This window comes from Callospermophilus lateralis, chromosome 17, assembly GCF_048772815.1.
Source record: "Callospermophilus lateralis isolate mCalLat2 chromosome 17, mCalLat2.hap1, whole genome shotgun sequence".
NCBI classification, from domain to species: Eukaryota; Metazoa; Chordata; class Mammalia; order Rodentia; family Sciuridae; genus Callospermophilus; species Callospermophilus lateralis.
This window is the reverse complement of record NC_135321.1, coordinates 13,155,613-13,299,791: the sequence shown is the minus strand read 5'-3', so window position 1 is coordinate 13,299,791 and position 144,179 is coordinate 13,155,613. Positions and strand designations below refer to the sequence as shown.

The following is a 144,179-nucleotide window of genomic DNA, read 5'->3' as shown; positions in this document are numbered from 1 at the left end:
ATGTGTGGTACTGAGGTGTGAACCCAGGATCTTATATATGCTAGGCAAGGGTTCTACCACTGAGTATACCCCTAGCCCTTACTGAACATTCTTTTAAGGATTCTTTGCAGGGTTTGTGTGTGTGTGTGTGTGTGTGTGTGTGTGTGTGTGTGTTTTGTTTTTTTTTATATTTTTCCACTAGGAGTGTACAAATTGGTGTTTTAAAGTCATTTAAATGTGATTAAATTAGTAAGTCAGCATATAGTTAGGTTTTTTACTTTGTTTTTTTATGGGTTTTTCTATTTTGATTTAAATTGTTAAATATATACACAGTTAAAAGCCATAGTTTCAAAATGAGGTCACTTCAGAAAGTCTACCTGCAATCTCTGTTCCCCTCCCAATTGACTCTTTCTCCCAATAGTAATATTATTTTATGTCTTTTTATTTGCTCTTCAATTGTTTTTATATGAGCAAATAAATGTGTCTATACACAAAGATTCATTATTTCTCCTCTTAGAGAAAAGATAAACTATTATACACATTTTTAGCACTTGGATTGCACTTATAAATAACTCTCACTCCATGTCAGTACATAGATAACTTCTTCATTTTGTTTTATAGCTGCAAAGTATGCCAATATGTGGATATACTTTAGTTTGTTCAACCATTTGCCCACTCATGTACCTCTGGGTTAATTCCAGTCTTTAATACTTAACAGTGTTATTAATGAAAAGCCTTGTGTATATGCATTTCTTGTTTTTGAGAGCACATCTTTGGAAAAGATTCCTAGAAGTGAGACTGCTAGGTCTAAAGGTAACGTTTGTAATTTTACTAGTTATTTCCAGTTCTCCTCTACAAGGATTAGACCATTTAGCATTTCCACCAGCAACAAGTATGTCATTCCACTTTTGGATTTTGCCTCTCTGAGAAGTAAGAATTAGCATCTCAGTGAAGTTTCAGTTTTCATTCTTTTCCTACAATCCATATGCTAAGAATTTAATTCCAAAGAAACAAGACTCCTTTGGACAGTAACACCTTTAGGATTGTAAAAGAAGAAAACTCACTCCTCGGCTACACTCTATATTGAATAAAGAAGTTTATCTTACAGATGGACATGAATTGTTAAGTCCTCATTCAGTAGCTTGGTCATGGGGAGGTTATGGAAACAGAAGAGCCACGATTCACAGAACAAGGAGCCTCAGAGAGCTCTTTCAAGCAGCATATGCCATTGCACATCTGCAAAGGCATTCACCTCCAACAAACAGGCAATGGGCACTGTGTTAGTTGGCTTTGCATCACTGTGTCCAAAATGCCTGACAAGAACAACTTAAAGGAGGCAAAGTTTATTTGGGGCTCACCATTTCAGAGGTCTCAGTCCAACTCCATTGCTCTGGGCCCAGGATGAGGCAGAACATCATGGGGGAAGTGCCCAGTGCAAGAAAGCTGCTCAGCTCACCAGTGGGGTCAGGAAGTATGCAGAGAAGGGCTGCAGCAAAGATGCAAAGATGCGTCCCTCCAGGACACGTCCCCAGTGACCCAATTGCTCCAGCCATGCTCCATTTGCATACAGTTACCTCCCAGTCATTCCATTCAAACTAGGATGGACTGATTAGTGTTGCAGCTCATTTCTGAATATTCCTGCATTAACCCAAAGCGCTTTTGGCGGGATACCTCCTATCCAAACCATGACAGAAGTTTTTTGAGAAGATTGAAGATTACTTTGGAATTGGACGGTTTTGGTGCAATAATGAAAAATCAAACTTGATAGTGAAAGATTAACTAGATGAAGGATGCCACACTTTCAGTCAAAACATTGTAGAACTCTTTTTCTTAGTAAAGAAGTTCATCTCCTGCTGCCTATGTGGAAGGGGTGTTTGCATGTCATTTGAATTACCTGTCTGAATTTTAACACTGACTAAATGCTTGCAAAAGCACAGGCTTTTCATTTCTTTTTTATTTTTTTTAATCAATTTTGGCATTTTAATGCTAGAAAGTGGATATGTGAAATGAGGAATTACGGAAATATTCAGTACATACGTTTACAGAGGAGGCATTCATTGAGGATAGGTTGCTCTAGTTTTTTAATCGATTGCTGGCTAGCATACTACCAACTTATCAAGCATTCAACCACATCTAGTGATGGTCCTCTGTGGGCTAAGAACCTGCTAAAGATGAGGTAGAGAGGGAAGATGGGAGGAGAGGGGAGGGGGGATAGTAGGGGATAGGAAAGGTAGCAGAATACAACAGTCGCTAATATGCCATTATGTAAAAATGTGAGTGTGTAACTGATGTGATTCTGCAATTTGTATTTGGGGTAAAAATGGGAGTTCATAACTCACTTGAGTCAAATGTATGAAAGATGATATATCATGAGCTTTGTAATGTTTTGAACAACCAATAAAAAAAAAAAAGAACCTGCTAAAAGCTGGGAATACAAAGATGATTAATTCAGGGTTCCTTCCTTAGAGGAATGTACCATGCAGTAGAGCAGACTGGCAAGTAAATGTGTAAATAGAACCTCTGATACGGAACCAACCAGAATGCTCTATAATTACTTGCATGTATCTTCGTTAGTAGTTCAACTTTTTAAAAAATAACAGATTTACTGAGAAAAAAATTCACATGCCATATAATTCACCCATTGAAAGCACACAATTCAATGATTTTTGTACATTCATATAGCTGTACAGCTATCACCACTTTCAATTTTAGAACTTTTCATCATCCCCAAAAGAAGGTCTATGTCTATTAACAGTCCCTCTGTTTGCCTTGAACCCACCTAGGCAACACGAATCTTTTTTTTTTTCCTCCACATTTTTTATTGCTGCATTATAGTTGTACATAATGGTGGGACTTGTTGTTACATATTTGCACGTGCACACAACAGAACACTGTAATTTAGTCCATACCCTCCTCATCACTTACCCCCTCTCTCTCTCCTCCCACACCTGGTCACTTTCCTCTGTTTGACTCTCCCTTTGCTTTTCATGTGATCACCCCCAACTTTACTTTTGCTCTTTTCTCTCTAGCCTCGGTATATACGAGAGAACACATATGACCCTTGACCTTCTGGGTTTGGCTTATTTCCCTTAACATAAAGGTTTCAATTTCCATCCATTATTCCTTCAAATGACACTATTTCTTCTTTCTTTATAGCTGAATAAAACTCCATTGTATGTATTTACCACATTTTCTTTATGCATTCATCTACAATCACTCATCTTTCTGGGCTCTGAAACTTTATCTGTTTGAAGCTTTCATACAAAGAAATGAAAACAAAATCACACAATGTGCATTTGTGACTGTCTCCTCCCAGTTATCATAATGTTATAAAGGTTCATCAGTGTTGTAGGGTGTATCAGCATTTAATTCCCTTTTATTGCCAAATCATATTCCATTGTGTGGATATGCCACATTCTCTGTTTTTGTTCTTTCATTAGGTGATATTTATATTTGGAGAAATGCACAGATCTTAAAGGTAGCCGTACACATTTTATTTATCTATTCAGTTATAGATATTTGAGTTATTTCATTTTTTTGGCTGTTAATAATAATGCTGTTGAGAATATTCATGTACAAGTTTTTGAGTGTCCTTTTAGTGGAATTGCGGGGGTTTACCTCTGAGGAACAGGTTCACTTGGGGAAACAACACATCTTTGCATGCCCAGAGCCAGTCAATTAACAGCTTCTTGCTCAAAACTGCCATCAACTCAGTGTTCCTGTTATGGAATAGGAGGGGCCTTTGTTGTCAGCTGGCCTGCACCCCAGGTCAGGGGTCATCCAGCCCATGGCTGTAATGTGGTCTTCTCAAATTCATGTTTTCCATCTTATTTACATGGAACCGTGAGCATCTTGGCCAACATCCATGTGCATGATCTCTGTGAACTCCCCGTGATCTGTGAATCTAGTGACAGTCCCACAAAAGGAGAAAGTGTGGTTACTTTGGCATGGCCGATTCTCACAGCTCATGCCTATGGCTGAGAAGTTGACTGCCTCATGACAGATTCTAATCTTCAGCCAGGAATAAACACTAACTTGTCTATGCTTCCCGGATGCCACCTTTCCCTCGTTTTCTTAAAAAATTACATCAGAGCCTTTTGGGATCTTTTGTTTCTCTCTTTGCCCACGTTCCCATCCCTGGGGTCTGGCTCATCTGAGCTTGCAGGTCTGTCTGCTTTACTATCTCAGCATTTATCAGGATGTTAAAGCTGCAGGGCTCCTGGCCCTCTGGGTTTCACTTCTCTAAGCTTCTTTTTCTTACACACTTCCCAGTAGGAAGATCATTCCCCAGATAGAGAAACAAAGGAGTTACTGAGCAGTTCTGGGCAGGTCTGTGTTCTTTCCCACAGGTGTTTACACTATCCTCTCCCTCAAGCCCAGGAGTCTTCTTCCTTGTTTCCTGGCTCTGGTGGATCAATAAAGCCCTCTGGGTTGGCCCCAGCATTTTTCACCAGCCCTGATCATTGTTGTCTCTAGAGCTTCCTCTGGTGGTTCTTAAAGGCCCTCTTGTGTGGCTGTGTGCAGAGATGTGTGGCTGGCTATGGGATCATTTAATTTACCTATGGCTACTATCTGGGTATCATTTCTTCTTGGTGAAGGACTCCCCCTTGGTTCTCTTTTTCTGGTGGCCTCAGAGGTTTTCTACTGCCCTCCTTCTTGGCTGCCACCACCTACTTTTCTTCTTTCTTCTCCCACTCGGGCTCTGCAGGAAGGAACCCAGCTGCACATCTTTCTTGCTCTGCTAAATAAGGTAAGATATTCTGTTGAAGTCATCTGAGGCAATTTGTCCCCAGTAAAGGCAGGAAAATTGGGGGTTAAAAAATAATGGGGACAATGATAAGAAATCGTTAACACTCATCATAGTCATCCCTGAAACCTGGGACACATTAGTTCTGGATCTTGTCTTTCTCCGTCACCCCACCAGTGGGGTCCACAAGTCGTTCTTCCTGATCTCCCTTCTCTGTATGCATTTATGGGGACACTCAGGTGTTTTCCCATCCTCCCTCTTCCTATTCTTATCGGTGCCTTCCTGCATTGTATGCAGATGGCAATATGTGGACATCTGGACCACAAATCAGAAATCCTCTCCAAATCCATAACTTCTTTATTCCCACTGTGCCCCTCCTCCCATCCCGTGTGCATGTATCTCATTTGAGAGCTGGGCCAGCAGCCACACTGATATCTCAATGCCAGCCCTCTTCAGGGCCATTCAGAGTTCCATTCATGCTCCCAAAAGCACACAGCCAACTATTGCTATTCACAGTAGTTATAGTCTATAAAGTCTCCATGGACACTGAGTTGATGAATACTGAGCCATTTCTCCTCGGGGAAACACAGGGCTATGCTCCTATGAACTTTTGGTTACATTTTCTTTTATCCACTGGTTGTTTCATTTGTTCTTTCATTTCTGTTCAGAGACTCCTTAATATATAGTGCTGATTCCTGAGTGTTGAACTCATGGCCCATGGCAGTAAAACTCATGTCTCGACCAAGTTTTACCTGGCATATGCATCTTCTTCAAAGACCCAACACAGCCTTCTTGCACTTAGAAATAGAGGCAGCACTTCAGGTCAAGTATGGAGGTGATCTTAAGTAGCAAAATCACCCACAAAAAGCACCAAAATGTAACACTAAATGAGAAGACAGAGCATCATCTCATTTGACCTAGCTGGGAACATGTATAATATTGGGTAATTCAAATTTTTGACACTCTGTGCACATTTCAAGTGACACCAAAGAGCCACACATATTGATTTTGAGATTGCAAATATATTTTCTCAAATAGGAGAATTTGCAAATATGGAATTTGCAAGTAATGAGGAGCTGCCAGACACACACACAACACAACACACACACACACACACACACACACACAAAAAAAAAAACAACCCAGGGCACAGGCCACAATGTGAGCCAGGGTCTGTGGTATTTGGTTCACCAGTGTATACACCATACTTAGCAAAGGGCCTAACATTGGAGACCCTCAATAAATATTTGTTAGGTAAGTAAATGAATCACTGAAAGTCCAATAAGGTCAATTATACATTCACAGAGCAAGTATCTCCATCTACTCTAGTTACATAGTCCATACAGATTAAATATAATCTTATAAAAGCTACAAAGGCCATTTTAAAGATACCCATCTCATCTTCATCTTCATGAAATAATTTTTATTATGATTATTAGATTTGTGTGGTTCTTCATGGGTCAAAATAAAACCACATTCATGTAGTTCCAAACCTATAGCATTTATTGTAGGTAAGCAGATTGTTGATTCAATCATCTAAAATCATGGTAAATTTTTTAAAAACTTTTAATAAAGCCTAGGGAACACTATGATAAATAGGTTAGTTCATATCTCAGTTCTATGTGTTTTTCTCACTGGTAATATGATTCTGGTTCTATAGTCATATGGACCTTGGGGGTCCCAAAGAGGGGAGATAGCTCATTGTCTTTTGGAGAGAAAACAGGCATATCTCCACCTAGTGGTCAAAGGTAAAATGAGGGAATGTTGGAATGGGTTTGGACTATTAGGTTCAGTCTATGCAAAGGTGTGTGAGGGGAAAAAAGAACTAGATTGGTCAAGGAAAATTCACTAGGTTTTCATGGAAAACAATAAGTGTAGGCAGTCTAACATGAGCTCTGGTATCATAAACTTAATTTTTGAATTTCAGCTCCACCACTAATGAGCTATGTGATTTGGGGTAAGATGCCAAGTATCAGCTTACTCATCAGTAAAATATGAATAATAATACAGCATATGTTCATTTTAAGAATTATAAAAGAATGCATATAAATCAATTAGCATAGTAACTGGCACTTAGAAGGCAGTTGGTAAATGAGAAGGGAGGATCTAACTTACCACTGAGCTGTGCCTCCAGTTCTTTTCAATTGGTTTTGAGCCAGGGTCTCACTAAGTTGTTGAGGCTGACCTTGAACTTGTGATCCTTCTGCCTCAGCTGGCTGAATCACTGGATCACAGACCTAGCTGAAGTGCATTCTCTGTGTGTGCCTGTTTGAAAGGGGGTAAAGTATTTCCTCAAGGACAGCAGTTAAGTTTTGCATACATGCCCATGGTTTCAGTAACAAAACAACACGATTTGCAAAAAGCACAAGGAATCACAATGTTATATGCTTTAGTACAACAGGACCTATTAAATCATCTATTGAATAGAAAGTGTATTAAATAAAGAGAAGCCCTGAATAAAATGACTCAGAGGAAAGGTTACGCATCTCACCTTGACTCACCATTTCAGTGGAAATGCACACTGGTAAGCAGGTTGGGGTCGTTTCTTCCATGCCCACCAAAAATAAAAAGCAATGAGCTAGTGCACAAACTGGAAGGTGTTCCAGATAATGGCCTCTCCTTGCCTCCCTAAGGAAAAGCCTTATCCCTTTTCTTAAAAAGATATTTCTCATCCTGTCAAAATAATATTCAGTATAAGGCATCCTGGTCTCATTTGAGGTCTGTATGAATGGAAATGTGAAAATTCCACATCATAACTGGTGTTGAACTTTCTACCCACTGTTGTCCCTTCCTACTTCTTAGGGTTGAGTGTGTCCCCCAAAAGATATGTAAGTCTTGACCTCTGGTTCCTGGGAATGTGCCCTTCTTTGGAAAGAGAATCTTTCCTGATGTATCAAGATGTGGGTTAAGATGGGGTCTTGCTGGAGTAGGGTGACCCCTAATCCAATGTGACTGGTGTCCTATGAGAAGAGTAGAAGACACACACACACACACACACACACACACACACACACACACACACACGGAAGTCGATGTCATGTGAAGACATACATGTGCCATGCAGAGAGCGTCACGTGACCACAGAGATTGGAGGGAGGTGATAAAGCGCGGAGCACTAGGGATCAGGAGTAACACGGAACGGAAGAGCGAGGCGTGGTACGGGTTCTCTCCAGGAAGAACACAGCCCTGCTGACCCCCTGATTTCAGACTCTGGCCTCCAGAGCGGCGAGACCGTGAATTTCTGCTGCGTCAAGCTCCCAGCTTGCGGCACTTCGCTGCGCTGCGCCACCACAGGAAATGAACAGCCTTTTCCACGTGCCTGGCTGGGGGTGGATGTTGATCTGAGCCGGGTTTAATTCCCTGAAATTCTAACCTTATAAAACTATAGCAAGCTACCTCTAAACACGAGGGGATTATAATCATTCGTGTTCAGACTACACTGAGCAACAGTTGCTGCTGAAGACATGCACACGGTCAGGATCTCTGCAGCGCTGGCCCCACCTGGGCTGCGCAGAGTGGGGATTTTCCTCTGGTGGCTGACAGCCGGCTCCTGAAGCCTGGAACTGCCAGGTCATCTGCCGGCTTCTGTTTCCGTGTGGAGAACGTTCATTTAATCTGCAGATGCCTGATCTTACACAGAAACTTCCAGACACCTGACACCTCTCTTCCCTCCTCCTCTGCCTTTTGCCAGCTGCCAGAAACTCTGCCTCTCTATCCCCTCCCCTCTCTCCAGTGAAGAGTACGCGAAAGGCAGAGTATTGGGCTTTGAAATATTCTCGCTCCATTCGTATAAGCCCTGTTTAAACCCATAGCATGTCAACTCCGAATACTTGGGCTTAGGAAATGCTCAATCATCCTCTTGACTGAGTGCCTATAATCCGTGGCAGATGCCAGCCCTTCCGCAAAGGGCTTCCCTGGGCAGCAAAATGCTTGTATTTAAAGACAAAGCCACTAGGTGGAGCTCCGTTTAAGGTTGGAGCCAAGGTCCTTATACTTCCCTTTGAGTATCAGGTAATCACAATCCCAGAAAGAGGTGAGAAGCTCCAGGACAGACTGAGAAAACGGGTCCTTATCCTTAATGCATGTCTTAATCTTCAGATTAGACAGTACCTCCAGCCGCTTCTGTCATTAATAGTCTCATCTGTGATCAAGTACCCTCTACTCGCTCTTCAAGCTCACCCTGTCAGACGCATCATAACGATGGTGGAATGTGATGGACATTATTATCCAAAGTACATGTATGAAGACATCAATTGGTGTGACTCTGCTTTGTGTACAACCAGAGATATGAAAAATGGTACTGTATATGCATAATATGAATTGTAATGCATTCCGCTGTCATATATAAATGAAAAAATTAATAAAAAGTGTTTAAAAAAAATGGGCAACCAGCAAAAGAAATGGTTCTCTGGAGGCTCTCAGGCTTAATGTAAGAGGTGATTTCAATCAGGGTGGGCCAGGCGCCCGACGTGGCCCATGGTAGGGAGGGCAGAGAAGGCACCCTAGACACCTCACTGTGGCTGCCACCTGGCACTGGCTACACTGAGAGAATACTCTGTGCCCTTGAACAGCCTTCTGGAACACTCAGAGGACAGCCAGCCGAGAAGGATAGGCAGTGTTGACACCATGACAGGACAAAGTGCATTTCCAGTTGAACCTGAAATGCTCAAGTCAGAGGAAAGGACCTGAGCCAGCTTCTCCTGTCAGAATCACTGTCAGTGACGAGCCAGGGAGCGCCAGGCCCAAACCAAAGGAGGCTGAACAGTAAGGAATCTAAGGAGCGCTCTCAGGCTGCCCTGTTCCTTAAAAGAGACTTCCCCTTCATATTGTCTATGGAAAAGTTGGCTTTTTCTTAGTGATAGCACTGCTATTGAAGACCAGCATCATGAGCCTCCTCAGCTCCACCCTAGGTGCTATGATGAAGCTTGAAAACAACCCATGACTCTTCCTGACAAAGGGCATGGCACATGGCAGGTCCTCAATTAATAGCCCTCTTTCCTCTTGCCGCTACTCTAAGATTGGAGGACTTCCGCTAAGACGTTGCAAAATGTTCACTCATGTCACTAAAGCAAAGCTGCTAGATACCTTGGTATGGATTTGTGTCATATGTACAGTGGAACAAATCCTCTCATCTCCACCTCCACCATCTTCAAAGCAGAGTGTCGATGTATGAATGATGGAGAAGGGAGCATGGGGTTCCCTGCTGCTCCAAATTTCCTGCTGAATGGCTCTAGGAAAAGAGCCCCCAAAGACAAAGTCAGATGTGCTGCATTTCCAGACCAACCTTGGCCATCAGCCCTTCAAAGGTGGGCTGCATTTTCTGAGCCATCCAAAGACCCCTGGAAACAAATGAATCTGATGTCAAGCACTTTCGGTTTCCTTTTTTGTATCCCTTTCTTTCCTCTCTCATCAACATTGCAGCCTATTTTTCCCCCTGTTTTTCTGTCCAAACTCCATCTCAGTCTAGGTGTGAGGACGCCCACTGGTAGTCCAGGTGACTCGAGAGGCTGTGGCAGGAGGATCACAGGTACCAGGCCAGCCTGGAAAATTTAGTGAGACCCTGTCTTAAAATAAAAACTAAAAAGGGCTGAGGATGTGACTCAGTGGTAGAGTGTTCCTGGGTTCAATCCTCGATACCAAAAAGGAAAAGAAAAGAAAATCTTGATCTCAGGGGAAAAAATTTATCAGCAAATTGAAGGCCATGAACACAGCCTCATTTTCGGTCTGCACAGTTTATTCCTCATTTATTCATCACCAAGAAGACTGTGGAGGTGTTTTGGAATCTTTGGGTGCCCTTGAAACTTAGACCACATAACAGGGAATTCTCTTTTAAGGTTTGCAGTATTGGCAGCCTGAGAATTCTTCTCAGAGTTTCCACACTGTTCAGTCCTGTTTGTCTGCTGCACAGAGATCCTCAGGTACCCCCCCTAAGTTGCCCTGAAACATGACTCTACTCTTCACTCCATCTACCCTAAAAGCTAATAGTATTGATATTCAGAATCATGGCTCACCCAGGAAATGCTACCCCCTTGGACATCCACCTTAAAAGTGATCCATTTAATTCTCAAAGACATCTGTGATGAAGAGAAAATAATCAGGTGAGGCTTGTAAGACTGTGTGGCCAGGAGAGAGAGGTACATTGGTAGAAAGGTTGGGACCACTGTTAACTGCTTTGTACCTTCTGGAAGTCCAGAGTTTCAAGACAAAGACATTCTGTTTGGTCTTTCAACATCATGAAAGATGTTGAGTTTTGTTCTAGAGAGTAACTGACCAGAAACATAGTGTGATAGAAGTTCAGACACAAGGTTATATACACAGCATCCCCAAAAGTAAAGACAATTTGAAAAATCCTAAAATAATACCCTCATATTCTCTTGGTTGCTCCTGTATCAGAGGCCCTGGTGATGAGTTTTGCTAGTTGCAGAGACGGTCACCTTGTACATGGTAACAACTGTATTTTACCTTATTTCATGAACCATGCTTTTTCTTTTAAGCTCTGGGGCTTCCTTGTTACCATTGAGATATCATGAAATAGGCTTGGCATTTATACATCTGCAAAACAGGGTACCAACCCCTTCTACAACTGCCCTAGTCAAGCCCATGAGGCTTTGAGTTTCCTACAGGCATTCAGGAATCCCAATCTAGAGAAATGACTTCTTAAACCAAAACCCTCCAATATGAGCCCATCTACTCTCTCTAGCCCAGAGGGCAAAGCGATCTCGCTATGCTGGCTGAAGGAGGCCTGATGTAGGTGTTTCTCCAGATCACCGAGAGCTGGATTTATTTTTCCCTGAGAAAGAGAGAGGAGAGAACTGAGAACCGACTCACCTCTGAGTCCCTGGTGCTTTTGCTCACTCCTAGAAGAAGCCCCAGGCCATGGCGTGGATGACTCCTTAGCTTGGGAACCTTCAGCTGTTCCTCACGCTTCTAGAATATCATTGATAGAGTGGGGACAGCAGGGCATTGAAATGATCAGAGATGGAGGGATTTTGTAGGAGAGTTTTTAGAGATGCAGACTTGAAAATATCACACTGAAACTTTACAAATCCATGAAAATTATGGTTACCTTTGAACACTGAGGCTTGTTTGTTTTGCCAAATTCCAGACTATCAGACGCAGAAAGTGATCCCTGAGAGTACAATGAAGGTAGTTTAAGAGCAACTAAAAGTGAACTCCCTTTTACACTAGAATGAGTCCATTTATTTTCATTTATTTATTTTAACCCTAGAATGTGGCAGGAATTCAAATAGATAAATAGGGTTGTAGGCTGTAATTTTTAAAAATGGCCTGAGTTAATCATTAAAGGATTTAAGAGATGCTGGCTTCAGGGGTAGGAGCAGCCCAGGAGAGGGCCTACCCATAGGGCATCAGGCCTGGAGAGATGCTGAGCCTGCCTAGAGTCAGCTGCAGAAGGTTATCTGGTCATGGGCTCTGCTCAGTCTTTATTTATGAGGTTTCCTGGGCCACTTTGGTCCTGGTTTGCCCATCTTCTCCAAGAGACTGTTGGAAGAGCAGATGTTTCAGAAGCCTCTCTCAGCAACTAGGTGGAGATTTAGAACAGTTGGATTTCCTGAAAAATGGCAGCAGATATCCATAAATAAATATCAGAAACTAAATACAGAATGCTTGGCATTTAACATATTTTTGAAACACTGTTTACCAATTTCTTTGCCAATTGCCGGGGTTGCCAAACAGCTTTTAAAGATTTGGCCTGTCCCCACCACTCAATTTATGATCTGGCTCAAGGAAAACGTTAACCAGATTCAGAACAGCCAATTGTGTATTTGTGTTTGCTTAAGTAACTAGATTTTATCCCCCACCTGTTGCAAGCATGTATGGAAAGGGTATCATTAGGATTCAGGACACAGGCTGGATTTTGACAGCTAAGAGACAAAAACAGAGAAGGCAAATATGAGACTGCATTGCCTGCCATTGTTGGGTCCCTCTTCCAGGGCAGGCATTGCTAAAGGATCTGAGCCCTACAGAATGGAGAGAAAATCTTTACCACTTGTACCTCAGATGGAGCATAAATCTGTGGGATACATAAAGAACTCAAAAAAACACCAAAGAAACAAATTACCCCAGCAAAATGGGCAAAGGAACTGAACAGACACTTCACAGAAGAAGAAATATGATTGGTTAACAAATATATGAAAAAAACGTTCAACATCACTAGCAATGAGAGAAATGCCAATCAAAACTACACTGAGATTCCATTTCACTCCAATCAGAATGACTATTATCAAGAATACAAATAACAATAAATGTGGGTGAGAATGTGGGGGGAAAGGTACACTCGTACATTGCTGGTGGGACTGCAAATTGGTCCAATCACTCTGGAAAGCAATATGGGGAATCCTCAGAAAACTAGGAATGGAACTATTGTTTGACCCAGTTATTCCACTCCTCAGTACATATCCAAAGGACTTAAAATCAGCATACTATAGTGATGCAGCCACATCAATGTTTATAGCAGCTCAATTCACAATAGCTGAGCTATGGAACCAATCTAAATGTTCTTAAACAGATGAACGGATGCATTTTAAAAAGTGGTGTATACACATGATGGAATATCTCTCAGCCATAAAGAAGAATGAAATTATGGCATTTGCAGGTAAATGTGTAGAATTAAAGACTATCATGATAAGAGAAATAAGCCAATCCCCAAAAACCCAAAGGCTGAATGTTCTCTCAGATGTGTGAATGCTAACGTACAAGAAAGGAGTACGTTTAGAAGTTCATTGAATGAGACAAAGGGTAATAAAAGGAAGGGAGAGGGGATGGGAATAGGAAAGACAGTAGAATGAATCAGACATAACATTCCTATGCTCATATGTGAATACATGACCAGTGAAACTCTACATCATGTACAACCCCAAGGATGAGAAGTTATACTCCATGTATATATGTCAAACCACATTCCACTGTCATGTATATATAAAAAGAACAAAAAAATTAAATATAGGAAAAGGTGACCCATACAACGAGGCAAAAAAAAATTTTTTTTAAAGATTCCTATTCTGTTTTACAAATGAAAAAATTGAGGTACAGAGAGTAAAGTGCCTAAGATTATACAATTAGTAAGCAACAGAACTAGGATTAACAAAATTAGACCCATTTTACGCCCAGACCCATGCTTACTCCAGTATATCACGCAGCATTCAGGATAAGGAGCCAAGGCAAGAGAGCATGGAAGGCAAAGGGAAAGAAACTTAAATTCCTGGGAGAAAAGCTGGAAGAGACCCGGAAGAAGGTTGCAAAGATGAATCACCTGTCTTAGCCGGAGCTAGTCTTGGGTTGGAATAAACGTAGAAGTGGAAGTTCACCTTTCTACCTGAAGGTAACTATAGTTATCAAGGTAACTCTACCCAATGGGATTCAGCAAACTCCTTTTGTTAGCCAAGAAGAGAAGCAGATAGTAGATATCTGCCCTTTGATAAAGGTAACCATGGAAATATGAGTATCAATGTTGGTGTGAAATTATATATCGTCATTATTCTTTTGATAGAAGCAAATGTCCCCTAGAGTTGGCAGAACTCCCCGGATTGCTATGTTTGCTCTAGCACTGAACCTCCTGTAATTAACACCTAGCCTAAAATGTTTTTAACGACTGCCTGCCCTGGGCAAAATTACTTTTGGTAAATAATCACAAAATTAAACAAATGATAATAATGGCAGGGAAAGAAATTTGCAGACCGTGAAATTTTTCTTGTGTTAAACTTCGTGTGTGTAATCCTGGCAGATAAAGAAGGAAATGGTACGTTACCCAAATCAACAGGAAAAAGTAAATATTTTAAAACCACAGTCATATGTTTTCTGAGAAAAGGAGGAAATTTTCTACCTACATGTTGGTGATAAATAGAACGTTTTAGCTTTTGGCTCTGAGACTTCTGCAGATTTTCTTAATGACTTTATAGATGTTGCTTTTATATGCGTATTCATATTCTGGCAGTATAGCCATATATACCAAACTATTTTCACTTATCACTGATGGAAGAATATTTTTCATTAATTTTAACTTCTGAAGTTTTCTTTCCCCTGTAGCAAGACACATACAAAGAGTTAAGAAAAATCTTAAGCATGAAGACAAATGTGGCAGAGAGCCATTACAGCTCATGTCACAACAAATTCCGGAAACAGCAATACAATTCATGCCTTTGTTTCTCCAGGATCTATCCTAGCAGCTTTCAAATATCTTCACATTGGAAGGTTTTTTCCCCCCCCCCTAAAAACTCCATCACCAGGAAATTTATGGTAGATTTTTCTTTTGTAAAAAATCAGAGAAAGCAGCTGAATGACAGCAAAACAGAACTTGAATCATTGCATTCTTGTTCTGTTCCTGGTAAAATCGACTGAGGTTTCAAATGCTGTTCCTCAGATTTCTTCTATGAAAGACTGGCCCCTTGGTCATTTCTCCTAACATTTCCTCTTCGTTTGTTGGTTCTCTTTTTAATGCAACTTGCCATTTCCCCACTTTTTCCCATCTTCAGCAGAAGTCACAGCTCCCTCTACAATTTCTTTGAGCTAATCTTCAACAAACAATTCTATTTCATTTTATCTTTTTATTGGTGTGTACGTGTGTGTGTGTGTGTGTGTGTGTGTGTGTGTGTGTATGTGTTTGTGTGAATGAATATGTTGCTGGGAATTGAACCCAGGGCCTCACACATGCTCTACCACTGAGCTACACCCCCGACCCAAAGGAACAATTTTAAACTTTGGTGTACCTGTTTGGATTAGACAGCTTTCCTTTACTATAACAAAATACCCAAGGAAAGCAACTTACAAGGAGGAAAGGTTTATTTTGGCTCGTGTTTTCAGAGGTTTCAGTCTTTAGTCAGTTGGCTCCATTGCCTTTAGACCAATGAAGGCACACCAAATCACAGAAGGAGTACTAATTAGAACACAGCTGCTCCCCTCATGGCAGCCAGGAAGTGAAAGAGAGATGAAAGCTCTGGTCAAGAGCACACCCCCAGTGTCCTCCTGCTAGGCCCCACCTCTGAAAGGAGGAGGCTTCCTCCCAATAGCACCACAGGCTGGTGACCACGCCTTTTTACATGGGCTTTGGGGAAACATTTGTCCAAACCATAATACTGTTCAGGACACCTTCTGGCAGTCTGAGGTATTTTTGTATGACTACATAGAACGTCGAAATTGAAGTCACCCAAGTTCCATTCCTCCGTCTCTACAATTGCTTCTGTTGTTTACTTCCCATCCACTGTTTGGAACAAGTGCACATAGCTGAGTCCTTGTGAGCTGACAGCCCAGTTAACTTCCAGGTGGAACACAATGTTTATTAAAGAATAAACAAAATGTGCTAATTTAGGCATCTATATATACTATGAAAGTCAACAGTAGCCACAGTTGTTTAGAACTTAGAACAACAAAGATCTCTTCAGGGAGAAGCATTGTGTCACTACCATTATCCAGAATTGCCAGGGCAGCCAGGTGTGGTGACCCACGCCTGTAATCCCAGCGCCTCAGGAAGCTGAGGCAGGAGGATCGCAAATTCAAAACCAGCCTCTGCAGCTTAGTGAGGCTCTGAGCAACTTAGTGAGACCCTGTCTCAAAATAAAAAAAAGGGCTGGGGATGTGGCTTGGTGATTAAGTAGCCCTGGGTTCAATCCTTGGTACCCCATCCTCTCCCCCGCAAAAATAGAATTGCCAGTGCTTGGTAAGAATGAGAAGCAGACCAATTTCTAGATGGTCTTACTAATGTGAAATCCGCCGCAGACGTTGTCCCCTCATTCCCCGCATTGGCTGCTCCAGGGCGGGTGGCTCCCACGGCCAGGCCCACCCTTGCTGTACCATTGACCCACTCACTTTTAACCCATTACAGACTTGGACTCCCTGGCCCCATGCTATGACTGAGATCTCAGAAACACCCCTCTGCTCCCACAACCCTAAGTTCTTATTGTCTTGCTGATTTCATTATGTGGATTCAGTAGGTTTAGAGACCGAAATCCCACAGGTTTGTTTCCTCCTGCTCAAGGTGTAGCCTCTTGGCTGAGGAGGGACCAGCGGTGTCATGCTCCCTCAGCCTTCCGGCCTCTCTCCTGCTTCCTTCTGGGGCTTCCCTGGGCCCCGCGTAGACTGTCTTCTCTGGGATCTGAAAAGTCAGAGTTCTTGTCTCTGTTCCGTCACGGTTTTGTGTTAGGATCCTGGCAAAAAAAAAATGACCTTCCTTCTAAAGAAATGAGCAAATGTTGAGCTGAGTCATTTCTGAGGCCGCTTTTACTGTCCTCAGGGGCAGCCTGGGTGCTGGGATGACCGGGGCAGTGCCGCCTAGGTTCCAGCAGATGGTGCCAGGGAAGTGAAAGGTCGGCTCCCTCTCTGGGACTCCCCGGGGACACTGCTGACTTTTCAGATGGTCATGTTTCCTTCTTTGGCCTCTTTGGAACAGGCAGGCCCTGGAGACTTCCAGATGTCTCTCTCACTTGCAGAGCCGGAGTTTCCTGCAGTGTCCTCCTCAGGCCGACCTTTCCTATCTGCCCTGGCTCCGCCCTCAGAATGGGCAGGGATCACTTCCCAAAGGTAACCCAAGCTCTTCCCCGTCCACACTTGCTCCAACAGAGCCTCACTCTGGTCTGTGACGGAAGAGAGGGACAGAATCCATAATCCCATTTTGGAGGTGGAGAAACTGAGGTGGTTAAGGGTTGGAAGAAGCTACCCATGGTGGTTCAGCTGCTCTCTGGGGCAGAGTCAAGACTAGAACCCCATCTCTCCCAACTCCCTGTTGATTCATGCACCCCAACTCCAACTTGCTTAGCTCAGGCCTGGCCCGGACCCAGGAATCCTGGTTACACAACTGATATCCAGTACGTACTCAGCTAGAGAGTATAAATAGGTTCAGTGCCTCGCCTCTAAGAATTTATGATTCAAAAATCACAAGATTTGTACATTGAGCAACCAGATGTCTTTAGAAATATGGAGAAGGAGTAATAGCCTAGAAATAGTTCATTTCTCTGACTTTTTTGTTTGTATATTTTTATACCAGGACATGAAATTCTGTTACCTATGTCTGGCAACAGCATATTTAGGAAATGGTCCTTAAAAAGCTATATACCAGGGATGACAAATTTGAGGCACGTGTCCCCTGTAGATGTTTGTGGCACCTTGTGACTCTGTGCTGGCTCTCTGCCCACTTAGCCCAGATGCAGCCTCAGAGTCTTTCCTAACACAGCACTCTGCTCAGTCACATTGAACCAAACTCCGTTCGCCATCTGACTATACGTTTTAGAGGTATTATTCCAGGAAATGTGGAATAAGAAACGTTGGGTTGTTTGCCCGTTCGGCCGGCTGCCACTCTCTGGTGAACTTTCTCTTTTTACCACCTGTGCCCCACCCCATTCCCAAACAAGGGTGAGGAGGAACAAACTATAAGAAAGAGGCGAAATGTGCTTTGAAACATAAGTCACACACCTGAGACCTGTAAGACATGTGCAGAAGCTGCAGCAGTTTACTAGGGAAATAATTGAATTTTTTAAGGTACACCTTCCTGCAGCCCCTTGCAGAGTTCCTGGGACGGACTTTGTAAAACCTCGCCCCCAGCTAGCTGAGTCTCCATGCCCCATCCCCAGGCTGATTGCAGCTGGAGAAATCACCTCATCACTTCCCTGGAGACATCTGCCCTTTCTCAGAGGACTGAGTCTGGAAGATCAAGTCAAATCACTTAAAAAAATGATTCCTGGGGAACTTTCAGCCAAGCACTGTGTAGGGAGAGAGAGATCTGGAGTCCCAGTCCCACTCTTTATCCTTTTCTGGGACATCCACCCTTCAAACTCTTTCAGGTTAGTCCCACTGTTGACCTCACATCATCCTAAAATGAGGGACTCAAAAGGACCTTTGAGCGCTGTACTTGCTTGAATAATGTCTCCCCAAAACCTCATGTTCCTCTGGAACCTCAGAATCTGAGCTGAGTTGGAAATCATGTCCTTGCCTGAGTTTCAAGTTAAGGATGGACATGAGATCAATTTGCTTAGGGTGGGCCTTCAATCCTATGAGGATGCCCCTACGAGCTACAGAAGGACATAGGGTCAGAGCAGAAGCTAACCAGAAAGATGGACGACAGCCGGAGGGTCTGGCACCAGCATCCTCAGGTGGGCTGTTTCCTCCCCCATCTTCCCAGGACCAAGCCCACGTGCGCTTCATGCATTTGCTTCTGGGTTCTTAGTACCTCTCTAGGAGTGACTCAGAGCCTCGGCTGAGCCAGGGGATGTGAGCAGGCTCTCAAGGTAGCCCGTGATCCTTGTAGAATAACATGCAGATGGGGGAAGGCAGGGCCCGAGTCAGAAAGGAAGGCAGCAGGGCCTCTGGCTACAGGCTGCCAAGAACAGCAATACTGCAGCTCAGGGTGCCACACGAGGGGCCCACTGACCCACACAGACTGAGGCCTTGCTTCTGCTCCCATCTCCCTCCTGGAAGGTTCCACTACCCATCCCATCAGCAGGAGTAGCTAAACGGAAGCCCAGCAGGTGGCTGAATTGCTGCTTCCTGCTAACACGGGTTTTAAGAAGGGCCATATTGTATTCTCATGATACGCATCAACTTGTGCCCTATTTCCATTTCTCTGGGACCATATTTTGATCAACCGAAGTGATTTATGAATACATTCCAAATAGAGGTTAGCTTGCCCCCAGGCCATTACATTTCCCAGGATACTCTGTGGAAATCCAGTCACTCCAGAAAGCTGATCTATCCCTAAGTTAGAAGAGACCCAGGGGGCTGTTTGGGAAAGAGCCACAATGAGAAATGGGGACAGCGTGCAGGAGCTCCAGAGGGAGGCTCCGGTCAGGGACCCAGACAGGGTCTAGATCCAGCTCCTCTCCTAACAACTCTCAGCCGGGGACACATCCGTGCCCCATGATCACCCAGGTTTTGTCTATTCCCAACATTTCCTAGTTGGGTTGTCCTCAGACCACCTGACAGATGCCTGTGAGAGGGAAGTGACAGATGGAAGCCTCCTCTCCCCAAATAGAAAGCTTAAAACACAGCCCCTTTTCCTGTGTTATGGAGAAAACGAACCAATTAGGAATAAGGGATGACAGTACAGGTCAGGAGAGGACCTAGAAGGAGCACCTTCAGGCTTGCTTTAAGGAAGATGTGACCTTGTGGATTTCCTCCCCATAAGTTGTCATGGAACTTATAGAAACAAACTGATATTCACATTGTCTGCTCTATGACTGTGTCAACTGCAGCTGGGAAGGGGCGGGCGAGAGAAATACTACCCTCGGCTTCCAATTATGCTGTGATAACAGCTTAAATTTTATTGAGTAAATAATTATCTCTGTGGGTTTAATAAAAAAACAAAACACAGCATAACACCCATTAGTCATCTGTCTGAGGTAAGACTCGAATATATATTTAACACATGCGTTTTTTTGTTCGGAGGCCCTGATTCAGAGCAAGGCATGAGTTATTCATACCTCCAGGGGGTAAATGACTAGTTCTTTTGGTAAATTGGGTTTTTGTTTTATTTCCTCTTAGAATCTTTGGCTTGGGTTTTTAATTTACTTTGAACCAAAGGCAAGAATGGAATAAGGTGTGCAGGTTTCTCATTGTGACCTAAGTGAGAATCGGGGTGTTGAAGATGGGATTGCACATTCAGCTGCCTGGCACAAGAAGACAGACAGACAGCAGAGCTCTGCACACAATGAGGAATCTTTAGAAGATCAGTTGGGAAGCTCTCCTGTGACATCTGGGCTGGTTCAAAGCTCTGTAGACAGTGTTAGATGCAACCTTGGGATGGAATTGAGAGGTGTGTGATATTTTCCCTTTTGATTATAAGAAATCCAATCAAAGTCTTGTGTGAGGGCCATTTGTCAATTCAGCTGTCTCCTGCCTAGTGATACCAATTCTAATTACAAAAGGAAAGGCGGGGATACTTCCATGATTGGGGTACAAGATGTCCTTTTGGATCAAGTCCCTGTGGATCAAGATGGGACAACTTCAAGGTGCAGCCCCTGTTCCAGAGCCCCCATGAGATACCTGAATTCAGTCGCCAATGCAGACATATTTGTCAACTTTCTCCCCTTGCCCTGTCCTCTTCCCTCACTCTCCTTCTCAGAGGACAAGGCCTCCACAAATGATGCTAACACAAACTGCCCCCCAACCCGTTCCCGAGCTCTGCTTCCAGAAAGATGACCTCAGGGTGCTTGTCAGAAGACAGGATTCCTCGGGTCCACCCACAAGAGGAATTCAGTAGGCCTGAGGGAGGCTTTGGAAGCTTGCATTGTCATCAAACACCAAAAGTGATTCTGATCAAGAGGAGCCAAGCCGTGCCCTTGGGGAAGAACCCGATCCATGAGTCAGGGGTCAGTCTACTAAGGAGCAGAGTCTGCACCAGCCTTCACAGGGGGCTGCAGGTGTGTGGGGTGGACGCTGACTTTAACTCTTGGTTTCCTTGTCATGCCCTTGAATCTTGAAGAAAGTGGAATTTTCTTGAGTGACCTTCAGTCCTAATAGTGCCTGGAAGAGCTTTGTGTGCAAGAGGTCGTGATGGTCTGGGCAAAGTGTTGCAGCCTCTGGCTAGAATCCTGCACTTTGGGATGGAGGCCAGATTCTCTCATTGGTTATAGAGGTGCTCTGCCAGGAGGGTGGCATCCAACTAACCCCAACCTGCAGCTTCATGTGAGCACTGGTGGAGGCAGAGGAATCCACGAGAACAGGGTGGTAGCCAAGAGAAGCCTGGTTATCAAAGCCAAAGCTGTGATTCATAACAGGGACTATCTGTACATAATTACTACAATATTGACTGCACATTCAGCAGTGTGCTAAATTAAAGACAAACCAAATCTGGTGACAACTCCAAAAGATTGCAAATATTCGCCATTCAGCCCTTTTCTGAAATAATTTGGTGAAACGTTATAGAATGCGGTCCAACTTATTGAGCACTGCATGCAACGACTGTGGCTCAGCTGTTGTCCTTCTGGAGCTCCTAATGGAAGGAATGAGACAGTGACCGTAGTAATACAATGTCAGGTGTGATGTCCAGATAGCAGCAGGGATGGAGGTAAAGCTAAACCTGACGGAAGGACTCAAGGAAATCCTCACAGATGAGGAACTGGAGGGAGGAGAGGTCCAGATGCAAAGGAGCCCCAGGAAAGCCTGGATAAGAGAAGCATTAGGATTCACACACACGCTGCATTTTACAGTTAAATTCAAAGTTAAGTTCATAAGCACGCCTTTGTGTGACTGCAGCCCAGTGTCATCAAACAAATATTTCCTTTTAGGGATGGAGGCCTGATTCTCCCGTCGATAAGAGAATAAATAAAGGGATAAATCAAATGATCTTTTCAGTTGCTTTCAATTTGCTGTTTTACCCACCCACTGAGTTGGGATCTTAAAAAGTTTTCAACAATTCTATTTTTTATTTTCAAATTTATATCTTTTCCTTTTTTTCTTGGTACTGAGGACTGAACTCAGGGGCACTCAGTCATTGAGCCACATCCCCAACCCTATTTTCTATTTTATCTAGAGACAGGGTCTCACTGAGCTGCTAAACAACTTGCCATTGCTGAGGTTGGCTTTGAACTCTCGATTCTCCTGTGTCAGCCTCCCAAACTGCTGGGATTCAGACAGCATCACTGTGCCTGGCTTATTTTTTCCTTTTTTGAAATCATCCTGGTTGTTTTTAATAGTCTTAATTATTTTTATGATTCCTTTTTCAAGCTCTTTTTTCCCCTTTTTTATTTTTTTTTAATACTGGGGATTGAACCCAGGGATGCTTAATCACTGAGCCACATCCCCAACCCTTTTTATTTTTTATTTTGAGACCAGAGTCTTGCTAAGTTGCTTAGGGTCTTATTAAGTTTCTAAGGCTGGCTTTGAACTTGCAATCCTCCTGCCTCAGCCTCCCAAGTCGCTGGGATTACAGGTGTGTGCTACTCGCTGGTCCTTTACCAAGCTTGAAACATTCTATCCATTGCTGCTTTATATTTCCAGCCTGACAGTTTCCCTGCCGGGAGGAAGGGGTTTAACTCTGTTGTTCATTGTTTCTGCTGATTCTCACTCATGGTGTCCTCTTTGCCTGTGTTGCTCATGGTCTTTGGGGAGGAACCTTTTTGGTGCACTTTTCACTTATCTTACTTTATGGGAATCCTGAAGGCCTAAGTGAGGCTGCTTTTATGTGGAGAGGATTTGGATTTGTTCTGCTGAGGACAGCAGGCACCATCCCAGCCTAAAGCAGGGGTCTGCATTTTTTCCCCTCCCCTTTTGCGGCCTTCCCTGGCTTAGGCTAATCAACCAATGGCCGAGCTGGCATCCGGCTCAAGGCAGCTCCGTCTTTCTATTTGCTTATTTCTCAATGTTCCCATTGGGGTTTCATCTCACTTTGTTTTCTTTGTGCTTAATGTGAACCCCACAACTCAGGGGGAGAAAGCATTTTCTGTAAGAGTCCATAGACTGCTAGACTTCCTTCTTCTTCCACTGACTTCCACCTAACTGTTTGCTCTCTGTTGGGGTTAGGCAGGGTGCTGAACCCTCTTTGTTATCTCTCAAACACAGTGCTTTGTAAATAGGAAGTATCCATTATATAACTACCCATTTGCTGGTTAATATTTAAACATTCCAGCAGGCAGTCCAGCCCCCTCACAGCAATGCCCTCGCACATCAATGCTCTAGTCCCGAGTGGTGTGGCCTTTCCTAATTATTTGAGCTTGTATTATTCTGAGAGCTTCCTCCCTTCACTCACAAGTGATTAATGCAATGTTGTTGGTACAGCTTCGCCCACCACCACCTCCAAGCCTGTTGCCAACTGTGGTTTGCAGAGGCTGGGCCCGCATCCCGGAGGCCTGTTTGTTTGTCCTGGTATTCATTACTATTTGGCTCCCCTCCCATCTGCTGCCAGTGCAGAGTTATTTATATCAACTCAGAGGAGGCTTGGGGAGCTTCGCTGTGATAACTCACATCCTGGGATGCCTTTCAGCCCAGAGGACTTCGCACGTGGCATCCTTTCAGGAAACCCTTCCCGTGGACCCGGGGGAACTCCTGGCTTCCCCGGGAAGTGGCAGCTGCAGGTCCATCTGCTCGGCTGATAAGGTCTTTGCATTCACACTAAGAGTCCTGGCCCACAAAACATGCCGTGGAGGTTGCTCAAAGAGGCCGCGCGACAGCTGAGTCACAGTGAAGAGCATCGAATCTGTGATTCTGGGGAATGGCAAGTACCTAGCAGGAGCTGAGCCAGGCACTGAGTCACGCCACTCAGCCCCAGGGGGTTACTTGCTGTCTGTTAACCTTCTAGAAAAAGGGACACACTGAACATTATACAATCTATCCACATATCAAGACATCACAAGGGACCCATAAATAGATAACAATTTTATGTGCTAATTTTTGAAAACAAAATAAACTAATAAAAAGACCAGCATTTCCTACCCAGACTTATTTAATCTGGGCATTTTCTTTTAGGCAAAAAGAAGTGGGGGATGGGGAGGATATTGCTTAGAAGTCAGCCATCTTCCCTCCGCCAGGCCCAGTCCATGAGTTCTGCAGTCCTAAGGGCAGTGTGGCATCCCACTCCAGATAATTTGCTGTCATCAATGTCACATTGGGGCTATGATAATTCTCAGTTCTCATTTTTTCAACCAATAAAATTCCTTACAGCCAGCGTTTTGTTCTTAGACATAGGGGAGAGCTCAAATGAAGACTTTCTGAAGTTCTAGCAGCAATCTAACTCAATTAACAAATTAACACGAGGCACAGCTCCCTAAAGAAATTAATCCAGTCCCAGAAGTCAGGCTGGGGGGAGGGGAGTGTCAATAACCATTTTCAGTGAAATTGAACAAATTACCAAGAATCTCATTCTCTTGTTGGTGCTTGTACAGTAAGTGACATCCAACATATGACTTTGGGAAAAGAGCCAAAGAGAAAATTTGTGACTTGGCAAAATTTTGTGCTGAACATAAAATTTCAAGTCTGATTTATTTGCACGTCAGTCACTCTAAGGAAGCCACTACAAGGAGTGCTCCCCCCACCCCCCCTTCTCTGGCCTCTGGACGGGTGTTTCTGCCAGGGGAATATCAACATTGCACCACTAAAGCCATGTTGAAATTCAGCTGGTGGAGGGAGGTGGCAAGTGTGGGCGGTAAGTTTCAAAACTCTAGTTTTGAAACACCCGTAGTGCCTGGGCCTATGTTCTCTGGCTGGTGAAATAATGGGTGCTGTTTGCACACCCATGAAGGTTGTTGACTCCTCCTGCCGCAAGAGCATTTCAAGTCCCAGAAGAGCAAAACTGGGGCTGCTTTTGGTATTGCCTCTTTTTCTTCTAAATGTGGCACTTGCCATAGTGCATAGTCATGGGTTCCTTTCCCTTCACTCTGAAAGATCCCTCTCTCTCTCTCTCTCTCTCTCTCTGAAGGTCAGTCTGAATCAATACGACAATTTGGACTTTCAGCTTAGGACAAGCAGATGTTAGCTGTCTCATCCCTTTCTTTCTGGAGAAAAGTAAATAGAGGGTGGGGTGCAGGCATTCCCAGGGGTTTGATGCAGCTCTGTTTTTGTTTTCAGTTGTAGGTGGACACAATCGCTTTATTTTACTCATTTCTATGTGATGCTGAGGATCTAACCCAGTGCCTCCCATGGGCTGGGCAAGTGCTCTACCACTGAGCCCCAGCCCTTGATGTAGTTCTTTGACAGAGAAACTGTTCTTATGGACTAGCTTCCCCTGGGATAGAATGTATAATTTTTATCCTGCTTTTATTCATTTAATGGAAATTTTTATTTGAATTTTATCATATGATATTAAAATAACAGGAATAAAAATTATATAAACCTTTGAAATTAGATCATTATTCCTGTTACTCTCTTGTTCTCAGGCCTCTGTGCCCATTCTTCTTCTTCTCCTTCTCCTTCTCCTTCTCCTTCTCCTTCTCCTTCTCCTTCTTCTTCTTCCTTTTCCTTGGTAGCAGGGATTGAACCCAGGACACTTAACCACTGAGCCACATCCCTAGCCCCGCCCTTTTTATTTTTTATTTTGAGACAGGGTCTCACTAAGGGTTTTTGTTTTTTTGGTTGTCAATGGACCTTTATTTTATTTATTTTTATGTGGTTCTAGGTCTCGAACTCAGTGCCCCTTATGTGCTAGGCAAGTGCTCAACCACTGAGCTACAACCCCAAGCCCTCACTAAGGTTTTTAGGGCTTCAGTTGCTGAGGCTGGCTTTGAACGTAAGATCGTCTCCTCAGCCTCCTGATGCACTGCTTCTTCTTAACGATCAACATTGGAAGACAGAAGGAATCAGAACTATGTTCCACTGCCCCACACTACTGGCCTCCTGTGTCTATGTCCATGTACGGCAGCTTCCCTTTGTCACTGGGAAGAGTTGTGCTTCCTTGTGCAAACATCCCGCCCCACTCAAACACTGCGATCCCAAGGCTGCCTGCTCTTCTGAACCATTATTCCCACGAGCAGGCATCATGCTGGCATAGTCCCCATCTCAACAGACCCTCCCGACTGCACCTTGCCTTTGACCTGCCGGCTCGTTCTGTTTCTATGTCTCTGTACCGGGCTGTTTGCACCTCCTTGCCTCCCATTCTGTCCTGGAACCCGCTCACCCCTTTTGTCCTCACTGCAACAGTGAAAGTACTCTTGTCACGGTCACCAGTAAGGTCCCCAATCCCAAAATCATGGTGGTGTCCTGTGCATGGGTGGACAGTGGCCACAGCATCTGTGGCCAGTGGTGTCTCCACCAGACCCATCCTAGGAACGGGCATCTTCCCGTTCAGGGGCTTTTGTTGACACCTGGTTCTTCAACCCCCACAAGGTTGTTGGCACCCTCTCAATAATCCCATTTTGCCTTAAAGTAGATAGAGTTGGTTCCTGATGCTTGTAGTAACAACTGTTGAACTGATGATTGATTTGCTGGAGAAGCTAGACTGACTTGATTGTGTGTGATGACTCATTTCTAAAACACAGATGGGGAGGTTTCCCTGGGCCCCTCACCACCAGGAGATATGTGTGTGGGGAGCGGGGGGGGGGGGGGCTGGTGTTGTGCTTCTCTCAGCAGATGCATAAATAATTGCATATTATCATCATCTGGACCAAGCAGCCTCTCCTCCCAGTGCTGCTGCGCCTTTGAGATGGCTTTCTCCCTTTAGGGTTGACCAGGATTCTCATTCTGTCCAGATTTTTCCATTTTAAAATGGAGTTAAAAAAGCCAAAACAGGCAAATGATATGAACCTGAAGGAGTTTACAGGAGAGGAAATGCTAACGGCCAAAAAGCACATGCAAGCTGCGAAAACTCACCGTCTTCAGGGGCAGGCTCATGAAAACCCAGATTTGCAAATCCTTAAATCTGAGTTGATGTGGCAGCGAGGAAAGCAGCATTGTTGGAAAGTATGGGCAGAATCTCGAGAGGATAATGAAGTGTGGACCTTTGGGCACAACTAAGCAGATATCCGGAAAAACTTGCACAAGATGACATACAAGAATGTGGGCAGCATGGGCACTTTTTTCATAAGGAAAATCTAGAAATTCTCCATCATCAGGAGAATGGATAAATGAATGGCATGAACCTACAAAGGAGTATCAGGGGACAGAAAAGATGGACAAATGTCAGCTATGTGTTCCACAAGAGTAAGTTTCACAGCCACCATGGGAGACAAAAAAGGCAGGTTGCTGAGGATGCACACAGTACCTTACAGGGGTTAAAAATCTCAGGACACAATGCTGTATCATGGAATGGTAATGGAAATATAATATATATATATGTGGATGGAAATATATACACACACAAAGTTAAGTATACAGGAATGAATGGAAATAATGAACACTAAATTATGAGTAATTGTCTCTCCTGGGCACAGCACGTGAAGGTGAAAGAGGAGAGTACCATGATGAGTGAACAGAGGCTCACTATTCACATGTCTCATTGTTTCATTGAATAAGCTGGGTCACAAATACACCTTCTCTCATACCCAAACTATTCTGTAGCTAAAAAAAAAAAAAAAAAAAAAGAATGAAGCAATGGATTAGGAAAGATAAATCAGCCAGAGAGGTTTATCCAGGTCACCAAGGAGTGGCGTGGGTTCTGTGAGTACTGGTTTTCCTAGAAGTGGCCTTGAGCTCCATCTAAGAGTTGGCCAACACTTCTACCAATATTGCCCAGTTTCCTGGTTCAGAAATAATGAGTCTGTTGATACTGCATGTCTTATACTCCATGGTTTGTTGGAAGGCAGTGTGAGCAGCTAACAATCAGCTTGGCTTATTTCATTTCTTCCCTTCCCGTCATCTTCCTGTTATGGATGGGGTTTATTTAGGGAAAAAGCAGGTAACTGCTTTCTGGCAGTGATTCCTTGTCTCTGAGTCCTTGGTCTTGCTTTTGCCAGCAGTGGTAGAAAAAGTCCCAGACATTGGAATAAAATGGGGATGTGGCTATTGTGGGCTTAGTGACATGAATTATGGGGAAATTAGTTCCATATTTACCCCTTACCAAGACAATTAAATAACTGACCTCCCTTTCCATGGAGAATTTTCTTCCATATACTGGGAGGCTCTAATACCAGCCTAGGACACCAGGAGGATAAGGAAGGGACCTGGGTAATAAACTAGCAGTCTTATCAAGAGCCTTCCGAACGCTCATGCCCTTCTACCCAGCAATTCTACTTTCAGGACACTAATTCAAAAGTGATCACTAAATATTATCAAATATTTGTGTCCCCCCAAATTGCAAAACAAAGTTCTCAAAAAGGGGTCAAAAGTATTTAAAAAAAACCCAACTAATGTATTATAATATCATTGAATATGTTGCATATAGTGGTTCTAAATGGCATGGAAAAATATGCATAGTAGCACTTAAATTATAAGAAATAAGATATGGCACTGTAATCTAAAATTAGCAAACCTATTCTAGAAATGTCTCTATCACCTATCAATCTACATAGAAGAAAAACAGGAATGAAATATACAGAAACATTAACAGTATCCATCTCTGGATAAAGAAATTATGGCGGGCTGGGGATGTGGCTCAAACAGTAGCACGCTCGCATGGCATGCGTGCGGCCCGGGTTCAATCCTCAGCACCACATACAAAAAAAAAAAAGATGTTGTGTCCGCGGATAACTGGAAAATTAATATTTAAAAAATTCTCTCTCTCTCCCCCTCTCTCTTTAAAAAAGAAAGAAATTATGGCAATGAAAATACAAATGTTTTACATTTTTTCCAAAGTTTTTATACAATGAGTATGTATTAGTTTTAAAAACGGGGTGGGGGGGGAGAATCATTAAAAGAAAAGCTCTCTGAGCTCCCCAGGGCAGGGCCTCAAGGGTGACCCACTCTAACACACCTGAGGGACAGAACACACTTAGTGTGGCCATGACATCCTCAAGAGAAAAGTGTTTCTGAATCTGTGGGTGTCAGCACTCAGTGGAGGGGGCGCCCCATATGCCCACTCTCCCACTCTTCAGAACCTCAGTCTCCACGGTAGGTGAAAAGGCAGGTGCACCACCCAGGGCAGGAGACCTGGCCTCGTGGATGTGACTTCAGAACTCTCAGGATTGACCCTTGCTTCCCATTCCCACCCCCTCAGATTTACTCACTTGAACACCAGGGCCCAGATTTCTACCACAGACGTCCGTTCATTGCACGTGAGGTTTTGGTATCTGTGAAGTGTCTAGGACATTGGAGGGAGAAATGTAGAGCAGGTGAGATCTGAGACCTGAGGCCAAGACTCCACGGTGGTTCCATGCTGTTTTGTTCCTTTAGTTGAATACGTTCTGGGTCACTTCCTGAAAGGAGAGAGGACAGGGGGTAAATTGGAGCCTCAGCAATCTGGGGAAGGGGGAATGAAAGCAGGTAAAATGTAAGGAGGACACCTGCTCTTCCCTACCGGCTGGTCCTTCTCCTCTCCGAGGGGTGAAGGCAGGGGAGAGACTCGGTCTCATGCTCAGAGCTGAAGAGCCTGATAGACCTGGCAACTCACCTGCAGCCTCTCAAGGAGAGCCTGAAGGTTTCAGACTCACCTGGGTGAGTGGCTTGGGTTCCACCATCCCCATTCCCAGTTTCAATGGTGAAGTCCTAATCCCCCAGCCTCTCAAGTATTTGGAGATACCTTGCAGGTGTAATTAGTTCAGATGATGTCACTCTGGAGTAGGATGGCCCCTCATCTAATGCTTGGAGTCCTTATACAAAGAGGAAATTTGGACACAGACATGCCCACAGAGAGAGTGCTGTGTGGAGACTGGGAAGGGCCAGGGGACAGGCCTGGGACAGACCCTTCCCTGCAGCCTTTGAAGGAAGCAGGGTCCTGCCCACACAATAATGCAGACTTCGGACCTCCAGAACCTCCAGAGAGCACATTTCTGAGGTTCTATGCTACCCAGGTTGGAGTCGCTCATGATGTCAGTCCTGGGTCACAATGAGCCTGAACTGGCGAGAGGGGGCTTCTGAAGTCCCCACCCCAAAAAGTGCAGAACTGGCTCCCAGTGGCCAGCAGCCTCACAGAACTGGCCTCTGCTCCTTCCGGAGCACTGGAGGCCCATTTCAAAAGGGAGCCACCCACCCCAACCCCCAATGAAGAGGAAGGGTTAATTCAGAGTGTTCCATCATGCCAGGAGCCTTCTGCTTGGACACAGTTTATTTAAATTGTCTGATCCATTTTTATTACTCATGACACACCATTATACAAGTGACTCCTAAAATTGGATATAAAAAGAAGGTAGCATCACTTTTAATCCCTTTAATATAATATAATGGAGAAATTAATCATTTGTTACAGCAGATGATTGAAAATCACTCAAAGAGGGGCTGGGGTTGTAGGTCAGTGGTAGAGTGCTTGCCTTGCATGTGTGAGGCATTGGGTTCCATCCTTAGCACCACATAAAAATAAATAAAGGCATGCTGATCATCTACAACTACAAAAAAAAAAATTAAAAAAAAAAAAAAAGAAAACCACTCAAAGAGTTCTCTTCATCCCGAAACTTGGTAGTGGAAGGTGTTTCCTACAGGTTTGTGAAATTTTTGCATCTTATAAAGCTTTAGCAAAGGAAGCATCAGAAAATTTAAATGATAATGTTTTTGTGTTTGGGTGGGTCTCTCTCTCTCTCTCCTCCTCCTCCTTAAAAATAAAAACTTCTTCACTGAAGAAGATCTCAGAAGCTACTGAACACAGGGAATGCAGGCAAGGTTGCCTCCTGCGGATGTCAGCATTCTTGCAGTGTAAAAAGAGAAGGGACTAATTACCCAGAAGAGATGGTTCAAGTTCTAATTCAGTACTTACATCTAACAACTATACCCTTGTTTCCACTGAGGGCCTCAAAGTATTTTGCAAAAGGCATTGAAACTTCATGATGACCCAAGAGACAGATATATTTTTGCTAAATTTGTGATAAATAAATAAAGAGGGGGGCAAAGAAGACAGAGAAACAGGCCACCTAGATCAGTCAGTCTCCTGATCCACCAGCCCAGCCTAAGCATTGCAGTTGCTCAGTGCAAGTGCCTGTGTCTGAGGCAAGTAGTGTCACTCTGAGACTGTGCTAATCATTTTAAGACTTGTTCTTGTCTTTGTTGCAACCAAAACTTCCTGGTGCTGGTAAATCCACTCTGGCCTCTTCACTGCTCAGGCACAGCTCAGAGAAGCAGTTGAAACGGATGCCACTGTCACCAGCCACCACACTGTCAGCAGGACCACAGGCAAGCTGACACTGTGGCATGTGGCCACTGGTTGCTGAAATTGATGCCATCCACATTCTTTAGGAGGCTCCTGCTGCCATGCTGTATCACCAGGCTTCCTAAGAGCAAACTGGCATCTGCTCCCAGCAAACCCAGAACCCAAGAAAGCCAACAACAGGAAGGGGTTGGTTAAATCTACCAAAATAAAAAAAGAGTCTGTGGCCTTGGTGGCATATTATGGATTCAAATGGCAAAGCCCAGGAATGTTTCCAAAGAGTTTTTAATTCAAGGACAAATATTGATTCTCAGAGCCTGTCCCTTCAGTGTTGGAGCCTGAGAGAGGTTCCAATAAAGAATGTCCTATCCTGACGTCAGATGCCATTCAGCAGGCAACTCCTTGGTGGTTTTCAGCTGTAGTTGACACGGGCGTGAAAACTGGATTGAAGACCCCAGAACAGTCCACCAAGGCTGGGGTTGCTTTTGCCTGTGATCCCTTAAAGGTCTCTGTGTAGATGGGACAGTGGCGAGATTAGCCTCCAGAGGCTCCTGACCTCATCCATTGTCCTCCTTGCCTCCCACGCTGGGATTTCTATGACCTGGAGGACACTGACCTCCTCCCCTCCTTTTCATTCTGTCTACAAATTATTGGGTGTCTGCTGTGGGTCTCATCCCAAGCACAGTGAGGGACAGGGTTGTAGTCAGTTCTGAAAAATGTCTTCTGTCCCCAAATCCACAGATTTTGTATGGGAGCATGCCTCAGTCTTCAAACCTATTCACTTCCTGAGTTTTACAGAATGATAGCAAGAGATACCAACAGATACACTTTTACACCAAACAGCTCTATTCTTTAAAAAAAAAAAAATTATCAAAATGATTCAGTTTGTGAGTAATGAAGAATAGGACACCTCAGACAAAGGAGGAATGGATGTTTCCAGAAGCACTAACAAGCTAACAGCCTGATCCAGTATTATGTATCTACCTAAGTCCTGACTTTCAACTTTTTAAAACATTTATTGGACACACAGCCCTATCTGGGAATGGGTATTCTTGTATTTTTTTAGTGTTTTATTGTTTTGAATATTTACAACAACAGAAATAATAAATCTTTAAAAATAATAAAAACTCCCATCCCCCTAACAAACCAACCATTTCCTTTGTCACGTTTCCTACCAGCCTTGTCTTAAATATATGCACATTTTATACATAATTGCACAACAGAGATGCAATTTGATTTTGTTTTACCTGAAGTCATAAAGCACTTGTGTTTCTGCACAAATTTCCACACTTATCAGTGTTTACTGACTCAGTATATTCAACCTAGTAAATATATTACAATTCGCCTACCATCATTTGCTATTACAAATATTTACACTAAGGATTTTCATGTGTGTGTGTTGGTTTTTCCTTTTTTGGAATATTTCCTTAGGAACATTCCTGGGATCGGGGCTCCTGGCCTAAAGGGTATTCGCGTTTTATTTGTTTTTTAGTGAATTGAAGTAAGTTTTGTTTAAAAAAAATTTCACAATGGTGTTGGAGGTCATGGTTTTGTGTGTGTTGCAAAACCAAGGCTGGCAACCCACTGCCTGGCCTTGAGTGCTCAAGCCACCCGGCTGTTCTTTATGCACAGAGAAGCAGCCGGAAAGAGAGAGTTCCATTTGAAACAATACAGACATGGCATACAAATGACTAGACTTGAAAAATGATCTTTTGCCTTTCATTGATTTTTTTTTCTGCTGCTATAGAACATGTTATGAAAATGGAGTTTGCAGTTTTCATTTATCTGTGACTCATCAGAAAATCTTTTCAGCTACCTTCAGGGCTAGTGGTGAGCCTTATAATCACAGGAACTCAATAAATGTTTGTTGAATTGAATTGAAGGGAGATGAATTTTTATGGCTCCATTCCATTTTTCCATTTTTCTGATGGATATATAGCATGAGCAAGAGATAAACCATGGTTGTCATAAACACAGAGGTTTGGGGATTGTTTATTACGACAGCTGACCTAGACTTCCTAGACTGATGTACCTACCACCTGTCAAGGACTTTCTTTGAAAAATGGCTAAATGCACATAGGTATTTATAGTAGCATTATTTACAATTGCAAAGAAAAAGCAAATGCCTTTGGAATTAAGAGAATAATGCTATTCTCAATTCATTATAAAATCATTAAAATTAATGTTGACTAAGATCTTGGAATTACATGGAATATTCTTATAATTTTAAAAGGAGGACAAAATCACATATATATAAATCGTTCACTTTGCATTTAAAAAGCTATGCTTACAAGGAAAAAAAGCCATGCAACAAAACAACAAGGCTGATAGCTTAAACTCGAGAGAATAGAGGTGAATGTTCTCCTTTTTAAAATTTCCTTTATGTGTGTTTTGTGGTACTGGGGATTTAACCCAGGGATGCTTTACTACTGAGCCACATCCCCTGTCCTTTTCATTTTTTATTTTGAGACCTGGATCTCACTAAATTGTCCAGGGTGGACCTTGAACTTGTGCTCCTCTGCCTCATCCTCCCAAGTCAATGGGATTAGAGGCATAAGCTACCGCACCTGGCTAAATTTCCTGTGTTTTTAAGAGTGCACATTGTTCTTATAATTAACAAAAATGTATTGTAAAAGACTATTTTCCTTGGTAACCTGTTTTTCCTATCTATTTATTTTCCCAGGAGCCAGTAGTGACTCATTCAATAAATATTTATGGAGCTCCTACTATGTGCTTCTTATGGTTGTTTGTACATGTGGGGGTCATAGCCATGAATAATGCAGATGAATGAATTTCTATTCTCATAGAGCTTATATTCTAATGGAAAATTTTAAGTAGAAAAATCTCCATAATATTCATTTGCTTAAATTATTTGAGAATTCGAGGGAGGAAAGAAAAGAGAAAAGGCATCTAAATTTCTTTTTTTTTTTTTTTATTAGTTACACATGACAGTACAATGATCTTGACAAAATGTCTAAATTTCTTTTACCAGATGTTTAAAAATTTGGGTTATTCATTTTCTGTTTTAATTAGTCATTTTCTAATTTTTAAAAAATCTATTATCACTGTTAGAGTTGTGTCTATCTTATAGCTCGACTTCATATTAATAAGTGTTATTAAAATCTCGAAAATCAATGCCAATCAGAACACTGCTGGATATTAACCATTGTTCTCACAAAGCGGTGAACATAGACAAGTACAGTATGAGGCAGGTACACATTTACCGGAATCTATATTTCATAGAAACATTCTGCCTGGTTCTTTGAACCCAGAATTAAAAGCCAGATGCCAAATAGCAGAAAGGTATGGTCCCACTAGGGCAGGAAATGCGGGTAGCAGAGCTTTCCTTTGTTGACTTAGAGTTGTCTAACTCCTTTCTCCAAAGTCAGCCAGGTACATAGATCTGAAGAATCTTGTTTGTTTGTTTTCCCTTAAAAAAAGCATGAGACACTTAGAAATTAAAAAAGGAAAAAGAATGAGTGGGACACTCAATCTGGTTTTTAATAACCTTTATTGTCTTACTGATTATAAAAAATAATGTATGTCCTTTGTAGAAAATATGAATAATGTAGACAATTAAGAAGAATATAAAGCTCATCTGTAATCCTGCACACAAAGCTAATGCCTGCTAGTGTGGTGGTGAGAGTCTCTGCAGTCTTTCCTCTGGAGTGGGGGTTGGCACACTCTGAGTACAGGGCAGATGGTACAGACATTAGGCTTTGCAGGCCCTCTCCCTCTCTCTCCATTGCAGCGACTCCACATGGGCAAGCAGTGTGAGAATAGCCATAAACAATACCCAGGTTGAATGTGACTCTGTTGCAATAAAACTGCATTTACAGAAACAGCCTGATTTGGGCCCACCCATAGTTTGCTGGCCACTGTTCTAGAATGTTCAGTTTAGAGAAAGACAGCATAGACTTGCACATTTGTATTCCCCATCCCCTCCTAGTCATTTCCTTTGCCATGAGCGTAGCCACAGGATTCTATTACTGTCCACCATGTCCATCAGTCAATGAGTGTTCATTGACAGTCAAGTACTTAGAAGCCAGAGAGGGGCAATATGAGCCCACAGAGTCCCTGCCCTCATAGGGTTATAGGCAGTCAGAAAAGGATTACAAATGTGTGAGTAGTGGTAAGTGTGCCCAGGAGAACTTTAGGATGCCCTGGAATGTGGAACAGGAAGACCTCATTCAATTAGTGGGAAAGGTTTCCTAGGAAGGGTCAAATGAGGGGAAATCTGAATGATGAGTAGGGTTCAACAGGGCCCAGCAGAGGAAGGAGAACATGCCAAGGACAGGGGACAGAAAACATGAAGGCCAAGCTGTGGCACAGTTCAGACAGTCTGAGTTGCTGAAGGAGGCGCACATGACCAGATCAGAGATGCCAGGCAGGAGGAGCAGGAAGGAGCCAGACGTGCCCTTTACACTACCCAAAGCATTTTGGACTTGATCCTCTGTGCAGTGAGCAGCCACTGAAGAGTTTTAGGCAGGAAAGTAACTAAACCAGCATTATTTTAATGTCTCTGGACTCAGTGCCCCACCCTTCCCAGGTTCTAAGAAACCTTCTTTCACTCTGTTCTATGCATTCCTTACTGAAGAAGTTTTGACAATCCTCATCTTCTCATGGCTCTGCTAAGACACCTTCAATAGCACCAGATGGAGGCAAAGTGGAGTCCAGACTCCCAGTCCTGGTATTTAGAGCCACCTGCGTCTCCAGACCCTCCTCCTTACCTTCTTCCCCGTCACACTTGGTCATTAGCTACTCCCTCTTTACCCATCTTCAGCCTGAGAGCTGTTTTCTCCTCTTAGAATGTCTTTACTGCCTCAGTCAATTTGGGGTGCTCTAAGGGCTGGTGGCTTATGAATTACAGAAATGTATTTCTCAGGCCTAGAGTATGAGAAGTCTAGGATCAAGTCACCTGCAGATTCAATGCCTGCAGGCCGACTTATTGGTTCATAAATGGCCATGTTTTACTGTGACCCTACATTGCAGAAAGGGCACAAGAATCCTCTTTTATAAGGGCTAGCTCAAAGTCCTCCCCTAATCACCAAAGGCCTCACCTCTAAATTCCATCACACGGGAGTTTACATTTTCACATATGAATATATGAATGAGAGGGACATAGTCTACCATATTATTCTAAATTCCATGATCTAGGCCCACAGCGTACATTGTACATGGGTCAGGTTCAGCTACTAAGTGTGGAGTGAAAAACCTTATCACAAGAAGCAACTTAAACTTCTGTAATGTGCCACTTTCTCTCCTTCCACCCACATCATTGTATGTCTTGTACTATTGTCATTTGTGCTTTTATTTCATATGCTTGATGGCATGAAGGAAAGGGACCACATCCCTTTACTAACAATAACAAGCAAGCACAGCTGCAATGTTAGGATTTTACAGATACGACCTTATTTGGTGCTCTCGGCAACACAGACAGCTTGTGATAACAGTGTTGCTGTCTTACAGGTGAAGGTTGAGTTACTTGCCAATGCCATACAGCTCATAAAGGATCATGCTAGGATTTGAACCCAGAGGTGCTTGGCACTGAAACCTGTGCTCTTCTCCTTCTTTGCTTAGAATTGACAGTAAGTCCTGGTTGGTAAACAGAACAAGAAGAGAAGTACTCATTAGATGTGCCCACAGAAGGATTTGGCCCAAAGCTTGACCTTCTCTCATATTTCCTGCTTAGCAGTTTCCTACCTGGCAGGGACTAATGAGTTTCTTTGTGAGGAAAACAGAGACTCATAGAACAAGATCTATCAACGTTAAGGTCGCCATTGGGTTTAGCAAATGATTTCAGATAACAATATTTTTTAGGGTATGTTCCAACTTCATTACTTATCAGAATTAATTGGCAACTTTAACAACTAAGGAGAAGGTAAACAGAACCTCATCATTACATTCCCTGACACCGGAGAAGAAAAATAGAACTGGTTAAAATTTGTATTTTTTTTCTAAAACTTTAATTTAAAAAAAAAAAAGCCTAAAAGTATAAGCTCAGCTTTCATAACAAAATACCATAGACTTGGTGGTTTAAAAACCAGACATTCATTTCTCACAGTTCCAGAATCTGGGAAGACCAAGATCAAGGTGCCTGAGAATTGGGTTCCTGGTGAGGGTCCCTCTTCCTGGCTGCAGACAGCCATCTTTTTATTATGCCCTCACATGGAGAGAAACATCTGATCTTTCTCCTCTTTCAAGGATATTGATCCTTTGGGGCTGGGGTTGTAACTCAGTGGTAGAGCGCTTGCCTAGCATGTGTGAGGCACTGGGTTTGATTCCCATCACCACACATAAATAAATAAAGGTCCATCAACAACTAAACAAATATTTGAAAGAAATAAAAAAGAATATTAATCCCTTGATGAGGCCGCCACTCTCATGACCCCATGTAACCCAAATTATCTTTCTAAGTCCCCACTTCCAAACACCATCATCTTGGGGGTTAGAATTCCAACATGAATTTGGAGGGGCGGATACTAACATTCAGCCCATAATGTGTGGCAATTGGTTACAAATACTTTTATAAATAATATTTGCAAAGGATGTTGAATTTATTTTTTAAGAAAAAGGAAAAAGACATTTTATTGCTTTGCTGGCAAAGGAGAAACCCAGGGGAATCCCGTCCCAGAGGCTGATTCTCAGATGTTGAGATTTTTAAATATAGAAAGATAAAAGATACAAGTTGCCTGTATCTTGGCACCCCCCACCACCACACAGAGGGTCAGGGTGTTAATGTATGCAGTGTTTTCCTAAGATATTTATTTTGGCAGCATTCAACTTGGAAAGTGAGAATGGGAACAAACCTGAAGTCAATAATGCTTCTTAGGAGAAATGCTTTTAAACAGAAAATGAAGGAATGTAAAAATGTTACGCAGTGAAAGCAGCACACTCCCTCCCCTGCCCCTGCACACACTCATTTCATGAAGAGAGAATGAGGAAAAATGAAGAAAGAGAAGCAAGACCAGGGGACAAGGAGGGATGCAGAGGGAGGGCAAAGGGAGTGGAAAGTAGGTATAAACAAAAGAGCCAGAAGTAGAGGGGGGAGAGAAGGAGAAATGGAAATAAATCAAGAGGTTGGGGAGGAGGACGGAGAGAGGGAGACACACAGGGAAAGAGAGCTTCCACACATTCTGAAGGGAGGGCCACATGATTTGCCCATAGACTGCGTTGGCCGAAGGGAAACTCAAGTGGAACGGATTCAGAGGGCTTTGGGTGAGATGACGACTAATTTGCCAAATTCAGGTCCTGGACACCAGTGTACAGACTTAGGTGATGTTTGTTCTTTAATATATATATATTTAGAGATGTGTAACATATGGAAAAGTACCCAAATCATAAATACACAACTAAATGGATACAAGATGGAACCACTACCCAGAACAGGGAATAGAACATTCTAATGCCCCAAGTCTTGCAATTCATTCTCTCCTTTTTCTCCTCCCTGTTAGGACCTCTCTGAAGTGAACCACTATCCTCGCTTCTGCCCTACAGAGTAGTGTTACTTGTTTTTGAATACTTTATATCTAGCTTATACATAAATTTAATGCAATGGTACGGTAGGTACTCTTTGGCATCTGGGTTCTTACGCTCAATATTACGCTTGTGAGATAGTCAATGTTGCTGTGAGTGGCAATAGTTTGTCTTTAGTGATGTCACAAATTTCTTTTGAATGAATAAACACATTTATTCCTTTCACTGTTGATGGATACTTGGGGTTGTTTCTAATTTATGGCGATTATGAATAATGCTGCCTTGGCCTTTCTGGAACTTGTATTTTTAGTATACACATGTATGCAATTATGTTGAATATGGGCCTGGAAATGAAAAGGCTGTCATGGAATCTGTTTATTTTTAACTGTAGCAGAAACTGTTCATTTTCCAAAGTAGTTGTACTGACGTAGTATGTACTTCTTATGGTATGTGAGCATTTCAGTTGTTGGATACCGTCACCAACTTGTGGTACTGTCAGCGGTTTGGTTTGTTTTCTATTTAGCCATTCTTATAGGTATGATATGGTATCACTGATGGTTTTAGTTAGCATTTCCATGACAGACTTAGGAGGTTAGTCTTCCATTCATATGCTTATTAGTCATTTGCCCATTTTAAAATTGAGTTTTCTGTATTGTCTATTGATTTGTAGTTCTTTATATAGTCTGGAAATGAGACTATGCTTTGTAAAAAAAAGGCAAGCTTGCTATGTAGCTTGCCTTTTCTTCTTCTGGGATGAACTGAAGTACTTGGCTTTAGAATATAGTCTTACCTTGATCGTTAATGTTTTGTTTTCTATTTGTGAAATCTCTGCCTACTCTACAGTCATAGGGGTTCCTACTATATTCTCTGGAAGTCTTACTGTTTTATCCTTTATATTCATATTTTAAATCTACCTGGAATTGATTATTGTATGTCGTGTAAATTAGGAATTGAGATTCATTTTTCCCCTATGAATATCCAATTTATCTACCATCCTTTATTAAAAATGATAGCATTTTCCCACTATCTTACTGAGTCACCTTTGTCATGAATCATAAATATACCATGAGTCCATTTCCAGACTCTACATTCCACGTCTCTGATCCGTCTTTGCACCAATAGTGTTAATTGGTCTAGATTTAAAATAGGCCTGGATATTTTATAGTTAAAGTCCCCAAACTATTGTTTTATTCAAGATGGTCTTGGCAACTCTTGACCCTTTGATTTTCTTTTTTCTTTAAATATTTTTAGTTGTAGATGGACACAATATCTTTATCTTATTTATTTTTTAAAAATTTTTTTAGTTGTCAGTGGACTTTATTTATTTATATGTAGTGCTGAGAATGGAACCCAGTGCCTCACATATGCTAGGCAAGTGCGCTACCATTGAGCTATATAGCCCTAGCCCCAACCCTTTGATTTTTTTTTTTATGAATTCCAAAAGCAGCATGTCAATCTAATAGGATTTTCCATGAGATTGCATTGACATCTTTATAATATTATTTCCTACTTCATAAACATGATTTATACTTCTGTGTAGTTAAGTCTTTTTTAAAAATTCTCCCATATATGTTTTTTATTCTCTTATGTATTTTTATACCTTGCATATAACTCCTTAGATTTATTCTTAGTTTTTTTTAATATTTATTTTTGTAGTTGAACACAATACTTTTTTTTTTTTTTTTTTTTTTTTTTTTTAATGTGGTGCTGAGGACCGAACCCAGAGCCTTGCATGCGCCAGGCGAGTGCTCTACCACTGAGCCACAACCCCAGCCCCTATCCTTAGCTTTTTGGTGAAAGTAAGTGGTACAATTATCTGTAAATGATAAAGAATATTTTTAAAATATTCTAATTGTTGTCAGTCTATTCATATATAATTGATTTTTGTATATTTTACCTAGATATTTTGCTAAATTTACTTGCCATTTCTTATTTTTACTGGTAGATGGACACAATATCTTTATTTATTTATTTTTTATGTGGTGCTTAGGATCGAACCCATTGCTTCCCTCATGCAAGTTAAGTACTCTACCACTGAGCTACAGCCCCAGCCCTTTGCTTACCATTTCTAATAATTTATCTATAGATTCTTTTGGATTTTTTTCTTTTTTCTTTTCTTCTTCTTTTTTTTTAGAGAGAGAGAGAAGGAAAGAAGAGAGAGAATTTTTTAATATTTATTTTTCAGTTTTTTTGGGATACAACATCTTTATTTTATTTTTATGTGGTGCTGAGGATCGAACCCAGTGCCCTACGCATGCCAGGCGAGTGCGTTACCGCTTGAGCCACATCCCCAGCCCCTCTTTTGGATTTCTTGATGTACATAATCATATTATCTGAAAACAACAACAGTTTTATTTTTTTCTTTGCATCAATTAACTTTTATTTGTTTTCTTGTCATAACGCACTGGCTGGAACCTTCCCTTTGGTGTTGAAGAGAACTGATGATAGTTGTCATCCCTGTTTCCTTCCCAATTTCAGGAAGAAGGAATTCTATATTTCTCTACTGAGTATGATTTTTGCAATAGGTTATTTGTAGTTATTCTTTGTATTAATTTCTTAAGCCTAGTACAACAAATTACCACAGTTTAGTGGTTTTATACAATGGAAATTTGTTCTTTCACAGTTTTGGAGGACAGAAGTTCAAAATCAAAGTAGCAACAAATCTATTCCTCCTGGGGACTCTCAGGGAGAATCTGGTTCATTCATATACCTTGGGGGTTGACTGTGAGCAAGCCTTGGCTTTTAGAGGCATAACTCCAATCTCTGCCTCCATCTTCCCCTTTGAGTATTTATGACTTTCCCTCTCCACTGGATTTAGGGTGCTTCATAAATCTAAGATGATCTCATCTTATGGACCTTAACTTAATTACATTTGCAAAGACCCCTTTTCCAAATAATATTACATTTGTAAGTTCTGGAAAATATGACTTGGATATATTCTTTTGGTATTCACGATTCAACCCACAAAATTCTCTTAAGAAAATTTGGGGAGCCTTCCAAGTCAGGCATGGTGGTACATTCCTATAATCCCAGTGATGCAAGAGGCTGAGGTAGGAGGATCACAAGTTTGAGGTCAGCCTCAGCAACTTGGAGACCCCAAGAAACTCCATAAGGCTCTGCCTCAAATTAAAAAAAAAAAAAAAAGACAAAGAAAACTGCCTTCCATTCTTAATTTGCTAAAAGTTTTAAAATAAATTAGTGTTGCATCTGATGATGAGTTTTTTTCTCCACCTATTGGTCAAAGTGATTTTTCTTCTTTATTTTGTTGATGTGGTGAGTTATAGTACTTGGTTTGCAAATGTCAAACCAATCTTGCAGTCCTGGGATAAGATCAATTTGGTTTATGATGTATTATCCTTTTTATGTATTGTTGCATTTATTTCCTTAATTTGAGGGGTTGTATTATATTTTGGGGAAAGATTGCACTATAGTATTCCTTTCTTACAAAATTGTTCTTGTTTGATTTTTAATGTCAATATTATGCCAGTTTTGTTAAGATTAGATGGGAATCGCTTCCTCTTTGCTCCATTCTTGGGAATATTGATATTATTTATTACTTAATTATATGGAAGATCTCACCAATGGGACCATCACCATTGGTGAAATCCTGGAGTTTTCTTTGAACAAATGTTTTAAAATTAGTTTCCTTAATAGACATTGAATTCAGAGTTGCTATTTCATCTTGTATCAATTTTGGTAAATTATGTTTATCTATAAATTTATCTATCTGATCTAAACTTTCAAATGTATTAGTATGAAGGGTTTTTTTAATATTTATTCTTAAGTTTTAGGTGGACACAATATCTTTATTTTACATTTATGTGGTGCTGAGGATCGAACCCAGTGCCTCGTGCATGTTAGGTGAGCGCTCTACCTCTGAGCCACACCCCCAGCCCCAGTATGAAGGTTTTAATGGTATCCTTATGTTATCTTTTTCAAGGCCATACGGTCTTAAGCAGTTTCCCCTCTTCAACACCGATATTAATAATTTGTGCCCATTTCTTTTTTCTTTCTTAGTCTTGCTCCATTTATTAATCATAGCAAGAAAAAAAACAACAACTTTTGGCCTTATTGGTTTTCTCTATTGTATATTCATTCATTAATTTTATTAATTAATGCTATTTTAATTTTTCTTCTATCTCAGGGTTTAATTTGCTCTTCTTTTTTAACTCCTTCAGGTGGTTAGTTAGTTATCAATTTTCCAGCATTTCTTCATCTCTAATATGTGCATTTAGGGCTGTAAGTTTCTAAGCATATCTTTTGCTACACCTCATAAAATTTGACTTGGTCACCTTTTTTGTTTTCTTTCAATTCAAACATTTTCTACTTATTGTAAATAATGAATTCAGCCTTAATTTTAAAAGCAATTTATTCTCAAGAAAAATTTGCTTTTTTTGGAAGATATTATTAAGTTTGATGCTTGAAGAAATACTAATCAATATAGCAGATCAAAGATCTACTAGGTGCTTAAAAAAGTATTTCAGAGCTACTAAAGGATTTTTATTATAAATATCAAGCATATGTAAAAATGGAGGGCCTGGAGTTGTGGCTCAGCAGTAGAGCATTTGCCTCACATGTGGAAGGCACTGGCTTCAATCCTCCGTACCACATAAAAAACAAAATAAAGATATTGTGTCCATCTATAACTTAAAATAAATTTTAAATATGCAAAGACTAACATAAGGTCCCTTGTATTAGTCAGCTTTGCATTACTATAACAAAATACCTATGATAACCAATAAAGAGAAAGTATTTATTTTGACTCACAGTTTTGGAAGTTCCAATCTGTGATCAGATAGCCCTATTGCTTTGGGCCTCTGGCAAAAGAGTATACCATGGCAGGAGTGCATGATCATGCTTACTACATATGTCAGGAAACAAGGAGGAAGAGGAAAAGGCTGGGGTCCCATGATGTGCCTCAAGGACATGTCCCCAGTGACTAAAGTACCTCCCATAAAGCCCCACCTCCTAAAGGCCTACAGTACTTTCCAAAGGACCACATTGGGGCTAAGGCTTTAACTGACAGACCTTGAAGGACTTTCTACATGCAAACAATAGTGTTCCTCTCCTCATTCCCAAAGGTTCAAATCTATCTCACAAAGCAACATACATTCACCCCACCTTCAAGAGTCCCCAAATTCCTAACTGTTCCAGCATTGCTCAAAAGTCCAAGTCCAAAGTCTTCTGTGAGACTTGAAAAGCAAACTCAACCATAAGCTCCTGAGACAAAGAAAAAAAAGAAAAGCTATGTGTTTCCAAGATGCAATGGTGGGACAAATTCCTATTCCAAAAGAGAGGAAAAGGAAAATAGTAAGGAGAGCTCAGCTCAGTGCAAGACTAACAAGCAGCAGAGTCCTAAAGCTCCATGTCTGACATCCTGGGCATGCTGTCGTTGGGATTCAGGCTCCCACAGACTTGGGCAGCCCTGCCCCTGTTGTGGCTTTACTGGTTGCAGCCACATGTCCTCTCTATCTGGCTGGCTTTGCAGTCTGCCTCTAGCTTTCCCTGAACTGTGTCACACATTGCTTTCTATCTTCCTGGGGTCAATATTGTACATCTTCTTGATGGGATTGCTTATTGCGATTTCAGCCCACAGTACCCTGCCTGGCCTCTCAGGCCTTCCTCAGAAATCTCAGTGGAAGCTGCCATCACTCCATAACTCTTGCAATCTGCATGCCTGCAAAACCAGCAACACATGGATGACGCTGAAGCCTGTCACCAGCATGAGCTGTACCTGGAACTGCTTGAACTACAGCTGCTTTCCAACCTGTTCAACTTCAGTTAGAAAAAAAATCTTGCAGTTAACAATCCTGACCGTTAGGGCTGGGCTTGTGGCTCAGCGGTAGAGCGTACCCCTAGCACGGGCGGGACCCGGGTTTGATTCTCAGCACCACATAAAAATAAAGACATTGTGTTGTGTCCGTCTACACCTAAAAAATAAATATAAAAACAACAACAATCCTGACTGTGAAATATTTATAAGCCCTAATATAGTATGTACACTGCTGTCGAGATATGTTGATAGCGTTGAAACCAGCTCAGAGCAATGCTGCATCATAAGAACTGTGAGATGTAAAATGTGTAAGGCTTTTCTCGTCTTATCCTCAACTGTTGCTTTCAATGTTTTAATCAGATATTCCTCCTGTGGCATCCTTTATACTCTTCTTCCTTTTATTCCATGGCTTTTATACTTGGTGTATCTTCCCTTCCATCGGCTCAAGATCATCCCAATGTATCCAATGAGATCTCAGACTTTTAGAAAAGCAATTCTTGGGATGCCATCTGGCTAACCATTAGATGTGTCCAGACAGACACTTTGCAGATTATCTCCAGGAAGGAAGAAAAATAGAAGAGAATCGCAGAACTATTTATACAATTATCCTGCAGGCTTTGGCCTGGAAAATAAGAAACTAGGACTTTCAGGTTTCTGATTGCATTTCTTCTTTCCTGTATTTCATGAAGTTTAAATCACAACCATCTGTTTCAGAAGATATAAAAATCCTGAATTCCATCTTCTTCCACGTTAACAGAATACTAACCCTTTGGGGATCCCTACTTTGATGGAGGTGCTCGAAGACAACTATGATAGAATCACAGTGTAAAACAAGCACCCAGGTCCAGCTTATTATGTGTCTGCCTCATCAGACTCCTGAATCTAGTGGTGAAAGGGGCATCTGTCTCTGAAATGCAGCTCACAGCGTGCATGTGTCCCTGTGTAGCTGTAGTGACACGGGTATGCTTTCTGCCTGTTTGCTGGTGGTATTGCAGAGGAGGCAGATGGTAATGATGGGGAAAGCTCTCTTTCTGCCAATTCTTATTAGTGACTTTATTAAATTACCTCTTCAGATTTAAAACCATTAAATCATCCATTTGAGTTTATTCTTTTGTACATCCTTAATTCACAAAATATCCCCTAATCATTCCTGGTAAATGCAAAGGCTTTTCACACTTGATGATTCATTGAGCTTGCTTGCGGTTTTGCAACCTATGGGCTGGTGCAAGTGTGAAAAACACTGTTCTAAAATTGACCGTCCACAATGAGTCTTGCCCATTCCTCCCCTCCTAACTCAGTGTATCATCCTCAGTATCTTTCCCACAGGCAGACCTGATGGCTGCAGAAAACACTCTGATAGCCCAGGAAGTCACTGTGGTTGATCCATCAGATTCCAATTTGCTCTCTCAATAATCTCTCTCTTCTCCATGTACCTTTATCGAGCACCAACTATTTTCTAATCATTGTGCTGGGTACTAGAGATGCAGAGATAAACAAAGCTTGATTTTTATACCAGAGTAACTGAAATTTAATGGAGGACAAGCATGTGAAGAAATATCTACAACACAATGAGACAAGAATAGAGCTGAGTGGTGTGGAGGAGGAATGACTCATAAAGTAGAAGGTTGTATTTTTTTTTTTTCTTCTACCATGTACTTTCTAGTACTGGGTGGTGAATTCCTTCTTATTTTATTTCATATTCTTTTAAAATCTCTATGCTTTCAAGGCATATCCTTTTCCTCATCTTCTAATACTCTACCATTGTGAGGGGTGTAACTCTTCATTGTGCCATTTGGACTTACTGAGGATATAGAAATCAGGGAAAGAAGGCTCTGGAGTGAGTGGTACTGTGGTATCTGGCTGGTCTTAAGATTCCTGCAGGCATAGCTGAGGGATGAGACAAAATATGCAGATGTGTCACAGGTTTGTGGCAAATGGCCCTCAGGCCCTTAGGAGAAAGGAACAACAAAATGCGTCAGAATGAATGAGAACAGGAAAACCTCCTGCTCCAGCCACAGAGAGAAGAGAAAGGGCCGGCAGAGCCAGAGAGTCTCATTAATGCATCTCTCAGGAGATGCCCGCCTCGCTCTGGAATCCTCCACCCTCTGCTCCCCTGTCAAGATGAAGCTACAACAAGTGAGATCCCCTCCCTACTAGGACCCAAGCCCACGAGAAGGTTGTACAAATGTCTTAGAACTAAAAGTAGAGTGGCTTTAAAGTGGTTTCCTGGGGAGTAAGGAATGCAGAGAAGCAAGGGAAGTGTTATCACCCAGGAAAAATCAGAGAACATACCCCTCCCTCCCACCCACACACACTTACAGGACTGAACCCAGGGGTGTTCTACCACTGAGCCATATCCCCAGCCATTTTTACTTTTAATTTTGAGTCAGTGTCTTCCTAGGTTGCCCAGGCTGGCCTTGAACTTGCATCCTCCTACCTTGGCCTTCCGAGTCACTGGGATTATAGGTAGGTACCACCATACCTGACTCATAAAATCTCTTTATCTTGAAAGGATAATCATGTTTTTGCATAGAAATAATTAACAGCTTATTAAGAACTAAATGAAAAGAATTTGAGGCTTTGGCTAAACTGACAAAGATGGTTCACCGTTGGTTTAGAACGCAGAGTCCTAGCCACCCCCCTAAACCTGAGGGGAGTTCATCTTGGGAAGGAACCCTTGCACTGAGTGGGTGCCCATGTCAAACTATTTGGGAGTAGCTATAGTGGAAACCCCAAAGAGGTGTGTTTCACTATAGACTGGGGCGTAAGCGGCCCGGGGGATGCTCACTGCAGACAGGAAGGGGCACGGCTTGGGCAGCGGGAGGGCTCTGGGCCTCAGCTGTGGTGGGGGCAGAAGTTCATGCACTCACTTAATATCTACTCACTGAGTGCCACAGTGAGGAGGTGGAGAAGAAAATGAATTGTTCTACAAATCTAAAGGCCTCATAAGGAAGCCAAGCAGCAGATTTGTGGGTAGACAAAATGCCCGGTCTCAAGCTACTGAAAATGTGGACTGAGGGCGATTCCAACCTCAAGGAGGGTTGTCTGAAGGAGGGGGGACACAAGCATTGGAGCTGATCTGCCAGAGACACAGGATGACTTTCAAGGTCCTCGGGGGGCAGAAGCCATCTGACGCAGAGGATCGGCATGAGAAAGTTATTCATTTACCAGGGCTGCCAAGACAACCCGGTATGACTGGGTGGCTTATTAATAGGCACTCACTTTCTCCCAAGGGTGGAGGCCAGTGGTCCAAGATCCAGGTGCTGGCAGGGTTGCTTCCTCTGAGGCCCCTGTCCACTTGCTCCAGGTGGCTGCAGTCATTTTTTTTTTTCCGTATATTTTAGTTGTCGATAGACCTTTATTTATTTTTACTTATTTATATGCGGTGCTGAGGATCAAACCCAGTGCCTCACACATGCCAGGCAAGTGCCCTACCACTGAACCCCAGCCCCAGCCCCTGTGGCTGCTGTCTTGCTGTGTCTTCACAAGGTCCTTCTTCTGTGTACCTGTGCCCCTCGTGTCCGTGTGTCCTGATCTCCTCTTCTAAGGACACCAGTCAGATTGGATCAGGGACAGACCTAAGGGCCTCATTTCAACTTAATTACCTCTTTAAAGACCCTGTCTCCAAAATGGTCACATTCAGAGGCAAAGATGTTTCAGATGGGATCAGTGGTGATATGGATGAATGTGGTTTTTGATAATGAAATGGGTCAACACTTAGATCACCACAATTCAGTAAACCAGTATTGTCCAAATGTTCAATGCATGCTGTTATAAAACCATGCCTAAATGTGGACAAAAGAGCCATTCAAATTGCAAGACGGACCCATGGATTAATGTCACTGATTGGGGAAATTTTAGGCTTTACAGTTCCAGATTCCACATTGCAACTAATCTTAAGAAATTGCTACTTGTCTATTTTTGGTAAGGTTTCAAAGAATAGCTACATTTATATGAAAACTCAGATCTGTACAAGGCCAGATTTTTTCTTTCGCTTATTTTAAACTAAAACAACATATTACAACAGATTGAATGTGGAAAATCCAGCTCCTAAAGAGATATTAAGCCCAATACTAAAGATATATGCAAAACTGTAAAAAATATATTGTTATATTGTTAGGACAATTTTCTCAATAAATTTTTTTGTTTGGAAAAATATAGCTATTTTCATGAAAATATACCATTGATGTTGAATTTATTATTGTTCTTAAATGATTTAATAGATATTTTTAAATGTATAACAAAGAACTACAGAGCTATAATCAAATGAATCAACAATAAACTTTAAGAGTATAAAGAGGTTCGGAGGCCAAAAAGTTTCAGAATCACTTCTGTAAATGTACAACTTCCACCAAGAAGGTATTCCGTGGAATGTGGAATGTAGCAGAGGATTAACTGAAATTACAAGAAATTTTAACTGAGCAAAAAGCATCAGCTAGACTGCCAGCAAGACACAATTGACCACTAAGATGGCCCTCATGACTGTGTGCCTTAGCTCATGGGCCTGTTCATGCATTTGCAGTGTTAAAACACCAGCAGCACCACAGATAGACTCTACAGGCTGTATTCAATAACCCGGGAACAATCTGCAGTTATTCCTTGCTCTCCAGAGGGGATCGGTTGAGGACCCCCAAGGACAATGAAATCTGCAAATGCTCAAATCCCTGCATAAAATGGTATACACAGTTTACACACATCCTCCCACATTTTGTAAGTCATCTCCAAATTACTTCTAATGCCTGATACAATGTAAGTGCTATTAAATGGTTGTTCTGATATATTGTTAGGGAATAATGACTAGAGAAAAAAAGACCATACCTGTTAAATACAGATGCATTTTTTTTTTCTGAATATTTTCAGTGCTGGGTTAGTTGTATCTGTGGATGTGGAGCCTACAGATCTGAAGGGAAAACTGTACATTACTGGTATCCAAAAGATGGGCATTCAGTGACTCTGGACATGGGCTACAGGAGGGCAGGAGACCAGATGTGTCTTGTTCACTGATGTTCCCTCATGTCTAGGACTCATATTTGGTTCTCAATAGACATTCATTACATTAAAAAAGAATGAATACCATGGTAACTTTTATACACTGTGATTAACAATTAGCAATCAAGTATTTATTGTGTGGCTCTTAGTTATCTGAACCAGCCTAGAAACTATAAAACATGTTCAAATCATGAAATATGATTTGCATTATCAAGATGTTTATGATGGGGGTGGGAGGGGAAGGGAGGGGGCATGGGGTTAGAAATGATGGTGGAATGTGATGGACATTATTATCCAAAGTTCATGTATAAAGACATGAATTGGTGTGAATATACTTTGTATACAACCAGAAATATGAAAAATTGTGCTCTATATGTGAAATAAGAGTTGTAATGTATTCTGCTGTCACATATAAATAATAAAAAATAATTTTAAAAAGATGGTTTTGATGATATACAAAGTCTCTGAATGTTAATGTTATATGTGATGGGTTTGATTACAGAGCTGGGATTTGAGCTAGGATGAAAACAAAATAAAGGGCTGGGATTGTGGCTCAGTGGTAGATTGCTCACCTAGCACATGCAAGGCCCTGGGTTCGATCCTTAGCATCACACTAAAAATAAATAAAGATATTGTGTCCAACTACAGCTAAAATTAATTTTTTTTAAAAAAGAAAATAAAGAAAATTCCAAAATCTACATATTCAGGAGAAATGGGAAATACTTTTTGATTAGAGAGAATAAGATGAAACTATGAAAGACTTAAAAGTTAGATGGTTGAATAAAAAATAAGTTAAAAATGTTTTTGAGCTGGAGGAAAACTTAAATATCATCCAATCTCATCTCACAATTTTAGAGATGAGAAAACGCAAGGCTAGAGATCAGGTAGCTTGGCTAAGGACACATGTCAATCTATGGTAGACAAGACTATTAGATTCCCAGGAAAGGCAATCTGTCATTCATTCTTATATCATGCTGTCAAGATCAAATTGTGACCTGTTGCAATTAGCAATGGAAACAATGATGGTCCCTGAGTCAAAAGAGTGGCATTTACTCAACCTTTATTTATTGTCAATAAATGAGCAAAGCATTGTTTCAGGAACATTCTCCCATAGGAGGAATTCAGGAAGATCTTGAAGTCAGGTAGAAAATCTATAAATAAAGATAATCCAAGGTTGAAGTCCTCAACTCTGGTGGGATTGGAGAAGCCTAATGAAGTCTGAAATATAGGAATCAGTGACAGTTTGGAAACTAAAATGAAGGATTCAGAGCACTCAGAGATGACCTCCCAGGCTTCCAGACTCCCAGAAGGAAGACCTAACAACATAAGTTTGGAGGGAGTGATAAGAAACAGCTAAGTCATTTTCTGATTGTATCCTTTTAGCAACTGGTTATCATTTTTAATAAATCTAAAAATATTTTTTTCTATTTAACTTTACAAAAATACATTTAACTGCAATCTGCTTTCTGTTCTTTGATCTGCAGAGATAGCTAAATCACCAAGAACGACCATAGTAATTAAGAGAAAAAATTTCAAGCACATAATAAGGAATAATTTCAAGAGCAGTACCTTGAAGGTTGTTGAGGAAGACCTTTGGGTGGCTCTTTTTTTTTTTTTTTTTTGGCACCAAGATTGAAGAGGGGGGGGGGCACGTAACCACTGAGCCAAATCCATAGCCATTTTTGTAAGTTGTTTAGGGCCTCACTAAGTTGCTGAGGCTGGTGTTGAACTTGCAATCCTCCTGCTGGGATTATAGGCATGCACCACCATGCCTCAGCAAGGGGTAGCTCTTCTTGAAGCAATGCCTTAGATCTACATTAATTAATTTGCTTATCTGCTTTAGAGAGAACTTCAAGGGATCTTTAAGCAAAAACAAAGGAGCAAAAGCCCTTTATTGTTAACGAGCATCACCAAAATAGTATTACACAATAGTTGACAAATAGAAAGGTTGCTCTAGAACAATAGTAATTCATTCCACGCAAATTCAATGCACTGCACAGATCATTGCTTTGAGTTTTATAACTTTTTACAAAACTTTGGACACAAATAAGTCAGTGGAATGTCCAGAGTGTAACAAGATTATTGGATATTAGTAAAGCTGTATGGTAGAGAAAATTTTTTAAATCTATGAAAATCAACTGAGCATGGTAGCATATACCTGTAGTCCTAGCACTTGGGGAGCCAAAGGTAGGAGGATCCCTTGAGTCCAGGAGTTTGAGAACAACCTGGGCAACATAGCGAAATTCTGTCTCAAAACCCAAACAAAACACCTTTGAAAGTCTCTCAGAATGCTGTTAAGCATATTGAAACATATATTTCATAGGTTTATTTCTATCTCCTTCTCTCAATACAAGATCTGATCTAGGGCCTGGAAATGTGTCTCAGGGGTAGAGTGTTTGCCTAGCATGCATGAGGCCCTGGGTTTGATCCCCAGCACTACAAAATAATAATAATAATAATAATAATAATAATAAAAGAAAGAAAAATAAAAAGCTCTGATCTAGATTACAGTAATAATTTCATGATTATGTACACTATCTTGGTAAATGCACAGTATTTTCCTTGTCACATACACTAAGGTAAGAAGTTTGAGTTGGGAGTGGTGCTACATGCCTATAATCCCCATAACTTGGGAGGCTGAGGCAGGAGGATCACAAGTTCAAGGCCAGCATGGGCAGCTTAGCAAGACCCTGTTTCCAATTTTTTTTTTTTTTTAAAGGATTGGGGATGTAGTTCTGTCCTTAGTGGTAGAGTGCCCCTGAGTTCAATCCCCTGTACTTAACAATCAAACAAACAAATAAATAAATGTATGTTTGATCTAAGACTACACAGTCTAATACAGCAGCCCCAGCCATATATGGCTATTCAAACATAAGTGGGTTTTTTGTTGTTGTTGTTGTTGTTTTTTTTGTGTGTGTGTGTGATGCTGGGGATTGAACCCATGGCCTTGTGCATGTGAGGCAAGCACTCTACCAACTGAGCTATATCCGTAACCCACTCAAACATAATTTTTAATTAAAATTGAATTTAATTTAAAACTCAGCCTCATTCTCATTAGCCACAATTCAAGGACTCAAAAGTTCCATGTGGCTAGCAGCCAGCCACCATGTTGGACAGTGCAGATCCAGAATTGTTGCACAAAGTTCAATTGAACAATAGTGATCTAGAATATAATTGGTAGTTCTCATTTTTAAAATATTTGGTGGTATTAAGATCATACCTGATTTCTAAGCAATGTTAATACCTTAAAAACTTAATTCATGAAAAAATGAGTTCTTTGTTTTGAAATTCTGTTCACAAAGGCATGTTTTAAAGTAATTAACATGAACACAACAAAAGAATTTATTTGCGTAGTAGCTTTCTTCCAAGTTGCTCTTCATTTATTCATATTCTAAAATATATATTGAGTTCCTGCTCTGTGGCAGGAAATTTTCTGGGCTCTGTAACAAAATGAATAAAACTTTCCTGGCCTCATGGGGTGTATACTATATCCAATGGGGTGAGTAGCAAACGTTATTTATTTTCAGTACCGATACAAAGGTATCGTGTGCCTAATCAGGGCACACAGATGTAAGAATATTCCAATTCTCATTCCAACAAAATGAGACGATTCTAATTCTTAAATATTGCTCAATAAGAGGTCATAAAAAGGTGCAAATATTAAGAATGTTAATTTCTGATTTTAAAAGCATTTTCATCATTATCAACAACAAAGCATTGCCAAGAATTCAAAAATATAATTTCTGGATAATTAAATCAATGTCTGAAATCCTATTTACCTAAAGAGTAAGAAAGGACTGTCTGTTTTCCAATGTCACCATGTCCCTTTGTGAAATCATGCTGTCACACACTAGTGATGGTCACCTCTTCTGTTCCAGGTTTCCTCCACAAACTCCAGCCAAGTAATTTTGTTCCTGGCTGAGTACTTTGGGTGGCAGAAAGTGTACCACTTTAATGAATAGTAGGGCACATTTCCACCAGTCCTAACTTTATTAGTATTAATAATTCACCTGTCCACAGCTGGAAATTTAGAAAAAAACTAAACATTTGAAGGCAGTTGTATTCCCTCTACCCAGAGAGATAACCACCAATAGCATTTTGACATATTTCCTTTGAGAATTTATTTTTTCATATTTTATATATATATATATATATATATATATATATATATATATATATATATATATATATTTATATATATATATATATATTATGTATACACACACACTTGCAAACGTGTATATACATGTGTAATATGTTCATCTATGTAACATGCATGTGTAATCAAAGTTTTACCATTAATATCCTGCTGTTTTCTACTTTGTCATATAGTAAAAACATATTTCCATTCAAATAGAATAGCTCTAAATCATCATTTCAATATCTGTGTGATGTTCCATTCAGCAAATATATTGTGATTTGCTTAAACCTTTATCCTGTCAAAAGGTTATGTTCTAAACTCTTCACTATAACAATTTGAGGCTGGGTTAAATATCCTTGTACATATTTCTTTGTGAACCTGATTAAATGTCTGACCAAAATCTAGAAGTGGAATTCTTGGGTTAAAGTTTCTGTACTTCTTGAAAAATTTCTGTACACGTTGCCAAATTCCATTTCAGAAAAATCGTACATTTACCCTTATTCCAGCAGTAATGAGCGGGCCCTTCCTCCCAAGCCCTTACTCATGCTACTATTCTTGGGAGAACTTTGCCTTTTCTCTGTTTTTCACTCATTGGTTCTTAGCTTGCTCCTGGCATGAGCTTTCTAGTGTTTGAAAAAACTGTCATGTCTCTTCAAAGTCTTCTTTTTTAGACTTAACATCCCTCCAGTAAGAATTAGTAAACTATTGTCAACCTGGCACCTGGAGGATCAATAGTTCCGTCCTTGATCTTTTATTGCTCCACATTCTAATAGATGACTTGGAGGAAGCTATAAAAAGCATGCTTGCAAATTCTGCTCAACATTTATTCAGTGCCTACCAGATGCGGGCCTTAATGCATTGCTCAAAGGACATAGTATAAATACCGAGCTCTCTCCCCTCATCTCTGGAAGCTCCAGAGTGATGGGAGTGAGAAGTGTAGGTGGGACTAGATCTGGTGATTTCCAGTACAGCACATAGAGCAGCTGGGGATAATTGCAAATAAAACAAAAAAATAAAAACTTAGCACCCTGCCAGGGGACACCAGCCACCTCTACTTTTTACAGGGTTGGGGCACACTGTTGGGAAGCTGCTCTACTCAACAAATATGCATCGAGTACCTTTATTGTGTGCTGGGCCTTGTTCTCCAGAAAAATCCCCTGGGAATTATTTTTGAGGTGCTCAGTGAGCCGGAGCTCCCAGCTCAGCCGCCAGCAGAAGCACCTGAGGCCAGTGCCCCTCAACTATCTCCTGCCTCACTGCAGTTTTTTTTTTTTTTTTCTGAGTTCCCAAGAGAAATTTTGGCTGGTTAAAATAACACTTAATGCACTTTGAAGAGTTTCAGGGCCCAAATACAGTAACTTTAAAGGGAGACGCCATTGCAAATCCCTCTGGGAGGGAACCAGGCAGCGCCTACCAAATGCCTAAGATGGCAACTCCAGAAGTTCTCTGCGAGACACAAATTAGACTGGACTTGGAAAAGAGATGCTCAAAACTCTAAAACATTCCGCACTTGGAAATTGTGAAATGATCCTGTTACTAATATTAAACATCTAGAAAAGTCTTCTAAGTGGTGCTCTGAGACCAGCCAACCCCTCTGTCCTATGCCCCCTGTACCTTCAGAGCCCAGGTCTTGGGGTCACTTTTCCCCAGAAAGTAGAGCTTTTGTATGCCCCAGGAAGTCCCCTGACAGGGCTTGACATAGGAATCACCTCCTCTCCACTGTAGCCTGGTCACATGTCCTGACTGGGCTAGATGGACTCAGAAAATATTACTGGACTTTGAACCACTGGGTGTTGGATGCCAAAATCAATGGCCCTTCTTTCCAAAGAAAGACAAATAGCCTGTGGTTGAAAAGTGAAGTAATGAAGCAGGCCGTGCTGTATGTCAGATTCATATGTTTTAATCTTTGGATTGGTGCCTGACATTTTGATGTCACAGTGGCATGTGGTTGATTGGACCAGAGTAGTTGATCTTTGCTTCCTGCGTATTTTATTGTCCCTGTCCCATTCACTAGAGTTCAGGGAGTGTATTTGGGCTAGCTCCACTTTCCTCTGACTCCCATTTCTGTAATTTTATGACTAAAAGGAAAAGATATGATGTGCCTGCCCTCCATGGCCTTTGGGTCACTGCCCTGCAGGGCCACTAACATCCCAGGTCCTCACGTTCCAAATCAAGCTCTGTGCACACTCCCCACAGACAGAGTCTATGCCTCCAGGCCAAGTGTGGCTATCAGTGCAGCAAGACCCTGTTGGAAGGATGGACACAAAGGCAAGGCCTGACAGGCCCTGGAAGTGCCGGAAGCCATCTCAGCAAGGATTCCAGATTCTGGAAAGAGCAAGTACCAAGCAAGACCCCTGGCCTATAGCTCCCTGTCCTGAGCTGTGTTTGTACATGACTTGTCCCCACAAAAACCCACGTTGAGGCTCGGTGTCCAATGGCACAGTGTTGAGAGGCTTGGGCCTCTAAGAGGGATTAATGCTCTTCTCAAGGGGGTGAGTCCCTGTTCTCACAGGACTGGACTAATCACCACGAGAGCAGGCTGTTATGAAGCAAAGCCCACTCCACAGGTTTGGCCTCTTTCTCACTTGCTGCTCACACTCCCAGATGTTCTCCTGGCATATAATTCACCCACCATTTTAGGACACAGCATGAGGCTGCTCAGACCAGATAAAGCCATTGGAGCTTGGACTTTTTGAAACCTTCAAAACATGAGCTAAAATAAACCTTTTTTCTTATAATTATCTAGTCTCAGGTATTGTGGTATAGCTACACAAAATGAACTAAGATACCCTGTGAGGAGGGACCAGGCAGGGATGAAGTAGAGCAGGTCTACAAGGCAGAGATTCCAGCATTAGAGTATTAGAGTACCTTTGCTTTGAGTCTTTAGGTCACATTGCAGAGGTATACACACACACACACACACACACACACACACACACACACACTGTACACAATGTCTTTCTCCTCTTTCTTTTCTTTGTTCTGTTTTTAATTTAAATTTTCATTGAGATAATAGTTGATTAACATGCAGTTGTAGGAAAAAATACAGACCTCAGCCTTGCTGACTGTGTATCCACACACGTGTGAAAGGTCCCTCACTAGGGGAAGACAAGAGCGTGTGGATAGGCCCCTGGCAGGAGTGGGGAATTCAAGGTTGGTACCTGCTCTCCATGTCACTATGAAGTGACGTCTATCAAGGAAGGATGCTATAACGTGTTATTTAATGGTTTGTGAGATTGATTGATTTACAGATTTTAAATATTGAGACATGTGGTTTGTGCATCTCTCTTTGTAATTCTGTCCCACACCCCTGCAAAGGTTAGGGGTGGGCTTGGGACTGGAGGTGGGCTTCTTCATAAGTGAATTCATAAGGTTCTGAAACCGGACAAAGGAGTGTGCTGGAAATACTGGGAAGATGTATGGGAAACTGAGTGTAGGAGAAAGATCTTGGAAAGATGAAAGTGAAGAACTCTTATTCCTCTGGGATATGTGATTCATGTTTAGTAAACCTGTCTATTCCTCTGCTTTGCTGTTTTCTTCTTTGTTCTTGTTCTCTGGGATTTCACTTAGCATCCTGGTAAAATTCCATAAGAAAAGCCCCTATATGTCTTGGATAAGTTGAGAAGCTAAGGAAGATGTGGGCCTGACTAGCTGTGGAGCTGAGTACTGGGCCTCAGGACAGAGTCAGTGGGACCACGCAGTGGAGCAATGGAAATACCTTGTGACCTCTGCCACCTTGCCCTACATAGGACTGACCCAGGACCCAGCAGCTTCAGGAAGGCAGAGACTAAGTATGCCCCACCATAGTGCCCAGGTGTGTGTTTAACACACAGAAGTGCTCATACAGTGTTTTTTAAATGAATGAACCATGTCAACATCTAGCAAGGTATGCAAATAAACACTCAATAATAATTGTTGGATAATTATTTTTAAGTGTTTAATTAATTAGTTAAAGTAAATGTAAACAATATGTCATAATTATTTAAATACAAGCACATATATTAGTAAAATATAAATGTGAATGATTAAAATAAACTGATTCAATTAAAATATTAAACTATTGAACAATTTTATTGAATGTACTTAAATTTACTCCTAGAAAGTTTGCCTTGATCTAAAGTAAAAGAAAACTAACTGTTACATAACAAAAACTGAAAACAGAGGGGTAATTTAAAATAGTTTCAAGCAAATACATCCTGATTTCTTCCTGGCTTTGGCAGATGGAGGGCCATGTTCTGAGTTGTTTGCCATGGACTTGACAGATCTACCCTTTCCCAAGGTGTTTACCTTGGGCTGTGGAAGTTTTTCCACCAACCTAATAAAAATCGTCACTTCTAGGACAGGTTTGCCAGGTAAGGTGGCATAAGTGGACTCTGTTTATATAGTTATTTCAAGTTCTGGGGGGAAAATCCCTAGACCATTGTCTCAGCACATGCATTTGCAGTTATTGTGATTAAATAAACCTATACATCTATGGCTAAGTGACAGGGATGCCAAGTGATAAGGCAGAGAAAGAGCAGTCCTTCAGCAAATCGAGCAAACTGAATACCCACATGGAAAGGAATGAAGTTTGGCCCCAATTTTATAACATATACAAAAATTAACTTAAAATGGATCAAAGATGGATTATTTATTTATTTATTGGTCCTGGGGATTTAACCCAGGGGCACTTTACCACTGAGCTACATTCCCAGTCCTTTTTATTTTTTATTTTGAGACAGTCTCACGAAGTTGCTGAGGCTGGTCTCAAACTTGTGATCCTCCTGCCTCAGCATCCTGAATTGCTGGGATTACAGGTAAGTACCAATGGATTTCCAGGTGAGCACCAATGTGCCCTCAAAGATCTAATTCAGAAGCTAAAACCATAAAACTCTTAGAAGGAAACATATGGGTAAGTCTTCATGGTACTGGATCTGGCAATTAATTTTTAAAAATGACACAAAAGTACAAGCAACAAAAGAAAAATAAATTGAACTACCTTATAGTTAAAAACTTTTTTGTGCATAAAATAACATTAACAAGAGAGTGAAAAGATAACCTTACACAAAGGGAGAAAATACTTGCAAACCTTCTATTTATAATGGAGTTATGACTGGTATTTAGAAACACTCTTATAATCAATCCAACAATAGAAAGACATACAACCAAATTTAAAAATGAGCAAAGAGCTTGAAAGGACATTTCTTCATATAAATGATCAACGAGGACGTGAAAAGCACTTGACATCCTTTGTCATGAGGGAAATGAACATCAAGGCCACAATAAGAGACACCTCACACCTAGGTGGATGGACTGAATTAGAAAAAATGGAAAATAACAAGAATGGAGGAAGTGGACAAATTGTAACCTCATATGTTGCTAAAGAGAATGTGAAATGATATAGCCACCGTGGGAAACAGGCCGGTGGTTCGTCTAGGTGGCCCAGCATCCTGGGCACACACACCAAAGAATTGAGACAGATGCTCAAATACTTATACCCAACTCTTCAAGCCAAAGGGTGAAAACAACCCACGTGTCCAGCAACAGATAACTGGATATAAACGTGGTATATATTCACAGTCCCTGACTTAGGATGGTTTGACTTAGGATTTTTTTTTTTTTTTTACTTTATACAGGTGCAAAACCTTACGTATCCAGTTGAAACCATACTGTGAATTTTGAATTTTGATTTTTTCACAGGCTGGATTATACATTAAGATCTTCTCTCGAGATCTGGGTAGTAGCTGTGACTGACAGCTCCCAGGGAGCCCCACTGTCAAGTGGAAACAGCCCAGACTTACTGTGGTGGTAAGCTATGATACTTGATACAACTAAGTATATAAATGCACTTCTTACAGAAATTTTCAACTTATGATGATTTGTTGGGATGTGACCCAGTCATGCATCTGTACATACAATGGCATGTAATTGAGCCATAAATTACAATGCTACATGCTTCATTCTATCATGTGGGTGAACCTCAAAAACATTAGGCTAAGTAAGAGAAGCCAGACATAAAATGCCACATATTGTATGATTCTATTTATACAATATCCAGAATAGATAAATCCATAGAAACAGAAAACTAATTTGTGGTTGCCAGGAACTGAGGTGAGGGCTAGTGGGGAACAGCTGTGAGTGGGTGCAGGGTTTCCTTTCCAGGTGATGAGAATGTTTTGGAACTAGACAGAGCTGATGGTCACATGACATGGTGTAGGAAATACTTCTGGATTCCATACTTTCACATGGCTAACCTTATAAGAGTTTCACCTCAATAAAACAAAACAAAACAAGGCAGCAGCAACCACCCCCAGCCCCTTCTCCCTCTCCCAAATGTCACCCTTGGGCTGGGTCACCTGTGGAATTGCCTCTGTAGCAATGAGCTGCAGTCCCCACCAACTCCCAACTCCCAGATGAGTCCCTCAGGGCCACACCTGTCCCAAGTAGGCAGCAAGTCTGGCCCTGTCCTCCACTCGTGGGGCTTGGGGAAAAGACCTAGGTCTTAGGGCAGTTCCCAGTCTCCCTCTATATCCCTCCTTATCTTTCCCCAGCCCTCTGTTAAGCAGGTCTTAGATGGCATGTTCAGGACTAATAACATTTTTTGGAATCCAGTGCAAAATGAGATCACAGGACCCTCTGTTAAAAAATCATTAAGAAGCCCTTTAACAGATGAATGGATGAAGAAAGTGTGGTGTGTATATATATATATATATATATATATATATATATATATATATATATATATACATACATACATACACACAATGGAATATTACTCAGCCTTAAAGAAGAATGAAATTATGGCATTTGTAGGTAAATAAATGGCTGGAACTAGAGAATATCATGATAAATGAAATAAGCCAATCCCAAAAAACTAAATGCCGAATGTTTTCTCTAATAAGCGGATGCTGATCCATAGTGTGTGTGTGTGTGTGTGTGTGTGTGTGTGTGCGTGTGTGCAGGGGGCATGTAGGGAAGAATGAAGGAACTTTAGATTGTGCAGAGGGGATTAAGGGGAGGGATGGGGCCGTGGGGATGGGAAGGATGGTGGAATGAAACAGACATTACCACTCCATAGTACGATTATATATATGTGTGTGTGTAATTACACTAGTGGAGTGACTCAGCACCATGTAGAGCCAGAGGAATGAGAAGCTATGCTCCATTTGTGTACAATGTGTCAAAATGTGTTCTACTGCTATGTATAACTAATTAGGACACTTAAAAAAAAAAAAGAAAAAAAGAAGTCATCCTTTTCTTGTGAAAAGGAAATTTTAAAAATCATTAAGAATTTCAAGAAGGCAATGAGAGTCTTTAGGATAAATGGATAAACTAAACGTGGTGTACACACAGTTTGAGCACCGGGTCTTGTCACCTGCATTGGTGGTATCCCAGCCCTGTCTTGGCTCTACCACTGCTTCATACATTAAGACTTGCCTCACAGGGCCATCTTCTGCAGCCCCATCAGCTGAATGTCCTCCCAGCCTTTCCCTCTTGCAGCCTCCCTTTGGTGCTTGGGACTCAGTTTGCCTGAGCTTGTAGTGGGCCCTGGAGAAAATCTGACTGCCACAGAGCTCTCCAGCACCAACAGGAGTAGGTGAGACAGGACCAAGACCCTGCACAGTGGAGGGGGCGGGTCCTGACCATCTCCAAGGCTCACTGGAGGCCTGAGGTCCTAAATTTCAGCCAGGCTGACCCAGCACTGTTAGGTTCTATTTTCACAGATGAGTAACCTGAGACTCAGAGAGGTTGACCGACTTCAGCAAGGTCACAAAGTTGTTTGAGTTTTCCAGCACAAATGTCACTTAGAGAAACATGACTTTTGTTTTACTTTTGCTAATACATATGTAGTTACCTAGTTACCTGCTGGGACTTTAAAGGTCAGAGCTTTTTTTGTTTTGTTTTGTTTTGTTTAAATTGTGTTGGTAAGTTTCAGTTTCGTTTCATTTTCCTCCTATTACTTAAGTTTCAGTTCTGTTTCTCAGGATATTCTCTTTCTCCCTTTTGGCGGGATTATCTGATCCTGTTCATCATCATTGTTCTTTTCTACCTTTTAACTTGGTTAAAATAAACTGGTTATTCTAAGGCAGATGTTCCCAAACAGGAATTTTAAACAGACTTAAAAGTTTGGAACCATGCCAATTTATCCTGGCATTGAACAAAATGCATCTACTTTATTAGGTCAGAAATGTGCCCAGGAGGGGCCTCAGAACCTGCCTCAGGACCTGCGTGCATGCAACCCGACTTAACTACCCTCTCTGTAATTCCCTGGTGTGAAAAGGCCACTGAGAATCTCTAACATCCAGATCAGCCTAACCTGCAGAGCCCACGGCCAGGCTTTCTACCTGACCCAGTGAGTGTTCTGTTCGTGAGATGGAGGAAAGCAACCTACAATCCTGCTTCCTTCTCTCCTTCACGGCTCATCCTCGGCTCTGTAGAAATACAGTCTACCCCAGGCTGCATGGGATGACAGGCACCAGAACGCATTAGGAACGGACTCTAATCAGTGACCAAGTAGTCAAACCATTCTTCACCTGTGCAGGAAAAGACTATTTTGACAAACACACAGGCTTCAGCCACTAACTCACTAAGATACTTGAAAAGAATTTTGCTTGACACTTAAATCTTTGATGTCCCCCTATTTGAAATGATTTTGTTTTCCATTCCAAAATTAATATATGCTTAATTGTGGTAAATTAGAAAACAGAAAACAGGAAAATAGAAAAAAAATCCAAAGGACAATCCTGCCATTAAAAGTTAACTCAAGGGCTGGGGCTATAACTCAGTGGTAGAGTGCTTGCCTGGCGTTGAGGCACTGGGTTCGATCATTAGCACTGCATAAAAACAAATAAATAAAATAAAGGCATTGTGTCCATCTACAAAAAAAAAAAAAGTTAACTCATGTTTTTGTTGTATTACTTTCCATTTCTTTTTTTTCTACTCTTATATTTGCATATTGTTTTTTGACCATGTCATATATACAGTCCCGTGTCCTTATTTTTTTCCCTATGTTTTATCACAGCATTTCCCTATGTTGATCCAAATTTTGCCAGCTACATTAACAGTTATACAAAATTCTCTCATACATATGATGTAGTTGTTCATTTGTTATTTTTAAACATTAATATTAAAAATGATCTATTATGGAGGGGAGGGGGGATAGTAGAGGATAGGAAAGGCAGCAGAATACAGCAGACACTAGTATGGCAATATGTAAATCAGTGGATGTGTAACCGATGTGATTCTGCAATCTGTATACGGGGTAAAAATGGGAGTTCATAACCCACTTGAATCAAAGTGTGAAATATGATATGTCAAAAACTATGTAAGGTTTTGAACAACCAACAATAAAAAATTTTAAAAAATGATCTATTATAAATATGTTTGCATATAAAGTATTTTTCTTTTTATCTCCTTAGGATACATTCCTAGAAGTAGGTGTCCTAAAAGGTACAAAAAGTTTTAAGATTCTTGAGAATGTTGTTACTTTACAAAATGGTTGCAGGAGTCTACAGTCTAAAAGTAGCCCGTATTCTTGGTAAAATAAGCTACTTTAAGCTATCTAAAGTAAATATCCTGTTAAAAGCAGTTTGTGGGCTGGGGATATAGCTCAGTGATAGAGCACTTGCCTAGTATGCGAGAGGCTCTGGGTTTGATCCCCAGAACCACCACTCCTCCAAAACAGTTTTCACATATATAATTTGTGCAAAAATCCTTTATTTGACCAATGCTACTGAAAGATTTTTAGCAGTCTACTAACGTGACCATCTTTGAATTTTAAAATCAAGCTTGAATCAGTATATGTATTTGATAGAGAAGCATACAGAGAAGTATCAAGTGTGGCCCCTGTTCCAAAGGATACACAAGAATCATACACAGAAACAAGGGGGAAACCTGGTTGCATGGTTGCTGAACTGGGTGACCAGTGTTGCAACAGCTCAGAGAGAGGAGCTCCCAGTGGACTGGATGGTTGGGAAAGGCGGGTTGTTCTTTTCTGGGAGTGGTGGGACCTGACACTGAAAAATGACAGGACTTAGATCAATCGAGAAGAGGTGGGAAGGGCCTTCTAGACTGGGAGAATGACATTCATAAAGATTGCTCATCATCACATTGCAAAATGAAACAGAGGCTAAAATGTGCAAGTGGTATAGACAATATGTGTACAACAAAGTCTGATGTTCTATTTTCTGGCAGTCTACATAAACTCATGAAACTTTAAAACCATGAGACCTTAGCAGTCACTCAACTACCTCCTGTATGCTTCATTCTGTGAAGGAGGATGGATATTGGTGAAGGATTTAAAGTTTTATGTCCAGTGATCTCTAATGGTTCCTTAGTACTAACCCTGTGCATTCAAGTACACCACATGGGAATCTATGGAGACCGAGACTGTTCAATGCTTTATATGGTGTTATGTTTATTTGGTGAGAGAGAGACAGAGAGAGAATATTCTTACACAGCCAGGGAAAATAACAGGGTGGGGTGGAAGGATGCCAGGTAGGAGTGATTATGGAGATGTGAGGAGGCGCCTGGTTTTGAATAGCTTTAAAGTTTATTTCCATGCCTCTGTTGGGTTATTTTGGGTGGAATGATTAAAGAGTACAACTATTGGAACTATTTGTGTCTGCATATACTTATTTAAGGAAAGTTTACAAAGTATCTTATAAATTAAACTTTTTCTTGAACCTTTACTACATATAATTACCCTGTAAATTGTACAAGAAACTCAATGAATAATGAGGAGGAGGATACACCCCCAAGTAACTCATGATTTAAGGGAGGAAATAAGATAAAGAAATACATATCTACAAGTGCAAAATTATTTGGTACAGAGAACTTTTACATAACTTCTATTACTTACGTGGCGTCTTATAAGAAGTGGGCATTCAATACAAATTTGCTGAATGAAGCTGGGAAGGAAAGAGGAAAAGACCATTTCCAGGTGGAATAGCTAGGGGAGAGACCCTGGAAGAGTGGCAATTTGAGTTGTGTCCTCGAGGATGGCTAAGATAGAATTGGGAGGAGATGAGAAACGTTTCAGAGGATGAATAAAACAGGAACCTAAGTGCCTATTCTTGGCAAGTTAGATAAACATGTTCCCTAGTTGCTAAAAATTAACTTTCCAGAATAGATAAATGTGGTAGAACCAGGCACATAGCATAAAATAGCATACACATAGCATAATATTAACACACCCATATATGTAGTATAAAATTAACAGTAATCTCACCAAGAGATAATTTTAGGGCAGAGAAAACAATGTAATCTAAAAGCATGGAAAAGTAGATAAATTATTTATCCTCCAAGAAATAAAAACAACTAAACAAGAACCACAACCTAACAACTTTTCACCAAGTATAATGCTATGGGCTAGAATAGTCAGAAATGGCAAAATTTCCACTTCTGAGGCTTCTAAGAGATATTAGTGACTAGCACTAATGTAGTTGTAAAATACTGGTGGACACCAGTTCTCTCCCCATGTGAAAGGTATACAAATTCAGTTTTGTGTGCTTGCCCAGGGCAAAGGTATTGCAAGCACACATGGATCACTCAATTGACACATAATACCTCTGTCCTGAATAACCCTCTGCACATTTTAGACAGTCAGATAAGTAGAGCCATTATTCTAAGTACTAGTCTCTCAAACATAAAGGCTTTCTTGTTTCAAGAATTTTAAACTACAAGAAAAGATATGTGCTATTCACGGATGCAAAACACATGTAAAGAACTTTTGTTGTAATTTTCTTTCTCCCTTAAAAGAGTTTCTGTTTTTTTGAATGAAAACAGGCTTAATCATTATTTAATACAAATCCTGAATTTTTTTTTTTTTGTAGAATGTATGTGGATATATGGTAACTAAGGCATAAAATCTAGAGGTGGAGATGTTTACTATGAGCATTTCCCACAAAGTTTTCCATTTTGTATGAAGTGGAAACAGAATTAACTAAACTATGAAAAGTATATTGTAGCCCTATAAAAACTAATTTAAAAAGAAAAGGCAAACTGGCGAGTTAGTGCATGCCTGTAATCCTAGCTGTTCAGGAGGCAGAGGCAGGAGGATCACAAGTTCAAGTCTAGCTTCAGCAAATTAGCAAGACCCTGTCTCAAAATTTAAAAAAAGAAAAAAATATCTAGGGATGTAGCTCAGTAGTAGAGCAGTGGGTCTCTCTCTCTCTCTCTCTCTCTCTCTCTCTCTCTTCTCTCTCTCTCTCTCTCTCACACACACACGAAAAAAAAAAAAGAAAGAAAAAGAAAAAGAAGAAATAAAAAGGGTAAGTATAGCAAATCCTTTCCCCCCAAAGCAATAAAAAACTGGATAAAATTATCAGGAACAACCATTTCAGGACTCTGTAAATTGACCAATCATATAAAAAGTTGAGAAGAATTTCTTCAATACACATTATTGAACTTCAGTAAGATCAGAGAGCATCTGTGGTTCTTTATCCTGGAGCTGCTCCCACCTACCCCTTTCCTCTGGCTCTACAGTTTCATCAGTGTGAGTAGGTGAGGGAGGTTGCTTCCACAGGGGGAGGATTTCACCTGTAGCAGACCTTGAAAAAAAAGAACTGTAGTCCCGGGGCCTTGTCAAAAACAATAGCGATCACAGTAGCTAACAACTAGGGAAGTCCAGCATTGAAGCTAGCTAGCCTCAAGTTAGCTGCAACATTGGTTGGGATAAGTAACACACCAGCTTTAACAGTGTCATCTGGGGACTGAGTCAGCCATGGTAGTCCCTGATAAGCTCCCAAATGTCAGTAGGAATCTGGAAGACCCCTGCATGTGCATGGTTGTGCACATGCTCAGGAAAGATGATGAGCCTTTAAGATTCTGTGGCACAGACAGTAAGGGCAGAGGTGCAAACTGCCTGCACAGGGCATATGATCTTCAACTTAAACACAAATCCATTCATAAAGGGTAGGAGCTTTATTAGAGGTAGTGCTTAAACGCAACTTTCTATTCAGTAATTGGCTGACCACTAAGATGCCCTGACCCAGAGCTAACCCCTAGGAAGTCAGGCTTACAGCAACAACAATAAAAACAAGAATAACAATCATAACTGAGCAGAAAGGGCAGCTGATGCATGTTGTAAGGAAGCCAGACTCCACAGTTAATCCAGGCAAGTCATAAAACAAATGAACAAAATAATAAAAATCACCACCCACAATTAAATGGTATTAGAATCTAAAGTTGCTACAACATATTATATAAAATATTCAGGTTTCAATAAAAAGTTATGAGACACAGAAACAGTATGACCCATACACAGGGAGGACAAAGTAGTCAATAGAGACCATCTCTGAGGGGGCCCAGGAGTTGGAGGTAGTGAACAAAGACTATATTCAAAGAATGAAAGGACAAAATGCCTGAAGAGTTAAAGGAAAAGATTACAACAGCATGTCATCAAATAGAGAACATGCTGATAGGAATTATTAAGAAGAACCAAACAGAAATTCTATTGGAAAGTACAATAACTGAAATGAAAAATTCCTTAGTGGGGATAGCAGATCTCATGTGGCAGAAGAAGAGTCAATGCATTTGAGGATAACTCAAAAGAGATTATTCAGCCTAAAGAATATTTCAAGGGAAATACTTTCTATGTAATAGAGAATAGCATCAAAAGGCATGGGATGCAGCCAAAATGATATGTAGAAGAAAAATTACAGCTTTAAACACACCTTTAATTGAAAAGAATAATAATCTCAGTTCATAATCTAAACTTCCATCATTAATAAACTAGAAAAAAATAAAACTGAACCCAAACCAATCAGTAAGAAGGAAATAATAAAGACGAGACAGGAAATCAATGAAATGAGAAACAGAAAAGCAATAGAGAAAACTCAATTAAATTAAAAGTTGATTTTTTGAAAAACTATTGGCAAAACTTTAGGTAGACTGATGATGAAAAAATCTGAGAAGACTCAAATTACCAAAAACAAGAATGAAAAAAGCAATGTTACTATTGGCCTTATAGAAAATAAAACTGAATTTTAGGGGAATACTATGAAGAACTTTACAGTAACAAACTAGAAAATGAAGATGAAATGGACAGATTCTAGAAAGATAAAAATCACCAAGCTGAGCCAGGCACAGTGGCACATGCCTGTAATCCTAGCAACTTGGGAGCCTGAGGCAGAAGGACCACAAGTTCAAAGCCAGCCTTGGCAACTCAGCAAGGCCCTAAACAATTTAGCAAGACCCTGTCTCAAAATAAAACATTTAAAAAAGGGGTGTAGATGTGGTTTGGGAGTTAAGCACCCTTGATTTCCATCCTTGGTATTAAAAAAAAAATTACCAAGCTGATTCAACAAAAGAGAGTAAATCTGAATAGACCTACACCAAGTAAAAATCTTGAATTTGTAATTTAAAATATTCTCACAATGAAAATCCCAGGCCCAGTTCTTTTCCCAGGAAAGAATCTATAAATCATGTAAATAACAACACCTTAAACTCTCCCAGAAAATAGAAGTGGGAGGAACATTTCCTAAGTCATTCCAGTAGACCAGTATTAACCTGATACCAAAACCAAAGACATCAAAATAAAAATGCAAAGCAATGTTCCTCATGAGGATAGATGGAAAGAAGAATCTTCAGAAAAATAATAGCAAGGGAAACCCTGCAACAAATAAAAAGTATTCTACATCATTACCAAATAGAATTTGTCCCAGGAATGCAAAGTTGGTTTAATATCTGAATACTGTATAATGTAATACACCATATAATAAAGTACAAAAAACACATGATCATCTCAACAGACCCAGAAAAAGCATTGGAAAAAATCCAACATCTGTTCATGATATAAAACAAAACAAAACAAAAAAACCTCTCGGAAACTTGAAATACAGCCTGATGTAAGACTGAGCATAAAAGGGCTGGGGTTGTGGTGCAGTGGTAGGGCACTTGCCTAGCATGTGTGAGGCACTGGGTTCAAGCCTCAGCACCACATAAAAATAAAATAAAGGTATTGTGTTTAACTACAGCTAAAAAAAATTAAATAAAAAGATTGTGCATAAAGCAAGGCTGTCATGTCTTACCACTTCTATCTGCTTTGAAATAGAAATTCTAGCCAATGCAATCAGGGAAGAGAAATAAAAGACATACTAATGGAAATGAAAAAGAAAACTGTGTTCATTTACAGATTTATGATCCTGCATGTTGAAAACCTTAAAGAATGTATGTATATATGTATTTACATACATGAACACATGTTGCTTGCTAAAGAGGTAGATGTGGGGCAGCCATCAACAGAGCTGTCCCCAGCAGGGAGCAGAGGCTGGGAGGATGCCACTGGCTGATTTCCCTCACTTTAAATGCCCCTGAGAACTTGCAGCCAGAGGACTAGGTCGGGGAGGATGAAAGGGTGCTGGGGAGGGCTTTTTGAGAACTGAATTTCGCACCAGGTAGTCCTCTCAACCATGTGACTGCCTGCCTGAGTCATTAACAGAAGTCCCAGATTCCTCAGAAGTTAGAGACCAAAGAATGATGATTTAGTCAAATTTCTTTTTAAAAAAATCTTTTATTTCTTTTTAATTTTTTAATGTTTATTTTTTAATTGTAGTTGGACACAATACCTTTATTTATTTATCTTTGTGTGAATTGAACCCAGGGCCTCACACGTGCTAGGCAAGCACTCTACCAAAAGCCACAAACCCAGCCCTTTATATCTTTTATTGATTTTTTTTAATATTTAGTCAAATTTCTTTGATCATTTCTAATCCTTCTGGCACCATCACCCAAATCCTCTAAAATAGTTCTGCAGGTCACCAAAGTCCAATGGCAGCAATGGTATACATCACAAACTCACTGATTTCACACAAGCACAGTAAAAATCTGAAAATAGGTATTCCTATGATACTGGGAATTGAACCCAAGGCCTTACAAATGCTAGGCAATCACTTTACCACTGAGTTACATCTCCAGCCCTTTTTACTTTTTTGAGTAACCTGTGCATGACTATATTTTATTTTTATTCAATCTCTGGATGTATACTTATGATTTTCATTTTTTTTTCATTTTACTTTGGAAAACAATTGTACCTAGAGAAAGGTAAAACAGAATAATAATGTGTGCCCATGTACCCTTCACCTGGATTTACCTATTGTTTTTATCACATTTGCTTTACTTCTCTGTTAATTTTTTTGAGCTATGTGAAATAAGTTGCAGATACCATGACATTCCAATCTTCAAGGCTTCAGCATGTACTTTCTGAAAACAAGGCTTTTTTTCCTATATAATTATAATGCCATTATGTTGCCTAAGAAAATAAGCTTTGATTTATTGACTAATAAGGAATACATATTCAAATTTACCTAATTATACCCAAAATGTCTTTTAGAGTTTTTTTTTCAATCCAGGATCCAATCAGATCATGAATTGCATTTAGTTGTCATGTCTCTTTAGTTTTATTTAATCCACAACAGTACCTTTCCTATATTTGTTCTGATAACACTAATATTTTTGAAGATTCAGGTTAGTCATCTCATATAATATTCCATAGTCTAAATTTGTCTTATTTCCTCATGATTAGATTCACTTTAAACATTTTAGCAAAAAAAATATTTCCAAATAATGTGTATTTCCAATAATATCCATGATCCAAGGAAGAATACTAGACTGTCCTATTATTGGTGATGTTCACATGGTTAAATTTTGTCATCCATTAGATGTAGGCATGTAAAAAAATACCTTTTTTAATTAATTGAGGTGATGCTCTGAGAACATGTAAATGGCTCCTTTCCCAACAATTCTGCCCAGGATAGTGGAAATACCTGAACCAATTACTGTATTTGGTCATTGCACAAAGATCTGTTCCTTCTATATTTTTTGGAATTCTTCTATAAAGAGTTTTCTGAGCACCATCCCTCATTCCTTTAATCCCTCCTGACTTTTTAAAATATCAATGCCATCTTACTCTTTTTGATACTCAAATTTTGCCAGATTTGGCCAGTAAGAGCCTCTTCATATGGGCCTGTGGGTCCTTTTGAGAAGTGGCCATCATGACCAACCAATAAGTAGTACAGGATTTTGTATTGGTTTCCTGGTCAAGGTATAGGAGAGGACTTGAATTACTAGGAAAGGACTTCCCCAAGCCAGACAGGTTTTTTGGGAAAAGGCTAGATACTTGGAACAAATTCAGGACTCTTTCATGAAGGCAAAATTGTAAGAGATGGTGGGTTGAAGCTGACTTGACCATCAACAACTCAACAATAATTTGCTGTAGCCATGTATTTTGAGAAGTACATGGATTCAGTAAAGTTCATAATGTATAATTTACCTGTGTTGGTTTTTAAGACCTTTAGATCAACTTTTTGGGTGTACTCTTTAAAAAGAATTTAATATTTAACTGCTTTAAATGATGTATGTGATCTAACCAAACAAAAACTAATGTGTATAAGATATCTTATAATCAGAACAATTTAAATGATCAAAACAATAAAGTGTGATGATATTGGACACATGTTGGTTGCTTCTCCAGCTTCCACATTTTCCTTCTTCCTTTCCAATAGCCTTGAATTTCTTTTGTGGGAATTCTAATAGTTCTGGAAAAGCTGACTCCACTTCTCTGGACTCAGAGATTGATCAGGCATTGGCGTATAACTTCAGCCAAATCAGCTGGAGTGACTCAGCACAAGTCTGACAATGCTGGGACACATGTCTATTTCTTCACTGTCAGACATGAATGCCCCAGGAGCTTCTGGCCTTTATTTCTGGCTTCATTGTTCACTAGTCTGCTCATTCAACAAACATTTATGGACATCTGATATGTGCCAAACGGGAGAATACAAAGTTGAAAAAGACATGGTCATTGCCATTGACACATTTATATTATGGAGGAAACAGGAAGTGTGATGATAAAGGAATTAAACAGGCAAACACAAATACTAATAGAAAAAATTTTAGGGATGGATCAGATTGGCTGTTTCAGGATATTATATGAGGTAGAAGCGGATGATTTGAGCACCCTTTTATAGAGTTGATATTATTAAATTTATCAGTCTTGCCTTAAGCCACCAAATTATCTGGGGTTTTGGTGAAATTCTTGCAGTAACCTAATTGTAAAAGGGAGGGTTGTAAAGTCTCCCCAATTACTGGCTAGTGTCTTAATCCAAAGTACAATCTTAGCTTGATAAGTTTTCTAGGTACATAGAAATACATGGACAGTAATAATAATATTTCATTATTAAAGAGGCACATAAAATAGTACACTGTGCATTAAATACCATCTAGGGACAAAAGACAATAGCAGTTTGTTTGCTTGAAGATGCTTTTTATGGGATATATCCCTTTATGCAAGATTAAGATAAAAAACACACTCCCACCATGACTATCTAGCCCATCTAATCAGATTATACAGGGAACATATAAAATATCAGAGAATCTAGAGCAGGTATTCTCAACAGGGTAGGCCAAGTGGGAGGAATACCTTCCTAGGGAGTCATGAGAACCAGGGCAGTTTTTCCCAACTAAACACACTCCCATCTCACTCTAGGATTCCCATATAGGCTTCTCCCTTAAAAGCACTGCAGTGGTACTTCAATCTTAGTGAATGTGTTCTACTTGTCATTTATGTGGGCAGAGACAGCACTGAGGGCTGGTCTGGTTTCAGTGTGGAGAAATAAAGGGTCCTAAAACAACTCACTGAGAGGATAAAAAGCAAACTGTGGAGCTTATGGATGATGACTCAAGTCATTAAGTGACAGTCTATGCCATTTATGCTTAGGAGCTTTTATCACTGCTTTTTTCACATATTTATTTTTTAGAAGTAGTTGGACACAATACCTTTGTTTTGTTTATTTATTTTTATGTGGTGCTGAGGATTGAACCCAGGGCCCCGGCACATGCTAGACTAGTGCTTTACCGCTGAGCCACAATCCCAGCCCCTATCATTGCATTTTCTAATGTTGGCCAAACCTAGAAAGACAAAAGAATTCACAAATAGGAATTCTGATGTAAAATTCATACATCAAATGTTGTGGAGCATTCATACCAAATGGATTCTTGTTGTCAAGAAAATGTAAAGACCCTTTTCTTAGGTCCCATGTAAAAATCAACCTGGAAGTGAAGCATTTGTTCACTATATAAGCATGCAGATCTAGAAAGGACATGTGCATATCTAGCAAGGTTAGTACTATTATTGATTGCTTAAAGTAGTCAATCCTAAGCTTTAGAAACGTAGGAGTAGGAGAAAAGGCAGCAGTAGTTCAGGTTGACAGCAAAATGGGACAAGGATGGTTTAATAACAGTCCTTATAAGTTTGTCTGATTTTAAATTACACTCAAAGAATTTAAGAAAATAGCAGGTTACATTAAAGAATGATTTTCATGTATTTGCCAACCTGAAATATGTTGAAATAATTTTCCATCTCTCACGAAGATGATTTAAGGTTCAATTCAAATTTATACTGAGTTATAAAGCATAAAGTTGTGAGATAAAGAGGGTTCAACATATGTTCTCCCAACAGATGTCCCAACATCTTGGAGTTACAATGTGATGTCTTATTTTTGTCCATTATATAGTTGTAGTAGAAATTCTTAACTTAAAGCATTGTTGTTGTTTTTAAACCACCTTTTAAAAAAAATTAACCCTCAAATGATCCCTCTGGGTTTTAAAAATTTGGACTATATCACTAAAAAAAGCAACAGTGTGAAAGACATTTTGGAGGCCTTTAAACCTTAAAAAAAAATTTAAATCCTGTGGTACCTTATTACATTCCTTGAGTCATAGGAAATTCATACAGGCACAAGGATTCAAAGTGTTAGAGTTGGGCACCAAAACGTTATTTAGCAAATTAATGATTTCCAAAAGAAACTTGCGGGAGGGCTTCACCCCAAACTACCGTGGAAATAATCTTTTAAGAGCTTTACAGACCAGAAGTAACCGTTGGGCCAGCGGCGGGTCAGGTCTCCAGTCCCCACCTCCGCACAGAGCAGCCAGTCTGGGCCTGGCGGCTAGCTCGCGGTCCAAATGTCCGGGACCCCAAGTCACCGCCACAGCCTTGCACCCCAGCTTTGCATCCCAGCCCAATTCTCTGATCTGCGACACGGAGAATCAACACAAATGATCCCTGTAAAGTTTTACAAAGTGGGAATAATCTCATTGCTGACTTTCATAAAGCACACCAGGCGGTGGAGGACTTGAACGGGTTCGTCTTGGGGTCTGCGTGGTCCCTAGGGTGAAATGCCGGTTCCCGGGACTTGCTCAGGGCGCCGGGACGGTGCTGGCAGAGGTGAGCAGGCGGCTGACGCGAGGAGCACAGCAGTGGGGTGTCAGTCGTCAAAACGGGGTCTGGGTCCTCGGGAAAAATGAAGTCGCCCACTTTCCTCCTCTAACTTGAGCCTCTCACGCTTCTCCCCGTGCCCTGGTGAGACCACCTAGCCCCAAGGTCTCACCCGGTCTCCTCCAGCCACAGGAAACGACAGACATTAGGACCTCGCGGAAGTCGCAAGAGAAGCCAGCCAGGCAGCAGTTGGGCGTGGCTTCTCCGAGAAAGGCGGTCTCTGGGGCGGAGAGATCTACGTAACCGTCAACTCAGATCTCTGATTGGCTGAATTGCAGTGCGCGGAGCCCGCAAGCGTCTCCGCCCGACCCAGCCGCTCCTCCTCCTCTCCCAGCCGCTGGGTCCTTGCCGGCTCGCGAGGGAACCGCTCAGGCGCCGCCGCCCCAACCCAGTGCGGACGACAGAGAGGGGAGGCGGAAGGAGGACACGCTTGCTCGCTCCCACCCGCACCAGGGCTCCCATTGCCGGCGCGGAGCCCAGGGGGAGGAGCCGCTGCGGGCACGCCCCGCCTCCGGCCCGGGAAGAAAACGCCAGCGACCCCGCCGGCCGGCCGCCGCCCCCCTCGCCGGTCCAGACCCACCCCCGGCCCTCCCCCGGCGGCATGGAGGGGCCCCGCTCCTGACGGCCGCGCCGCCGCCTCGGCCCCCGCCCCGCGGCCCCTCCCGCCCGCCCCCGCTCGCATGTCCGCGCCGCCCTAGCCGAGGATGCTGAGGATGAAGCTGCCGCTGAAGCCGACGCACCCTGCTGAGCCGCCGCCCGAGGTGGAGGAGCCCGAGGCGGACGCGCGGCCGGGCGCTAAGGCGCCGCCGCGCCGTCGCCGCGACTGCCGCCCCCCGCCGCCACCGCCGCCGCCCGCGGGCCCGCCGCGGGGCCCCCAGCCTCCGCAGCCGCCGCTGCCCCGGGGGCTCGGGCCGCCTGTTGCTGGCGGGGCGGCGGCGGGGGCGGGCATGCCGGGCGGCGGCGGGGGACCCGCGGCGGCGCTGCGCGAGCAGGAACGTGTGTACGAGTGGTTCGGGTTGGTGCTGGGTTCGGCGCAGCGCCTGGAGTTCATGTGCGGGCTGCTGGACCTGTGCAACCCGCTGGAGCTGCGCTTCCTCGGCTCGTGCCTGGAAGACCTGGCGCGCAAGGACTACCACTACCTGCGCGATTCCGAGGCCAAGGCCAACGGCCTCTTGGACCCAGGGCCTCTGGCTGACTTCCGAGAGCCAGCCGTGCGCTCGCGCCTCATCGTCTACCTGGCGTTGCTGGGCTCGGAAAACCGGGAGGCTGCCGGCCGCCTTCACCGCCTCCTGCCCCAGGTGGACTCGGTGCTCAAGAGCCTGCGCGCGGCCCGAGGCGAGGGTTCGCGGGGTGCCGCGGAGGACGAGACGGGTGGCGAGGACGGCCACGGCGAGCAGGATGCCGAGAAGGACGGCTCCGGCCCGGAAGGCGGCGGCGCCGAGCCCGGGGCAGGAGGCGGGCTCGGCTTCAGGGCCCAGGAGGAACTGCTGCTGCTCTTCACCATGGCTTCACTGCACCCGGCTTTCTCCTTCCATCAGCGGGTCACCCTGAGGGAGCATCTGGAAAGGCTCCGCACCGCGCTCCGCGGGGGCCCCGAAGAAACGGAGGTGGAGTCGTGCAACTTTGCGGGCTCCAGGGCCCAGGTAAGGCGCGCGGAGCCTCCCAAGATTCGCGGTTCAGTCAGTGCCGCGACGGCCTCTCGGGCCTCGCCCTGGAACGCCCCTTGACCTAGCCCCACTCTGGTGCAGGTGGCTCGGGATTCCCACCCCGAGGCTCACAGCCTGGGAGTCCTGGTCTTCATTTTGATGGGCTGTTCAGTTCCACTCCCTCCTCCCTCCCCCCACCCCATGCACACAGAGCCACCCGCCATAACAGAATGCTCTAGAAGTCTGCTCCGTGCCGGAGTTGCCACGGAAGACGTGTAGCTCCCATCCCAGGGCCCTTTTCGGACGGAAGGTCTCGGGACGTTTTTGGCCTTGAGCATCTCTGCGCACTAGGTGCAGGGGAAAAGTGGAGCGCTAGAAGAGCCTGGTAACGGCAATCTAGCCCCGGGCAGTGCCTACCTCCCCTTTCTGGCTTACTGGTCTTAAAGCTCTACCTTACTCCCAGGGGGAGGTGACCGAAAGGTGTTGCCCTTATCTTTGGCATAAAGGGACTGTTTTTTTTTTGTTTGTTTGTTTATTTGTTATGTTTAATGCCAGTGTATGTATTCAGTGGAGTCGTGTAGGTCATTTGGAATAGGAATTCAGAGAACTTGGTACTCCCAGAAGAAACCTGATGTGGAGATCTGTGAATTGACAGAACTAAGTGGTAAGGCAGGTGGTCTGGATAAAGAAACCTTTCGGAGGGTCGTCCGGTTATGCCCTTTATAACCAACTTTCTAACACTGGAATATCTGTTGGCTTTTATTATAGGCATTAATATTGTCCAAAGGAGTTATTTAAACGCCAAAGTAAAGTAGATGAGAATCTAGATGAGCCACTTGTCACAAACATTAAAAAAATGAATTTTTATAGAGCTATGAAAATTTATTTAGGCCTAATAAAGGCCTTGAAAGTGACAATTTAAGGGAGAAAGAGGGGTAGGTTTCAGAGTAAAAACCATGTACATTAAGAGCTTATTTTTGTGGATCAGACTTTTCAAAATATTGATTTGGATGTCATGCATTTTAACTTAAGTGATCTCTAGGATGCTTTAGTGGAAAAGGGGATTTCCCACCTCACTTCAAAGTTAATTCAACTTATGTATTTGCTGTCATTCACTATCCTAGTGCTAAAATTGGGGATTATGTTTCATTAACGGCTGTGTGAACTCAGTACCCATGGACTCAAGTCATTTGGGGGCTGAAAAGGACTTAACAGAATTTAGGCTGAGCGCCTCCTTTAAACTACCAGGATTCTGTGAAGTGACTAATTTACGGTGTAGAATTACCAAACTCAGGTATAGTAATGCTAGTACCTAGCATTTTCTTGTTGAGTGTGAATTTTTACTATTCTCCAGTGTCTGTGTTCTACTAGCATACAAGTGTGTGTTATGATGTAAAGCTCATTCCACCCTTAATCCTACTCACCAATATATCTGAAAAGATGCAGCATAGCCATTAAAAAAAGAAAGCATGAATGCAATCAGACACAATGCTTAGTTAGATATCCTAACATTCTTTCTTGTAATAGTGTATATTGTAAAGATAACCTGGAATTCTAGATCTGATGAACTGTCTCACAACCGGAACCGCTTGTATCATTCCATTCATACCATCCAATAAGGATAACGGAGTACATCGCTGATTTTGGATTTTCAAATTCTAGATTTTTTTTTCCTTAAATTTTTGCTCTTAATATGAGTATTGTAAAGCAAGTAGACCAAGGGAAGCCATGTGTGCTAGCCAGAGTAATGAGATTTTTATCTTGACCGCAGTGCATGGCCTTTTCTGGCAACCAGTGAGTGTTGGGAGGAGTGGACAAAGCAGGTTGGGCATCCTGCCATTAATTTCAGCACATTAGTTCTCAGGAAGTGCGGTGCTGTGGCCATCAATTGGAGTGGGGGAATAAATCATAGGGGGTACATTGTACTACAGGTGACACTGAAGGCTATTTCTAGACTCTTAGTATGATGAACTTTTTTCTCTGGGAGTTTGGGGTGGTACCATCATTTCTGTCTTATTAGTTACGACCTCGCATTTTCTGCTTATTAGAGTGGCCTCCGAGTCCTCCAGGTGTGGCTCCTTTGGGCCTTGAAGTCGTTTTGGCGGATCTTGTTGCCCCTGGGCTGTCACTCCGAGGCTGCTGGTGCTGATTTAAATCCTCCTTCGCTGCAGTCCACCCCAGCTGTTGCTCTACCTTGCTCCACCAGGCGTCCCCAGGGAGGGCGGGCCTACCTCGGAGTTTATTGGGAGGAGCCCGAGGCTCGCGCACTCTGCGCGTGGAGGCGCGGTAGCCCGCGGGAGGACTTGGCAGTCACGCGCCGGCGTGGGCCCGCAGACGGCGGTGTGGGCCTGTCCCGCAGGCTCCTCCCTCCCCCACCCCCGCAAGATGGCGGCCGCGCGCCCCCACGTGACCGTGCCGGGTCCCCGGGAGGGCAGGCCGCGCCCGCGGCGCCCACTGCGTCCCTGACCCGCATGCTCTTGGACCGTTTGGCCGTGACGGTACCGTAGGAAACCGGCAATTCGTAGGGTATCCCTTTCCTGCCCCGGAAGTAACCTTGTGGTCACAAGCAACTTCTGATTGCTTAGGAATCCTGTTTTTTCTTACTGCTGCTCAGGCGAAGCTCTTTGGTCTTCCAAACGGCGTGTTTTCACCCCCACTAAATGGATAAAATAAGAGTTTTCTCCTAATTTTCTATTTAATAAAAATTATAATAGACCAAAATAGTGTTCCTGGCTCCCTCAAGATTTGTTTCTGTAATATGAAGCAGTTTCTCTTTAAAAAAAAAAATACGACGTTTACAAGTAGAACATGCTTTTTCCCTTATTTTTTAAAAAAAATTATGGTATATTATAGTTATAATAGTGGTGTTCGTTATGCCATATTCTGACATACAGCTAATTTGACCAATCTCATTCCCTGTATCTCCTCTTTCCCTTTGCTTCCTATTTACTTGCTTTACTGATCTCTCCTATTGTTTTAAATAGTGCTTTATAATATTTATATTATTGGGATTCATTGTGGTATAATCACACATGGACCAAGAGCATAATTTGGTAGATTTCATAGAAAGTGCATTTCGATATTAGTTACAAGCCTTAGAATTGCCCCCTTTCAGCACATAAGTGTCATGGTTACAATGTTAATAGTTGAGAGGGCAAGTCCACAGATTACCACTAGAATATACTTACTGGGTCATATTAGAAAACAAAAAGATTGAACAAGTATGTTTTTACATTTTGTCATTTCCAGAGGATTTTCATTTTCAATGTGATTTGGATGATGTCTTGGTAAATGTTACATCCAATAACTTAAAGATTTCAGTAAGTTTATTAATAGTAGTGAAAATACTCATTGATAATGTCCTACAAAATATGTGTGATTGGTGTATTAGACCACCTGTGTAGTATAGTATAGTATAGTATAGTTGAAAACACCTGACTGGTTTCAAAAATAGGTCTCTTTATATTACTAGGAAGCTACATTATTAAGTATGTGTTAGGAACAGGAAACTGCCTAAGTATTTTAAAGGTTACTAGTATTGTTGCTGCTTCATTGAGGAGACACCAAACAAGACAAGCTTCCTATGTTTGCATGCTTAAGACACTGAGGTATTCATGAGCATGGATATTCTAATATTGGAGCTTTATCCCCCCAAATAGCAATAAAAATATGTAAGAAACATAAAATAAATAGACATAGTAGTGGTGTCAGGATTATGAGTTTAGCCATTCTCTGATGGTTGAGTTTTCAGGATCCTTAAATTTTAGTTGCCTGACTTAGCAAATAGTACTAAAGTTTGAAGGAAGGATAAAAACTTTTAACACTAAGACATGCAATGCTATATTTTAATGTCGTTTAAGCCTATAAATCATGTTTGAACTCAGTATCATTTGAACTTTCAAGAATTCATTGACTGCGGCTTGTTAAAATTAGTAAAGTTAGTAAAAGAAAAAAGTTCAAAATCGTTACTTTTTCTTAGTATAAATTATCTTTATCATACTTGGTAGACCAAATACTTTCACAAATTTTGCAATACAGATAATGCTGGGGCCTGAAAATGAAAATTGAAAGATTTGAACACAAATGCTGTTACTTCTAGAAAGCTTGATTGCCAACTAGAATAGAGGGAACATCTACGTAAAATGAGAAGGACAGTTTGTCAAGATTTCTGTTGTATTAGACTAAAAAGATGCTTTAAAAAAAATGATTTCAAAAGAATAGTTTTAATGCTTACTGGCATTAGATACCTTTATTTCATTCATTGACCACTGCAAGAATATTCAATATTTTAAAGTGTATCATTGGAGCAGTGGGCCTGTGTAAGGATTCCTCACTTAAACCATTGGGTATGATAACAGTACTAGTATTTGAATTGTAGAATTCAGTGACCAAGTACTCTAGTGTCTGCTACATGGTCTTCAGTAAACATGAGCAATTTTAGGTAGAAGATTAGCTTTGCATGGAAGTCAGTAGCAGGTAGTTGTGGATATAGAATCTCGAAGAGTGTGGAGCAAGAATAACCTGCAACTGCAGCAAAGAATAATGGAATAAAAGCAGCAGTTTAGTTATAAGAGCCTTTGGAAGAGGTTTTTTAAAATATCCTAATTAAGTAGTGATTATTTTAATAGCAAGTAATCACTAAAATTTTGTGTATCTTTCCCCAGGTATATATATTATGTTTTAATTTTTTTCCCAGGTATATTTTTTTTGTACAATGGTTTTCTCAGATAAAAACCCTGAGGGCAAGTGTCATACTAAGAGTGCTGGGGGCAAGAGGGTGGAAAGGAAGCAAATTCTTTTCAAGTTAACTAAGATATGTTTATATCTATGTATCTACATAGAAATTTTTCTTTACTACTTTTTCTTTTCTTTTTTTTTTTTTTTTTTTTGCGGGGGTAGGGGGGGGATTGAAAGTATGTTGTAGAGGCAATCAAAAAGCCTTGAACTATAGCCATGTTTAATAGAGCCCTTGTTAGAGGTTTAAATTCAAGGTCTCCTACTAGTTCTGTAATATTAACCAGGCCACTAAAACCCCCAGGCCTCATTCTTGTCTGTAAAGTGGGCATGGTAACTACCTTTTGAGGTTGTAGTGATTGAATTAATAAGTTGCATAATAATTCACACTGTATCATGAACACCATTCACGGTTGAAAATAATGTTTAGTGCAGTTTTCTTTTCCACTAAGGTACAGCCTCCCATTTTCAGGAATGTGAGTTTTTTTTCCCTTTGCTTTTCCACTTAATGAAAGTCTCTGTGGTGGAGTATTTTGTATATATTTCTTTATTGCTATTGGACAGATTGATGTTCGGAAGGATGGACTATTAAAAAGACAGTATTTGAGACACATTTATTTGGGACTATTATTTTTCACCAGGAATCTGTTAAAACCTGAAAGGAAGCAATTCTCTGAATTACAGATCATTAAAATATGTTCTTCCTATATTGTATTGGGAATGGGGAAAATACATATTTTGAATTTGGAATATCATGAATTAACATGCAATTATAATCTACTTAAATCTTTAACCAGTTTTCATATTTAACTAGGAAACTATTCTGTAAGTTAAAGCTGTTTTGAAGTTTTGTTAAATTACATAAAGAATTTTTATATTTTCTCTTTATAGATGTTATCAAACTGGCTAATTTTTGTAGCTTATTTAATTTTTTTTTTTTTTGAGAAATGTTAAGTTTGTTGTTTTGAAAACAAGCAAAAAGGCCTGTAATTACTCTCAGCATACAGGGTTTTAATGTTAGTGGCTATATTGTTCATTAAGGAAGATTGTATGTAGTAGTAGTACTTAACCAGAATTCTTTGTGACAGAAGCCTCCTTCATTCGGGAACTATTTTTGGTTCCTATTTTTGTAAATTATCATTGTAGAAGGGAAGTGCCTAGTCAGGTGTTTATGTTACAGGTGATAGAGCCTTGAGCCCTTGGTAGTCCATTTCCTTCTGTTTCTATGCTCCAGGGAATAAGTGACCTTTTATTCTTTTCCACTTGTCTTGGTTCATTAGAACTGTCTGATGCTCATTCAGGTGGTTTATTTGAGGTGAGATTTAGGTTTTGAAAGGTCATTTTCCAAGCTTGAGTGCCTAGTATAAGATAGGGATAGCATACTCATCTAATTTATATAACTACTGTGAAGAAAATATGGCAATAATGTACATGAAAATGCTGGGTAAACAGTGAGGTACATACATTGTTCAAAGAATGATTAGCACAATTTGGCTGAAATGGATAAATAAAACTATAGATGTTTAAATAGACAATAGTGGCTGGGCTACAGAGAGCCTTGAAGGGCCCATTAAAGGACTAGGTTGTCAATGGGTCTCATGTGAGCCAATGAAAATATTTGTGTGTGCACATGCCTATGTAATCTCCCAGAAGGTCAGCTGTCACTTTAAACTTAATCTGTTTTAAAAGAACACATCATTGATAAAAAAGGATCTTCCAAATCATTCAGTGCTCTCATTATATTTCAGTCACCCAGGTTTGTTTGATCACCTTAATCCTCTTCTCCCCTCATGTCCTGGCTGCCCTTTCCTTATTCTTGCTGACACTGTTCTATTTTGGGACTTTGGGCCTAGACACTTACAGTAGTCCCCTGATTCCCTGTATTCAGCCCTTCCACCTGTTTTGGATACTATTACTAGATACATCTTCCTAAATCAGTATTTCATCATTCTACGTTTTCTTTCAGTGATTATGGACCCTGGCCTCTAATAGGTCTTTGACTTTCTTCACGTCTTGCCTTTCATCTGGGCTGGGTTTCTGCCATCACCTCTTGCATGATGTTCTTTCTAATTATCCTTTTGGCAGTCTTATAAGATTCTTTGCCAATTTCAAATTCTAGTAGCACGTGTATTCTGTTAGAGTTTTGGTACTTCTATAATTCTTTTGTGTTATTATTATTTTTTTAAAGAGAAAGAATTTTTTAAATATTTTTTAGTTTTTGGTGGATACAACCATTTTTATTTTATTTTTATGTGGTGCTGAGGATCGAACCCAGCACCCCGTGCATGCCAGGTGAGCGTGCTACCACTTGAGCCACATCCAGCCCCTATTTTTTTTGGTTCTTTTTAAGCTATGTAAACATGACAGTAGAATTCATTTTGATACAATTGTACAAGCATGGAATATATATTCTAGTTAGAACCCCATTCATATGGATGTACATGATAGAGGATTCGCTCTGGTATATTTGTATAAGTACATAGGAAAATTATTTTGGATTCATTTCACTGGCTTTCCTTTTCCTATCCCCCTCCTTCACCTTAATTCCCTTTCATTTAACTTGAATATCTGTTTTCCTCTCTCCCCCTTATTGTGTTAGCTTCCACATATCAGCAAAAACAGTTGACCTTTGTTTATTTGGGGTCTGGCTTATTTCACTTACCACATAGTCCATCCATTTACTTGCAAATGTTATTTTGGCTGAGCTCCATTGTGTATATATACCACAATTTCTTTATACATTCATCTGTTAAAGGCATTTAGGTTGGTTCCATAGCTTAGCAATTGTGTATTGAGCTGCTATAAACATAAATGTGGCTACGTCACTATAGTACGCTGATTTTAAATCTTTTGGCTGTAAACCGAGGAGTGGGATAGTTGGGTCAGCGGAAATGGTGGTTCCATTCCTAATTTTTTGAGGAATCTCCATACTGCTTTCCAGAGTGGTTGCACCAATTTGTAGTCCCACCAGCAATGTGTGAGTGCTCCTTTTTTATATTTTTTAATATTTTTATTTTATTTATTTATTATTTTTGTAGTACTGACGATGGAACCCAGTACCTTCACTCGTGCTAAGGCAAGTGCTTTACCACTGAGCTAAAACTGCAGTGCAGCCCCATGAGTGTACCTCCCTTCAATATCCTCACTAAGATTTATTGTTACTTGTATTCTTGATAATTGCCATTTTGATTAGAGTGAGATGAAATCTCAGTGTAATTTTAATTTTCATTTCTCTCATTGCTAGGGATGTTGAACATTTTTTCGTATATTGACCATTTGTGTTTCTTCTTCTGAGAAGTATCTATTCAGTTCCTTTGCCCATTTATTGATTGGGTTATTTGGGTTATTTGATGCTAAGTTTTGTGAGTTCTTTGTATATACTGGAAATTAACACTCTTGAGGGGCAGGTGGTAAAGATTCTCTCTCTTTCTGTATGCTTTTTTTTCACGTTCTTGATTGTTTCCTTTGTGAAGAAGCCTTTTAGTTTGATGCCATCCCATTTATTGATTATTGAGTACCTCCTGTGCTTTAGGAGTCTTATTAAGGAAGTCAGTTCCTGAGCCAATATGTTAAGAGTGTTGGGGCGTCATTTGAGTTGAGTTTTGTGCAGGGTGAGTGAGGGGTTAAATTTCATTCAACTACAAGCTGGGCACGGTGGCACCCACCTGTAATCTCACCAGGTCTAGAGGCTGAGGCAGGAGGATTTAAGTTCAAAGCCAGCCTCAGCAAAAGCAAGGCACTAAGCAACTCAGTGAGACCCTATCTCTAAATAAACTACAAAAAACAGGGCTGGAGATGTGGCTTAGTGGTCAAGTGCCTCTGAATTTAATCCCTTTACCCACCCCCCCAAAAATATTTCATTCTTCTGCATATGGATTTCCAGTTTTCCCAGCAACATTTGTTTTATTTTGTACCATGTATATAATATTTGTATTATTTTAACATATTTAAAAATATCTTTCCTACTAGATATTTTAAGTTTTCCTGAAGATTATGCATTATATCTCATTTTTTATCAGCATTGCATATATCATAAGTGCTCAGTCATAATCTCATATACTTAAACTTTTCAAATATTTTTCCAAAAATACCAGTATGATAAACTGCTTTAAGACTAAGTGCATTGTGTGTGTGTGTGTGTGTGTGTGTTGGGTGTGGGGTGTGGGGGACTTATTTTGAATTGTACTTACCCAGGTACTTTATAAAATATTTGCTGCCATATAGTATAGTCATTCTTGCTTTGGAAATAATAAAAGGAATTCTTTCTTTAGATAAAGAGTGTGTTATGGTACAGATTTGAAACAAACCTTCAGTGTTGAATAGTAGTGTTTATTAAATATTATTTCAAATTTTGACCATTTGTACTCCCTCAATAAACTTTTGTGTGTGGGATGCATAAATTGGTACAAACCTGATAGTAGTGTTTGGACAGAATGGAAAAGTCCTAAGTTACAATTTCCTTATTCTTTGGGTAGTTGAGTGTGTGGCCTCCAATGTTTGATTTTCAATTTGTGATTTGCTTGAGAGGTGATGTGAGTCACTTGTGGAGTTGGGATAGTACCTTGCTTGCGGTTAGAAAGTTAAATGCTTTGGTCACTGGAGTGAGCACTGTATAAAAATATGTGTTGTGGAATTTTTATGTTTCTTGTTAAGGCTGTCTAAATTGGGATAGTTTCCCACAGTATAACTGATTTTTGTTTTAGTGGTTCTCGAGGGGACAGTATAATCAGAAATAGACCAAATACTATAAGGTTTGGGAGCACTTTCTTGAGAAAGAGCCCATCCCATATTCAGAAGGGCTGCCCAGTGATATGAGTAATTTTGTTGGATTGGGGAAGTGGTTTGGTTATCTTAGGGTAATTCTCACAGGTGCAGGTAATGCCAAATCCTAATATAGCATTTCCCAGCACTGGAATACTGATAGCCACTCTCTGTTGGGGCTAGTAAATACCAAAATTCTGATCTCTCACTCCTGTGTGAGTTTTATAAATAGCTTTTAAATTTAGTCTGAGTGGTTTGGTACATGCTGAGGCTTGGGGACAAAAAGAAACAATTAGCAGATGTTTCATGGGTTGATGCATTTAGGTCCTTGGATAGAAGCTCAGACTCTATTTTATCCCTAGTTTATTGAACAGGAGGCTTTTGTTTGATTGTTATTTATTTATTTTTATTTTTTATTCATTTTTGGTGATTTGGGGGATCAAACCCAGGGCCTCACATGTGCTGGTCAGGTGTTCTACCACTAAGGTATATCCCCAGCCCTGTAAATTGTGTTCCTTTTTATTTTTATATAATTTTTTTATATTTATTTTTTAGTTATAGTTGGACACATATCTTTATTTTATTTTTATGTGGTGCTGATGATTTAGTACCTCACACATGCTAGGCAAACAGTCTACCACTGAGCCACAGCCCCAGCCCTTAAATCATGTTCTTAAAGTTAACTTCAGTTTTTAAAATTGTGATTTTTTGATTATGAAGCAAACTACTTTCTCATGATTGCTTCAGTTGTTTTTGGAGGCAGTATGCTCGTTTTATTACGTGAAAATATACATATGATTTGCCACATTACCCCTTTTTGAGTGTATAGTTCAGTGGCATTAAATCTGTTTACATTGTTGTGCAGCTATCAGCATCTCCATCTCCAGAACTTTTCTCTTATCCTAAGCTGTGACTCTGTACATGTTAAACAGTTCCTTATACCCTCTCCCCCTAGCCCATGGTAACCATTATTATTGTCTTGTCTTTTCTTTTTGGTATGGGGTGCTTTACCATTAGCCACCTCTCTAGCCCTTTTTAATTTTTGAGACAGAGTCACTAAGTTGCTTAGGGCCTTGCTAAGTTGCTGAGACTGGCCTTGAATTTGTGATCCTCCTGCTTCAGCCTCCTAAGTTGCTGGGATTACAGTCATGTACTGTCATACCTGGCCCATTATTATAATTTCTTTATAAGTTTAATAACATAACTTTTAAGTGGAATAATATTTGTTCTTTTGTGTCCTACTTATTTCACTTGAGTACCGTCCTCAAGACTTACCCATATCATAGTATCAGAATTCCATTCCTTTTAACGCTGAGTAATATACAGTCATGTATATACCACATTTTATCTGTTCATTCATCAGTGGACATTTGAATTGTTTCCACCTGTGGCTGTTGTGAATAATGCAGCTGTGAATAGTTGTGTGCAAATTATATTTGAGGGAAAAGCAGGTCTTTTGAGCATATATCCAGAAATAGAATTGCTGGATCATATGGTGATTCTTTGTTTAATTGTTTTTAGGAACTGCCATGTTGTCTTTCATAGTGACTGTACCATTTCATATTCCCACCATCAGTGCATCAGGGTTTGTTCATCAGGGTATCCACATCCACACTAGCACTTGTTTTCTGTGTTTAGATAATAACCATCCTAATGGGTATAAAGTGATATCTCATTGTGGTTTTGATTTGCCTGTCCCTTATGAAGAGTGTTGTTTTGCATATTTTTGCATTTATTTGTATTTGAAAGAGTGTTTTTTGGAGGGAGTACTGGGGATTGAACTCAGTGGCACTCAACAACCAAGCCACAGCCTATTGTATATTTTATTTAGAGACAGGGTCTCACTGAGTTGCTTAGCACCTTGCTTTTGCTGAGGCTGGCTTTGAACTAGCTATCCTTTTGCCTCAGCCTCCAGAGCTACTGGAATTACACCACGGCCGGCAAGACTGTTCTTTTTAAGTTTTGTACCACCTGTGAGCAATGTAAGAAATGGTTGACCCTAGGCAAGAAGCTTCTTTCAGTTAACACAACAGTTTGAGAGAGGATTATGACACTTTATTTCTGTTTCCTCCCCTCCCCTCCCCTCCCCCCCAGGACTTTGTGCAGACATTCTGCCACTGATCTATACCCCTAGCTCCACATTTCTGTCGATTTTTGATATACTTCAAGCAGTGTTGGGTTTTTCAGAAACAAAGTCCCTCTTAGGCAAATGTGATCCTACAACTTTGTAATGAAAGAAAATATGTCCTGGGTTAGGCTATAATAGTTTGGTTATTATTAAAGGAATTCATATGTACATTTAAAAAAATATTGAAAATTGATAAATGCCAATAAGCTAAACATTTCCAAGGTTGAATGTTGAAATAAGAGGTCTGTGTTCTTCTCATTGGATGGTTCTTTATTGTGGGTTCCAGAAGACACTGTTAGGCTGAAGCTTAGTTCCCAAGAGTATAATGTGGTGCTTTATTCCCACAAATAGAGCTGTCAACTGGCAGCTTGTACTCCTCATCAGACCAGAGAGTGTGATTATATAGGAGAACAAAATACCTTAAATGGAGATTCTTGGGAATTTTAAAGTTTTTGGATCACTTCATTTCTTTACACAACTAAAAAATCAATGCAGATATATAGAAATGTGATTGGTTCTTGAAACTGTGAGTCAATTTTGATGAGTGGTGTTTTTGGTCTATTTTATTTTTTGGTTTAATATGTCATAGTAACAATGTGTACATAATAGTGCTTTAATTATGGAAAGCTGTAAGATTAGCATGCTCTTTATTACTACAAGCAGCAGATCTCCTAGGCATAAACTAGTTCATTATTGATTGGTGGAGCCAACTCAATTAGGTTTGCTGTTAGAAGATGTGTTAGTCAGCTTTTTGTTGCTGTGATCAAATACCTGACCAGAACAGCTTAGAAGAAGAAAAGTTTATTTTGTGCTCACAGTTTCAAAGGTCTTAGTCCAAGTTGGTTGATTCCATTGCTCTGAGCATGAGGTGAGGATGAACATCATGGTGGAAAAGTATGGTGGAGGAAAGCTGCTCAGCTCCTGGCAGCTGGGAAGCAGAGAGGAAGGGCCAGGGACAGATATAGGCCAAGGCCATGCCAACAGTGACCTGTTTCCTCCAGCCATGCCTTCCCTTCCTACAGTTACCACCCAGTAGTCCATTCAAATTATTAACCCATCAAATGGATTAATTCATTGATGAGGTTACATCTCTCATAATCTAATCATTTCATCTCTAAAGATTGCTACATTGAGCATCATGTTGCCAACACATGAGCTTTTGGGAGGCCCTTCGTATCCAAACTGTAACAGATGACTTGATCTTACTAGTAAATTCACTATCCATATACATTCTTCACATTCTTGTTTTAAAAAAATTTCACATGTATTAATAACTTTTGTAAAACTTTTTCCTAACAGAGCATCATTAGTCTGTTACTAAAACCAAGCAATGAGTGAAAATTCTGTAATGATTACTGTTAAAGTAAAAATGCCCTTACCTTTGGATGATTAACATGAAGGGTACCTTTTCCTATGTATCTTCCTTTGATTCTGGTTCAGTGTGGTATAGAATTGACATCACTAGCAACTCTGAATAGCAATATGCAGTTTTTATGTTACATAACAGCTGGGAAAGTAAGTAATTGATAGGGTATTTCTGTTAAATGAAGATAAACATTGATAATTCTTTTACTGGTGGCTTTGACACTTTGTGCCCTTTTGTCCTTAGTGTGTGATCACTTACTTGATCTCTAAAATTTGCTACTAAAGTGATTATTGAAACTTTAAGAATTTACTCTTTTATTTTTATGGGATGAATTATTCTGTGGTGTAGATTAATATGTCCCTCCTTTTCTTCTCTAGAATGACACTGCTCATGGTGATTACTTGCAAAGTAATGAGACTAGTTTGATAGAACAAGCCCCAATACCTCAGGATGGACTTACCGTGGCACCTCATAGAGCTCAGCGAGAAGGTATGCTTCCTCTGTTGAAAACTTAAAATATGGAGTACTGTTTACAATGATGATTAATTCTTCACTTCCTTTTTTAGAGTAGTGAAATCCTGCTTGTCCTAGATTTCATTTAAAAGCCAGTCCTCCCAGTTCTGCCCTCTACATTCTGGGCTCCTCCCTGTTCTTCAGCCATGGCTTGTTGGAGCATGCTCTTATTTGTTCTGTCTCATAGTTGTCTTTTTGGCTGTATTGCAAACCTAGTCATGTGCTTCCAGAGGGCAAAGACTATTCTAGTCCCAAAATATTTAGTAGAGCACTTTACAAAAATCTATAGAATGTACTTAATGTCTACTGAGAAAACAAGTTTTACAGAGTTCAGTGTAAGAGTGAATAAATTGTTTACAAATCCATTTTCACTGCAATATGACATTTTTAAGTAGATGGGATAGGAGATGAAAAGACATTGCCATATAAAAAGAAATGAGCTTGGATATTCTTTTTGCATTTTTAGAGTCTGTTAGCCTATATTGGGAGAAAAGTTCAAGTGTAGGCTGCCATCTAGGCTCTAGAAGAAATAAGAATACAGTAAGCACTATACTTGGTTATAACAACTTTGAGTTTATGTCAGTATGTCTTCTTTTAATCCCAGTAATAATCCTTTCTGTGTAATTCATTTTTCCTTATAGAGGAGAAAGGATTGGATGTTTAATGATTTAAAAAGTTTCCGTAATTATCACTTCTGTTTGTACTATCACAGTACTCCTGTCTCTCCAACTAAACTACTTTAATCATAAGACTTCTTCAGTTGAGCTTATTGAACATATATATATGAATGACCAGTGAAATTCCCTTTGTTTTCATAAAGTATTTTAGAAAAATAAAGACTATATCCAAATGACAGCAATTAACTATAAGGTGGTATAGATGATTTTTCTTATATTCCCAAGTTTTTAAAAAGTGAATGTAATACATGCTGTTTAATTTTAATTTATGAGGGTTAAGGCATTCTCAGCCATCCCTTGCCACATACTCTCCTGTCTTATCTTGATTCTGGTAGATAACAGCAAGTATAACTTGAAATTCAAGCTGAAACTATATCATGTTCCCGTGTCTTATAGTGCCATCATGTCTTTTTCTGCTAAACTAAACTGAAATCTGCCTCTCCCCCCAAAAAAAGTTTCTTTGACCCTTAAATCCAAAGATTTTCAGAGGTAGAGCTGTTTTATTTCTGAACATGAATTAGTTCCCAAGGGTTTTATTTAATAGCATCATTCTTTAAGTAATTTAATAGTTTTGGGAGACAGCAGACTCTCCCATCCCCACCTTGGTCTTTATAATACTGTACAGGTCCTGGGAGTTACAGGCTTCTCATCTGGATTTTAAGATTTCTTTGATCTCCATCCTTAAAATACCTGGCCCAGAAGCAGGCTCCTAAACACTGTGTTTGGAAGCTGACACCAAGCCCTGATCATGCTCCCTGTGTTTACCACGAGCGCCTTTCCGTGCATATTTCTGTATTTTATGCTTTGTGCCACCTTTCTCAATGCCCACCTTCCATAGTCTGTGGCAGTCTTATCTCCTCCTCTCTTCTATTGTCACTGTGTATGTTCTATCTATTTCATCTATTTTAACTTTTTCTAGAGCAAATAAATCTTCCTCTTCCCTTCCCTAATGCCTGCTCCCCTAAATCCAACAGTAACCCACCATATTCTATTGTTTTCTTTCCTAACATCTTCCTTGAAACCTGTATATATTCGTTATTGTCAGCCTCTGGTGTTACCTCCCAACTGATTAAGGGCTTCTTCTGTTTATACACTGAACAATAACTGATTTTCTTAATTTATACTCAGTAGATTGGCCCTTTGCCAGTAGGCTTTTTTTAATTTGATTTATTTCCTAAGGTGATGATTTTACCAAAGCAGGTTTAAAATGAGTAGTTGGAGGTTTGTACATTTGCTTTCTTCATGAGTAAACTGATTATTAGTTGAATTCAGAGTAATTATTTTTAAGTTTAATGTCACTGATGTCTCCTAGTTTATTATAAATTGTGGAAAGTTTTGCTGTAACAAACCTTCGTAGTTCACATTAAGTTCAATTTGTATAATAATTTATAGTGTATAATATTAAGGGTCACATTTAAGTATTTTTTTTACTAAAAATTAAAATGTTTTCTAAAGTTTTTACCTAGTGTGTATAAATAATTGAAACCAAATTTAGTTGATCCTAGAAGGCTCTGTTTTTGGTAGTCTTAATAACAGTTTTAAAAATTATCATTTAGAAAGATATTTTCAGTACAAGCATCTTTTATTATTACTATTATTATTTTTTGAATCTTTGATGTTAGCAGAGTGCTTGACACTGGGTGGGCACTTAGCATGTTGAAGGCATGTAGAAAAAAATTACTTCATAGATGAGCGTCATATTGCTGTGGCTCTGTCTTACTTCATGACTTACGGCCAGGAGTAAAGATAAAGTAAATAGTTTGATTACTAAAGAGTTGTTAAATTATAGGGTTACTTTGGTTAACTGAAGTGCATGTCTCATCCCTATAGCACAAGTCAGTGTGTGTGTTTTTTCTTTCAGCTGTACACATCGAGAAGATAATGTTGAAAGGAGTCCAGAGAAAAAGGGCTGACAAATTTTGGGAGTACACTTTCAAAGTAAGCTATTCTCACCCACAAAAGATATTTCATATACCTTGCTAAGTGAGTTTTGGAAGAACTTATGGCAGTTTTGCTAATTTAAGGGAAATATCTTTTTTTTACACACACATATATGTATATATCTGCTTTTTAAGTAAGGAAATGTGCTGTTTTCAGTATACACTGCATGGTTTGCCAATTTTTTGTTAAGATGTATCACGTTGAAATTACAGTGGCAATTTTATTAAATAGAATTAAAGCCTTAGATTTAAGGAGACAGTTAATATGTAAGAGATACTGTTAAAAAGCAAACATTTTCACCAATATTTTTGAAATCAAGACCACAGGCTTTGTCTCTCCTGGCATTGTTTTTCCATTCTGCTGGCGATGTTTCTTCATCTCCCTTCTCTGATGTCGGTAGTCCTTGTGTGTTGTGGCTGCTCTCAGTCGTCTGTCCTTGAGTCAGCTCTCTGAATAACCATGGAACCCAGCTCTGCTACTGCCAGGATACAACTTCTAGGTCTCCTTTTTGCCTGTTGACTGTGACATAGATTCCTTTTTCCACATCTTCCCAGCTTCTCCTGCTGGGGCTTCACTGTCCTTCCTTTTCTCTAAGCCTGGACCCACACAGGTGCTGAAGCCAGGTGGAATGTGGTCATGTTTCTGTGCTGCTTTGCTTCAGTCCTCCTCCCTGGCATGGCATTGTTTGCCAAATTTCAGCTGTACCTCTCTCAGAGTCCCTTCTGACCCTCTGGCAGAAAGTTTCCTCTTTTATCCAAGGTTTTCCGCAATCAGACCTCTTCCAGTAAATTATCATCTTGTGAAGAGAAGGTGTCTTTATCTGTCTTGCTCAGTACAGTTGTTGAATGAATTTCAGGACTCTGGCTTCTACTCTGAAGGAGAAATAGCCTTGATTTTCAGGTTTCCAGTCTCCAGATGTTTCACTGTGGCAGTGTTCCACTCTTTGCCCTGGATGCTCGGCATCCTGGCTCTCCTTTGGTTGCCAGAGCTTCACTGTAACCTTGCTCTGAACCAAGGCCTGAGTTACATACAGCTCAACGCTCCTTCTCAGAGGGCCTCCTTGACATCATAGCTACCCTTGTTCAGTGCCCTGTTCCTCTTCTCAGTAGCACTGACTACTGAGGGAAATTCTTATGCATTCATTTGATTTTATCTGCCTCTGGCATAAGACTATGAATTCCAGCTTATGGAAGCATCTGCTTTCTTGTCCATTTCTATGTCCCCTGACACAAGAGTCAGACAGTGCTAAGAAGCTTCTTAATAAACAAACACTTGAATATTAATATAGATTGTTTTGAAGGTTGCTGGATAAAATTTCACTTGTAAGTACCAGATTAATTATGACATGATTAATTGGTAAGGCTTAGATATAAGCATAGCTCAGGGTAGAAATTATTAATGGGCCACAATGGAGTCTACTAATGTAAAAGTAATTCAAAGGTCAAACAGTGTATAGGTTCCAGTTTTAGCTCTTGTGCTTCCTTAGATTGTACCTCAATAAATTTACCTTTTTGAGCTTTAATTTCTCCATCTGAAAATGGAGGTGTTCATAGCTGCATCTTACTGGGATTTTAAAGATATGAGATAATGATGAAGTCACCTCATAAACCATATTTCTCCTAAAAGTATGAAATCGTACTATCAAAAAGGGGCAGTATACTCCAGTTATTTTTCTTAATGATGTATATGTAATAAGTTTCAGTTGACAGAACTTTTGTCTTTAAAAGCATAGACATATACTGTAAGAATGTCATTTTAGAGTCCTATAATGTTACCAAAAAAATGAAGACAATTCCTTTGTGAAAAAATTACTAAAGCAGTCACATTTTAAGGCTGCTTTAAAAACACACACACACACACACACACACACACACACACACACATCATGCAAATTGAAAAAGTTATTGGAAAACTTTTGAAGAAAATTTCAATGTACAATTAATTTAAAAACTTGGAAGAAATATGACAACAGTAGATGAACTTTATATTTCTAATTGTTAATAAAATTTAAGTAAGGCCCTTTGTTTTACATGCAGCTTTTTTCTAGCCAGTTCCTGCCTAAACAATAACCATACAATATGTGTTTTTTTTAAATCAGGTAAATTGGTCTGATCTTTCAGTCACAACAGTAACAAAAACCCACCAGGAACTACAGGAATTCCTACTGAAGGTAAAAATTACAGATTTTGTTGCTAAAATGATTTTTACATAATATACCAGAATCAAAAAATTTCAATGTCAAAAGAAGCACCAAAAAAATTAAAATACCTAGATAAAGGTTGGCTCCGAACTCTGAACATAGCTATAGAAAATACCATGTTATCTGAATGTAAGTTTTCTTATCTTACATAACTAACATAAGGAAATGATAAAGATATTTCCATGCTTAAAAAAATACAGCCAGGCACTATAGCACACACTTGTAATCCCAGGGACTCAGGAAGCTGAGATAGGAAGATGGCAAGTTTGAGGTCAGCCCTGGCAATTTAGCAAGACCCTGTCTCAAAAATTATAAAAAGGGTTGGGGATATAGCTCAGTGGTAAAGCACTTCTGGGTTTAATGCCCAATAACCCCTTCCCACCCAAATGAAATCTTATTCCTAGTTCCTTACAGAGATGTACATTGTTGGGTCCTGCTTGCAAGGATACTGTCCTTGACAGGTGGGTATGCAAAACAAGATGGAGTTTGTTTTCTTGTAGTACCTAACAACTATTCAGCCTTCTTTGTGGGCTTCCTTAACTCTTCCTCCATTTCCTCTTAGTTCTAGCTCCTCCTAACTACCCTTATCATGTAATCTTCAAACTGTAGGGAATTAAGAAGATAATACTAACGTGTTATGTAGATTTGTACAGGTGAAAGATATCTGGAGTTGTTTTGTTCAAACACCTGTTTCTTTTATATTAACTTGAATTTGTTAAAAAAGTATGGGTAAAGATAAATATTAAAAGGAGAGAATAAGTTTAAATGATCAGTAAGCAAACATTTTTAAGTTTATTAATAGGAAGATAAAGCAGAAAGTTCAGAAATAAGAACATTGCCAATTCAGTTACTAAGTTTTAGATAAACTGTAGTTATTTAACCTAGGCCATCTGAAATTTTCAGGCCAAGGCTGTTTTTCAGGTTGTTTGCTTGAAAGCATGTTCTCTTCAGATCATTTGTCCATTCATTCTTAAATCTGTAAGAGACTGGTTTTCATCAGTGTGTAGGACTTTGAACAGCAGATAAGAGGCTGTTTCTCTGAGAATCCCGTAGTTAGTATGCTGTTAGTTCACCTGGATTTCTTGTTAGTCCCTTTGAATGAAGTAGCTTGCAGGGATGATTTGAGTAGTTCCATTGTCCTGTGGTTTATTTTAAACCAAACTCTTTGAATTAAGGCTAAGTATTCCTTCACCCACTCAAGTTAGTGACTTTCCTGCACATAAAGATGGGGGCAAGTTTTATTTATTTCCACTCACCAGAGGTCTTGTCCCTCTTATGACTGAAGTTCCAAAAAGCTTAATGAGGGAGAAGAGAGTTGTTGAAGGAGTGGGCCTGTGAACGCTGGTGTTCAACTGCTGAACTTAGTGTTCATCATAGCAAGGGAAAAGAGTGGCCATGATTCAGCCAATCCTAGTCAATAAGGTAACACAAGAATGAGCTCCTGGATGGCATTCAGATTATTGAAGAGATAGGTAGTGCTTCCCCCATTCCACCTCCACATATACTTTTAAAATTTCTTCTACTTACACATCATTACCCTAGGTACATGTATGATTGCACAAATGGTGTAACTCTTACTTCATGTATAACCAGAGAAGCGGAAAATTCTGCTCCATTTGTGTATAACGAGTTGAAGAGCTTTTTACTGTTATGTATAACTGATTAGAACTAATGAAAAAAATAATAGGTGAAAAAATTTTTTTCTTTTACTTATTTCTAACTCTCCTGACTCTTGATTAGATAAATTTATCAAACTTTAAGGGCAAGTAATTATGAGCAGCTGTATATTTGGGCTGGGAAACAACATTCTCTCATTTCCCTTATCCTATTGTCCTTTCCATGACACAATTCTAATGCTGCAGTGTGAGTTGCAGGCCATACAGAGCTAAGGCCGAGAAGTCTTGGAATAGGGGCCCAGCACTGTCATCTGTCAAGGCCTTATTACCTGATACCAGTTTGTGTGTGGAGTTACCACCTACTTGTCCATCTCTCTGGGAGAATTCAGTGAAGGAGCACATAGCCCACCCCAGCCTGTGGCCGGACCGCTTTCTCTTATTGGGTTTCCTTCCCTAAGCTTCGTCTATTTTGTGTCTTGACAGGTTAAATTTTTTCAATCAGTCACACACTTTTTGTGAAAGCCATATGCTTTACAAATAAATAAATAAATAAAACAACCCCAAGTATGTAATTCACTCTTCAGAATCATGACAGTGATTCTCCTGCTTAGCTAACACTTGAGATACTAATCTTCCAAAATAGCATATACGCCTCTCAGTTACATGAAATAATCTGCAGCATTGTTATTTGTAGAAATAAATTGCCTGTTGTAAGAGAAGTATTCTAGGTATACCTTTTCCTTTTTCCTTTTTACCTTTCTTTTAACATCTTGCAAAACTTCCAGAGCAGAACCTGCCCTTTTGATGACCTGCACAAACCAACACCCTTTTTAGCTTGTGTGGATGCTGTTGAGGTCAGGGCTGTTGATTCCTTTTCCCTGTGGAAATAGCCTCGTCTGTCCTCTACATCCTGGCGCCTTCTCTGGTTTTGTTTTTATTACCAGAATGTCAGCTCTGTGAGGACAGGGATTTTTTTATCTTCCTTTACCTCTGTATCCATGGTTCCTGAAACAGTAGCTGAGCACTGAGTAGGAATTTAAATGTCACTGACTGACTGAAAGATGTTAGAGAATTTGAATTGTAACAAAATTTAAAAAATTTTTTTTTTATTGTAGATGGACACAATACCTTTATTTTTTTATTTGCTTATGTGGTCCAAGGATCAAGTCAGTGCCTCATACATGCTAGGCAAGCACACTACCACTGAGCTACAACCCCAGCCCCTGTAATGAGGTTTTATAAATGGTTGTATATTAGGCCACAGTGTTTTTAAACATAAACTTGTATATCGAGGTACAAAAACCTTTTATTAGTCAGAGCTTATGCTGAAGCTAACACCGTCTTCAGAGTTGGGAGGCTGGGTAGACTAGAGCTGAGATTGAGAAGGAAGAAAATTCAAAACAAGGTACTAAAATATAAAAGACATGATGATTTACAGGTGTATTTTTAGCCAATATGCTTCCTTTAGGACTGGAAATAGGCCCTGGAAATTGAAGATAAAATTGAAAAAGCATTAGTTTGCAAAGATTGATGACTACATATCCACACTTGGCCCAGTGAACACAGTGTCATTGTCTTGGGGGAAATTTATGTACTGTTGCCTTCAATATTTAGAGCAGCTATCAGTGATCCAGTAATTGAAGTGGACTTCTCTGGTAAAGCTGGTTTTCTTTGACTGTGTCCATGAGTAGAAATTATATTTAAAATTAGTGATATGATGAATGCCTAGTGTCAGAAATCTTTTTTAAAATGCTAGTATCAAGTATAAATATTGAAATGAATAGTAAATTGTTTGGAAAATGTGTCCATCCAGAATTTGTTTCTTCCATTAGTGTTCAGAGAATATGGTTTCAATGGGGGGTGTGAATACCATTTTTCCAGGTTAATTAATAAGAGGAGCTTCATTCTGAGGGACCATCTTAATTCCAGGTCTGCTGTGCCTAAAAATTAATAGTGCTTTATGATGCCTTTATTAAAGATCCCTTTTCTCAGTTGTTAACCAGAATAATGTGTTAATGGTTCTACTCTTAATTTTAATGAAAGTGCCAATAAAATGTAAAACATTGAATTCTTCAAAGAATTGGAAAGTTAGTTTTACAAAGAACTGGTTTACTGGGGGATTTTAAAGTGTAAACCAGTTAAATAAAATGACAGAATTGGAATTTGGTTTTTAATTTTTTTTCTTATGTTTTAATTTTTTTTATTTTTAAAATTTGTTCTAATTAGTTATCCATGACAGTAGGTGGATTTTAACACATTATATTGGATTTTAATTAAAAATTTTCTTGGCCAAGTGATTGGGGGGGGCGGTTCTAGCAGACTGCTGAAAGGGCATCTCCATGATATTGAGTAAAACCTCTCTAGTGCTTTTGATGGAAATAATGTTGACTTTCATCCAGCTGTCATAATTTGGTTATTTATTTGGGGCACAGTGTTGGTATTCTGATGTTGCTGAAATTAACATGTAAAACAAGCGACCCAAAAGTGGTAACTATAAAGGCAGTGATAACAACTTTTGGGAATAGTCTTCCAGGACAAAAATAATATCAGTTATGCTATGCAAAATGCTGAGTTTAACTCAGACCTCGGTGTGGGTGTTACTGCAGTGGGACATGTGTTGAGATACATGTGGTGTATACCAGAGGCATGTTGAACATTTCCAGGTTCCTTTGCATCTCGGCAAGCCCCAAAATGTGACCAGAGTCATTCAGTGTCTTTTTCTTTCTTTTTTTTTTTAGTCGTTGATGGACCTTTATTTTATTTATTTTTATGTGGTGCTGAGGATTGAATCCAGTGCTTCACACATGCTAGGCAAGAGTCTACCACTGGGCTACAACCCCAGCCCATTATTGAGTGTCTTAAGGGAAAGACCCATGCTGCTTTAGTATTGGGTCCTGAGTCATGAAGGTTTGGGAAAAGAACTGCTTTTGGATGATTAATGAGCAGGAGTTTTTATCTCTGTTTTATACTTCTGATTTGTAACATATTGCCAGTAAATGAGAAACTTACCTTGAACATTGCTTTTCTTTCCTAGCTTCCAAAGGAATTGTCTTCAGAGACTTTTGACAAGACCATTTTAAGAGCCCTGAATCAGGGTTCCTTGAAAAGAGAGGAGAGACGACACCCTGACCTGGAGCCCATCCTAAGGTATCAGATTATCTGACTTGATGCCTCCACTCAGCTCAGCAGGTGCTGAGAGTCAGCTTTTAAGGGAGGTTACAGAGATTTCTCTGGCGTACTTTGGAAATGGACATTTTAATCCTTGTGCTATTTAGGTGTAGGCTCACAGTAAAAATACCAAACTTGCTTTGCAATTGTACCCTTCATTTCTCTAATATCATAAAATGTTGCTTCTTCGAAAATTTGAAAATATTAAATAAAGCCTCTTATTTTCTCTAAATTTATTGGAAGGTGGAACTTGGGAGATGCTTTAAGTTGTCCAGTAAGAAGATTGGACTGATAGATGAGAAGTGAAAGAAATCAAACCTTTGCTGCTGGCTGCCATTTGCTTTTCTGGAGCCCAGTACTGGTTGAGGTCAGGTTTTTGCTTTCATGTGGTTGTTTGGCCATTGGAAAAGGTGGGTGTAGGTGAGGTGAAAATTAAATATGATGCCAGGAACATGTAAAGCCTCTCTTAGATATACTCCCATAGCCTTCCATGTGCCATTAGAGGAAGAACTTGAAGATACAGGTGAAGGAGGTATTTGGTAGCACATAAGCACACCCATATGGCTTAGGATCAGGGTCCCTGCAAAGGTATGGGCATTTCATGGTGGAAAATTGAGGGATTTTTTGCCTAATGTTTTCTATTTTCTTTAAAGGGTTGCATAAGAAAGGATAAACTGAGGTTAAGAGATCAAATGCTCGAGAATAGAGTGGGCTTAAAACCTTTATAGGGATCTGGAGGACAACCTGATGAAAGAAAGCTAGTAAGCTGAACAAGGCATGGCATCACGGTGAAGATCAGTACTTATGTAATGGTATCAATCTACCTCTTTTGCATATTTTTAAAATCTTTCCAACAATTCTGGCCCAGGTATATATGGAAAGCACATGGTTGGATTTGTTCTAGATGGGGCCTTTCTTGGATGTAACAATAGAATAATAAATCAAGGGAATTGAGGGAGAATGTTCATTTTCTAACAAATGAGGAACAGTCAGATCTACGTTGTGCTGGGAAGCATGAGATAGGTGGGTCTGATAGAGTGGACTACTGTGCTTGGAGAATAATTGTCTTGGGAGTAATTGGGTAATCAAGCAGAGTCCATTTGGGGTTAGAGAATGAGATGTCTGAGGAATGGATCTTGAGGTGGGACAGTTGTCTGTGGTGTTGGAGGATGGAGTATGCTTTGGGCAGTCATCCCCCTCATCCCTCACTGAAGACTTCTCTTTAAAAGAGAAATTCAGAAATAATGGCCAAGGAGGCAAATGCTATTTTATTGGAAACTGATAGTTATTAATAAGTAAATTAAGTCGAAGTGATGCTGGAGCCCATATGGCTTAGGATCAGGGCTTAATTGAGACTTCTTTTGTCTGCTCTCTGAACGTAAAGCTGCCTGAGTTAGGAAGCAGACTTTCCAGGGTCGGGAGAGAACCAGGTATGTGTATCACTTAGTGTGATGGCCTTTCCCTCATGAGAAGGGGGCTGGCCCCAGAGAGTATTCTCAGGATAGGTGGGCCTGAGAAGGAAGGAAGGTTTTGTCTTCCATGGAAACAGCAAAAAAAACTGGGAGGGGGAGAATATTTTCATTGTTTGACAAACTTCAGAATGGGAGTAAACAACCAGAAAGGGGGAAATGGGAATGAACAAATAGAACAGAAAACCTAAAATTTTAAGTGGCATTTAAGCTTGAAAGGGTGCTCAAATCAGAAATGTAACAGAAAGCATGAAGTTTTTATTTAACCTGTTGAATATGCAAAGATCAGAAAGCTTGGCAGATACTCTTTGGTAATGATGAGCATAAATTGGTAAAAAATTCAAGAAAGCCTTGGACAATACAAAATTTAAATCAGATAACCTCTAAATAGTTATACTCCTGGTTATTTATCTCACAGCTCTATTTCCACTAATGATGAATGTTCAGAGATGGTTACTATGATATATTTTGACTTGAAAAAAACAACAAACAAATGTTGATACAGACTTGGTTACAATAAAATAATAAAAGATGAGGGAAAGTAAAATAGTAAAGGGCATGTTTCTAGGGAAAAAGAAGAGAGTAGAAATAAGTAGAAGCATTGACTCCTGGGTCACTGTTGAGAGGGGCCTGGCAGAACAGGTGAAGCTCTCAAGGGTGCTGGAGCCCAAATGGGAGCACAAGGGCTCTCCATAGGGATTGCAAGGGAGTAGTGATGACAGCAAGAGGTAGTTTGGTGCAGAGGATTTAAATAAATATATTGAGGATAATGAGAACCAGCTTGCCTCCCCCACCCTCGGCAAAAGGAATTATATAGAAATGTAGAAAACCAGAATGAACTAAAACAAACAAACAAACAACAACAACAAAACAGAATGAACCCTGGAAAGTGGTTGAAATTGAAGTTACTAAATTCATGATATTTAGTATCTGTAGATACAGAAGTGCAGTTGTGTGTGTATATGTGTGTGTGTATACCCACGTTTTCCCCAGCCCTGCCCATTGTAATTGTCTGGAAACCGCAACACTCAGTAATGATAGGCATGCTGGTGCTCCAGTCTCAACTTCTCCATACCATTCTCCATTAAAAGAAATTTGGGTTTCTTGGAGGATAAGATGATTGTAAGGGATTAGGAAAAAAAAAATACGAGATGAGCCTGTTGTACAAAAAGCAAGGAAGTGCTCAAAGAATGATATGGATTTGTCAGAAGAACACAGAACCAGCTTGAAAGACTTAACAGTGGTCAGATCTGGGGCAAAGAGAACATCATAACAAATAACAATAGTAACATTGAATAAAATGAGGAAACTGAATTTCTGTTGAAATAAATAATAAATGAATCAGTTGAACATTTGACAAGTAAGATATTGACATTATCAAAGTCCTCTCATACTGCTTTCCCACAAAATAATGCTCATTAATTATAAAGAGAGAAAGAATAACTTTATTATATAGAGTGAAGTAGCCTGACAGACTACTTAAAATAAATTTAATCATTTGTGTGTCAATCAAAATTGTCTGCCATATGATCAGCTGCAGCAAAAGAGCAGCCTAACTTCCATGATCATCATGCATGAATCTGACCAGACACACCTATATTAAGAATGCTCCACAGAACACCTGGCCTGTTCCTCCCAGCCAGAAGAGCCTCAGGGAAGACTGAGGACAGGAGAGGGGCGTGACAGCTGGATGTAGCACAGGAATCTGAATTTAGTCTTTGAGATAAAAAGGACACTTAGGAGTCAATTTGCAAGACTTTCATCAGGATTTGAGGATTAGAAGGTAATAATTGATTAGTGTTAATTTCCCAGGATTGATTATGGAAGAATGTGGGAAATGCTAAATGCTTGCTGATACCATCCCAGGAGTTGAGGCAGCAGATAAACTATTTATGGTCCAGTTTTTAAAAAAAATATGTATCTTTGCACTGTGTTTCTAACTTTTCTGTAAGTTTGAGATTTTTCAGAAGGAAAAAAGTAATTATTTCCACACAGAACCACTTGTAGAAATTTGACTTTCTACCAGGACTACATTTAAAGGAGTCATCTCAGCAGTAATTCTATTTCGTCTGTTTTCATTAATTGTCTTGGGACATGGTAACACATCATCAGTACATGTAAAAGATCTCATCTTTAATTCTGCATAATCTGCTTTTAACTGAACCTTATTTAAATCAGTGTATTAAGGTCATTTTAGTTGTTTCATAAATCTTTAAATTACTACAAATAATATTTCAATATCTAGGGGTATGTTTAACATGTTTGGATACATTTATCTGTAAGAAAAATTTGCAGAATTATAATTGTCCAAAAGTTATACATATTTTAATATGTAGTATTTCTGTTACTTCTAAAGAGGTAATAGTATTTTGTACCCTCAGAAGGAAGCCTTGTATCTGTTTCCTACTTCAACAAACAAAACATTCACAATTTCTTCTCTTTGACAGTCTCAAAAAAAAAAAAGACATTCTGATTTTAATCTGTATTTTAGTGACCAATCACATTCTCCTGTCAATAGCTTTTTCAGTCCTTTTCACTTTTTTATTAGCCTTATACGTGTTCCCTTTAAAAGCAGAAGCTCTTTTCTTATTTCTTTTTGTGTGTTTTTTGGTATTGGCAGTTGAACCCAGGGCCTTGTTCATCATAGGCTTGCAGTCTGCCATTGAGCTACTTCCAGCCCTATCTTTATTTTTAACCATTCAGATATTTTAAAAGTTTATAAAGACAGATTTATCAGTCTTTGATGTTTCAAAATTTTGTGTTTCCTAAGAAAAACTTTTCAAAGATTACATTTAAAAAAATTTTTTAGTTGTAGATGGACACAATATCTTTATTTTTATTCATTTTATTTTTATGTGGTGCTGGGGACTGAACCCAGGGCCTCATGCTTGCAAAGCAAGCACTCTACCATAACCCCAGTCCCTCAAAGATTACATTTTTAATGTGTGGTTTCTTCTGATAATTTCCCCTTTAAAAAAAATCTTAGATTCACTTATAGTTAATTTTGGTGTAAGATGCATGGAAGGGGCTGAGAGCAGTGGCACATACCTGTAATCCCAGCAGCTCAGGAGGCTGAGACAGGAGGATCGCAAGTTCAAAGCCAGCCTCAGCAACTTAGTGAGGCCTTAAGGAACTCAGTGAGACCCTGTCTCTAAATAAAATACAAAAAAGGGCTGGGGATATAGCTTAATGGTTAAGTGTCCTGAGTCTAATGCCAATACAAAAAAAAAAAAAAAGATGCGTGGAAGGGATATATATCTTCTCCTAAATGGATAGTCTGAGGTCTTCACAGCTAAGATGCTAAGAAGCTTCATTCTCAGTTTGTGAATTTTATATTAGTATATCATCATTCATGTCCCTTAACAATTCATGTAACAGTTGTGGGCTGGGGATGTAGCTCAGTTGGTAGAATATTTGCCTCACATGTACAAGGCCCTGGGTTTAATCCCCAGCACCACAAAAAAGAAAGAAAGAAAAGTAACAGTTATAATGGAGGTGAGGAGAAAATAAATAAAAATGATAAATAGGAAATGAATTTATAAGTACAATAGAGATTGATTTGGTTGGTATAGGACGTACTGTGTTTAAGTCTCAGCTAAGCTGTGAATTAGATGAATGAAAATATGGCATTAAAATGTACATTTGGGGTTGAATGGTTTCTGTCATGTCAACAAGTAATCTTATTTTTCTTATTCATGTCATTTTGAGTTGTTTCTGGCTACTTTGATTTTAAATTCAGGTGTAATTGCCACCTGTGGCTATGCATTAATGAGCGCTGGCTTTAGTCTGTAATAATTTCAGCTCCAGGGCTTTACCCATGTGATTCAAATACATATACTTCAGTGTTCCTTTGGTGAATATGTACTCAGTATTTGGAGACACACCTGGGTTGTCCCTTGGGCTCAGGCCTTGAATTCAGATGTGTCTGCGTTTTGACCAGTTGTAGCTAGGTGTGGTTCCACCACTGCTTCTGTGTGTGGATCCCAGGCTTAGGCAGTACATTCAGAACTAGAAAGTAGAACTAGAATTTAGATAACTCCTTACTTCAGATCTTGGTTATTTTCCCCTTTCTTCATTTCCCTTTGTGTCTTCCTATTGAATGTTTATTTCCACATTGGAGTTACCAAAAAGCACTTTTGCCTAAATATTCAAGGCAACTTTGACTTATAAAGGTCATCTGTTGTGGTGGTATTTAATGATTTAATGACTAAAGTAAATGATAGGTCAGAAATCTTGGGAGAAATTAAGAATTAAAATTTTTAATAAGCATTAAAAGTATACAGCAGTAACTGAGGGGTATTTGTATTTTGAGTACCTATGCAGTTGATAGTGTTACTTATAACCCTAAGGAATTTGAAGCTGATTAGCTAATTCAGTTTATTTATACAGCATTGAAGTAGGATTCAGATCCAGTTGAACTCTCCATGAGACTATGAAGAAATGTAATGATAAAGACATTTCAGTTCTGGGCTGTGGTTGTGGTTCAGAGGTAAAGCACTCACCTAGCATGCATGAGGCACTCATTCGATCCTCAGCACCACATAAAAATAAAATGAAGATATTGTGTCCACCTAAAACTAAAATAAATAAATAAATATTAAAAAAAAAAAAAAGACATTACAGTTCTTTTTCTGGGCAGAAAGGCAGGCTGTTGGACCATTTGGGCAAAAGGCTAAAGTGACACTTTTTTTTTTTTTCCCCAGAATTGAAACTTTACCATTAAAAGTGAACCTGTTTAGTAGATCCTTGAAAATTAGTCCTGTTCAATTTTATTTACTCCTTTCCATAGTAAATATGTTAGAAAATATTACTTCATGGGGGAGAAAACGCTTTCTGTTCCTTAATGAAACAGCCGTATAAAGTCTTCTTTATAGGAAACAGACTCTTTTTTATGTACATACCTGAAATTAACAAATCTCTTTTCTCTTTATATGCAGGCAGCTATTTTCAACTTCATCACAAGCTTTTCTACAGAATCAAAAAGTACACAGCTTTTTTCGGTCCATATCGTCAGACTCTCTGCACAGTCTCAGTAAGCATCGTCCATTCCTCTGGAAATTTGAAGGGTTTTTTTGGTTTGGTTTTCATGCTTTACCATGTCATTTATAGTTAAATTTGAGGAATGGTGACATACAAATAAGAAATGTTTGTCATTTCTAATGAATTTTACACTGCACTTTTAAAGAGCATAGTATAAAAAACTAATACAACAAAACAGACTGGTTACCAGGCAAAGCCTAATAATCTCTAAGACTATGGCACATGTCCAGTCTTCAGCTCTTTGCCAGACCTGGCTTACACCTTGGAGAGATGTGGAGGTGCACTGTAGGGTGTGGCTCTCCTGATGCTGTGACCTTCAGAGCCTTGTAGCTTCTTTGTCTCACTTCCTCTTCATGTTCAGCCGTTTAAAGGCCAGCCATTTCATTAGTTTCAGCTAGGTCTTGTTTCATGCAGGCTTTCATCTGTAAAGCCCAGCTCTTGACCCACATTCATCTTCTCACTCTCCTCTATGCCAGGGCTATCACAGGGGTAAAGTCGATTGTTAATCCCCTCTTAAAAACGTTAAACATGGGGTGTGAAATGCAAGCCCCATCTGAACTTCTTGAGCCTGCCTTGGGTCTGTCAGGCTCTAGCTCCATGAAGTCTCAGCACTGTCCAGCATGCCTGCCACTCTTGCTGGGTTCTCTGCTCATTTGTACTCTTGTGTGCATCCGTCACCGTCTATTAAAATCACACCTGTGTTGGACCCAGCTGCACCTCTTCCAGAAAGCTTTTCTGGTTTTTTCTTGTGTTTCTCTGTTTGGTTTTGCCCGCATGTTTCAGCATTCATCACAGTCTACTTTGTGTTCTTTGTATACATCTTCCTCAGCCTTCCTTTTAAATGAATATTTTGCCAAGAACACTGATGTGTACTTTAAAGAATTTCTGCTAAATCTAAGGGCAGCCACTATATCAAGGAACATTTTTTTCTTTAAATCTTTCCTTCTCCTTTCAACAATTATATTTTTCAGTACCTCTAAAGGTGAAAGAAAATTCACATTTCCTCAGTTTGAGGTGGGTGAGAAATATGATTGGATGCTATAACATCTGGATAAATTTTTAAATTTTATTTATTATTTTGAGTGTGTGTGTTTGCGCATGCATGTGCTTTAAATACTTTGAGCGTAATTAGCAGTTAGATTTAAAATATGACCCTTTTTGACCAGTTGCCTCAGACAAGATGCACAACTCCATGTTGAATTTGTGTGTGAATAGTGGCAGTGGCTTTTGTTAAAGTTCTGGTCATTCTAAAGCTAAGTAGATTTAACAATCAGTGTTTTCTCCCTGAGCCAGGTATAAGTACTTTTTTAATAAATATCCATCAGTAGCATCTGTTTAATCCTAAAAAGGCATTAGAACACACAGTTAAACTTCTATAGTTCAGATTAACAGGATGCTCAGGGGAGCTTACCCAAGTGAGCAGGGAGGAAGATGGGTGTAAATAAGGAAAAGCTTATCTTGAGGGCCTCGCAGTGTTTGAATTACATAAACAATGCAGATGAGGTTGGCAGATTTTGTTTTAAGGTTATATTAAAATACTGTTGAAAGTACACAATTTGAGATTGTAGGAATCCTTGTCATCATAGTGTTTGTACATGTCTGTGTTTCATGTCTCACTACTGAACATGTTGTTGTCAACATTCACTTGCACAGTTTTAATTGATAGCTCTACCATTTTGCCTCCCACCCTGCCTCGTACCAAAGAGTAACACTCTATAATCCTGACAACTAACTCTGAGAAAGCAGTGTTAAACTGCTAGATGACTTAAAATGTGGAACTCTGGTTTGGTTTTCATGCTTTACCATGTCATTTTATAGTTAGTTAAATTTTTATAGTTAGCAGTTAAAATGTGTTCTTTGGGTCAGTGCTCATCTACCATTGCTTGTCACTGCTCTGTGATAGAACAGAAGTTCAGAGTAGATGTTGAGTTTTATAGCAGTTCATTAGTGCCATGGCATTATCGTTGTTTTATAAAATTAACTGTACAACAGTGGATATTTTAAAAAATAAAAACACAAATATTTGAGAGGCGCCCCTTTGGTCCAGTTGCTCATTTTGCACAGGAGCACACAGTAGCTAATACATGTGGTGTGTTTTACTCAGATCCTGTGGTGCTTGAGGAGATAGCTAGTTTCACAACTTCTCTCATAGGTCTGGTGCTTTGTGTCGTGTCCACTTGATTTCTTAGGAGTTCTAACTAGTAGAAATGTTTTCTTCATTGCTAATACTCCACTCACCTCCTCCTTGGGGCAGGGGGAATAATCATTATATTTGTCATCTTTATCTGGCTATTACAATTTCGTGAAGAGTTAATAGTATTGAATTACTTCCTGCAGATAATTTACAATCCTCTCTGAAGACCTCTAAGATACTAGAACATTTAAAAGAAGACAGCTCAGAAGCTTCAAGTCAAGAAGAAGGTAAATGTAGATTCACTAGAATAAGTGATTCTGCCTGGTGTTGAATCAGGGTAGACCCAATTAAGAATCCTAGATCCAGCTATTATGGGAATTGGGATGTGACAGAGGTGATTTACAAATAAGTAGGTAAAGAATAGAGTGTTCACTGAAATGATGTACACACAATTGACTTCCAACAAGCCATATGACATACATATATATATATATATATATATACATACATACTTACAAATATATGTAATGAGATCCCTACTTACATCATGTGTATTCGGGTGAGTTACAACTTGATTTTCTAAAACTTAAACTTTTTAATGTTAATCTAAATAGACAGGCTTTCTTGAACAAGGTAGAACATGACCATACATTTGACCAATTAAATAAAAGCTTACAGATGATCAGAGAAACCATACAATTAGAAAATAATCCACAGAAGACGAGATGCTATTAGTAGGATATTTAAAGATAAAAGACTATGCAGATTATATAATGATCCTTCTAAAAAATTTTGAGAAAATTATCCCAACAGATATATGAGCAAAAGATATAAATAGGCAATTCATAGGAGACTTGAACAGCCATTAAACAGTGTGCAGCTTCACTAGTAGTAGAGAAAATGCAAATGAAAACAGTGATATATCATCTCACACTCATCAAACTGTCAAAACACTTTCAAATCTGACACTGTTAAGCATATTAAGCAGTGGGAACCTTGTACTGCTAATGGGGATGTAAATGGGTACAGGTCTTCTGGGCAGAAATTTGGCACAATGTAGTGAAGTTGTAGCTAATTTTATGCTGTTGTCCTATGATTGTAAAATTTGTTGTACAAGTGCTCAAGGAGATGTAGACAGTGATATTCGTGGCACCATTGTTTGTAAGTGCAAATATCAGGAAATTGCCTTAATGTTTCAAATGTTAATGAACTTATAAATTGTGATAGATCTATTCTGGGTTGCAGTTAAAAGGATATTTCTAATATATTCAAACATGCAGCACCACTTTCACTAGAGTATTCCAACAAGTTAGGTACTAGTTAACTTCCATAGAGGGAGGGAGGTGAATGGTCATATCCTATGATTTTTTTTTTAATTTAAAAAAACATTGGGATGTTACAGATGTGATGTTACAAATAAGTAGGTAAAGAATAGAGGCAGAAGTCTCGGATGTGGTTGTACAAGGATATTTATTATGTTAATAGATTTTTTTTTTAAGAGAGAGAGAATTTTTAATATTTATTTTTTAGTTTTTTCGGCAGACACAACATCTTTGTTTGTATGTTGTGCTGAGGATCGAACCCGGGCCGTACATATGCCAGGCGAGCGCGCTACCGCTTGAGCCACATCCCCAGCCCCATGTTAATAGATTTTTTTAAAAAAAAATAGATATTTGAAACACAGCTAGGTGCATTGGCACACACATGTAAACCCAGCTACTTGGGAGGCTGAGGCAGGAGGATGACAAGTTCAAGGTCACCTTGTCGAGATGTGTGTGTGTGTGTACATACTTTTTGAAACAATTCATTTTTTATTGGTTAAACAAGAGTTTTATGTGAAATTGTTGTAGTTAAAGTAGCATGTCCGTATTAGACTTGTAATTTTGGATAAGATTGATGTACTGTTAAGTAAAACACATTTGAGAGAATATTTAAGATAATTCAGTAACTTATTATGTCTTTTGTGTTGGGGGGTAAAGGATATTGAGGAGTGAACCCAGGGGTACATTACCATTGAGCAAACTTTTTTTTTTTTTAAGTTTGAGACAGGTTCTCACTAAGTTGGCAAGCATGACCTCGAACTTGGGATCTTCCTGCCTCAGCCTCCCAAGTCACTGGGATTACAGGCATGCCCCACCAAGCCTGGCTCACTTATTATGTTTTTGAAAAATTGCTTCTTTAAGATATTTTCTTTATTGGGAAATGCTTAGAAGTGCTGTATCCCATCTGTCAACAGTGTTTCGAAAGCATAAATTAATAGTATTATCCTTTTGGATATTTGCTGCAGCATTAGTATAATAAATTAATTTTTCTTCTACTCTAGATGTGTTGCAGCACACCATAATCCACAAGAAACATACCGGGAAAAGTCCCATTGTGAAGTAGGTATCTAATTTCTAAATACATATACTTTTGTATACTTTTAAATTGGTGTAACAATTAATTAGATTATGGATGTATTTGGCTATAATTCTGCCATGTTGCTGTTTGCTTTTTATTTGGCCCACCTATTCTGTGTTTCCCTTTGTCTCCTTTCTTGCCACCTTTTTTTTTTTTTTTACAGGATTCATAATTTTTTTATACGTTTATTTTATTTTATTTATTGATTTTTATGTGGTGTTGAGGATTCAACCCAGGGCCTGGCATGGGCTAGGCTAGCGCTCTACCACTGAGTCACAACCCCAGCTCCTGTTTTTGTTTTTATTTAAATTGTTTTTCTCTTTAATTAGTCTTTATAGGTATATGTTGTGTCTGTATTCTAGTTATGCTGGAGAATTTATTATACATCTTGACTTATTAATGTCTGGTGTAAATTGTGCTGGTATCATTTCCCCAACAATTTGAGGACCTTAGATCACTCTAACCCCTTTTCTTTTCCAGAGTTGTAAATCATAGTTGTCATGCATTTTAATTATCTTTATTGTTTGAAGCCCCATGAAATCTTTTTCCAGTATTCATTTAGATTTTACCATTCCTTTTCTCTTTATTCCTTCCTTTGTTTCTGAGCACCCACCTGTGACCATTTTCCTTCCAAGTGAAGAACATTGAGTATTTCCTAAAATTACATCTGCTAGTGATTCGTGCAGTTAGTTTTTATCGGGGGATGGGGTATAATTTGTCTTCATTTTTAAAAGATATTTTTGTTGTCTATGAATTTCTGGGTTGGCAGTTATTTTCTGTTTGCTTTTTGAAACTATTATTTCATTGTCTTCTGGGCAGATACCTTTGGTCTCTCTCTTATCTTCATTTTATTTATTCATTTTTATGTGGTGCTGAGGCTTATCCAAAACTGCATGTACTACATCTTACCCAAATCTACATGTACAGTGCCTTGTACATGCTAGATAAGCACTCATTATGTCATTCTAGACTTTGTTTTTGAGGGGAATTCAAACTCATGCTATCTGGCCTTCAGTGTTCAGTTAATCTTATTGTTGCTCTTTTGAAGGTAATATGCTTTTTCCTCTGGTTGCTTTGCTTTTAAGTTTTTCTCATTGTCTGGTTTTTAGCAATTTTCCTACAATATGTAGCTTTCTTTGTATTAATCCTTCTTGAATCATTTGCTATTTGAATCCTAGCTCTTACCTCTTAAAATTGGTTTTGTGCTGTTCTCTTGCTCCATCTTTTAAGACGTATCCCAAGTCCTTATATTATGGTTCTAGAATTTAAATTTGGTTCTTTATATTTTCTGGTACTCTTCCACATCCTCAACCTTGTTCTATTTATTGACCATGTGATACAGACTGAAAGTTCATATTCAGTAATTGCATCTTTTGGATTCTCTTTGGGCCTAATTCTATTGTATATTTCTTTGGTTTTCAGTCATTTTTTTCCTGTCCCTTCTTATGTTGGTTATACACAATACTTAGAACAGTGATTTTCTCCAGATACAGAATTTTGTATTCTCTGTTCCCAGCCTTCAGGAGTGCAAGATAACCTCTTTGTAGGATTTCTCAAGGCAGAGCACACATTTATTACTATTATTTTTAGAGACAGACATTAGTAATAAATTAGATATGTACCTGTTTATTTCTTATAGTATACTTTTTTCCCTTGAACTTATCACTATGTATTCAAAAAAATAAAAACTATTAGGCTAAAGAAAGAGTTACTATAGCTTCTTCATTGAAACGGTATAGCAGGTTAAATTATTGAGGATAAATTTCATAAACTTTTCACAAGGTTATGCTTTCATAAACTTTTCTTTTGATAGCAGTATTGGTACAAGCTGTTCTCCATTGGATGGGCTTACCATGCAATATTCTGAACAGAATGGAATTGTGGATTGGAGGAAGCAAAGCTGCACCACCATTCAGCACCCAGAGCACTGTGTGACCTTAGCTGAGCAGGTACGTAGGGGTTTTGTTTTGGTGCCGTATAAAGTATTATTACTCTTTTTCTGTTTTGTAAGCATTTAGGCAGGAAGCATTCTGGTAGGAAGAAATTAAGGAGGATTTCATTGTTATAGACTTCATGCTTTTATATATGATCTAAGTTCTTAGACTTGAGAAAGTATATTTTAGATAACTTTTATTACATAAAACTAATGCACTTTAATATGACAACCAAAATGTTTATTCTAACTAAAGGTGCATTAACTTGTTATATCAAATTTTTTTTGCTCTTTTAAGTAATTATTCTCATTTCAATTACTTTCTTGCTATGGGTGATGTGAATTTTCAAACTGAACTTTCTCATGAGTAGTTGGGCCAGTTTACTGGAACTTATGAGTGTAATTAGGGAACATTTGCTTTCTTAAATGGTTGTGATCAGAGAGCAGAGTGCCCTCAAGTATGTTTAGACCACCACAGATTTGGAGGGAAGTATACATGTGTAAATATGGAACAATCCTGTTCTATCTAGAAAATTGGTTCATTAGCCTGATTCTATTTTCTGGCCATACTCAGATCCAGATATTAACTCTTCATGGAATGTGTTCTTATGAACTAAGGCACATTTTGTGAAATTTAAGTTATATCAGTTATGCTTATAAAATAACCTCTTTTCAAAGCCCATCTTGTTGCACTTTCCCATCCCCTCTGTCCCAATGTCTCTGTGTTCTCTTGGAGTTGACCGAATTGTGGTTATTAGTTTTATTACACTAAATTTCAGGAGAATACTAATAAATCTATAGCAAATACCAATCACTTGATTATATTTTATTTTGTACAGTAGTCCCTGCTTATTCACAGGGGGTACACTCCAAGACCTCCAGTGAATGTCTAAAATTGTGAATAGTATCAGACACCATATAGGCTATTTTTCTCATATACGGTACATAGCCATGATAAAGTTTAATTTATAAGTTGCACACATTAACAACAGTAATAATAAAACAATTACAACACCATGTCATGTGGTCAGTCTCTCAACTGCTATGGACTGAGTAGTGAATACAGTAAAGATAGGCTGAACAAAGGGATGATGATTTGTGTCCTGGAAGAGATGGAGTGGGACAGAATGAGATTTCACCATGCTTCTCAAAATAATAACTTAGGAAATGTTTGTTTCTAGAATTTTCCATTAATATTTTTGGACCATGATTGATCACAGAAAATGTAACTACAGGTGAGGAGGGACTATTATAATCAGAAGAAAAGAATAGAGATCCATTATAAAAGAAAAAATAGATATTTTCTCATGATTAATATGAAGTATTTATAACAATATGTCAATCTTAGTAGTTCTGATAGGTAACTTCATAAATAGGTTGGAAATCAAAATTTGTTAGCATATACAACTATGCAGGCATACCATTTTAATGAATGATATCCCAGTAAAAGGAAATCTACATCAGTATTATTTAGCTCTGTCTGCCTTTTTTTTTTCTACTAGCATTCTGCTGAAAAACGGAGTTTATCTTCAATAAGTAAGAAGAAAGGAAAGCCACAAATAGAAAAGTAGGTTCAATTTAATGTTCCCATTAATAGAATTGATATGAAAAGATAGTAGCGTTTGATTATGAGCATATTTAGTTTATATGGTCTGCATAGTATTTTTTTTCTGTTAGGTTTCTATTCATATTTTAAATTCTGGGCTCAGTTTTTTTTGGTTGAAAATATCAGCATATGTAGGTGATAGAAGTAAATCTGTTGTCAAATATTATGTTGATTTGTACTCACGGTGGCCAGCTACTCGGGAGGCTGAGGCAGGAAGATCATAAGTTCCAGACCTGCCTGGGCAACTTAGCAAGATCCTGTCTCAAAATTAAAAAAAAAAAAAAAGGTCTGGGAGTACATCTCAGAGGTAGAGCCCTTGCTCAGCCATGTGTCAGACCCTGGGTTTGATCCCTGGTATCGGGAAAAAAATACTATGTAGAGTTTAGAGGGGCAGAACTCTCAGAACTAATGATGCATTTTACTTGTAGTTGGGTTTTTTTTTTTTCTTGCTAAAACTTCTTTCAATTACAACAAGTCTTGGGAAATTTTAGGAATATTGTACTTAATATATTTATTAGAGAACCTTATAAAAAATGGTAGTAATATGTACATTTGGCTTAGGGAGAAAATTAAGAAAACGGACAACAGACTGAATTCTAGAATAAATGGTATTAGACTCTCCACTCCTCAGCATACCCATGGTGGTACTGTGAAAGGTAAGAAAAGTTTTTTCTTTCAATACTCATCTAAATATTTTCAACATGATACTTACTATATTATATTAGTTAGTCTTAAGCTGCTGTGTCAGATCCTAATATTATAATTTACCTCGCATTGATGTGTATAGCAATTTCCAAATTAAAGTGTTCTGAAATTATTGGGATTAATTTAGGGACTATAAACCAGCCATGGAGGTAAACATTTCTTGCCATCCTTATTAGGACTTACCATTTACTCTTCTTCTGGTGGTAGCAGCCACCCAGCCTATTTCTTCCTCAAGGCAGTTCTACACCAGAGGAGACAGAGGGCCCACCATCGTGGAGGGTCTTTTCTACAGCTTTGCAAGCCACCCTCAACAAAGTCTGGGCATGTTCCTATCTAAGTCTGTTTTTAGAATATTTTTGACCTTTTTTTCCATGACTTAGTAACTGCCTTTATGGGACTTTTGAGGAATTCTCAACCTCAGATTTTTTTTTTTAAGCTAGATTTGTTGTGGTTTTCACTTACCCACTATTATTTTATAGTCTTTCTATGTTTAGATTCGAGGTTCATTTTACTGAGAAGTCCCCTTCTGTTAATTCATTGATTACTTTTGTGTGTTTTCCTTATCCTTACTGTTAATGATAATAGTAAAGATTGAAAAAGAGTAAAAGCCCACAGATCACTAGAAGAATATATTGTCCATGTGTGTACTTAACATATTTACTGACTGAAACCACAAATAAGAATTTTTGGTTTTAAATTTATTTTAATTATAACACATTCAGATGTGTATTGAAGAGTATATTCCTAAATGAGGCATATAGATATTTGTATAGAGAGAATGAATAGTGATGAAAGAAAAATAGAGAGTTCTGCCCCTCTAAACTCTACCTTTTGAGTCTACAACCATCTGCCAACTCATTGAATTGGCCAAACTGGGGAAAAAAAAGTGGTATGGGAAAAATCCATCTCATCTTTATGAGGATCCAGTTCCAGGAACGCACTGCAGCTCTTTATTCTCTGAGAGTCCTTACAGTGATGCAGCTAAGGGCAGGAGGAAAAAGCTAAGTAAGGAAGGCAGTAGATGATCTGGAAATAAGATATCTCAGTAGATGACTGGAAATCTACCAGGCCTCCCTGTCACTGTGGATCTTGTATCCCTTGTTTCTTAGATGTGTGACTTTTCTCAAGTGGTAGTTTTTGCTTTTGTAAATAGGGAATAATGCTGCCTCACTAGGTTATAAGATTAATGATCTATTAACGCATTTTACTGGTACTGAGTGCCTAGCTGTTCAGTAATTTAGTTTCTTTTTCCTCTGCTAATAAGTTAGAAGAAAATATACATTTTATAGGTTATTAAGAACTTTGTAACAACATCCAAATTTCAGTTCTTTTTCCCTTTACCAACCATAGAGTTTTTGAATAAGCCAAACCTTATTTCATTTTGTCTTGTATATATGTCACTGACTCATATATATTTACATTTACAGTGTTATTATGAATAATGTATACTTTGGACAGCTTGCCTCATTGGTGTCAGTTGTATGTCAACTCAGACTTAAAAAACAATTCTTTGTTAAATTTCCCTTTGAAATATTAGGGTTCCAAAAAGGAATTATCTTGAGGCATTTGGTAAACTGAAGATATATTTGAAATTTTTTCCCAGTATGGAACAAGAACTAATAAAATGTAGATGCTATACTGGGTCCTTCTGATTAGTAGATTGCTAATATCTTTAAATAAGCAGTATCACTTAAAATATATATTTTTTAAAATTTAGTTTTAAAATTTTGATCCTATTTTGAGTAATAAACCAGCCACATCACTAATTCCCAAATAAGAACAGTATAAAGATTCCTCACTGCATTCTCCCATGTTGTCTGTTCCCAGGAAGTAATCCATGCTATATAGTTGTCTGTGTTAATTAGTATTTCTTTTTTTTTAAACTTTGTTTCACTTAAGAGATACATGCATTACTCAGAGACCATTAAGAACTCTTGCTGTTCATCGTCATCCCAGTGTTTCTCCTACCCCACTCTGTTGCTGATTATAAATAAAATGTTTGGCCTCTCAGTTTCTTTTACAAACTTTAGAATGATCTAAAGGTCTTCAACTTCTTAAATAATCCAGAAGATAGATGTGGTTCAAACACCTATGGTTTATGTAAATGGTTCTTAACTCTAACAAACCAGTTGTTCAGAATTATCAATAACCAGAATTTTTGTTAGAATAATAATGTAAAATATTGTGGTGTTGTTGTTCTGCCTTCTTGATCATGTGTAAAACCTTTTTTATCATTTGAGACATGATGGCAAATTTAAAAGTTTGTATCTATTTAAAAGGGCAATTTGTGGCATATTCTTTGATATAATTGTTTCATTCTTCTGTACCTTCTGAATCACGAGAGGATCACATAATTTCTGATTATAAAAGTTCCCAAGGTTCTGCACAAGTCTGAGCACTTTCTGAATCATCAGAAAAAATGCTTTTATTGCAATGAATTCCTATATTTAGTTCTTTGAAAACTGCAGTTTAATATATGGCAATTTGATAATTAGAATATTCACTAGCAAGTACAATGTAAAGGAAATTATGTTATAAATCTCATTTAGAGACAGTGAACTATTCATTTTGTTACCTGTTGACTTTGAAGTATTTATATGCAGATTTTCCATATATATTCCATCATTTATAGGTTTCGTTTTCATGAGTCCAGTTTAATGCAAAGTTGTTTAGCCACTATGGCACATTCAATTGTCTTTCAATCTTTGGTGTTGACTTTGCCTTGAATCCATTTTTTTTAGTCAAGTTATAACTAATAATTCAGAGAGCCTATTATTATGTATAAATATGTCGGATAGCTTTTTTTGTAAAATTATTACCTGCCCATATAATCCTCTGCCACTTTTCTTGTAGCCCGATGAAGTTTTGTAAATTTTTCCCTTGGCAGTTTGCTGTTTAAGTTATCATCCAGAAGGAATTAGCTGCATGTACATTCATAATGCCCTTATTTTTCTTCAATATTCATCCAACATTTGAGTGGCTGGGCTAGGCTACATCATCTGGGAACAGTCTTAACACTGTTATAAATGGATCTCCTTAAAAAGATGCAAGGTAGTCAACTAAATTGCCCTTTACACAAATAGTGTCTTTTCTCTGACACAACGTTTTGCCAAGTAATTAATAACCATTATCTTTGGTTCCGCCAGGTTGCCACAGAAATGATTCGCTCATCTGTAGTTCTTAAGAATACTCTGGAGTTGCTCATATGGGGATTTATACACTAACCATGTATTTTGTATTTGCTGTAAGGTAGAAACTATGCAGGCCATTAGGTTTATAGAAATGAATAGGACAGTTCCCTAAGTCTGGCTAGTATATGAATGTCTAATACCAGCTACACCAGTAATCTTTCCTTATGTGTCCAAAACGGATATAGCTAGTTGATTATGGAAGAATTTATACCCACTCCTATCCCTGATATAGTCCTGGCCTTTGGGTGAAATTTAGGGGCTACCTAGTTTACTAGATGGGAAGCTTTTTTATTTTTTTAAGTAATGGGGCCTTGTAATTTTTACTGAATAGGCTTTCTGGAAGTCTACTCTGTTCTTAAAAGGACTTTCTGACAAGCTATGAGAAATTATCATATCTAGACTTAGAACGTGGCTCAAAGTGGTATTATTGGGCTGAGGTTGTGGCTCAGTGGTAGAGCACTTGCCTAGCACATGTGAGGCAATGGGTTCAATCCTCAGCAACACATACATACATACACTCATACATATATACATACATACATACATACATACATAAATGAAGTTATTGTGTCCTTCTATAACTAAAAAAAAAATTTTTTAAGTGGTATTATTGGATAGACCCTACAAAAACCTACAGAGAACCTTAAATTCTGATTTTTTTGTGTGTGTCCATAGATTGACTTGTTCTTTTATGCCTTTTTCAGAGTATGTTTATTAGTTATTTTCAGTTAAAACAGTCACTTAATGATAAATTTTTACCTAGGTCAAAAATAAACTTTTTAAGTAGGAAAACTGAAAAACATATACATTTATAGCTACACATAATTTCTAATGATTTAATTTGAAATTTAATGTAACTACTTAACATGATTTTTTAAAAGTAGAATTATTATTTTTAGATGTGAATTTGGACATTGGATCTGGACATGACACATGTGGAGAAACATCTTCAGAGAGTTACAGTTCTCCGTCTAGTCCACGACATGATGGAAGAGAAAGTTTTGAAAGTGAAGAAGAAAAAGACAGAGGTTTGCTTTTAGGATGGGGTAATAGAGAGAGGTGGGGTGGAGGGAAATTTTTATTTTCTCTTTCAAAGAATTTTTTGTTCCTATAAACCCCATTATCAAGTTTAAATTTGTTATGAAGGAGATGTTAAAAACCATTGCCTTAGAATTTCCTAGCAATGTTGATTTTATAGATTTATTTCACTGCACATGAAATTGAATAGAAGACAGGATCATAACAGTATGTAGTGTTTAAAAATTAAAATTGTGTGTTAGATGCACTTGTATTTATACTTCTAATGTTTTTATGTTTGATTCTTTCATCATAAGATGTCCTTCTTAGTCTCTAGTAACAATTTTTGTCACAGTCTCTTTTGTCTGATAATGATATGGCCACTCCAGGTCTTTTGGAGGTACTACTTGCACAGTACCTATTTTTAATTCTTTTAATTTAAACCTATGTGTGTGTTTATTTATTTATTCATTTATTCATACATACATACATACATACCAGGAATTGAACCCAGGGGTGCTTAACCACTGAGCCACATATCCAGCCCTTTATATATTATATTTGGAGACAGAGTCTCACTAAGTTGCTTAGGTCCTTGCTGAGTTGTTAAGGCTGGCTTTGAACTCCTGAATGTCCTACCTCAGCCTCCCAAGACACTGGGATTACAGGTGTGCACCACCCTATTTTTCTTTAAATCTGAGATATGTTTATTGCATACAATGTAGCACTTTATTCATGGTTTTTATCCATTTTGTTGATCTTTATCATTTGATTTGAGTTTTTAGTCCACTTATGTTTAATGTAAATACTGATAAGATAGTTAACAATTGCCATTTTACTATTTGTTTTCTCTGTGTATTACATTTTCATTTCCTCCTTGCACAGATACTCAGCCAGCCAACAGTGAGAACTTGAAGACTTCTTGGGTCTTTTCTGGGAATCTACATAGCCCATAGTCATGAGCATAGCTTTCTACCATTCCCAGTAATTTTCAAAGCCTCCTGTGGACATTTCATTCCCCAGTTTTTCAGTTTTAATGACTTTTTGGTTAGTTTCCTGTTAGCCCCAACTGGTAACTGCCTCAGGCAGCCACATTGTTAAGAAGTTACCACTAATAAATTATGACAAGTGTCCTGTAGATAAGAGACCATTTAACACAGAGTGAGTACTAGTTGCACAGACAAGTCACACATTGACAGTTTTTTAGTGATGGGGCTTTGGAGGAACACCAAACATAGGTTCTTTCTAGAGATGGCTATGCTACTAGTTTTTTTACAACCATAATTGAGGGCCTATTAATCTAGAGGGCTATTTCAGAGCTGGAGAAAGAGATGGGATTAGGGTAGAGCAAAGTAAAAGGCCATAAATCTCTCTGTTATGAGATTCAGCTATTTTTTCCCCCTTGGGTAAATGTTCCTCAGATTGCTGCAAGCCTTTTAGTTAATTTCCATGGTTCTAAAAAGGTTCAATAGTTTTTACAGTGGTTCTTATTGCTTTTATATAGTGGGTCATTGAAATTTCTTAGTCTACCATTCTGGTTTGAAAGTAAGATCTTAAAAAAACACATTAAATAGAGGATGTCATTCTTTGGAAAGGGGTGGCTGCTGGGGTTGAACCTCGGATTGCTTTACCACTGAGCTACATCGCCCCATCCCTTTTTATTTCTTATTTTGAGATAAGGTCTCGTGAAGTTGCCCTGGTGGCCTTGAACTTGGCCTCCTGAGCAGCTAGGATTATAAGTGCACCTCCACACCTGGCTGAGGATGTTGTTATTTTTATAAATGCTGTCAACATCTATTATTAACATCTTGGTCCTAGCGTGTAACCCCTACTGGGGTGGGGGGCAAATTCAAGTGATTTCTCTGTGGTGATCCTTAGATCCACTGTTTTAAAAAGCTAAGTCCTTTCTTGTTTGAGCAGTGTGTAGTTCTCTGGGACCTTAGCTTCTATATTGCCGGTCCAGTCATATCTTAGGAGCTATGCTGTGGTGTTGTGATTCTACTACTGGTTCTATTAATCTGAGTCAATATTGTACTTCTGTTCTGCAGCTTCCTCACAAAAGAACAAAATGAAAATAATTTCACAGAACTATAAGAGAATTTTTTATGCCTTCCCCAGAATAGACAAACTTTTATTATGTTTCATTGCATACTGTGTTTGGTTCTGTTGGTTGTACAAATAATTTTGTACAACCAACAGAACCAAATCAACAGATTTGACTTGGTTGTCAGATACTTGGGTAACTTTGTAGCATTCCTTTCCTGTCAACAGATAGTGTAAGTCAGTTGGCCTGTGGAAGGAACATGGCCTTTTTCATAGAGGCTCAGTTGTTAACAAATAAAAAAATGAGCCTTTCTTAAATGAAAGAATCACTTAGGGCTCTCTCTACCCTGGGGAAATATACATTGTGATGGAGAGTTTTGATCATTTTTAGAAGTTCTAAGTACATGCAAAGGTTGCTTTAAAAATTATGTGCCTTTGTTCTTTCTGTTGGTCATAGTGGAGTTTTGCTTGAGACTATGCTTTCCAAAGTCAGTATAAAAGAGGAATAAGGCCTAGTCTAAATATCTAGATGAGTCTTTACAATGCTCAGAAAACTACTTGGGACCATTTAAAATCATGGGGCCATTTGCTATGATTTAAGAAAATTTAAACAAAGCTTAGTTCATACAGAAATTTCACTGACCGGTCCAGCTTCTTTTGGACTTCATTTTTGCCCTTAAATCTGCTAATGGGATAATATTGATATAATGCCTCAAATAGGTTCTTGATTTGGGGAAACTCTTTGCTTTGCAAAGCTTGGTAAGAAATACCCCAATTATTAACTAGTTAGGGGATATTTATGCTAGGACCATTCATTCACTAATTGAATGTTTTCTCTAATATAAATTAAAGTAGTTCAGTTAGTAACACTTTTGACATTCTCTCTCATTAAGTACCAAGTGCAATTCAGCTTATGTTTATGAACAGAAAGTTTTTTAAATGGGCACTACATGTAATTGAATGGTCTGTGTATGCATCAATGCAAAATCTGGGCTCATGATGTTTAAGCATTGTGAATTCAATATCATCTTTTGTCCCCTTTATACCAAAAGCCTGGAAATCTAGGAATCTAGACCAAATAGTTCTGTATGTAAGCATAAAAATGATGCAGTGTTGAAAACAAGTGCAGTATAGTTTTGTATCTGCCAGTTTGCTGTTTTGATTTTGGGGAAATGGCAGTACATCCATATTTGCCTTGTTTCTTGTGTTGTATGATATTCATTTTATGACTAATCGTGGCTTTAAATTTTCTTTTCTTCATTGAAATAGTAGCCTGGCACGGTGGCACATGCCTGTAATCCCATTGACTTGGAAGCTAGAGCCAGGAGGATTGCAATTTCAAAGGCCAGCCTGTGCAACTTAGCAAGACCCTGTCTCAAAAATTAAAAGGGCTTGGGATGGAGCTCAGTGTTAAAGCAATCCCTAGTGAAACATACACACACACACACAAAGAAATATATAGTAGCGAAAGTATTCTTTAAATGTTTAGATATTTGAGTTAAATATTATCTTGATTGAGGTCATTTAAAAAATAATCATTTAGGGCTGGGGATATAGCTTAGTTGGTAGAGTGTTTGCCTAGCATGTATAAAGCCCTGGGTTCAATCCCCAGTACCACCAAAAAAAAAAAAAAAATTATCTGAGACATACTGAAGATCTTGGGTTTGACAGTGCAGAATGTGAAAAAAGTAGATTGCCTAAAACTGATTAAGGTTAAAAATAGCTAATATTTTTCTTAGTAATAAGATAATAAGGTGGTAGTAAATAAATGTCTGCATTTTATACTGGGCTTCATTCAGTCTCCAAATAACCTTTCGTTTTATTATTTTGCTTGTATCTCCATATTTTAAAAATAAATCCATAGAAAGACAAAATGTTTTTAAAAGGTCATTTTGGATAGTCAGAACAGGTGATAAAGGGACATATTTTATACTTCAGAGCTAACATTAGATATATACTTAATTTTTATTTCTATCAAGAAAGATTTAATGGGCTGGGGTTGTAGCTCAGTGGTAGAGCACTTGCCTAGCACATGTGAGGCACTGGTTCGAACCTCGGTACCACATAAAAAAATAAATAAACAAAATAAGGGTGTTGTGTCCATGTACAACTAAAAATATTTTTTTAAAAAGATTCCAGTTATGCTTGGGTTAATATATATTTGTATTTGTTTTCTTTAGACTCAGACAGCAATTCTGAGGATTCTGGGAATCCATCAACAACCAGGTTTGCAGGTTATAGTTCTGTCAACCAGACTGTCACTGTCAAGCCACCTGTTCAGATCGCTTCACTAGGAAACGAGAATGGAAATCTTTTAGAAGATCCCTTGAACTCGCCCAAGTATCCACATATTCCTTTTATGCCAACTTTACACTGTGTCATGCACAACGGTGCCCAGAAGTCTGAAGTTGTCATTCCTCCACCCAAATCTGCAGATGGCAAAACAATAGGGATGCTTGTTCCTAGTCCTGTTGCTATTTCTGCAATAAGGGAATCCACAAATTCAACCCCTGTTGGACTCCTAGGGCCAACAGCTTCTACTGGAGAATCAGAGAAACACCTTGAATTGCTGGCTTCCCCTTTACCTATTCCATCAACCTTCCTTCCACACAGTAGTACTCCTGCTTTGCACCTAACATTTCAGAGGCTAAAATTGCCACCACCACAGGGATCTTCTGAGAGTTGCACAGTTAATATCCCACAACAACCAACTGGAAGTCTGAGCATCGGATCACCAAACACTGCCTTTATTCCTGTTCATAACCCAGGTAGTTTTCCAGGATCTCCTGTGGCTACTACGGACCCCATCACAAAATCTGCATCCCAAGTGGTAGGACTAAATCAAATGGTGCCTCAAATTGAGGGAAACACAGGGACAGTCCCTCAGCCTACCAATGTGAAGGTAGTTCTTCCAGCAGCTGGTCTCTCAGCTGCACAGCCACCAGCTTCCTACACCTTGCCAGGCTCTCCCCTTGCTGCCAGTGTGTTACCCACCCCGAATTCCAATGTGCTCAACACAACAGCCACTTCTGCCCAGCCAGCAAGTGCAGGCATCAACCAGGCCCAGTCCACTGTTCCTCCTGCAGTTCCTACCCACACCCCAGGCCCTGCCCCAAGCCCAAGCCCAGCTTTGACACACAGTACTGCGCAGAGTGAGAGCACATCCTACATCAGTGCTGTGGGGAACACGAACTCTAATGGCACAATAGTGCCACCACAGCAGATGGGCTCGGGTCCTTGTGGTTCTTGTGGGCGAAGGTGCAGCTGTGGGACCAACGGAAACCTTCAGCTAAATAGTTACTATTATCCCAATCCAATGCCCGGACCAATGTACCGAGTCCCGTCATTCTTCACTCTGCCATCCATTTGCAATGGCAGCTACCTCAACCAAGCACATCAGAGCAATGGAAGCCAACTTCCTTTTTTTCTGCCTCAGACTCCATATGCAAATGGACTGGTGCATGACCCAGTCATGGGGAGCCAAGCCAACTATGGCATGCAACAAATGGCAGGATTTGGGAGATTCTATCCCGTATATCCAGCACCCAATGTAGTTGCCAACACCAGTGGTTCGGGGCCCAAGAAGAATGGGAATGTCTCATGTTACAATTGTGGTGTAAGCGGACACTATGCACAGGACTGTAAGCAGTCATCCATGGAGGCCAATCAACAAGGTAATCACAATAACTCCCAGAGGACTTGTTTTTGAATTCACCTGTTTCTCCTTCCTTCCTTTTCTTGATCATGTGATTCTGTTGTAGCAGAAAGATCTGTTTGTGTGTTCATTTACAGATGTGTTTTCAGTGACAAATTATAAATTGCAACCAGAAAAACCTAGTATAGACCCAGGTCACACAGAACCCAAGGAAGGTCAAAGGAATTTATTTCCCAATTAAGGAATAAAATCTAAAGGCACTTTTCAAGGAATATAGCAGGAATTTGAATTATATAATGTTACATCTCTTATCTATGGCACTTTAAAAAAAAAAAAAACTACAATCCTCTTTCAAAGAGTAAGCAAAAATGTTTAATACCGAAAAACTAGAAAATAAGCTAGTCATCTGACATGTAAGGTTTTTAGTAACTGTTAATATCTGCATAACCAGCTGACCTCGTGTGTATGCCCAACAAATGTCTAAGAAAAAGGAATTCAGATTCTACTGCATTTTAGAGCAACAAAATAAACATTGGTTTGGGAATAAGGGAAATAGATCTAAGTTTAATGTTACTACCACCAAAATGAAGGAAATGTGCTTATGCAAGTAATGAGTAAGATACAAAATCCAACCATTCTCTTTTACTTGCATTTGGCCTTTATCATTTTACCATATCTTACTCAGAAAAAAAGTCTTGATTTGGGAGTATATCTATTTGATATTCTTAAAGCAAGATCAAGTTTGATGGCTTTAGGTTGAACTTAAAGCACAAGCTTCATATTATTATTTTTTTAAATAATTTATTTGCCATTTTGGAGTGGTATTAATGCTTAGAAAAGTGCCTTCTGAAGAGCATGCCCATTTGATATCTTGTAGTGGTTTGTGATGCGTGTCGTTAAAAGCGGTGACTTAGCAGTTCTCTTTCCCGTTTTAGGCACTTACAGACTGAGATACGCACCTCCCCTCCCCCCTTCTAATGATACGTTGGATTCTGCAGACTGAAACAAGTAAAGCTTGCCTACTTAATACACTCAAGTGTGGGGAGTCATGGGGTTTGGAGGGGAGGAAAGGAAAGGTATTTTGTTTGTTTCTTTGTCTATACATTTCCTAGATTTCTATGCAGTTGGGAGTTTTTATTTCTCTTGTACCAATGTCCAAAATAAGAAAGAATGCAATGCTTCTGAGCCTCTGGTCTCCTGGTTCAACAACAGGCTTATATGTATGATACATGTAACTTAAACTTCAGACAAACTATCAAAAGGAAAATGTTGATGCGTGCTTTTTTTTACACTGAATACTTGCTGTGTGCAATGTTTACTGAATCTTTAAAACTGTGTATTTGACCTTTTTTTACAACACTGGTGACAGTCATATGGTTTTGGAAAAAAAAAGAAACTGCTTCTTCCCCAGCTTTTCTCACTCTCACCCTAAACGACACTGCTCTGGCCAGCCACCCTTGCCCTTTCCCTGGCCTGCGGCACGAGTGCCTGGCAGTGTACTTGTCCACATTTCTGTAAACTGCTCTGCATATAAAGGGAGGGTAAAACTTTTCACCTTAATCCTACATGAGAAGTTAAATTCCCAAGATAGTTTGTATATATGTAATAAACAGCATCACACAAATACATATATGCAGTGCTTGTTGTCCAAATAAACATGAAAATAAGTGGGAGCAAGAGGAAGAAGTCAAACCATATGAAGCTGAAAGATATGACCTATGGACAGAAAGCTTTTTCTTAAAAAAAAAAAAAAAAAAAAGAAAGAAAAAGAAAACATCTCTCTCCTTTCATCATACTTTTCTAGCCTGTTGCTTCAGAGAGACACAAAGTGAACACACTGGTGTGAATGTCATTCTCTGTGTGCTTGTGTTTGTGATGAAAGTCGACAGCCAGTTCTACTCGTCGTCTACCACCATGTCCTGCTCAAAGACACTACTTGAGTAAAGATTTCTTCTTTTGCTATACCAACTGTTACAGTGTTACGTTGTGTTTAAAATGTGTGTGGTTTATTGCAATCCGAACAGAAGCTATGGGTTTCTACAAAAAAAGTCAGGTATTTGTTCCCTAACCTGTCTCTCGTAGCAAAGTCACTTTTATAAACGTTTACCACTATGCTTGATTATAATGTGAAAGACTGAATTCTGAGTGTGTTAAGATGGTATTAATCATGTCAGTGTCATGTCACTAAGTTTAATGCTGCTGTTTAAAAAAAAATTTTTTTAAAGCCAATCTATGTACTAAATTGCTTCCAGGTAATTTTTGATTTCCTAAAGTGCACTGAGGTTATCTGGAAGATTGGGTGTATTTTTTGGTGACTGCTGCATTCAACAGCAATGAACAACTACCACTGTATAGTCATAGGTTTAAGGGTGGGGGGTTTTGTTTTCCCATTCCTCAGTACAGAGCAGAAATGATAGATTTTTGTGTGTGGAATAACGTTGGTATGCAGCAGAGGAACTTAAATATTTGGTCTTGGTTCAGAAGCCTAACAGATTGCTAGACAAAAGAAAAACTTGAAGAAAAAGAAGCTTAATTTAATGCTTCATAAGTAGCATTTATATTTATAGCACCAATGTACATTTTGAAACTTTCAGGGGTGGGAGTTATGGGGAAGGGGTTATAAAGGGGTAGATGAAAGCTTTAATTTAGAAAGAAAAAAGTTCGAGTAAAGGAAATTATTTTGATTAAATATATTTTATTTGATCTGGGTATTTTTGGACCACATTATTAAATTAATTGTTAAGCTGCAGTTGGGTTGTTCAGGTGAGAGTGTTGATACGCCACGTGTGAGCACGTTGGGAATCACTTGCCAGTTGTACTTTATGGAGCTTATTTTATGATTTAAAATACTGTACTGTACATAGGAGGTGTGTTACCTTCTCCTTATTTGTATGTTTACCATATACTTTGATATTTGAAATGTTATGTACTGGAAAGGCCACTTATATTTCTAGAACAGATTGGATTTTATGCAACCTTTTTTCCTTGAATTAACAGCAATAAAAAAATGAAAAACAGCTTAAGAATTGTGCCTTATTGCCAAATTTGTAAAAATTATAAAGGTAGGATATTATACATGGTGATTTTTTTTCTTTTCTTTTCTTTCTTTTTTTTTTTTTTTTTTTTTTTTTTTTTTTTTTTCCCGGATCAACCAACCCATTTCCCTGTATCATGGACAGTGAATCCCAAGGTCATTTATCACTTATCATCTGGATGTTCTTCACTCTTCCCCCAAATGACCTTAGGTCATCTGTGTGATTACTGAAAAAAGGGAGACTTCTTTCTGTCTCTGCTGAGCACACACTGTGTGCCAGGGCTACAGTGGCAGACAGCAAAGTCCTGTCAGCCTCGAGCTTGGCTTTCTGGTTTAGGGCCTCACTCATTGGAAGTATGAAGGACCTAATTTACTTCCTAAGATTTTTATGGTTTTGTGTTTTCAACCAGGGAACTACCTTGGATCAGTATTGAATGTCGAAACCATTGGTTCTCTCTCCTATCATCCAATCTCAAGTCAAAGTTTTAAACCATCTATAAGGTCTAAGACACTGGTGGGAGCCAGTCAGTGTGCTATTGCTCTGCCTGAGCCCTCAGTATGGCCCCTTCCTCAGCGTTCAGCAAGGTGGTGGACAGTCAGAAGGGCCAGGCCCCAGGACACTGGATTGTTTTCTGTAGCCACCTTGTGAGTGTTCCCTTTGTAACCAGGCAGTTGAAAGGATTTTATTGTTTACAGGCAGCAACTTTTCCCTTTAGCAGATAAATGTACACCTGAATGTAATAGGTGAGTCTTGAACCCACAAAATTACAAGAATGTCTCCAGTGTCCTCACTTGTGTTCCTTACCTGTCCCCTCTCTCCCCACTACACTAAGGTAATGGCTGCTTTAAATTATATTATTCCTTCGCTTTTGTCTGTTTTTTCACCTCAGATATTTCTCCTAAAATATTCAGCTTATTTTTGCTCTCCTTGAGCTTTATAAAAGGTACCTTTCCATACCTCATCTTCTGAGGATGGCTCTATTTATCTGGGTTTATGTCCCAATGTGATATTCCTCATGTTTATTCATTTTGCTACCTTAAAATGTTCTTTTGGTGGCAGGAGGAGAATATAAAACGGTTTATCTGTCATTCTGTCAACTGACATTTGGGTGTTTTTCATTTTTTTTTTTCTATTTATGAGCAGGGCTGCTAGGAACATTCTTATATTCTTGATGTATGCAGGAGTTTGTTAGGGTGCACATCTAAGCAATCACTGGACATTCAGATGCTCAGTTTTCCAAGATTTTTTGTATTGTTTTCCAAGTGATTTCATACTCATACCAGCAGTGTACCAGAGACTCCTGAATCCATATCCTGACACCCTCCCAAGATGATGTCATAGAGCTATGGAAGGCAAGGACAGGGATGTGCAACCAGAAGATGTTGGCCCCACAGGGGAGGTGAGTCTGGAGGCCAGGACAGTGTGAGCAGGGTTAGTGGTCACCACATGGGAAAGGAGACATAAAACAGGCAGTTGTATGTAACACACAAATGGCAGTAGTGTGTGGTTGGGGAGGTGAGGGGGGAGAACAATACATTAATAAGGAGAATGTATTAAGAGATTTGTGGGTGAAGTTGATAAAATAAGGTTAGAATGGAGAATTTAGAATTGATAGAATAAAAATAGGAAGTTACCAAGTTGTAAGTAGTGGAAAAACATTAACTATGGTATTTGAGGAAGTCGTTGGGTGGTTGAGGAAAGAAAGCCTGGAAATTCAGAAAATGGGTAGCATGAGGCAGTGGTCCCAACTAGAGTTGGCAGTGGGAACGGGCCATCTAAGCTTGAGCATTGGCATAGTGAAGTCTAGTTTAGAAAAGGTTTGATACAAGGAGAAGGAACCTTAGGCCCCTGAGCTTCATTTTCCCTGGATGTAAAATGAGATGGCTTATTTTAAATCATGTCTATGATGATTAAATGCTATAATAAATAGGAAAGGCCCAACTTAATAAAATAGCACCGAGGAGGCACTCAGATGTTTGCCCAGTCAAGTTTTGATGAACAGAAAGTTCTGTCTACTTCCTATTTTAGAAGATGGAAAGAGTGTGGAAAAGAATGTGTGAGTCTAGGAGAGAAGATGATGGGTTTTGGGGTGGTGAGAGACCTTGTAAATAGTTCTTCATTATGTTAGGGTTAGTTAATTCTGCTCCGTTCTCTCATAAAAAAAAAAAAATTCCTTGCCCTTGAAGATTTAATCTAGTCAGAGTTTGCCAATTAGTAGCAGACATGGGCTGTATATACATGGCCAAGTCATCCCATCCTGATTACTCCATGCCAAAGTAAAATCAATCCATCATAAGGCAAATCCACATTTTTTTTTTACATAAATGCTACAAATCAAATTTTTCTGAGAAGGTTCTAAAGAGATTAAAGCACAGTATAAAATATCTTTCTTCTCTTTTTAACAGGAACCATCTAGTACTTACAAGCATCATCATTTGAGCTTTGAAGACACCTCTTTTCAATTCTACATACTGATGAAAAAAGCATTCTAAGGTTGAGGCAGTGAAGCCACATGGAGGCAAGCTGTGACAGTAGTTCAACCCCACCACAACCCTTCTGTAATCTTTTCTGGAAGGAAGAAAATGTCAACTCCCCATCCCACAAAAAAGGGCCCATTTATTTTCAGAGAAATGAGTTTTGAGGTGTGTGCTCTGACTTGAAACAGGATCACTGCATTCCTTCAGCTTCAAGGGGTGAGGCCCGCTGTGATGAGAAAGAGGGGCTCCAGGGACTCAGCTGAGTAGCCGGTGTTTTAGCTGCAGTACTATTAACCCTTCAACATGACCCTGAACAGAGAGGGCAGGCCATGTTGTGCAACCTTGTCCTCCAGGTACCCCCAGTAACATTGACTTGCACAGTTTGTATTCCTAAGGTCAATCTAGCATCAATATTTTGTTATCACTATGTACAAATCACAGCTGTTGGGTTTATACATGCAAAGTTATATAATTCCTAAGTGCTGTCTTTTAAAAAAAAAAAAAAAAACACACCCTCTCTGTTGGAATATAGGTACATGTGCCTGATTTTTTTTTTTTTTTTTTTTTTGGCATAAACATTTATCAGCCTTGGAACACAGGGATGTTAGACTTCTCTCCAGTTCTGGAAAGTGCAGCACATCACACTCCAGGGGACCAACGACTGTTCCCTCCCACAGTCACAGCTCCATCTGCAGTGACTGCTGGACTTGGTCACCAGAAGCTCTTCATCCCAAAATTCTGTTTCTTTGAAATTGGTGGGTGGGAGGTGGGGTGAGGTGGGGCTTGGGTGGTTCTTCATCATTTTTTTCTTTCCTCTTGCAGCTCCAGTTTGATCCTTTGTGGAAGGTCTCAGCCAGCCTCTCACCAGAAGAAATTGCTGATTGGAAAGCAGTGCCACCTGGTGAGAGACAAGGACAGTGCAAGCAAACAGACGTTATTTCCTACTGACCTAATTTAGAGAAAATTAAGCGTTAGAGAGAAAACATTTATGATTGTTAAGTCTGTGCCAAGATCTTTAAAGAATGCAGGCAGCTGGCCATAAAATCAATTTGAATAGTCTCTCTGAGCCATTGTGATCCCAGTGGTGTAGAAAGTCTATAAACATCCCGAAGGCATTGATAGTACTTTACAGTTTGCATTGCACTTTCTTCTGTGTTCATTTGGTCACCACACCTGTGAAGGGGATAGGAGCTTCCTGTCTGTCTTACAGGTTAGGGATTCAGGGGTCAGGGAGATCAAGTGGTGCAGACAACGCCAGTGATGAAGGCTGGACCTCCAACTTCAATTTAATGCTCACCTGCCCCCACATCTGCTTCTTTACTGGAACAAGTGCAGTGACTTTTAAAGCTGTAGGACCGACAGAACTAACAGCCTCTGGATTCCTAAGAGAGGGCTGGGCCACATAATGGCCATACCCGGCACACAGGCCACATCCTAATCAAGTAGGGTGTCTCTGAAGGGTTTCTTCAAATGGTTATGGGGGAAAGTTTCCAGAATTAGGAAACCTTAGATCTTTCAGAACTGAACTTTAAGCATTTATCCATCTCAGGTAAATTCAAGGAGTATCAGTGCTGTCTATATTGAAGGTTTAAACATGCACAGATACCCTCTGTTGGAAAACAGCTTGGCTCTACAGAGGTTTTTATTATCCCTGTGTGTCTTAAGCATGCAGTGACGATCCCATTAGTTGAAAGACTTCAGAAATGAAGCAGTGGTTCAAACAGAAAGAAAAAGTACTGATACCATAAAGCTCCAACATTCACATACGTTTTTCCCAAGCACCTTTCTATCCACCCACCTCCCAAAGAAAATACTCTGAAGCAGAGAATGATGGTGGAAGTAGCCCTCGTGAAGAAATAGTAACAATCACCCAAGCGGCTTGAGTGCTAAGAGTGCCACCAGATGACTTAATAGTTAATGAAAAGCTCCTCTTTGCTAGCATGTCGAAGTTAGGTCATAGTCATTATATGAAATTGACTCATTCTGAGTGCCTTCATAAAAATCAACTTTTACAAGAAGAGGCAGTATGACTTGTGATTTTGTTCCCAAACCCTATCCACTCAAATGTGACCTTTCTCAGGCCGATTTACAGAATGGGCATAATAACACTTTGTGGAGTAGTTGCAAGGATTAAATCTGCCAAGTATATAAGCACTAAATGTCTGACACATAGTAGGCTCTTAATGTGTGTGTGTGTGTGTGTGTACACACTGGGAATCAAACCCAGGGCCTCACACATGCTAGGCAAGGGCTCCACCACTCAGCTGTGGCTCCTTCCCACACACACACACCCACATCTCCTCAGTGAATTTGTAAAGGTAGGTCTCACTTGAATGTCGATGATAGGCCATTCACTTGGCTCAGTTCAGCCTCATAATATCCCTGTGAGGTAGGTGCTGTACCCCATATTATAGTTAGGGATCTTTGGGCACAAAGATTAACAGCTAAGTATCCAAGGGCACAGCAGTTAAACCCAGGTAGTGTGGCTTTAGGCTGCTGCTCCACATCTCCCTTGTGTCAGGTTTTATCTGTCACTGGGGTACAGTCAGCCTTGCACTGGAATCAGGCAGGCCCTGCCTTGGACATCATCATCTGGGACAACTGGCTTTCCTGGGTCTTTCATCTCATCTGAAAGCTACATGGATCTCTGAAGTCCCCTAGAGTTCCAAAGTTCTGTGATTTGAAGCTTGCTTATTCACTTTAAATTATTTTTCAAGGTTTATAATTCTTTAGCTTCTTTTTGTTTTGATGGAATTGAAGTCCTCTTCTGGTGTGGTCAGGAGCACAAACCCCAACTCTGTTAAGGGCTGTGAGACAGGACAGTGTTTTCAGGCCTTGAGAGAAGACTGAAATTAGGCCAGTCGGTCACTAGGTGGCAGCATAAGCAAAGCGCTAGCTGCACTTGGCTGTCAGCTGCTAGAGCAGTTTCAGTTCCATCTTCATTTTGCTCTTCACTGCTGTATTGATATAGTTTTCATGGGGGTGGGCTGGGGGGTGGCCAGTTAAACAGTGCTCATAAATATGAATCATGCTGAAGGATGTGGGGCTCAGGAAATTATATGAAGTTTTGGAACACAAGTACTGCTTTTGCCCTGTAACATCCAAGTTGAATAGTTGTGACAAACAAGGTGTGGCCCTCAAAGCCTAAAATATTTACTGCCTGTCCCTTTACAGGAAATAGAAACTCACCAATCCCTGACATCTTCCTTAAGTAAAGAGGCACTTCCCATTGTCTTTAAAGTCCTGTTCTGTGATTAGGAATTTGCACCCTCCTTTTTGGTAGTGTTTTCTTAGCACAGAAACAGCATTGCTTAAGTTACTGGTACTTGCAAACATTAGCTGGGAGCACAGCCTAGTGAGGGCCACCGCCAGCTACATCATAGTAACGTGCCCGAAGGTCACCAAGATGAGAGGTTAATGCTGCCTGCAGAAAATTGCCAAGGATTTCCAAAGGACACATCGTGTGCCAAAAGAAAGAAGGAAAATTTTTCCTTAAGAGTGGGGAAAAATGGCATCATCAAAACTCATTATGGGATATCTCCATAGGGGGATGAGAATCTAGAGAGCACTGGCAAGAGCCAGGAAGGAGCAGGCCTGGGTGTGGGTGCCAGACAGGTGAGAGTGGGAAGTGGTTGCAGATCCTTCTTAACCAAAAGGAGCCAAGAGAAGTAGGGATTTGGAGGTTTTGTGTTTGTTTTGCTCTTTGGCGCTAGGGATTGGACCCAGAAGTGCTGAGCTACCTCCAGGTCCTTTTTTTTTTTTATTCTGAGACAGGGTCTTGCTAAGTTATGGAAACTGGCCTCAAACTTGTGATCCTGCCTCAGACTCCCAAGTCACTGAGATTATGGGTGTGAGCCGTTGCGTCTAGCTGAGAAATAGGTGTGGAAGAGAAAGACATGAGTTCTGCTTAGCTGTTAGGTCAGCAGTGCTTCTGAAACTGCTTGGGTCACCTCATCTGAAGAGCTGGAGTAAAAACAGACTCATTGCCCCTTTCTCCCAAACACATCCCACAGAATGGGGATTTCAGAGAAAGCATCAAAGAAAACTGAGAATGATAATTCAGAGACATTGGAGAAGATGGAGAGAATGTACTCTGAAGAAAAAAAAATGGGAAATGACTGTCATTACCATGTGCAGTATGGATGGGGAATACTCTTGTCACTGGTGTAAGACCATTGCAGAAGGGAGGTACCCAGGAGGGGGGATTGAGAGCAGAGCTGGGAGGACTCCTCCAGGCCTTGGAACTTACTGCTGTTGGGGAAAGAGGAAAATGACCGGATGGCCCTTTTTTTCTTAGTTTAAATAGGAAGGGTCTGCAAAAGAGGGAGTAAGCCGAACACTACTGCATAGAGCAAGGGCTGAGGAGCACTGAGTTAAAGGCCCAGCTGCCCTGAGGGCCGGCAGAGGTCACAACCAAGTGCTTGTGTCCATTTATTTCATAGATCAAATACTGAACCATCAGAGGGGGAAGAAAAATTTTCTTTGCCTCTACATCAGCCTAGACAGCAAAGTTTAGGCTAGGCTGAAGATCTTAAGATTCCCTGTGAAGATTCTGTGTTATTTCAACCCCTCTTCTGGACTTTTCCTTCTTTCCATCACTCTCCCAAGGAGCCCATTTCTGTCTCCTCTACAAGCCCAAATGCCTTTCCAGACAGGGCCAACTCCTGCTTGGCTCCCAAGGTCAGAAGTCAGATGCTCCCCACAGCCACCCTGGGCCTGGTCCCAGGACCCTGCTGCCTCCCCCATCTTCATCCTTCACTTTTGAGCTCAGGTTCCTGTCCCAGCTTCCATCATTCCAAATGAAGTAGAGAGGAGACTTACCCCAGGAGACCTGAGCCTTGTCCAGGGTCAGGAATAAACGTGGTCACACATCACTCAAAGAAACCTGGGGTGCAGGAGAGTCCCTGACGAAGAGCCGTCTTTCTGCAGTGGCAGTGTGCACGCTGATCTTGGCATGCCGGCAGCAGAGCCTGCAGGAGTGCCGCAGCTGGGCTTGGCTGGTGCGCAGGCAGCAGAAGGTGAGTGTCTGAAGTCAGCCTCCTGGGGCTGGTGGGCGTGAGGGAAGAGCATCTCGCTAAACATAGGAGCATAAATTCTATTTCTGGGGGGTGTTTGAACCAGTGGGATGAGCGACTTCCAAGCACTTCAGGAGGATCTAGGAACTAACAAATGAGTGACCCTGCAATTCTACTCTAACCCCATCTGTTAGCTACCTTTTTTTTAAGCAGCAGAATAACATGGATGTCATTGGCGTGGGAGGCTAAAATATGCCACCCCAAAATACACTTCCTCAGCACATTTCGGAGATGGCTATTCAGAGAAACTGCAGACACAGGAACAGCTCTGAGAAGGCCTTTTGTAAAAGAAATAGGTGACTCTAATGGAAATGCATGCTTGTGAAGTAAACAGGGTGTCAACAGGCCTCTTGAGGTCCCCCTTCTGCCTTACCTCATTGTAGGGAGGAACATGTGGACATCCCTGCCCAGAGCTGGTCACAGGAGGTCTTGGAGCGCTTTCTGAGGGCTCTTACCCAGGAGACTGCCTGCATAATAAAAACCTTTGTTCAAGGCATGGGCTCACCTCACATAACCCCTGCCCTCCAGGAGCCCCACTGCCCTGTCCCTGTCTGGCTGGCATTAAAACTTCAGTTCATCAGGCCCTTCTTTGAGTCTCATATTTTTCTTGGTTCCTGTGCACTTGCTCGTAATGTATTTGGATTCCTTTTCTCCTACAAATCTGTCTTGTGTCCATTTATTTCATAAACTCAAATACTGAACCATCAGAGGGGGAAAGAAAAATTTTCTTTGCCTCTACATCAGCCTAGACAGTTTGACCACTGTGGCTGGCACCCAGGCTCCCATACCAGGAAAAAGAATGGTGTCTACCTTAGAGTTGTGTGTGGTTAATAAAATGATGATAATAAACTTGGTACCAAGCATACAGGGAACACTAAAACATGGTTATGTTTCCTTTAAAAAATGTCATCTTATTCAAAACCTGCCTTACTATTTTAGGGCCTGTCAAAATTAGGAATGCCACTCTTCTCTGGATCAGACTGTGCTTTGTACTTTTGTTTGTGTTAGCTGTTTTTATTTTACATGATTGTAAAATAAAAATGATTACATGATTGTAATCATCCTATATATGCATTTTCTTTCTGTTGTACAGTTGATGTGCCAATATTGATACTTTATTACTAAAGTCCATAGTAACATTAAGGTTCACTCTTTGTTGTACAGCTCTGCTGGGTTTGAGATGCATAATGACATGTGTCCACTGTTAGAATCATGCAGAATGCTTTTGCTGTCCTAAACATCCTTTGTGTTCCACCTATTTATCCCTCCCTCCTACCTCACGCCTGGCAACCACTTTTCCTTTTTACTGTCTCTCTGGATTTGCCTTTTTCCAGAATGTCATATAAGAGTCTCCTCCATTTACAGTGGGGTAACAGCCTGATAAACCCATCAACTGAAAATATCAGTAAGTAGAAAATGGGTTTAAGGCAGCTAAACTACCAAACATCACAGACTCACCCACAGACCACCATTGTTCTCCCTCTTGATCCTGTGATTGCCTGGGGGCTTTAGTTTGCTGCTGCCGCCCAGCATCCCAAGAGTATCACAAGGCACATCACCAGCCCAGAAACAGACCAAGTCAAAATTTAAATTCGGTATGAAATTTGTACCACTTTCACATCATTCTAAAGGAAAATCATAAATTGGATCACCATAGGTGGGGATGATCAACAGTTGGACTCAATATGTAGCCTTTTCAAGTATGTGTTTTCACAGCTTGATGACTCTTTTTTTTTCCTTCCCCCATCTATTTATTTATTTATTTATTTAGCTGAATAACATTCTGTTGTGTGGAAGTGTCCCAGCTTCTTTACCCAGATAAGGACTCCAGGGCATCTTGGTTGCTTTCAGGTTTTAGCAAATGTCAACCAGCTGTTGACATTTGTGTGCAGGTTTTGAGTAAATATGTTTCCAATTCCTTTGAAAAAAATACAAAGACCACAACTGCTAGATCATATGGTGAGAGTATGCTTAGTTCCATAAGAAACCATCAGTCTTTCATGGTGGCGGTACCATTTTGCATTCCCACCCATAATGGCTTAGTCCCTGTCACTCCACATCCCTGCCAGCATTTGTGTTTTGTTTTGTTTTGGTTTTTAACCATGCTAATAGGTATGTAGCAGTCAAACATCTTAATTTGAGATTCCCTAATGTATCATATCTCACATTTTTCATGTTTATTTGCCAGATTCTTTGGTGAGGTGTCCAGATCTTTTGCTGAATTGTTAACTGGGGCTTTTTTTATATTGTTGGATTTTATATATTTGTGTATGTTTCGGCTATCAGTCCTAATCAGATGTGTTTTACAAATATTTTCTCCCAGCCTGTGGCCTATCTTTTCATTCTCTTCATGCTTTGTTCTTTTTATTTAGATGAATAAATAAATGGAAATGTAGAGACCTGAAAAGACAAAAAGCAGAGAGTTTCATTCTGTCTTCACTCTTAGCAGATGCAATGCCAAGCAGTCTCCAGCGGTGCTTCCCTGTGCATTCAGCAACATGCCAAAAGTGGGATTCCTCAATGATTGCCAAGTCCCAGTCCAGAGCTTCCAGGGCTCTATTGGCAGAGGACATGATTCTGAGGACTTCCAAGTCCCTCCCTGTAGTGACAGCCAGGTTACTATCTTGGGGCTGGACCAATGCTGACCACACCCCCCCTTTTATTACCTGCCCAGGGGACAGAAATTGTAGGCCTGTAGCACTTCCCCTTATAACTTCCTCTGACCTTATTTGTGACACAAATGACTGAGTTCCTCCCCAGTGTATTTATAGAAACATGCGTATTAGAAGGACAAGTGCTCAGGTTCCTGAACCCAGAGGCTTCACGCAGGGGTTGCAGGTGCTGGCTGGTCCCTCCTCCAGTGTAGATGCCCTTCTCCTTTGGAAGGCATACCAGGCCTTGGCAGGGCCATGAGGGAACAATAAATAGTCCCAGATTGTCTATTCTGTCTGTGTCCTACAGGGTGGAAAATTATTATGTGGCAGTGGAAAGCAAGTTCGGCCTACAGAGGCCTTTTCCTCTGGGTCTCTGTGATGCTCCTCCCACCCCACCTGCTCCCTACAGTTTGATGCAATGTCCAGGTGTTTAAGAATAGCTGCCTATCTTCTCTGGAATTCAATTGAATTTTTTTTTTTAATACTGGAGATTGAAGTCAGGGATACTTGGCTACTGAGCCACATCCCCAGCCCTATTTTGTATTTTATTTAGAGACAGGGTCTCCAACTGAGTTGCTCAGCACTTCGGCATTGCTGAGGCTAGCTTTGAACTCCCGATCCTCCTGCCTCAGCCTCCCGAGCAGCTGGAATTACAGGTGTGCACCACCACATCGGGCTTGGAATTCAGTATTAATATAGACCTATTTCTGGCTACACTGGGAAATATGGCAAGGAGGAAGTGAACTGTTTTAGAGTTTCTCTGAGACCACTGCACCCAGCCCTTCACTATCTTGGCTGTGGTAATGTAATAGGGGCTCCCATGAAATTGTCCTTTGCTTTCTCTTATCTTTAGGGGGAAAAAATGCCAAAGGACCTGGCCCCTCCTGATTCTGGCGGCAGACTCATCTGCACCTGTACTGTAACCAAGTTCACTCTCTAAGGCACACTTCCCCAATTGTGTGTATACACACACACACTTTTAAATTATCCATTCAACAAAAAATGTGTTGGCTTCCAGACTTTTAGTGCTATAGGGACAGGTCATCTCAAACCCACTTGGGACTGGGAATCAAGCCGCGAGAAGAGGTTGTCGGGTGACCCACAGGCTGGCTGGGCTGGCGGCAAGATTCTCTAGTGGGTCCCTGGGGCCCCTCAGCCAAGTCCTGCGGCAGGGTCCTTGAGGCCGGCTTCCGCGAGCCCCTCGCTCCCCTCCGGCGACCTTCTGTCCGTTGCTGCAAACTCCCAGCTTGCTAACAAGGTGCCCCTGGGCGCCCCCAAGCCCGGGAACTGCCAGGGGCTGGGCTGAAGATCGGTTGTCCCCACTGCTTGGGTGGCACCGGGGTGTGGGGAGGAGCCGTTCCAGTGACCCCCGCCCCCTCCCGGCTTCGGTCCCCTTCCTACCACCTTTAGGAACTGAGGCGGCGCCGAGAGGAGTCACCCGGGAGCCTGGCCCTCTAAGACTGTTGACGCGTGTGCGGCGTCTCCACCCAGGGCTGAGCGTGCCAGAAGTCCGAAATGGGAGCGCGACGGCTGGCCGGGCACCACCTGCAATGCATGGTCCCTCTTCGGAGGCAAACAGCGCTGCACGCGCGAAGTGGGCATCCGCCAGTCCCCGGCCTGAGCGTGCTCCTGGGTCCGCGCCGCTCCCCGCCCGCGGAGCCTGCTGGAGGCCCAGGAGCGGGGCAAGGACACGGCCCTGCCTCTAGTATGCCTGCCTACGTGGGAAGGAGGCGAGAACGGACTCCTCCCAAGGTCCAGGACAGAGCTCACGTCCACTCCAACCCCGGGACAGGACGAGGTGTTCTAGAAATTGCCCCCCCTCCGCCCCCTTGCTCCCTCCAGCTGTTCCAGGCGCCTGGGCTGCAAGCGGCCTGGAGCCCGGGCAGGCAGATCCCCAAGGTCCAGGAAGCTCCTCCCTCGCTGGACGTCTTCCCTCCCTGCTGCATCTCCCCGGATCCCAATCTCTTCGCCTCCAATTCGGACTTCTTTCCGAATGGGAGGAGGGAGGTTTGGACCTGTCCCGAACCAAGCAGCGCCTTGTTTCTCCTAGGCGCCCAGTAAACCTTAAATGAGTGAATGACACCAAGGGCCTTCGGGCGGGGATCCTTCTTGTTCTTTCTCTTATCCATAAATGACCTATGTTCCCAGTGAACATTCTAGGACCTTAACCCCAAGGAGAAGCAATTTCAGGAGCTCTCCAGGGGGCCTGTGGGGAATCTTTTCCTCTATGGGGGGTGGGAGGAAGGGCCTTCAAAGCCATTAATTTCCTTAAAAACAAGCAGATAGGAAAGGCAGGAAGCACTATTCTGAAAGCAAAAGCAGATGGCTTCATTTATTTATTTTTAAAATGGTACATGTAAAACATGAAGACATACTCACAAACAATACTTTTAAAAATAGAGTAGCATGTTAAAACGCCTTGTCCCCCTCCCCCAGTCTTAGCTCTGTCCCGGGGATTGCCACTGTGTCCTGGTGCGTGGCAACCTCACCTCATACCCACCTCAGCACTCCACCTGCAGGGCTTCTGCTACTCCAGACTGTTCTACCTGGGGGGTGGGAGGGGGCCTTGATGCTTATGACCCCCTCCCTGCTCAGGCATGCTCTTTCCCCACCCATTTCTACTTTGAGAGGGGGTATTTTGTCTTTTGTATAACATTCACATAGGAAGGTGCACATGCCTCAGGTGCCCAGCTCAATCCATCTTTACACATAATCACCCAGTTCAAGATCTAGACTATTTCCAGCTCACCTGAAAGCTCACTCATGCCTTCCCAGACACTACCCTCCCCAGGGAACCACTCTTCTGACCTCTGTCTCCATAGATTTATCTTCTCAGTTCATATGAAAGACCTAATGTTCTCCCATAGCTCCTGTAATTTCTGTGGCAGTTCATCCCCAGTCTCCTGGTCTAGCTCAAGTGTTACTTCCTGTCCCATCCTTTCCACAGAATTATGCTGTTCTTTCCTTCAGGCAGGGCACATCACAGTTTGCAATTTCGGGGTTGGTTTGTTTTCCCAACTAGAAGATAAGGGTCCTGTCCTATTCGCTGCTGTCTCCTGGGCCCCTACTGTAGCATCTGGTGCTGTAGATGTTAAGCAAGCACTCATTTAATGAATGAATATGTGCATGAATGAAAAGAAAAAATATTCTGGGTATTAATTTGTACAGTCCTGAATTTAAAACTGATTATAATTGTGAAAACTCTGCCCTGTGTTTGAGGCTCTGCACTTCTTGTTACAAAGAAAGTATTCACCAAATTCAAATTGAAACACTTAGCAAAAATATTGGAGTTATTCCAGTCTGCTTGGAAGCAAAAGTTGGGCTAATTCTCACCCGATTTAAGAGGATTGCCTTTGCCACCAAGATTGAAAAAAATATTTATAAAAGAACTCCACTGTGGCTACATAAAGACTCTCAACAGTTATCATCTCTACTGAGCTGATATGTTTTAATGCCTTTATTCTTTGTCATGTTTTAACAATGGGTATATTTTACTTTTAAATTAAAACATTTTAAGCTGTGGTTAAAATACACATAACACAAAATTTACCATCTTAACCATTCTGTAACTATAGGGTTCAGTAGTATTTATAGTCACATTGTTGTACAACCAATCTCCAGAACTCTTTTCATCTTGCAAATCTAAAACTCCATACCTATTAAACAGCTCCCCTGGTCTTTCTTCCTCCGGCCCCTGGCAACCACTATTGTACTCTCTCTTTGAATTAGACTACTCCAAGTACCTCATACAAGAGGAATCATGCAGTATTTGGTTTGTGACTAGCTTATTTCACTTAGATAATATCCTCAGGGTCCATCTATTTTGTAGCATATGCAGCATTTCCTTATATGCTAGGGCTGAATTCTATTCCGTTGTATGCATATTCCATATTTTGTCTGTCAATTCGTCTATGAATGGTCATTTCCACCTTTCGGCTTTTGGGAATAATGTTGCTATGAATGTTGAACTGCAAATATCTTTTCAAGACCCTATCTTTTTTTCTTTTTCTTTTTCACGGAGGGGGGAAACTGGAGATCGAACCCAGGAGTGCTCTATTTCTGAGCTACATTCTCGGTCCTTTTCTTTTGGTGACATGATCTCACTAAGTTGCCCTGGCTGGGCTTGAACTTGCAATCCTCCTGTCTCAGCCTCCAGAGTAGCTAGAATTACGGCGTGAGTCACTGTACCCAGCTCCTACTTCCAGTTCTTTTGTATATATATCTGGAAGTGTGACTGCTAGATCATAAAGCAATTCTATTTCTAATTTTTTCAGGAGCCATCATACTGTTCTCCACAGTGACTGTCATATTTCACATTCCCATCAGTTCGTGAGAGTCCCAGTTTCTTCACGTCCTCACCAAAACTTATTTTCTAGGTTTCTTTTCTTTTTTGCTAGCCTTCCTTATGGGTGTGAGGTGATATCTTATTGACTTGTGATATTCATCATCTTTTGAGAATGGTTTATTTAAGTCATTGCTCATTTTTAATTCAGTTATTTTCATTGTTGCTGAGTTCTAAGTACATATTACTTTTGAAATCAGAAAATAATTTTATTTTATGGATAAAAGGAGAAAACATGCAGAAAGCCAATTAAGAAAGGTGTAGTGATTAAAAGTTTGGGCGCTGAAATTAGAAGATTCAGTCACCATAATTATTGGCCACCCACTGTATAAGTCAGGGTAGGTAACTACTAACAAACAACCCCCAAAGCTCAGTGACCCAAACAATAAAGTGTTGTTCCTTTATTTCACATCCACTGTGGTTGGAGGCAGAGGTGGAGGAAGGGCAGGAGTTTTGAAGGGACAATAGGGCTCTGAGTCATGTAGTCATTCAGGGACTTAGGCTGCATCCAGCTTGTGACACTGACATCCTTAACATGTTCATTTAAGGTCACCATGGGAGGTGATGAAAAGTCATTTTTATGGACCAGTGCTTGCCTGTATTACATCAACCCCAACTAGTAACACAGCCAGCCCCACCCAACTACAAAGGAGACTGGGAAACATCCTCTTCCTGTGTGCCCGAAGGAAATGCAGTGGCATTGTTTCTGCCACTGCACAGGCTGTGGTCACCAAGCCATGTCATTCTTCTTCCCACACACAGACACATTCATCCCCTTCTCTGAGGAGACACCCAAAGTCCCCTCAATCATTGCATCTAAGATGTCTACATCCTGCAGTGTTCTCCCTCAGGACCAGATAACTATCTTATTGTTTCACCAACCAGTAAGCAACAGGGATGTTATCTGCTCCCACCCCACACCCAACATCTGGAGTGAAGTAGAAATAATGCAATCGCCATATTGCACAGGAGCCCCATCCATGGACCTGACCAGCTAATTCCTGCGAGACAGATACTGGGCGGATCCCTGCCCTGGATTAGGCTGGGGCCTGACCCCTGAAGGCACTTCCCGTCCATTTTCCTCCATATCTGCCGGCTCCACATCAGAAGGTTGACCTCTTTCATTATCTTCCCTGACTACACTGGACGCGCTCCTCAGGGACCTAAGTCTTTCCCTCCGCACACTCTAGTTTCTGAAGCTTTCTCTTCCTGGGATCCAAAGCATTGTTTGAAGTCTGCCAGAGTCAACAATTTTGGGGGGATACTCAAAAATTTAGTAGGCTTCTGATTTCTTCTCCCAGTCAAAACCTTGGCCAGTAACCTACCTGGAAGTAGCTTCCAATTTTCTTATTTCTTCACTGGCACATCCTCCCTCTCCACTTTAATGGCAGCTACCTCGAGACCATGGGAACAATAGGTAGAAAGACCATTTATTTAATCTGATCTTGCCACAAGCATTCAATTAAGGATTCAACATTGCAGTTTCCAGCTAAGATGTTTTCCTGTGCCTTTGCTATTCAAAGTTCTTTAATATAGAAGCAATGAATTTTTCTAACCCTGCTGGCTCCACACTTCTGGATTCTCTTCCACCTCCTCTTCTCATTTCTGTTTGCAAATGGGCCAGTCCTTCCTGGCTTCATCTCTTCCTTGTAACACCTGACCAAATACCTGACAAGGACAACCAACACACCCTATCCACTTTCTGTCCTCCAACTTTTTCCTCAGAGCCCACAGCTGAGTATGCACATGATCTGTTCCTCAGGTCATCATAGGAAATCATTTTACCAAGCTTTTTCTACCACACAAAAGGGTTCACCATCTTTCTGACCTCAAACTGAGACAGAAGGAAGGGCCTAATGCTCACCAAGAGGTGCTTTTTATTCTTCCATCATTGACAGCTGCCCACAAAATACTGCATCAGCTGCTGTCCCCACACCAATGGGGGCAGAGAAGGGGCTGCAAGAGATGCTTTGCTTTGGTCACTTGGGTCACAGGTCCATCCCAGATGACACTACCACTTTAGCTGTTCCCAGTCCAATCCACAATGAGCTGGTCCCTATCCAGGTGAAGCAGAAAGCCTGTGGTAGCTGATAGGATACTGCAATGGTGCTCCTAAATTTTTAAAATGCATGTAAGCAGCCTCCCCACGGCCCCACCTGTATTAGCACAGTGCATGTACTGCTTTTTTGGATGGATTTTACTTTGCCTATTTGTGATTTCTGTCTGAGTAGAGCAGGCTGAGCTGGTTATAACAAGAGCTAGTAGCACCAAGTAAGGCTGGCAGCTAGAGAATGGTAGGGGGAGGGAGAGCTGCTAGGTCTGAGTGGAAGAGTCCCAGAGAGCTGAGAGCCTCTGCCATTTGAGGTTCAGACCTGCTACTGCTAAGAGCCGAGAGCTGCTAGCCCTCGGAACTCAGAACCTCTAATGCTAAGAGCGCTGCACTTTGCCTGCTGGTGATTTCTACCCAAATTGACCAAAAGAACCCTCAGCCAATCGACAGTAATACGGTCTCCTCATCACTGGACACCTGACCACTTCTGTAGATCTCAGTATGCTACAGCAGCTTGTCCGGTTTGTAAGCTGCTCAGGGATTCCAGCTGCTGGGGAAATGGCATAAACTAAATGTGAGCCAGGCCATGGGGCATTGCCACATACTGCTCCATCCCTATTTAGGGCTTATAAAGGTGTGTCCTGGTGC

At 40.2% G+C, this 144,179-nt stretch overlaps 1 protein-coding gene, 1 long non-coding RNA gene and 1 other non-coding gene across 15 annotated transcripts; 2 read left to right on the top strand and 1 right to left on the bottom strand.

Annotated features, from left to right (window-relative positions):
- Positions 1-74,281: 74,281 nt before the first annotated feature.
- Zcchc2 (zinc finger CCHC-type containing 2) lies at positions 74,282-136,980 on the top strand. Of its 12 annotated transcripts, XR_013089016.2 has the most exons (18): positions 74,282-75,598; positions 88,968-89,079; positions 91,642-91,718; positions 93,820-93,891; positions 98,572-98,684; positions 105,112-105,206; positions 107,552-107,635; positions 109,672-109,729; positions 111,562-111,697; positions 113,184-113,248; positions 113,849-113,943; positions 118,083-118,211; positions 122,424-123,917; positions 124,834-124,974; positions 128,217-128,332; positions 129,339-129,626; positions 129,997-130,311; positions 134,340-136,980. XR_013089016.2 is itself a non-coding variant. In XM_076836774.1 (15 exons), the coding sequence occupies exons 1-14, from the start codon at positions 74,660-74,662 to the stop codon at positions 124,899-124,901; spliced, it is 3,537 nt and encodes a 1,178-aa protein (XP_076692889.1). In that variant the 5' UTR covers positions 74,282-74,659; the 3' UTR covers positions 124,902-124,906; positions 129,997-130,534. The 12 variants fall into 12 exon arrangements, 1 of the variants encoding a protein (XP_076692889.1); XR_013089024.1 differs by lacking the exon at positions 134,340-136,980 and having other exon boundaries at positions 111,565-111,697; positions 129,997-130,534; XR_013089022.1 differs by lacking the exon at positions 134,340-136,980 and having other exon boundaries at positions 124,834-124,906; positions 129,997-130,534.
- Positions 121,791-121,863, top strand: Trnaa-agc (transfer RNA alanine (anticodon AGC)). Its single transcript has one exon. It is a non-coding gene; the product is annotated as a tRNA-Ala (tRNA).
- On the bottom strand, positions 134,236-138,931 carry LOC143382588 (uncharacterized). 2 transcript variants are annotated; one of them, XR_013089025.1, is made up of 3 exons: positions 138,544-138,931; positions 134,859-134,952; positions 134,236-134,484 (listed from the first exon to the last, which is right to left on the bottom strand). It is a non-coding gene; the product is annotated as an uncharacterized LOC143382588 (long non-coding RNA). The 2 variants fall into 2 exon arrangements; XR_013089026.1 differs by having other exon boundaries at positions 134,236-134,456.
- Between the last annotated feature and the right edge of the window lie 5,248 nt (positions 138,932-144,179).

Excerpts from the sequence above, each read along its gene's own strand:
- Zcchc2 (XM_076836774.1), top strand. The coding sequence starts at position 74,660 with ATGCTGAGGATGAAGCTGCCGCTGAAGCCGACGCACCCTGCTGAGCCG. Across the intron at positions 105,207-107,551 it reads AGACTCTCTGCACAGTCTCA|ATAATTTACAATCCTCTCTG; the intron begins GTAAGCATCGTC and ends TACTTCCTGCAG. Across the intron at positions 109,730-111,561 it reads GGGAAAAGTCCCATTGTGAA|CAGTATTGGTACAAGCTGTT; the intron begins GTAGGTATCTAA and ends TTCTTTTGATAG.